Raw genomic sequence first — 144,179 nt, forward strand, 5'->3', positions numbered from 1 at the left:
AGATATGACATCTGACATTCAAATGTATGCTATTATGTTATGACATCAGTCTTTACTGAGTTGCCATTGATTTGCCAAACAGTACACAACTGTATGAGGCATTGTCTACAAATATAAGACAAACATGTGGTCAGTCTGCAACACTCTGGACAGTTGAAAGGTATGAGCTCATTATATCACATACAGTTCAACTCACACATCTGTGCCAGTTGTTTACTATGCACATAACCTATATAAATCTCTTACATTCGTAAGACAAGCATATGTATCATGGTAGCATTCACATGTGACATATGAATATTTACAACTTCCAGGTACCTGGCCTAGCAGTGTCACAGTCAGTATTGGACAACAGACACTCCAGTAGTGGTCATACATGAGCTGACCTTTGCTGGGGTGGCTCAGGGCCCAGAGCTGTGATCTATGTCACTGCAGACAGGATCAGCAGGAATGGCCATAGGTGTCAGACACTGACATGTGAGTCCAACAAGTCTTGTTGCAGCTTAGTGTTTAACTTCCTATTTCACATTATTGCACCCCCCTTCTGTATTCCATTACATGCTTAATTGATTGGCATACCTGTTATAATGCTGAGGGGTTGTCTCAGAATAATGCAAATGTTTAGGTTTGTGTAGTTTCAGTCTGTCTTTGTGTGGACAGGTTTAGACCTGTTTTGCATAGGTAGTAGCTTGCCTTTTGTAAGTAAGGCTCATGAGCAGGTGATGGTCTGTGCACCAAATGGTGTCTCTCACTTGCTACTTGCATCCAGAGCAGCTGTGTTGTCTTTTCATTAGCCAATGCCATAGCAGCACAGTGCTATAATTAGGTCCTTCATGTGGGGCTTGCCTCTTTTCCTTGCCTGTGAGGAGAACATTATGGAGGTGTGGGGGCTACAGCTTCATAGAAGGTAGGTGGAAATACCTCTCAGAACAAAAAATGTGGAGATAGCCCAACAAAATGGGGACAAAGGCCCAGCATTGGGTGCAGATTGTAATAAGTATTGCTGTTATACAAATGGAGGATTGCTAGATTAACAGGGTTTGTCTGGACATGCAATTATCTGTGTGACTTTATGTCTGACAGTGATATGTCTCTGACATACCTCTCAACTGTCCAGATGTCCAAGGAATGCCCAGAGGTTTGCCTCTTATGTTTGGTCTGTTGCTCAGACAATTTCTGTTTTTGAGAAATCAGTAGAATAATGTGAGGATTGCAGTCAGTAAATGTTGACATCCATTTGTGTTTCAGACATCATATCCTTCAGGGATGTTATGTTACAACAAGCCCTGTAACATCAGCAACTGTTTCAGTTTGTAACACCATTATGTGAGATATGTCCCTCTTTTTGGCACCCTGTCCCTGAAGTATGTCAGGCTCTGTCCAGATGTCTTGCAGTAAGAGGTTCAGAGGTATGTTATCAAGATTTAGTGACTTCACCCTTGATATCATCACCGTGATTTAGCAGACTTCCGGAAGTGGTATGCAGCAGTGGCCATAAATATGGTCCCACACCCTGAACATTCTGTGGAAATCTGTACAGTTGAGAGTTATGTATGTCTGGCCATTGTTAACAGACTATCAAGATTGTGTAGCAGTGTTGTGTGTAAATGTTTGCTGGGCTGAGTAGGGAGAGTGGCAGATGTGGGCATCATAGATTCTTTTCTATCTGACTGTGCATGCTGCTATGGTTGCTGGTGGTCTGTCAGGTGTATATATGTGTAGGGGCAAACTGAGAAATGTCTTATAACACCTCAGGATTCCCAGTAGACTGTGACTTGGGGCAGTATATGTCGGTGTAGTGTGTGACTGGAAATCAGGATATGTTTGTTCAGACAGTTGTTATACTGTAGATTTCAGTTGGGGTACTGGTATGTTGCTGTGTCTGTGGTGCAAATGGTTGTGGGTGGACAATTTCTCACCGATGTCTGCTTTTCCCTACAGTTACATTCCTGTAGTGCATGACATATTTGCAAATACATGGGTAATTCCCAAGAGCTGAACTGTGGTAGTGTTGTGTTGGTCTGACTGTAGCTCAGAAGGTGCTGGGTGAAGTGTTTGGAAGCTCTCAGTTTTTTTTCTCTTTTGTTACATAACTGCAGCCATACCTCTCCTCTGTCCAGATGTCTATACACTGTCCAGATGTGTGGATCATATGTTTGGTCTGTTCCCCATAAGAGTTATGGGTTTCTGACAAATCACTGGGATGATTTGAGCATTGACATCAGTAAATGATGACAATCATTTGTGTTTCAGACCTGGAATCTATCAGAAAATATATGTTAAAACAAACTATGCTACCTTAACACACCTCCAAATGTATAACAGCCATATTTCAAATATGTCACTATTGTTTGCCCTTTATCCCCTCACTTGGTCAGGCTTTTTGCAGATGTCTTGCAGTAACAGGTTGAGTATATATATATATATATATATATATATATATATATATATATATATATATATACATATATATATATATATATATATATATACACACATACACACACACACACATATATATATATATATATATATATATATATATATATATATATATATATATATATATATACATAGGTATAGGTATGCATGCATTTGATCGTCCGGTGGATGGTTGATCGGGTTATTGCCGAAAGCAGTGCAGCAAAACCTCAAAAAAGTGATTTCACTTGCTGCGAATTGCAGAATATCACCCCCTTTTTGACCCATGGTAGCACTTGTTTAGGTGGTGGAGCAGACGGAAATGTCAAATTCGGTGATTTTTATGACATTCTGACCGTTAAACATTACAAAATTTGCTAATAAAACTCGCTGAACTCCATGATCGAGAAATTAGTGCTGAATGAATGTATTCCATATACATATGTGTCTGTATATATATATATATATATATATATATATATATATATATATATATATATATATATATATATATATATATATTACATTTGTTAACTGGGAAAGTCCAACTTGGAGCAAGTGAATTTTCAATAGAGGCCTGGGGGAGAAATGCTCCAGATGCATGTCTTTGTAATGTGGGAGGAAACCCACATGAATACAGGGAGGATATGCAGACTCTATACAGAAGGCACCCCAGCCAAGAATCAAACTTGAGAACCTTTTGCTGTGAGGTGACAACATTACTGCTGCACCACTATGCCACCATTTGTCTATACATATATGTGTATATAAGAGTACTATGGATATGTATTTTTCCCTTGTGTTAAATGACTGTTGTGCATGATATGTTTGCAAAAGTATTGCAAATTTCTAAAGCTTCAATGGTGTAAATGTGCAATTCATGTAACTGTAGTGCACAAGATCCTGGGTTCAAGGCTTGGTAGTGATGACTTTTTTCATTAATGTTAAATGACCGTAATGCATGATATGTTTGAAAAAGCATTACAAACTCTTGAAGCTAAGATCGTGTAGTGGATCATTGGTGAGTTTGTAGTGCATTGTATCCTGTGTTCAGAACTTGGTGGGGCTGATTATTTTGTTGCTGGGCTGAACAAGGGTTGATGGAGACAGAGTGATTAAAATACTTTTAAGCAGTTATAAATGGGTTTGCATGGTTTTCCACTAAGCTAAGCAATGGTAACAGATGGTTAAGTCCTCTTAGTTTCGCTTAGCACCATTTACTCCCACGTATACCTGCTTTAATTATAATTAAATAAAAGAAAAAAAGGGTGATAGGAAAGTGGTGAAATGGGGGCAAGCAGGAGGCAAAACATTAGGAAAACCTGATAGGGATGTGCAGGACGGGTGTCGGAAAGGACCATAGCTTTACATTTCTACTGCAACAAAAGCTGTGACTGATGTGGAAAATTTGAGATTTTCAGCCTCACACCTCACAGGGAGGGGTGTTGGCAATATACATTTGTAGAGTAATTTCTGTGTTGTTTGATTTATGTCACTGGATATGGGGGCGAAATGTAAAGCTATGTACGGGACAATGCTTTTTTTGTGGGACAGATGCCCTTTTTGCTTTATTAAGGTGAGAGTGGAATGTTGGGGAAGGGCTACAGGTATTTTTGTGGAGGTAGGTTGGGTAGGATAGGTTGCATTCACAGACAGACAAGATACACAATACAGCAGATGGGGCTGTATATGACACATGAAGTAGGTAAATGCCTTGGAAAGGGAGGGTGTTTGGGAATCAGAGGCCCATGAGCCCCCAAATGGATACAGTGGGACTGAGGTCCCACCCATGGGCAGTCACCACTGCACCTTCAAGGCCCTAAAGGTGGCTGTGCTGGGGACTGGACAACAGGGGCTGCCTGCTCCTCCAAGTGCACTCGGCGGCCCTCCATCTGGCACAGCTGTCCATCCAACTCAGAGCGGATGATGCTGTGCACCATACCACAGAACCTGTGGCAGGTGAGAGGCTCCTCTCCACACCTGTGCCCAGGGGGGGTATGGGCACACTCCCCTGAGGTGGTTCCACCCAAAGGTGGGGAAGGACCAGCAGATGAGTAAGTTCCAGGTTGGGTCCCAGACATGCTGGGGCACCGTGCCATGGCCAGATGAGGCAGGACAGATGGAACCACAGGGCTCTGCCTTCCCAAATGTGCTATGGTGTTGAGGTTATCCAAGACATATTGGTTAGTCATGAACAAAACATTTCAAAATTAGTTATAGCAGCATGCATGGGTCTTCCAATTAACCCAAACTAACAGATATGAAACAGTTGCATAGCAAACAGAACACTTGCATAAATGGAACAATAGTAAGCATTTTAACAGCATGCAAGTTACATTGATAGCAACAGGCCACCAATAATAATATGCAACCAATTAAATATATGAACAATAATAGAACACATGTCCCAATAATAAGTTTTGAGAACAACATACCCATAGTATATAAATAATAATTATTGATGCAGATGAGGGGGTGGGTGGAGAGAAAAAAATCAATTAACAACTGTATAGGCTTCTATTTTTCACAAGAGTACTGCTCAATACTCTACAGGTCTGCCCTCAATTTACATCTACATATGGCACAAAGCATACAGGGAGAACAATGGCTATATTACTGGAGGGGGCTTGTACATGTCAGGGTTACATAACTGACAGAGAAGGGGTACTCTGCACTGATGTTGTATGAGTCTGTTATTGGCATACCTCCCTGGATTTCTATCTGTGTCCAAGGTTATTGGCAGCAATGACCACTAGCTATGACAGTGTGACACTTGGAAATGTATTGGGGAGAGTGCATGGTGTATGTACCAATCCTGCTGTCATTTGCAGGCATATACAGTTGCACACAGTGTATTAGTATACCATTCATACAGCTACTACACACATTTCTTTACCTGTAAGACCTGTGGAGAAAATATCTGTTAACACTTTCTAACTGTTTCTACAAATATTCTGGATTTTTTAGTGTATATATGCACACATTTCCGAACCGCTCCCTAGATTTGAACCATGTCTGGGTGTGCTAAAATGAACAACAGGGCTATTTATCATCACACTGAGCTACTGGTAAACTGATGTGTCTTGTTTGACTGATTTCTGCCTAATACTCTCTGGGTTAGACAGTCTGGCCTTGTAATCCTGACATTCATGTATGGCAGACAGTTATTGTACTGTGTATTACTCCTTTGAAATAATACAATCTGGAAATCAAAGATTAACACAATAATGCAATGCTGCAGGGGACACACTATAATACTGTAGACATTGCTATTCAGGGTTCAGAACTTAGTGCATACAATATTTCATATTTCCTTTATATCTTGTATTACAGCTAACATTCTACTGTTTTGCATACTAGCTGGTTCTCAGAACAGCCTCAGTTACTTCATGCTGTCAACATCATATTTGCTGTGAAGAACCTGTACACATTCTATTTCAACCACAACATACCAGAGTAAACACAACAGTTTGTGGTATACATCTTTATTACAGTGAAATTACACTTTTATTAATGGATATCCTGTGGATCACTATTAATGTGACAAACATCATTTATTCTTTAGACACAGTACACACTATATCTACTGGCAGTAAACAATGTACTCCTTCGACTTTATGCCACTATATACTGCAAGATAGATCTGTACTCACTAGCCTGTCAATGCATCTGTGTCAGTCTGTCTGCATGAGCCTCAATGGTACTAGCCCACTCCACTGCAACTGTAGGGGTGAGAAACAAACATTATGCATACTTGTCTATCACATACTCAGGCTAGAATCTGGTACACCTATAACTGTGATACTTACAAACTGCTGGAGCATGGTTGTCCTGAGAATCTTGGATCCATTGGGCCAAGAGCACTACCATCCTCTGCTTTAGGTTGGCATAGTGATGCTGTACCTGCTCGTCAGTTCAGGGGATACCAGTGGAACTAGTGAGGTCATGTGCCAGATGGTCCCAGGCCTCCACTTTATATTGTGAGCTCTGGTACTGGCCCTGCAGCAGTCTGTAATCATGATTTGATACGAGATGCCCAAGTCATGACCCTGGACTCCAAAATGCCCCAGTGCTGCACCTGAAAGTGCGAGCCCTGACAGTTCCTGCACAGATCAAATTACAACAGGTTCTGGCTGTATTCCCGACTGCATGGCTTAAAAAAAGCCATATTCCAACCCTTTGCTGTCATTGGACCATTTTGAAAATGCTAAGCTCAGCTAAGTGATGTGCACGTCTGCTAAGATGAGTTGAACAGTGCTTAAAGGGGTAAATGCTGAGCACTGCTTAACAGTGCACAAATGCATTTAGCTGAGCTAACGGCTGTTTAGAATTTACATCTAAGCAATGCTTAAACTGGTTAAGTATAGCTGTGCACTGCTTAGCATTGCTCAGTTTTCATTTAAAAAAAATATCAGGATTGTAGATTAATTCATCATTACTGACAGATTATTAAGTGTATATGATTTACTTTGCATGACATCCCCCTATGCGCTTTCATTACATTACCTTGGGGTGTGACTATACTGTATGAGACACTTGGGTATACATAGATGATTTTACATGTTATATGCACTCAAACTTACATTTTGGGCCAGCTACACTACCCTGGGTGACAAATATCACTTACTACATAATTTAACATAAAAAATAATTTTAACAATGCTTTCTCATGTAAAATAAAGTGCCTGTCTTGGTACTCTAACTGTGAGTGATTGCATGCAAAGCCGGGACTCTAACCACTACACTATTTTGTCATTGAGATTTTAGCTATACATTTTTATTTAGCTGCTATAAGATGTTTAAGCAATACTTAGCAGAGGGCCCTGACGTGCAAATCCACTCAGCTACACTTACACATACCTTAGAATGGAAAAAAAAGACATTTATAAAATCACTTTATTTACATGTGTCAATGCTCCTTGTCAGTCACAGTAAGGGCAATTGTAAGGAGACAAACAAGGACAGATTTTAAATATTGCTCTTTCAACCTTAGAAAGTTGATAGAATAATAGGTTTTGCATTAGCATGACTTTTCAAAGGATGTGGTGTCTTAAACTCAAATGTCTGTCATTATTTAATGACTCCAGTCCTCTGCTATCTGCCAGGTAGGGACAGATATTTGGGGGAACACACCAAAATATGAGGCAGCATACCTCTCAACTGTGCAGATATTTTTTTTTTCTCAAGTATCTTTTTATTGAATACTTTTCATTCATAAATGCAAATAGAAAGGATAAACAGAACACAACATAGGAAACTGTTGATGTTACAAATTGCTTAACATGAACAAGTTATTAAATTAGGTATTCACACACTATACTACCTAAATTCAAAATAGCTAAGATTACAATATTGGATTACCATGAAGTTATGCTTATGTTATGAGTTAGTCGGGATACTATTAAAATACAATTCACCTGTACATTATGGCAACAAATGAGAGTATAACTTGAAGCATAAACACCAACCTAAATGAAACACAAAAAATCTACAATACTATACCATATATACATATATACAAAAAATGTCACTTTAGTTAATGGTGTTACTACTCTTAACTAAAAGGTATGTTTACTATCTTTATGTATTTACATTTGTTTTGCCATTTATGATACCATATCAATTAAAGCTTTGCAGTAGTTCTGATAATATGTTTGGTTCTTTTGACTTTTTGTATAAAGCTTCTTAGCCAATATATGCTGTTTTACCATGTTCTTATATTTTGACCAATATAGTGTGGATCTGTCCATCCAGTTTTTAGCTATGTAAATTTTTAATAAGGTGCATAATGTTATTGTAATGTGTCTGGGGAGACTATCATTTCTTTTGAAAATATGTAGTATTGCTGTCTCCCATGACAAAGTAGATTTTGAGTAGCCTGTTTTTTCTAAGAGGAATCTCAGTGAGCACCACAGTTTCTAAACTGTTTTACAACTCCAGAAGATGTGGAGGATATCATCTTCTTTATTAGGACAAAAGGAACAATAAGGTGACTTAGATGGATTAAATTTGTTAAGGTATACAGGTGTATGGTATGCATTGTTAAAGATCATAGTCTGGGTGTATATTAGCTTCTTAAATGGTGTCAATTTCATAGTATTTCCAATGGCTAATTCCTTCTGATTGTCTGTCATGTTACCACCTCTTCCTTCCCAGTACTTTGAGAACAGAATTGTATTTTGATATTTAGTTTTTGCTATTAATTTATACTTATTTGAGAGCATTTTCTTTTTGTATAAAAGCAACTTTTGAATTGTTGTGCTAATTTGATATCTTCCTCAATTACATTGATATCCTTGGTTATATTGTTAACTAAGTATAGGATTTGTTTAATCATCACATTATATTTATTGCTTGCAATAAGTAAGTTCTTGATATTTTCCATTGAAAGGTTTTGTAATTGGTAGAAGTCCCATACTGTATAATTTTTCTTAATGGATATTTATCTAGGTTTAACATAGAGTTTGATAGTAACTGTACTGTACAGATTTTTGCAGAATGTCCAGAGTTTTGCTTCATATTTTTGGTTCATTTCTCATGTGATTGTGGATTTCTAGCAAATCACTGGCAAATCACTCAGGGTTTAAGTCAGAAAATAATGACAGACATTTGAGTTTCAGACTTCATACCCTTCAGAAAATCCATGCTAATGCAAAACCTGTTATTATATCAACTTTCCAAGTTTGTAAGAGCAATATTTAAAAAGTGCCCCTTTTTTTGGGCCTTTGTCCCCCTATATTTATGGGTTTGTCCAGATTTCCTGCTCTAAGAGATCAAGAGGTATGTGAGGCAGACATCTGGACATTCTGCAAAAACCTGTACAGTTGAGAAGCATGGCCGTACAGCACTTTCACAATGCAGGGGTGTGTAACAGTACCTGTCACACTCCCCCTGCATTGCTTCCTATCTACATGGCTACTTTCAGTGTCAGTGGACACTGAAAGCACTTGGAAAATGCCATATGACACTTTGACAATACAAGGGGTGTGTGACAGTACCTGTCACACAACCCCTGCATTGCTTCCTATCTACATAACTGCTTTCAGTGTCCACGGATAATGAAAGCACTTGGAAAGTGCTGTACAGCACTTTGAAAACGCAGGGGATATGTGACAGTACCTGTCACACAGCCCCTGCATTTATTTCATGATCTCCTATCTATTTCAGTGTCCATGGACACAGTTTTGCTATTATATTTGCTTTCAGTGTCTGCGGACACTGAAATGCATTTAAAAAGTGCTGTACAGCACTTTGAAAGTGCAGGGGGCATGTTAGCTGTGTGGACATTACTTAAACATGCCCCCCTGCACTCGGTAGTGTTCGCATCTGCTTAACCTTAGCAGTAGTGCACCTTCATGAATATGCAAGGCACATTGCTATTAAGTCTATGCTGAAATGGACACAGTTCACTCCATGCAGGAATAGCATTATTCCTGCACGGAGTTTATTGAATTCTGGGGATTGACATTTGTACATAAGTGTATTATTAGTCAAACCTTCCTGCAATTTCATGTCTGGATGATTTCACTCTTGTATTGTCTCAAACTTGCACTATATGCATTAGGAAGACAAACATGAAAGTTATACATAGGACAGTGCACTGCAGAATAACATAATTGATTATGTGAGAATAGGTTAACCAAACTTTTAACACAGTTGCAAGTGTAAACACTGTAGAGCAGACATACATTACATGTCTGACTTAAGTGAGTCAACATCATTCTGAAATTTAAATCACCTGTTGACAAAAGAGAAACACATACAAGTGTTGTGCAACATAAAACAATTATTTTCTTTTTCTTTTTTCTTTTACATTTTGAGTGCAATGCTGCTAAGCTGAATTGCACTGCAGATGGCAAAGGGTTAGTGCACATGTAATGATATCTTGAAGTGGTGAACACAGAATGGGAATTAACAGTACATACCTCTAAACTGTCCCTAATTTTCAAGAACGTCCCTGATTTTGACTCAAATTTTTGCTCTGTCCCTCCGAATCCCTCCTAAAACTACTGACTTTGGGCAGAAAGGTGGTGAATTACACTTAATGAATAATGACAATAATTAAGAGTTATACACTTCTTTTACTTCAGAAAAGGTGTACCAATTCACGTGCTCTGATTCCCTCAATGTTTCAGCTTAATAGCACTAATATTTTAAAAGTGTCCCTGATTGTCCCTGATTTTTTCTTGACTTTTCCCTGATTTTGTTCAAATTTGTCCCTGACTGGTTGAGAGGTCTGTAGCAGTACCTTTTGTTGCCCTGCACTTTCACACAAGAATCTGTAAAAGGCTGGCACAATACGTCGCAGACACAGTACTATAGCAGCAGGATAACGATGATCTGTTTATTAAAGCTGTAGCCAACATTTACATACACAGGAGTCAGACAACATATTCTGAAAGATTTTTTCATCCATCTGTATTCGGACATTTACAGCATGCCAAGAAAGCATTTACACCTCATAGAAAGTCATAAATAGGCATACCAAGTAGGAAGTTATAATTCTGATAGTTAATATTTGCCAGCAGATTTCAGCAATCATGAATATATGTATTCGTCTTCATTGCTCTGTTGACTACTGTAATCTGTACATCCAATTCTTCAGCTTGTTGAAAAGTACTTTAAAATGGCTAAACATTAACAGAGTAAAGATGATGAAGGCAATAAAATCAAAAGATATTGGTATAAGCTGTGTACTTTTGTTTAGCCTTAGTTGCATTTGTTGCTCAGTTCCAGACATTGTGCAAATGCAGAGGTGGAAAATTCATGATAAAGAAGGGAGAAGATATACTGACAGGGTGATATGGAGGCAGGGACAATGTAGATCATGACAAAGGATAATGGTAGCTCATAACAGTATGTAGCCAACAGGTGCACATAAAATAGTGTACCAAAAATAGTAACATTTAGGTAATGCCTAGATTAGAACCCTTGAAGTTATTCAAAAAAATGTTTCCATAAATCTGAGCATTAGCTCATCCTGCCTCTAAGGAATTTCGAAATTATAGCATTAAAATAACACAAATGAAGCACAGTGACAAGCAGAAGGGGGTGAAAAGGGAGAGCTAGGAACAGATGTAAACAGGAATATTAACAGTATTATTTTGTGGGACATGTAGGAGTATTCTTACTTATTAAATCATCATTAATCTGTCATGCTCTGTACAATAGGTTCATAGGTTCATAAGTAGGTACTAGGCTATTGGCCCTAGGGCCTATACAAGTCTAGCCATAACGGTTCCTTGGCTATTGCTTCCCACAAATATTTACTTTCCTGGATCCCTGTCTAGCAGGGCTACTGATGTGATCCCCGGAGTGAATTTCCTATCTCCCATCCAATCGTCATGGTTCCTCTTGAAGAGGTCCATTGAGGTGCTCTGCCTGACATGTATGGGCAGCCTATTCCAGAGCATGGGGAGTCTCTGGGTCAGAAACCTATCCCTCCAGCTGTTCTATTCATCGTGTTGACAAGGTTAAGATCCCTGGAGCATGTGGCTCGGAGGGTTTGGGATTTCTTTAAGTGTAGCATGTCCAACAACTCTGGGTTTGACATGGTCTTGTATGCTAGCAGAGATTGCCTCTGAGTAGGCGATATGTGACAGAGTATAGCTGGAGTTTCTTTAGATGGTCAGCATAAGGCATCTGAAGTGGCCTGTGATTCTTTTGTGAGGTATTTCTGCGGACTTTCTAGTTGTTGCAGATGTCTTGTGAGGTACATACCAAACAGACCATTGTATTCTATAATGGGTCTAATGAGGGATGAGTACAGAGGGACAATGACCTCCTTTTTTCTGGATGAAAAGCCCTTAGTGATGAGGAGTGCCACGTAGAAGGATTTTCTAACTGTTGTGGCTATGTGATTATCAAAGGTGAGACCACTGTCCACCTTTATCCCTAGGTCTCTTATCACACTTTATGTATTTAGTGTACTGCCACCTATGTGGCAGTTCACATGTACCTGTTTTCTCTGAAAGGGGGCAACTATACATTTTTTAACATTTAGCTTGAGCCCATTGCTCTGGCACCAGGCATCTGTTTCAGTAAAGCCCTTTTGTAGTATATCCACATCATTTGAGGATTCAATAATGGCTTCCAGCTTGCAGTCATCTGCAAACTTTGTAAGTCAGAGTCCCTTAGTGTTGGCTTGTACTTCAGAGAAGTAGATGCCAAACAAGAGTGGTCCCAGGACAGAACCCTGTGGTACACCAGTTGTCACTTGTCTGGAGCTGGATTTAGACTCAGCTACTTTTACAGTGTGTGTTCTGTCAGTAAGCCAGTTTGCAACCCATCGAGTGACATAGGGATTAATGCCCAACTTAGTAAGTTTATCTATGATTCCAGGATGGGGGAGAGTGTCAAAAGCCTTGGTGAGGTCCAAGTAGGCTGTGTGAACCACTTTACTCTCATCCACAGCTCTGGAAACCGATTCAAATAAGTCGATCAGGTCCAGGAGGCAAGATCGGCCCTTTACGAACCCAAACTGGGTGGGGTCCAGTGTTTGAAGGTTGCCAGTGTCTTTGTTTATAAGTTCCATGGTAATACATTCCATGGCTGTGCAGATCAGGCTCATCAGACTGATGGGATGGTAGTTCCCAGGATCCAAAGTGGATCCCCCCTTGTGGAGTGGGATGACTGTAGCTGTGTGCCCCTCTGTGGGCACGAACCCTGAGGTGAGGCTATGATTAAACATGACACATAGCTGAGATGCCAGTTCATTTTGTAGTTCATGCAGTACACAGCCTGGGATGTTGTCTGGCCCCATGGATGCTGTATTCTTGGCTTTGGAGAATGCAGTTTTTACCTGAGTGGCCGTGATTACCAGAATTTGGCATTCTTTCGGTATTGAGATAGGCCCTTTAGGGGGTGAGAGGGGGGTGAAGTTGGCACTGAATCAATCTGCCAGGATATTGGCAATATCCTTGGGATCAGTAAATCTAGTGCAGACCTCCCAACCGTCCTGAATTACTCGGTTTTTACCGAGTTTTGGGGTCAAAATGAAGGGGTGCCACGATTCCCGAGTGGCACCTCTTCATTTCCGATTTTTCTGCTTTTTTTTTTTATGTTTTTGAATTTTCGCGCTGTCGGAGCTGACGTCATCACGTGCGCGATGATGTCAGCTCCGTCAACGCTACCAGCCAGTCGGAATTGAGCTCAAGGAGCTCGCGTCATTATTTCCGGCTGGCTATGAGCAGGCGGGAAATGAAAATTAAACAGTAGCAGCACTAATGCTGCCGAGAATGGGCTTACGTTTTATTAGTGTTTGTTTCAAAGTACTGCAATGTGCGAATGCGCTGGCGACTGGAGTTTTCCAACATAAATGGACTTTGGGGCTTGGGCTGCAGGCTGAGAGAAAGAACCGTCCGGATGAAGCAAGCAACTTGCAAGGCATTATCCTAGGTAAGTAAACGTTGTGTGTGTGATTGCAGACGTCGCTAGTAAGGAAACGTTGTGTGTGTGTGTGTGTGATTGCAGATGTCGCTAACCATTACAAATGTTAGTTTACAGTGAAAATAGTGGGGAGACTAAGAGTGTTATTTTTCAGTAAGAAATTCAGCTGGTATCTGGGTTCAGGTCATGGTCACTTTTACTTTAAACCAGGCAAGTATTAATAGAACAAATAGGCTGTGCCAGGGCATAACTTCATTTCTTAGATGCCCAAAATGCATCCGTTTCTTTTTCTAATAGAGTTGGATAACATCCGGTAATGAAATACACACGTATGGCCCCATCTCTCCATTTTTATTTTTTTGCTTAAAAGACTGAGTATGATACAGAGGAATTTTATATACTTTTCCTTTAATAAAACATTTAAATAGACATATTCTTATTGATTTCCTCACTGAAACAAGAGTGGCAGTGGACACATTATCCTCATTTGGCATTCAGTTCTGAAAGTGGGTTGTGTATTTCTATTTGAAATGGCACATCATCAGCTGCACCAGTGTTAACGAGTGTAGTTTCTCGGAGTTGATTGCTAATTTGCAAAAGAGGTAAACTGTGCTGAGTATAGTTATGAAAGTATTTGCAGGCTAAGATGCTGCAAAGTGCTTGCTGACTGTGGTACTAAGTTTGTAAAAAAAACTCAGGGTGGTAGTGAAAAGATGGAGGAGCCTTATATCTCCCATAAGATATATTATGAAATATTAAGTGTTCCTTCTTAAACCTACACAGTAAAATGCAACCTGATCTCAGTGATGTCAAAAGTTTGTCCCTGGGGAGTAAGTTGCAATTAGATTCCTTACACTCATGAAATACATTTTTATTTTATCACAAGGAATCAAGAGTAATTTTTTTGAGAAATGAAAAAAATGTATCGCAGTAAGCTAAGTTGTTAAAGGAGAAATTTCCATGGGCTGAACATATTTTAGTAAACCTGAAGTCTGAAGTACTCTACTTGCTTGCTGGGTTAGCATACAGTTACCTTCATATCTCTCAAGTGTACCTCATTACAAGGAACACACCTCATTTGGGGTCTTAAAGTTCATGTTCCTCAAAGTTCCTTGAAGTTCCACATTGAAAGACTCTGTCACACATTCAGTGTTAAGAATTTTTTTAAGTGAAATTCATGGTAAATATAAATGAATCGTATTAATTCATTAAAAGATCTTTATGTAAAACCAGCATATTTTAACCATCCTATGGCCTTCCTAGTTGACATTTGTTAGTAAGCCACATTTTGCCCATTTGTTCCCCATTATTTATGAGGGCTAGTGTTCCTCATTTTGGAGATAGGAGGTTGAGAGCTATGGTGAATGCGCATGGTTACAGTAGGATGAGACAAACGGATTCTCCTTTGTAAACAGAATATTTAATGGAAAAGTCTATAGAAATGTATTCACTGTCAGATTTATTATTTAGAAGTCATGGCTACCCATGTATTATCATATGAGAGGACAAACATGCAGACCACGCCGCCTCATGCAACTGCTGTATTTGTAAAAGATATCATTCTTTTCTAATCTATTTTTTGCAATATGTACTATGCATCTTTTTTTGTCTTTTTACCACTTGAAAACTTGTAAGGTCAACTAGGCATGACACGTGTTACTGCATGAGATTTGTGTTGACAGTATTCCCACAGAGCATAATCAGATGACAAGTGTGAAGTTTACTGTGCTTAGTATTTTAAATTGCTGTTGAATATCCGTAGACCATTTTTTTCTGCTGCTTTTTATGGTAGCGTGGCTAATGCAGTCCATTCATAAATGCTTTATTGATATAAATCCCCTCGTTCCACAGTAGATATGATGACAGATGTGCTTTACATGTCCGTTTTGTTACTAAAACTTTCATGGTGAAACTGATTTTTTTGCCTTTTCGTAAGACATATACAGTCACAGTTATTGCATTATACTAATATTCTGAAGGACTGGTTCCACTCATCTGATGTTCTGTTGCTACTCTTTTAAATTTATGGTAAAACTGCTTAAACTGTGCAAGTTCCTGGGCTGGATAGCTTTCAGTTAAACTGTGCATTGTGTGCTTCTGCTTGACTTCTGCCATTTCTGCTTAACTGTGCAAGTTTCTGAGCTGGAAAGCTTTATGCTGCAGTGCTGAGCGAGCCGTTTAAGTGTGTGTCATTTTATTTCTTTATTGTAAATGCTGGGAAGGGGTGTGAGCTGAAAAGTCATTGCATTTTCATTGTAAAGGTTCAGTTTAAATGTGCATTTGCATGCCTCTGCTGTTTCTGCTTAAGTTCTCTAGCTGGAAAGCTTTATGCTGCTGAGTTGGCCATTTAAGTGTGTGTGCTTTCAGTTTAACTGTGCACCACTGCAAGTTCCCAAGTTGGAAAGCTTTAGTGTGTGTGTGTGTGTGTGTGTATGTAAGCATAACTAGTAATTAGTTGTCAGGCTCAAACCCTGTACCTTAGGTACAGATAGCAAGAGCTGAATTCCCTACCCTGACCAGCTCTTTGGGCTGCTCCTGTTAAAATATGTGGTTTTCTAGGAAATTAGTGAGAATAAGAACTGAATTCACTAATGACAGGAAACTTAAATGGCTATCTTTCAGGAAACACATGCTAACACAACATTTTATTCTAGCAAGAAGCAACTTTTCTAAGATTGTACAAACAATGTTTAAAATGTGTCCACTCCCTGGTTTTGGGCCTTTGTCCCCCCAATGCTGTTTCCAGATGCTGCACTCTTGAGAATGTCCTCCTTTGGCAGAGATACCTAGTAACTATTAACCTGATGGAAATTTCTGAATTGAGCATTTTTGTCATTATTGGTTCATGCATTTTGTTTCATTGCTTGCTGGAAAATGTTCATAATAAATTTAAAACTAACAAGTGTGCTGCATTATATAAGGAATATATACAGTCGGGAAGGAAGGTGGCCAGATGCATTTTCGATGTCAATGCTGTTTCAATGGCAGAGAAGCTGTAATTTTAAGTCTGTTTTCACTGTGAGACTGTGTTGCTTTGTTTAGCAGATGTCTCATTATTTGTGCTATAAAATACAAATAATCATTGTAGAAGTAAGCAGTATGCATATTAGTGTTTATGGTAAATGGGGCAAAATAGCAAAGTAATGGGACATTGGAATGGCTTCAGGGGGGACACTGTCTGGGGCCATATTTCGATTGTGTGTTTTTTCAGTTTGTTTGAAAGTTGGTATCCCACAATTCCATCGGAGTGGGCGGGGTTACATAATTATATATGCAAATTTTATGTTAATCAGCGTACAGATTTGTACCTATTTTCACAGGCCTCTGTCCAGATTTTTGATGATTCTAGGTTGAGAGGTATGATCTAGTGCCATTCTGCTGTAGCTCAGAGCAGATCTGCATATTGCCATTTAGATTCTTGACATAGCTATAGAATGCCTTGTGGTTGTCTTTGGAATCTTTGGCAATTTTGTTTTTCATATCTAGCTTTGGAAGATTTTATGAGGGTTCTCAACTTTCTAGTGAGGCTGGTGAGGGAGTTTTTTGAATCCTGGGTTCTTTCTCTTTTCTGCAACAGTTTCCTCCTACTGTTGTACAGCTTGTTTATGGCAGGGGACCACCAGATTGGCTTCCTTTTTTTTTAGAGGACAGCGTCTTGGTGCTATTTGGGATGGCTCGGTCCATGCACAAGTGAATGTGCTCATACAGCGCCTTAGTGTAGGATTCAGCAGTTGAAATTCCAGTTCCCATCTGCATGGGTTTCATACACTTTGTTACTTCTGACTTGAGAAGCATGAAGTTGGCTTTGGAAAAGTTTTTTATGGAGGTTTCCTTAAAGGGGTGGGATGTGAATATCAAGGGTGATTAGCTTATGATCTGATCTGACCAACAAGGGGGTGACCACTGGTGTGGAGCATTGATCTTCCATGTTGGTAATGACCAGATCTAGAATATTGGTACCTCTGGTGAGACTATGAAATAGTTGCTCTAGGGTGCTGGAATTTATGAATTCCAAGAACTATTGAGCAAAGGTGTTGGCACAGGAGTAGTTTTCCCAGTTAATGGCAGGGTAGTTGAAACCACCCAGTATTGGGGTGTTTGGTTGCATCTTAATATTTTCCAGTATGTTTAGAAAGGTGTAGTGAGAATCTTGGGGCATGGTAGGGGATCTGTAGCAAGCTACAATTTGTATTGCAGTCTTACCTAGTGTTATTTGAACTTGGAGAATTTCAGATGCATTGTGTTGGGCAACCAGCCTGGATGTGTGAATATCCTTGGTGAATATGGACACTCCTCCACCTGTAGTGTTTTGGTCCTGGTTTGGTGGCCGAAAAGTGTGGTATGAGTTGTAGCCTGGTATTGCAGGGGTGCTCTCTGGAGCTTTGAACCAGGTCTCCGTTACTGCACAGATATTGATGTTCTCCATTTTTAGGAGAGCATGGAGAAAGTGCATCTTGAGGTTTAGACTTCTAGAATTGAGTAGCATTACCTTCAGATTTTGCTTGCTTGTACCCATTACAATGATAGTTTTGTCCTTTGAACCTTGCGTAAAAAAGGCACTATAGGGGTGGCAAAATCCTTAGCCAGTAACCTGAATCCCAGGGGCGACAGGTGAAAACCATCTCTTGCAAAGCATCATGGTTAAAATGCTTGTATAAGTACAAATAAGGAATAGGAGAGTGCAATAAACATGCATACCTAATCAGTTTTAGATTTGCCTAATAAGTCTCCCTCCTGGGGCTGCAAGGTTCTAGAAAATTATGTCCTGCTGCACTATTCTAATGTTATGTCAAGGAAATGTGTTATATGCAGAGAAATACACAGGTTTGCAGTTAAAGATACGATAAGAATATGAAATTTCAGGAAGTAATAACATGACATGAAGCTGTAATCGAACCCATGGCACTGTGCAAAACATCAGGCTGGGTAATTATCTCAGCAGATCACATAGGAACTCTTACTTTATTACCTCCATCAGCCTAAGAACTGTTACATTAACTTTCCCACAGTACTGTCTTTAGTTTGCCTTTACTCTGCATTCACATTGTACAGCAGATTTAAGCACATTTCACTTTTGCATGAAAGTAACCAGGCCACAGCAGATTTAACTGAAATCTTCAGCTTTTTTCAATAAAAAGTTAAACATTGTTCACTGTCACTCAGCATTGCTGTACTATGCCAAAATCTGCACAAATGTTGAGGACATAAAGTGAAGGCATTTGCTTGGGCCATTTCTGGCCATATGTGTTGTGTGAGAATCTATTTTTGATCAGATTAAATGTATGAAAAATGGGTGGATAGGACAGTGGTGAAGATGGGGCTGGCAAGTGGAGGAAAGAACACAGGGGAAAGAATACAGTAATTTGTAGGAGGGTCATGGGAAAGCACTATAGCTATCCACTTCTTCACAATATAAATATACACTTGTACACAAAATTTCATTACTTTGCAGCATCACCACACCAGTGATGAGTTATAAGAAATAAATAATGTTATATGGCCAATTAGGCCAAATTAATTGTGTCAAGATGACACATAGGCAAAATGGAGAGCTATGTATAGAGAGTCGTTTTTTTGTGGTACAAGTGTCCATTTTTTGGGGGGAGAGAGGAATGTTAGGAAAGGTGCTTGGGAATTACAAAGTCAAGAAGGTAGGGTAGAATAGGAACCATGTGCAGACGTACAAGACATACAAGACAGACACAGATGTTAATGGAGACAAAGGGTTTTGGGACACCGTTTTTGGGGTTAGGTAGGGGACATCAGAAGTGCACACACATCCAGCTTGAGAACAGCGAGAATTTAGCCCTCATCCTCATAACTGTCATCACTGTCTCCTACAGTAGCTCCCTGGATCAGTGCCAAATGTAGCATTGTCTGTGCAGTGTAACTCAGGGATGTTTCAACCCTGCCAATATGTGCACCTAAGATTCTCCCCATTATATGCTCCACCAGCCCTGTCAGCTCCTGCCAGGTGACAAAATCATCACCTTCACTACTGCTGCTCTTAGAGGGTACCACTGCAACAGCAACTGGGTCAAAGCTGCTGACACAGTTGGAGCAGGGGCTGTGGAGGCAGCACTGACATGCTGTGACCCAAAGTGCTGGATGTCTGTGCTGCCATCTGTATAGGTCTGGCAGGCCAAGCTGGAGTGGTCAGTGTATCGCTCTGTGCTGTTGATCATTAAGTTTTCAACAGTAAGTTATGCAAACAACAGATTGTTAATAAATCATACCCCCCCCAAAAAAAAAGAAAGAGAGTTAAAGGGGGTGTGGGGAGACAAACAAAAGAGATAATTAGATGCATGACATGTCACTGGTTTGGAAATACATAAACGATTATGATAACTTATTATTGTACACCTTTGTCACATCCATATTTGATGGTAAGGTAGTTATGTGTCATAAAATAAATATCACTGCTATGATACAGGAAACAGCAGACTCTATTTCCCTATGATGGATAGGAAATGTGCACATGAATGTAATAATTGTGGTTACAATAATTTAATTCTTCCTGACATATTGCTGGTAACAGTTTATAAATACGTATCCAGTAATACCAAATAATTGCTGCTTCTGGTTCCTGAACCCACACAGAGATAAGCGGAGTGCTCTCATTGCCTAATGCAAGCAGCAAGAGTTATTGTGGAAGGCATGAATGCTTGAAATGAAGATTGAGGTTTGCCTGCTCAAGATGTTAGTGCTTGAGGAAATTAAAATAAAGTTCTGGCTTGAATTTACACCCAAGTCATACTTACCCTGAACCTTCCTGAGGTTAATTAATCTCTCCTGGTGTGCCTCACTATTTGCAACTATCTCCTCTGTAGCTGTACAGTATAAAAGGAAAAGAAATATAAACAAAAGCATAACGAGTACCAAAGTTGGCTGTCTAGATCATTAATTCCATATCACAGACAGGTTTTGGGTCAGTATACTTACACAACTGGGAGGGGTGTTCTCATTCCTAAATTCAGTCTCCCATTGGTTTAGGCAGTCCTGCTTCTGCTTCTTAAGGTCACTATAGTGGTGGCAACATTGTTTCCAAGTGTATAGAATGCCTATTGCATTGCAGACAGCATTGGATAACTTATTCTAAGCCTTAGCCTTATACTGAGACCCCAGTATAATCCCCTAGCAGCAGCCTATAGCTGTAGTGCCTCCCAAGGAGTGCCACAAATATCCTGGACTTATCAACACCCCACCTTTGTACTCTAAATTTAACACATTGTCTCCTTTGCCAGCCATGTCTGCAAAGTTAAGCTAACAAAATATGTCTAAATTGGCATCCAGTGAAATTCTTGCATGTTACTGGAATTGCACAGACTCACAGCCTTGCCAACTGCATTTGCACAATTGAAAGCAGATGGATTCCTTGGCAAACACATTGGCATTACTTACATCACATAGCAGGAGAGGTATGCAAGATGGCATTCAGCTTTGGCATGTGTGATGCTCAATCTAGTGACACAGGTTCCAGTGTTGCACAATGAAATACTTAATGGCGAGGCTTTTACTGCTTGCAGTTTGGAAGGACAAAGATGATGAACTGTGACATAATGTGATGTTGGGGCTTACACAATGTTTAAATAGTTTTGTACCTACTGGGATTTTGGGTTAAAGCATGCAACATTTGAAGCTGGCTTTATTAACTGACATTGCCACAAGAGAACTGCTTAGCTTGCATGGAAATTAGACAAATAGTAATTTCAGAATGAATGGAGATATATTTCAGAGAGGCCTGTATGTGTGTGGTTTTAAATATTTCTGGGAAATTATATCTATGTAAAAGTCAGTATTTCTTTTTGTCAATATATTTCAGATGAATGCAGTTGAATGTGCTGATTAATAAAGGTTGGTTTATGTTATATACATCCTTCACAAGACATAACTGTCCAAAACACACAGTTGGGATATGTGATGAGTCAGGATCATTATGACAAATGCACTGTGCCCATTATACAGATGCAAGCAAATTTTATATTAAATAATATCATTGTCATGTCTACAAAATTGGAGGGATGCAGAATGACGCAAAGCATGTTTGCTCTACATAAAGCAAACTGACTTTAATTTTTCACCCTTTTCCTTAAGTAGTGAACCATATTTGTGCACTGCTAACTGGAGAACAAATGCAAATTAAAATGACCAAAAAAGAAAAGTACATGTTGTGAGTAATTGCAATGTGATCTCTAAACAGGATTTGAACAATGCTTTCTGATCCTTATTTTTCTCAGCTCACTTCAGTTACCTTTTGTACCACAGAATTTGACATCTGTAGGGTGCATTCTCTGAAATGAGTACTATCCACGACGCAGAGGGCTGCACCATGACACTAGACATATTTGCTCTACATAAGGCAGTCTAAACTACATTTTTCACTTTTTCCTTAGGTAGCGAACTATGTTTGTTTGCTGCTGAGCAGACAGCAAATGGAAAAGATTTCAGAAAATAAATATATGACAGAGAAAAAGGCAGAAGCAAATAAAATGCAATGGTGTATGCAACAATGACCAGAGAAAGAAATGCATTCAAGTGAAATATTCATCCTTCTCATATCTCCTTGCAACAGTAGGTTGTACTTTGTGAAATGCATTATCAGACATAGTTAATGACAAATAATGTGAAATTGAGCAGTTGCTTTTCAAACAACAGCACAACAGTATCACAAAATTTAATGAAATATGTCTTCAGATAACCCTCTGTAAAGTTATCATTTAAGGAGATTCAAACTGTGCATCAGATGTCCTCTTATTTATCAGTGCACTTATACCTTGTGCCACAGAGAAAGCTATTTATCAGATGCATTTTCTTCCCTGAGTACTAGCCAGAGTGCTGATGGATGAGCAATGCTCCCGAGCTGGTTTGTGCTACATAAGGCAGCTTAACACTAACATTTTCACTTTTTCCTTAAGTTGTGAAAATGAATTTTGTACTGCCAAGCTGCATATAAATGCAGAGGTACTCCAACATCTTTTTGAGAATAACTTGAGGAAACATTAAATGAATCAGACTTCATAAGTACCAATGACAACAGCTACTACTAATTTACAGTGATACATTCAACTATCTCCAATCCCGTTGTTACATCAGTGCTATCATACATGTGTTACTATACTAGGACTTTAGCCTATTAGATGGGAATTGAGAACGGCACAGAGAATAGAAATAAAATACTTTGTTTGCACAGTGCACCCAGTTAATATATAGATAATTTCTAATGACTTATCTGTCAGTTTTATTGAATACTGACCTTGAGTTTTACAACTCAATACATTCATACAACAAAATGAGTGTCAAGATTTAATATGAACTGCCTCAGTAAAATGGAATGAGAACAGGTTTTGATCCCATAATCTTCTGTACCATTTCCCTAAGCTCAATACCTTCACACATTATGTCACAGACACAGGAGTCTGACTACTTTAATTCTTCAGCAATGCCAGTCTTCATTGTGCAGATGGCAGTCCAAATAATACTGATCAGTCTTCTTCTTGGGCAGTGAAATGCAGTTCAGTGCTACTGACTGCTGCCAGTCAATAGAGTGTAATGTCAAATGTCAAGCAAATGAGACAAGGAAAAAAGAAGGCAGATCAAATACTTTCAATGTACATTGTGCATGTTTAAGTACCTTTGTTATCTGGCAACAGGGACCTGAAGAGACACAGTCCGGGGTGCAGAGGCTCAGTCTGACACTAAGGTTGTGGCTCCCAATTCTCCTGCCCATATTTCAGGCAGAGCCAGTATGCCTACACAAATTCATGACACTGAGATATCTGATACAGGACAGGTTGAGGGTGACACAGTTAATCAGGCTATTGTGGTTACTCTGGTTGCTGAGTCACTTGCTTCTCCAGGTAGCCATCACAACGGCATGGTAACACCGATGAGGGTAGGTAGGGGTGCTCAGAAGAGGCCTGCTGTCCATTCTCCTCCTGATGCTGGCTTGTCATTAGGTGCTACCAAATGTATGTCTAGGGCCATAGTGGCAGCACAGGCATGTTCCACCAGGGCCTCATAAGAGATGGTGTGACTACCAAACATTATGAATTATGACATGAGTGATTTCTTGAGCCATGTGGGCAACTTTTTAGACAGGATGAATGACACACTGGACTGGGCAGTGTCTGTACTGGAACATCTGTTTGGGGTGGGTTGGCATCCACATGGCCAGAATGCCACTACATCTTCTGGTGTTAGCAGATGTGGCCTTGCAAGATCTAACTCCCATAGTGACACTGCATCCACTGATCCATTAGTGATTGCAGTGTGTACACCCAGATATGGTAGGCCACAGAGTTGTGGTCTTGGATTTAGTTGTGAGGAGAGCTCATCCAGCAGACATTGCTCACATTAGGGTAGTACTAGGGCTTCTAGCCATGGCCATAGAAATAGCAGTGTACCTCCTGGCAGAGATGGTGCTTGTGGTCAGGGGTGATGACATTGAACTGAATACTCTACCATGCACAGCTCACATCTGTCCAAGATGCCAAAGTGGAGTGTGAGCACATTGCTTGATTGTGCTCATGCAAACACACACACAGAAAAACATTTTTTTTTTTACTTACTCATACAACTTCACACATATGCAAACTTTCTGAACAGTACTGTTTAGTGCCATACATCTGCTGTTACTGGCCCTGCACACTGTATGCTGTGGAAGATACATGTTTCTTACTTGCACATACTCCCTTCTTTGGTGTCAGCCTTGCACTCCCCCAACTCTATGCAAATGATGATGACTATGCCCTGCCCTCTGCACTTGTATTTGTGACTTAGGGTTGCATATATGTCTGATGCACAAAGTGGATAGTTAATGTTTGCTTATTCAAAAGCTTGCATTTATCAATATGCATTGCAGAAGAAAAGTTGATTTATTTTTCTTACTCATTTGTGAATGATTGCTTCTATAATTATTGTAACTCACTGTATTTCAGTTAACATTGTCATAACAGTACTGAAAGCATTAGGTACTGGAGTCTTGCTTCTTGTTATAGACATGCAAATGAGGGTATAATTTATCTGATCCATGTTTCTAGATGATGGTCAATTGAAATGCCTGATGCACAGCATTGTTTGTAATACATAAGTGAATATAGCAAAGGTCTGACAGAGGAGATATTATTGACATAACTGAAGACCTCAGACAAATGCTTTGTTCACAGGCATATGCATATTTCCATATGAGAATAATCAGTTCTATAAATATATATTTTTTCTTTACAGGTTCCACACTTACCTTGTCTAGTTCAGGTACCAACTATATCCTTGGGGTTGCCTTTGTCAGATTATATCAGAACACAGCCATTATATAGTTAAATAAAGATTATGCTGTTTGAAAGATATCAACTTTCCTATTTGTATTTGGGTGGGATCTTAGGCTTTGACCTAGGTAGTGAGTGTGTGTGCTGTCCTTTACCTCTTAGCCAGAGCCAGGGCATACTGTGTGTGATGATGTGAGGTATTGCTGTGTGATGATGTGAGGTATTGCTATCTATGTCAGAGAGAAGATGGCAGTGCATGTGTAACATATGCCAGCATAGTTAGCTGGAGTTTTGTAAATAATTTTGTGTCATTTGACTATCACACTGACTTGTACAGATGTTTGCGTTAAAAATGCATCAACAGTATTATTATAACTGATGAAATGTTTATGTTTAAACAAAGAATTCAGGAAAGAGAGTAGAGGTTTTTGAAATTGTTTTATAATTTCAAATACTGCAACAGATCTTAGCAAAGCTCTGAATGTGTATTATACCAGAGTCAGGTGATCAAATGTGATGCCATTCTATAACCAGCACTGAGAGGAAGGAACTCTTATAGCAGCTAGTTTTGTTTTCTTTGGAACCTAATATAAAGATCTATGACAGTTATCATACTCAGTTCAGTCAGTCAGTTGTTGTTCAGTTTAGACTGTTAGAAGCTCATCACCTTGCCTTGTGGAAGTAAGCATCTCAGCATCTAATCTTGCCTTGCTTTATTAATTAAGTTAGCTAGGGAATAGTTATTTTTAGACAGTCATGAAATACAGTGAGATTAGTTGAGTATTGTTTTTCTGCATCTGTTTTAATCCATTCAACTGTGTTATTATTTTCTCTTGTGATTGAAACTATGGTGTATACTTAGATATTTAGTATTCTCATGTTTTCTATTTTATTATTTATTATTAAATATTTTTATATCTTTCATTATGGCTGGTGTTTTAGAGAACACTTTTAACATCTTGAGAGTATTTGTGCTTATTTTAGTGACGCCATGGCAACTCTGAAAAGCCTTGCTGCTTTGGTTACACTGTACTATTTATATTAGTATTGATTTTACTCAGTATAATTGGCTACCCTTGTAAGATCCTTAGAGTAGTTGACTGGTGGCAGCATGTTTACCTTATAGTCTGGGTAGAAAGAGACACATCTAGTAAAGCTGTGCAAGCCTTTCCCAGGAGTATGTGCGTGTGTGTGTGTGTGTGTGTGTGTGTGTGTGTGTGTGTGTGTGTGTGTGTGTGTGTGTGTGTGTGTGTGTGTGTGTGTGTGTGTGTGTGTGTGTATGTGTGTATGTGTGTGTGTGTGTGTGTGTGTGTGTGTGTGTGTGTGTGTGTGTGTGTGTGTGTGTGTGTGTGTGTGTGTGTAAAAATCAAATACCCAGATGTGGGTGTGTCAGCTACTTTGAACTGGGACACAGTGCTCCAAAGTGAGTCTTGTCAGGGATCTGGAAAAACAGAGAGTCCAGTCCCAGGTCTGGAGTGGGTTCCCTGTGTGCTCTCAGGGGAAATTGTACTTGATGCAGAGAACTACATTTGAAATACTGTGTAAATCCATTCCTCTTCTTAGTGATTGCTTCTCATTGGAGTCAGTGGTGAGGACTGATGCTCCTTAATTACTGACCTGAGGTAAAGAGAGTCTGTCACACTGTGCATGCCTCCATTTGCCAGCACCTTCTGCAACTGGTAGTTTCCCCTCAGACTACTCCTCTGTACCTGCTGCCACTGCTGGCAGTGCCTGTGCTCCTTGAAACAGGAGTCCAGCCCCTTGCTGTTCTTGTTGAAGCTGTTTCCTGAGCACTATATTGTGCAACAGGTTGTACTGCAGTGCACATTCTGATGTTTCTAGAAAATGGTACCTTGATTTCAGCAATACAGACACATGTTCTACATATTCCTAGTTTGTTGGGCCTTGTATCCTTGCTCAGTGGGGTTGTGTGGGTTTCTCATGGGTGTCACGAGCCAGGGCAACAGTGCATAACCTCCACCCCCCCCATTAGATGCCCTTGATCAATGTCACCCCTTAGCAAATCTAGTGCACAGCTCACAAGTGTGCCATATGTGTACACTGTGAAAACTGCCTGGGTCATCTGCACAGACATTGTAGATGATCCTTTGGGCATTGTAGATAACCTGACAATTTATAGAGTGGTAATTTTTTCTGTTAATGTACCCTCTTCCCTGTTCCCTAGGTGGAGCTTTTATTTCTATGTATGTAAAATCTATGGCCCCCAACACCTCAAGAAAGTGTGCTACTGCATAGAAGTCCTGCATGGTTTTTGTTCTCTCTTGTGGGATTCGTGTGAAACAGATATGCTCCCTTGCATGCAATAACATTGCATTTAAAAAAAAAAAACTGATGTGATACTCTGGAGTCTGTTGCCTGTGACACCTCAATACCTTTCCTATTGGACTCTGAAAAGTACTAGTATACATAATGTTAAACTTACCTTTGTTTCCACTGGGATGTGTTTTCCATGATTTCCCTGGGGCCTCAGGTGAGGTTGGCAAAGGTTACATTTTTCTTCTGTTTCCTTGTCCACCCTGTAACTTGCTCAACAGTTTCTATGTCATGCAGTCCATGATAAGTAAATGGGGTATAAACACCCTTCTTCTTCTTCTTCTTACCTGAGGTCTGGCAGCAACAGCAGCAAACACCCTGAGTTAAAGCCTGTTGCATATACAGCATAACAATAGCAGCTGCAACAGCTAACATTTTATTCTAAGTTCAATTGTGCCTGTATTCCACAGAGTTTTGATGTACAAGGCAAAAGCCTAAACTGAGTGTAAATGATTGCTTTATAACATCCTGAATAGTGCCACCATGTTGGATTAGTTAATTAACATGTACTTCAGCTTAATTAACATGTACTTCAGCTCTTTATACTTTCATTAGCATGTTCTGTCCTTTATTTGTGCTTGGTGGCTCTGTGCTTAATGAACACCAAACAGCATGCCATTGTGTAGCTATTAATGAATCTAGCCCATTATCTCCTGGTTCATTAACCCTAAACTAAAACTATATCCCACTACTGAAATGGTAATATATTTAAATTCTGAGACTCATAAGTGTGAGTCTCAGAACAGAGAGATGTATAAAAATGGGGACTTAAATACTGTGTCTCAACATAGTTGTAAAAAAAAAAAAAAAACATTAAAGGAAAATACTGTCAACATTCAATATTCTTCTGTATTTTGTCTGTTTAATTTTCATAATTCTGACGCTTACAATTGCAAGTCTGGGAACTGCAATGGAGAGATATTGAACTCAACCATCATATCTCTATCTATATCTATATATATCTATAAATATGGATACACACTATATGTCTACATCTATAAATATGGATACACACACATACACACACATATCTATTTACATGTATACACGTATACGTTGCTTTTTCAAAAGAGCAACATAGTAAACCATAATTTGTCAAACATAGCTGCTCAAAATGTACCCCATCAAAAAAAAAAACAGAAAGCTGCTCTTAATTATATATATCGACTCTGAGTTTGCATTACTGTGTAGAAAGGTTAAATTTGCTTATCCCCTCTGTACAGCAGTCCTGAACACAGGCAAAGCTGGCATGTTCAAGCAGTTATGTTGGCGGCCATTTGACAACTTGTACCACCTATATATATTATATATATATATATATATATATATATATATATATATATATATATATATATATATATATATATATAGATATTATATTCTGTCCTGGAGACTTGCATTCTGTGAATCATGTTTTAATTCTGATACCCTATATGACGTAAATCATATATTCATGTCCAACAGGCTATATTACAAAATCAGACATTTCTGTCCTGGAGTCCAAGATATTGTGAATCATCTGTTTCTGCTCTGTAGCCAGCCCTATGCAGTGCATATTCATGAGGTGGGAGAGTAAATCATTTCTGACTGCTTATGACAAGCATATCAAAATGGGGTAGAGTGGATGAGAATGAACTGTTCTAGAAACTGGATATACTCATATTTTTGGCAATTCATACATGACAGAAATAATTATGAAGTAATGCAATTAGACAACAACAAAGGTAAGGGAAAGTGTAAAATGGGAGATGAGATATTAAAGATAGCAACATAAAGTGAAATGTTTCTCACTACAGTTACAAAAGTAATCTGAAGGTGTGCAAAACAAGTGAAGAGGACTTTGAGGGAAAGTGAAGCTTCTGTGTTTAGGGAGGGAATAAAAATGCGAAGTTTCCTTCCTCAGATTAGACAACAGTGATGCTGTACATAGATGGTTGTCTATCACAAGGTTGAAGCCCACAGTTCTGAAGTGCATAACCATAGTAACATAGTATAGAAGACCAAAAAGCTGAAGACAACAATATCTAAAAGTTTTGAATACTAAATATCCCTACCAGTGTAAATCCAGGAACAGGTGCTAACATGGATCCTGCAGGGGAGCCAAGTCCAGAATTTTGACATTGTTGTCTTTAGAACTTTGGTCTTCAATATTATGTTTCATTAACTATGCATTTCAGTATTGTGGGTCATAAGCTGTTGACAGGCAACCTTACATAGATAGACCATTATACATGATTATAGGAACTTGCTCTGCAAAGATACTAATCAAGTGGAGCTGGAAAATAGGAACAACATAGGTGTTGCAATAAGAACAGGAAAAGAGACTAAATTGACATTAATATTAGTGTTATAAAGACAAACAGAAGATTCCAGGCAAAAACAATTATGCTTCTTACCATTTAAAAACAATTATTTCTCAAGGAAGTCAGCAACAGCATTATTCAGAAAAATCATCATGATACAAAAATTAACACAGAAGGCTAATGGCTGAGAGTATTTTCTCAAAAAAATGTCTGCAGATGTTTGTAATAGACTTCTAAGTTTAAAAAGCTGACATGAAACTGAAGAAAACAAGGGATAAAATTAAATTAGTTCACATGGGATGGAACAAGAAGGACACTAATTAATCAGAAACTTCAACATCTCCATTAAGCAGAATGACTGGCAGAATATAACGATCAAGTAATTCTTTCCTGCTTCTACATGCTGATTCTAGGAAGAGTCTTTATTTCAAATCAACTCGAAGGAGGATATAAGAGACATAAGTGAAGCCCTGTGGGAGGGGAGTGAAAATGAGAAAAGATAGAGATCATTAGAGTGTACAAGTGCTGCTTGGTTTCTAGTTCTGCAAACATCTTTTCACAGAAAAGTATGGCATTTATTTACTTCTTCTGATATTTAAGTATTCTGACTTTTTATTTACCTATTTACCAATGAATGTATCACACTCCTATTTTCTGTAACACGCAGAATAGTTGTTATAAAACATGTACTTATTTTATTTTATATTTTCATGAAGTAATACAAATGATTTGCAATAATATTTTATACTTATGTTTGCAAATATTTTAGAGCAGATGAATTGGAAAACTAAGGGGCTAAAATTATTTATTGGCAATTCAGTTTGATGAAAAATTGCATAAATATATTTGAACATGACAAACTTTTGTGCAATACAAAAGCAGTAAATTAAAAAAATGCTTGCTTGAAGAATGTTCTGAATAGCAGAGCTAACTTTTTATAGAATACCTGCTACTCTAAGCAAAAATCCTTAGAGTTTGCAATGGCTACAAATGTTACCCTGTGCTGGTAGTAAAGGAAAACATTTTTATCAGAATCTCATTTTTACCATCAACTTAATGTCCCATTTGGTTGAAGTAGTCCACTACAGAATTAAGGCAATACGATGTTTGGATAGTTGATTTTAAAGAATGTTTGCCTGTCTACAGAGTCTTTATATATTTCTACCTATCTATTTATCTATCTATATGTACGTGCATGTATATATATATATATATATATATATATATATATATATATATATATATTTTTTTTTTTTTAAAGAATGTCTTTTTTCATTTGTTTGTTACTGAGTATTCTCCCAGAGACAGTAGGATGTTCATCATGTACATCTTTCATGCTGGCAGTTGGGGTACTTGTTATAAGTATTACTTAAGAATCCAAGGAACAGAATCAAGCTGACCAGGTGAAAGCTAGTTCAAAATTCAAAAGCAACAAATAAAATAAAGAACAAGCTAACACAGCACTATATAAAAAGTTTGGCTAATTTCACAAAAATAAAAAGCAATAAAAATATATAACAGATGAACGCTTTCACACCAAAGGTGCTTCATCAGATCTAAAAACAAACTAACAGTGCTAAAATACAGTTAAGAAAGTTTAAGTCACATGATGTCAGTAATAGTTTTAAAGGTATATACTCCTTTAGCCCTTTCCCTTTATCGGACTGTAAAATTAACATCCATTTAACTTCCACACATTCTGTTTTTATCTTAATAGCACCTCCTTTAGCTCCTACATTCAGTAGTTCTAAAACTAAAAATTTAAAGTGTCCAATACCAGTGTTACAAATATGCATATACAAAGCATTCTTACTATCATATCTGCTTATTTCATACAAATGTTCCCTTATGCAGTTCTTCCGAAATTCAATTTATCTTCCAAACATAGTAGCATCCCCATTAATCACAAACAGCCAGGTAGACAATGTTGCTACTAATACTAGTACAATCGGCATAAAAATTAAATCTAAAGGTGCGTCCAGTAACAGGATGTACAACGGTATTTCAGTTTTGACATATTTACACATTATACAATCTGCATGGATGTGTCCCTTTCCTAACAGAAATACAGGGTCTACTGCTAACCAGAGGTTTATAGTAAAGCTGAGTCTCAAGAGTTTAAGGACATTTTCAGAGGTTTGGAGAATAATTTTAGATTCATAGATTAGTACTACACCAACTGCCCTTGCGGGCCATTGTAAGCCTAGCCAATTATCCCTTGTGAGACTCAAACCCTGCACCTTGTGTTTGTAAGGCAAACACCTTAACCATTAGGCCACCCTTGTTTAAATACAAATGGTTAAATGGTTGCAGTAGCAGAGACTGCATTTAGCGGCATGCTTACACCACAAAGTGTCCCAAGGGGCCTGAGGGTGTTAAGGACCCCTACATATGGCAACACATATCCCTCACTGCTGAGAGAATGGCAGACATTAAATCTTGAGCTCAGCTTTAACTATGTTAAGCTTTTGCTGAGATTTTTTCAATCAGTTGAGACTTCCGTTCTTGGTGATATTAGTACAGGAAGTGATTAATGAATTAATGGCATTTATATCTCAGCATCTTGCAGGCATAAGGTTGATTACCTCTCTGTTGATGTTGGTTCATATGAGAAATGTCTGCACGAGGTCAAAAGGAAAGAAGTGGCAATGGATATGGCAGATTTTTGGGATGGCAGTGTTTTTTCATGGCCGAAAACAGATAAATGTTCCACACCAGCATTACATCTGTTAGGAGGTGTTATGAATGGTAAGGACTCTAATTCTGTTTACCTGACTAACAGAGATGTTGAAGTGCTATGTGCTGGTGATATAGGGCCTGATAGTGACCTCTTTAATGGGAATAAAACTGTTCCTGCCTCCAAGTCTGAGAATTTGACTGGTACTACATTGTATTTTGATAATAATCCACCTAATCAGATAATTTCTATTGAAGCAAGTGAGACTGTAAAGAATTGCATAAGGGAACATTTATATGAAATAAGCATATATGCTAGTAAGAATGCTTTTATAAGCATATTTGTAACACTGGTATTGAACACTCCTTTACATTTTTAGTTTTGGAACTATTGAATTTAGGAGCTAGAGGAGCTGATATTAAAACAAAAACAGAATGCTTGGAAGTTAAATACATGTTCATTTTACAGTCTGATAAAGGGAAAGGACTAAATGAATATATACCTTTAAAACCATTGCTGAGATTATGTGACTTAACTAGGTAATTTTGAACTTTGTTAACTGTATTTAAGCACTGTTTGCTAGTTTGTTTTTAACATCTGGTGAAGCACCTTTGGTGTGAAAGTACTCATCTGTCATATATTTTTGTTGCTTTTATTTTTATGAAATTAAACAAGCATTTTATATAGTGCTGTGTTAGATGGTTCTTTATTTTAGTCATTACTTAAGAATGCTGACTAAGCCATGGTGGTGCAGCGGTAGCATTGTCACCTCACAGCAAGAGGTTCTCCCGTTCGATTCTCAGCTGGAGCGCCTTCTGTGTGGAGTCTGCATGTCCTCCCCATGGTCGAGTAGCATTCAAAAGACATGCGTGGATGGGCATGCCTTCATTGAAGTTTGGGTGTCGAGCTGGCACCTTGGCACCGTAAAAATCGACTGCCAATCATTAGCGGACCGGAGTTCAGCTGTGGCGACCCCTAACCAGGAAAAGCCGAAAGAAAAACAACTTAAGAATGCTGACTCTTTGTTTTCTTTTTCACTAAAGATTGAGTTCATCATCTTCACCAAGGTATGCTTTATATTATTTGTAACATTTAATTGCATTTCATTCAATGATGTCTGGGAAACAAATATCATTCTAGTTGTTTTTTTCCCTTTATTAGATCAAGGACTGGCTGCAGTTGCCATAATGATTTTTTCAAGTACACTGCAGTGGCTCCATGAGATTTATTTTGTTATAAAATCATGGTATGAATGATGTTCATTTTAGCAGGTACAATGGCAAGAACAGGGAGATGATATTTAAAGAATTTCAGGAAACCCAGTCACATAAGGTGCCATGTAAACAATTCATGCTACAAGCTGTCACTGTCTAAGTTAATACTTTAGACTATAACATCAATTATTTAGCATCATATGGTTGCAGAGTAGTTCAATTATAATTCAAAAAGTTCTGACATATTTAAATTTTCCCTTCACATATGTCAGAATTTGATTATTAATCAAAATGTTTATTTTTCTATTTTTGCAAAAGCTTGCCTGCCAGGCATTGCTGTCATTGTTAGAAGATGTAAGTCACATGCTCACATCAATGGTTTTAGAAGTATATACTCATGTTGTCCTTTCCCTTTATCAGAGTGTAAAATAAACATGTATTTAACTTGTGTATTCTGCAACAATATCCACCGACTTTGCTGATTCATGCAACAGTACTCATATAGCCTATTGCTCAGCTATTACACCTTCTAAACATATGAAAAGTTTAAGTACCTAGTCTCTGATTAATTCCTATATCTGCTTTGCACTCACTGCATGAAGTGTCCTATATAAATTTTGCTAGCTGAAAACTACTCATATGGAATGTTCTCATGTATATATTATGTATTGCTTGTATAATATCTTTGATTACTTATGTAGTTTTTTTCACCAATAGTATAAGCTGCCAATAATGTGTACTAAATGTCTTTATTAATATAAATTATGTATTGTATGTGAAATTTCTTATATGTGGAGCTTTTCTCCCTGTGACTCCACTGAAAATGGGTATTTCTGGCCCAGCTGGACCATCCCAGTAAACAAATGCAAAAAAAAAATAAAATAATTGTTGCCATAGAGGTTCACTTGAAGGTTTTACAATAGAAACTAGATTACTAAACTTAGCAATGTCTATCTGACCCCATCCCAATAAGACACGACTTGTGTAATAGCCTACGGATTCGAATAATACACAATCCAGTAGATAGCCTAATATGTAAATGATAGAACTTCAGCTAAAATGATGCAGCGTCTGACATTGTCCTCCATATCCTATGTGCCCATCAGATTGGACAAAGCAACAAATGAGTTTAAATAATGAAGGATTCTAAATGTTAAGCTCTAACACCACTTCCTTATTTGTCCTTACTGAGTTTCCAACAGACTTATTATAGTTAATTCCCTTTAAGCCCAAAGAACTAAACCTAAAAATTGTAATAATACTGACGTATAATAAGCTATGATATAGAGATGCCTAATCAATATGTTCATGATATAGGGACTTTAAGAAAATTAAACACTGACAGAAGAAAAGCAGATACTTAGTGGCATAACATTTATTCAAAATAATATAAACTTCTGGAGACCAAGCCGTTTTGGAACTATTAGTTCCAAAAGGCAGAAACATGCATGTCCATAACTAGTGGGGTTCAACTTTATTGGCCTGAAATTGTTCATAAATAGACTTAAAAGAAAAAAAATCATGGACATTCAGCATTGCCATTTAGCTGACCTGAGGTCCTTAAAGGGTAATTTGCATATATCCTATGTCACCTCTAATACAAGAGGTTTAAGGAATCACACAGTGGAAAGTTTAGCCTTGCTAGATTTTTCTTTTTTTTTTAACCGATTGTTATTTTCTGTGTGACCTTTTTACTCATTGTTTTAGTTTGTTGGGATATTTTGCAGATACCCTAATGTTTATGGATATCATCTAAGTACAACAACCCTATGTTTCCAAATGTTAACCAAAAATTCCACTTATGTTCCAAAGACATGCATCTGGAGCATTTCTCCCCGGGCCTCCACTGAAAACAGGCTCTGTGGAACCTAGTCAGACATTCCCGGTCAACAAATGTTAAATAAACAAATAAATAAATAAATAAAAAATGTTGTGCTAATGAAGTTATAAAAAGCCAGAAACATGCATGTCCACAGCTAGTGGGATTTGACTTTATTGGCCTGAAATTGTCCATAAATAGACTTAAAAGAAAAAAGTCATGGACATTCAGAATTGCCATTTAGCTGAAACACCTGATGTCCTTAAAGAATAATTTCAGTATATCCCATGTCTCTTCTAATACAAGAGGTTTAAGAAATCACATAGTGGGAAGTCTAGCCTTGTTAGATTATTCTTTTTTTTTTTTTGCCAGACTCATAAGTTAAATGGTAAACTTAGATGGGCTTTAATAGAATTTTTGACATGCTAAAAGAAGAAGCAGGCCTCTTGAAAGTTATGGAAATTGGTTAGGAACATATCAGTGACTGGATGACATGCAGTTGCTGAATATGATTATTCTAACTTGACAGTGAAACATCATTTGTGTTTTGCGGAAGTAAGAAAATAACATATGCAAAGGAAACTGAAGCATAAATTATCATTCCCTGCCACTTTGAATCCATTTTGGATTAGCAGGATGTTAACTTCAGACAAGCCTGATTAACCAATTAGAAAAACAAAATAACTGCCATAGTGATTAGCTCAGTCACAGGTGAAAATAAGAATAAAAGAGACAGACTAAAAAAATTGATGTTATTGTTGAAAAAGAAAAGAATTGGAAGAGTGTCCTGATTTAAGTGATAAGAAAAGTATGTTTATGTCACAGTTCTTGGATCAGGAAGGCTATAACCTGGCTGTAAGGACTGGGAAATATTAAGGGTATGTTGATTAAAGCTGAAGCTACTGAGATGTTCACTCAGTGTACTGATGTAAAAGGTAAAAGCAAAAGCAATGTTCATACTTTATGGGAAAGCATTGAAATGTATAAGGGATATTATTTAGTTGTGCAGATGTGTTGTTATAACTTTATATTTTTAGAAGATTTGAACATGTTCATGTTAATTATGTGTTAGATGACTATAATTTGTTATATACTAGTAGTTTATGCAAGTGCTTGTTTGTATTAGCTGTTGAGATGATAGTATTTAAGACTGTTTATATGCTGCATCATGTAGTAAAGGGTCAACATATGAAAATATACATTTTTTTTAGTTTTCATCTAGAAAACGATGAAGTACTAACCTCTGAGTGAGTAGCATTTTAAGCAGAGTAACAAACATTGATGGGAGGGTTTCTCCCAGTCAATTTTTTCTTATTCCTTTTGAGTTAGACACATGTAGCAAATAGTCAACTTCCATTTTATAGGTTTTGAATATAATAATATATTCATGTTGTTCAAATATCAGAAAATATGGCAAAAGTATTCAGTTGTCAGTGTTCATGCTTTAGGTGCATAGGATCATAGGTTTATACTAAGCTCATGTCTGGAGAGCTATCAAGAAGCTTAGTCATACCCCAAGTAATGAAAGGGGTAAATTAGGTCCCTCTGGATAACAGCTCATTAGCATTAATGCCAGGAATAAATTTGCAGTTACCCATTCAGTTCAGTCATCAAGGTTTTTTAAAGATTTTCAAGAAGCTACTCTATTAAATAAGTGGACAGAATATATAGCAAAGGTAGGGAACAAATTAGATAAAACATCTATCATGTCACTAAGTATTGCTGATTATACAGTGGAGGTTCATGTCCTTGAAATGGGTATTAGTTGAGCCATTTGACCTATGAAGGCAAAGTAAGTTAAACATTATGGGGTCTTTTAGGATGAAAACTAGGCAAGATATCATTATAGGACCCTGTAAGAGACTGAGTAAAGGGGCACTGATTGAGACCTTTAGGACCTTTCAGGTTGTACAAGGGGTCAAGTGAGGTGCATTACAAATAGGACATTTTATGTGATAATGGGTCTGATTGGGGGGGTATAAGGGAGAAAAGATATTCTTGGACATAGAAGAGATTTGATGTCAAATAAGCTGTGCAATGCAGAAAGACATTCTGACCAGTCAACACAAGGTGGTCAAAAATGAGATCATGGTCATTATCAGTGTAACTAGTCAGGTATTTAATAATGGGGTAGTTTTAGAGGTATTTGGCAGCTACACATGTCCAGGATATCTATTCAGAGGAAAAAAAATGGATTTATAGTAATCCTGAAAGATTGTGTGTTTTTTCTTTGGTGGGGAGATTTGTATCAAGGGTGAAGGTAAACATCTAGGTGATAAAAATTTACTAGGGAAGTAGAGACAAGCGTGGTGGAATAGGTGGTGGAACAGTTTATAAGGACAAGCTCAAGGATGATGACATCCTTGGAAGGACTGGTGACAATTAGCACTAAGAATCTGGCATTTACTAAAGTCAAGGAAACTGTGGTTGCATATCTGATGTTAAGGCATTTTTCTAGTTGATAGATGGGTAACTAAAGTCCTGTGAAAATGGTATTAAGCTTGACGGATAGTATATTGAACTGATTTAGATAATCAGTATACTCTATCTGAGGATACAAGGGGACCTATAGGAAGCAATAATGTGGTATGAAGTTTGGCTGATATACACTAAGACCTCAAATATCCACACATTGATATTATGTTGTACCTGTCATGACAGAAAGAGGTATCAAATAAATATGGATATGCCCGTGCAGCTTCCAGTGGCCCTAAGAGAGTGGTAAATACCCTGGTAAAAACAGAGTATTATTAGGAGTCAGCAAGATGGCATCTGTTTAGTCTGCTTGTTGATCAGTTCTACACACCTTTTGGGGACACTCTAAAATTTCTGTAAAAGGTAAACTTTTTTGATAAAGTACATGCTAAGGAGGAAATACAAAATTTTCTCCTCCTACACCAAGCCAACAGATATTGCCAATATACTGGCCAACAGATTCAGTGCCAGCTTCACCCCTCTCCCCCCCCCAAGGGACCAGTAACAATACAGGTAAATTGCCAGGTACCCAGTATTACTGCTGCACAGGTTAAAACAACACTGTCCAAGGCCAAGAATATAGCTTCTATGGGACCTGACAATATCCCTGGCTGTGTTATACATGAACTACAGAGTGAACCGGCACATCACCTGTGTGCCCTGTTCAATCACAGCCTCATCTCAGGCGTTGTCCCTACCAAATGGCTTACTGTTACAGTCATCCCTCTCCACAAAGGAAGAGCAACTACAGACCCTGGGAAATATCGCCCCATTAGCCTGATGAGTCTGACATGCAGAGCTATGGAACGCATCATCATGGACCTAATAAACAAGGATATAGGGAATTTCCAAACTCTGAATCCCACACAGTTTGGTTTTGTGAAGGGAAGATCATGCCTGCTTCACTTGGTCAACTTCTTTGAGTCAGTCACCATAGCTGTGGATGAAGGCAAGGTGGTTCATACAGCCTACCTTGATCTGGCCAAGGCTTTTGATAACATTCCTCAATCAGGAATCATAGAAAAACTCTCTAAGCTAGGCATCAACCCCTATATCACTAGGTGGGTTGCAAACTCGCTCCGAGGTAGAACCCACAGTGTGAAAGTAGTTGACTCCAAGCCAGACTGCTAACCAGTCATGAGTGGAGTCCCACAGGGTTTGGTCCTGGGTCCTCTTCTGTTTAGTATCTACATCTCTGAAGTCCAGGCCAACACGAAGGGACTCTGGCTGACAAATTTCACAGAAGATTTCAAGTTGAGAGTTATTATTAACTCCCTGAGTGATGTTGGCATCCTACAGAAAGGCCTCACTGAGACCAATGACTGGTGTCAGAACCATAATCCTAAGCTCAATGCCAAAAAATGTGTCATCATCCCCTTTTGAAAAAACCCAATTCCCATGAATTACCACATCGATGGTAGTCCACTGAACACAGAAGGCATTATAAGAGGTCTGGGAGCACAGGTTGAGAGCAACCTCTCTTTTGACCACCACATTGCCACTGTGGTCAGAAAGTCCTTCTATGTGGCACATCTCATTACTAAGGGTTTTGCATCAAGGAAGAAAGTGGACATTGTCTCCCTCTCCTCTTCCCTCATTAGGCCAGTCATTGAGTACAATGCCCCATTTGGCATGTACCTCACTAAACACCTGCAAAAACTGGAGAGGCTGCAAAAGTACCTCACAAAGAGGATCATAGGCCTTAAGCATTTGTCCTATATGGACAGACTAAAAAAACTCCAACTATTCTCTGTCTCATATAGTTTACTTAGAGGTGATCTCTGCTTGACTTACAAAGCCATGTCTGACCCAGTTCTGTTAGAAATGCTACATATAAAGAAATCCAGTCCCTCCATACCACATGCTCCAGAGACCTCAACCTCTTTACCACAATCAACAGAACATGCTGGCGGGACAGGTTCATAACCCAGACATTGCCCATGTTGTGGAATAGACTTCCCATAGATGTCAAGCAGAGCACCTCACTGGCCCTCTTCAAGAGAAATCTTGATGAGTGGATGGGAAATAGGAAATTCACCCCAGGGAATGCTCCAGTGACTTTACTCAAAAGAAGCACTGGGAAATAAGGTCAGGTGGCACAATGCCAGGGTAATTCTATGGGCTAGGCTTGTAAAGGCCTCAGGGCCATTAGCCTAGTACACACCTATGAACCTAAATGTTTGTCCAACAAAAGGTGAGTTGTGAAACAGAAGGAGATTCTCCTACTTGTTTTTCTGGTAATAAAGACTACAGAGAGACTGTACATGTGAAATCTTTCCCACTGTTTCAACAGAAAATGTTGGAGAGAAGGAAGAGAACAAAAGAGTTGACTAGAAGAATCAAGAGCATGTTGGAAATAAAGCAGAGACAGGATTTGTGAGATGGAGATGCGCAGTAATAAAACCAGTAACTTAATGTGGGATTACAATGCAATAATTATATTTGTGAAATATGACAGAACAAGGAAAAAACTGGAAATATTGGACTTTTTCAAAATTTGTTGGACTAGTGGGGGACTCTAAAGTATATGCCCTCTTCATGTTATTAATGTTTGGAAAAATTCATTGAGAGGGGAAGAGTGGAGAGAAAGTTGATTGCAACTGAAGAAAACATTTTTCCTTATTAGTACTATTATTGTGGTGTATGTTTTTTTTGCATGCTATAAAGTTTTCTCAGTTATTTTTAAGTGTAATGGGGATTGTAAGTAGGTGCTGCTGTTCTTTTTTTTTGTCTTTTTCCCTTCTCTCTTTCTTCTTGTTCAGTTTTAAGAAATGTATGCTCTACAATGTAAAAAAAAAAAAACAAAAAAGAAAAAGGAAAAGAAAAAAAAAAGCCTGGTTAAAAGAACACGACCAAAGAAAATGAATGTGCTTTTTTCTCATTCTTGCATGGGGGAACTACTGGATTACAGACCTTAGATTGATTTAGTAACAAGTTTACGATAAGCAAGTAAATGAAAAAAAGAGCACTGAATATTATGAGGCTTTTTTCTAGCAAATGGATGTATGCTTAGTAGCAATTCTGATTCTGGACCTCATATCTCCATGGAAACAATCTGATAAAGAGAACTTGACTGTTTGGTTCTCATGTCTCCATGGAGACAATTTAATAATGAGAAATTGGCTGTTTGGTTGTAACATCTCCATGCTGACAATCTGATAAAGAGCAATTAGTTACAGTCTGGTGGAAAGTAATTGGCTGGGGAAAAAAAAGAAAAGCGAAACTGGTTAGGAGATGATGTTCTCTGAAAACATTCAGGGGTTTTCCCAGCTGGAAGAGCTATAAAGATTAGACAAAACCAGTTAGCACTTAGTAGAAGCACAGGCTGCACCATGCATCTTAGCATGGATAACCTTTCTTTTAGTTAACTCAAGGCTGTAAGTGTGGCTGTCAGTTTGGAATATTTGTTCCTATTAGGAGGGTAAAACTTCAATATTTGAAGATATACATATAGAAGTTTTGTCTGTTAGTATTAAATTAATAGGTTTTAGGGGGGTATTGGGGGATTGCATATTTTTTTTTGTTTGAGGGTTCTCAATAAAATGAAATGTTTTGTAAGCTATATACACATTCAACTTGCCAAACAGTGTATGCATGTAACACAAAAGCTGGAATTAAATATTTAACAAAAAAGGTGTTGTTCATAAAAGGTGAGAATAAAAGCTTTTTAATACAATGATGCTTTCTGTAATGTCTTTAAATGTCAATAGCCTCACAGATAAATACAAAAAATAAATAATAGTGAACTATATTAAAAATGTAGAGTGCAAATAGTTATGTTGCAGGGGGCACACTTGGATAGAACTGAACATGTGAATTTGATAAAGAAAGGTTTTCAGGGTGGTTATTCAGTGGAATATCTGGGACAAAGGAAAAGAGGAGTACTTGTATTAATAGCAAGAGGAGCTCCAATAGTGATAGAAGAGGATAAAAAAGATAATAATGTCAGATTTGTAGTGCTAAGGGGCTACTGGCAAAGGAAGATGATTATACTGGCATGTATTTATGTTCAACCTAAAACTGATATAATGGGTCTATATTATAACATCAAAGTTGCAAAACTTCGAATGTTATAATATCGAACCCACTACAGTGAAGGCTGAAAATAGTGAAGCCACAGAACATTGAATTCTTACCTAGGGCAAGATTTTGGTGGGCCATTCTGTGGCTTTACTATTTCCTCCACTGTGGTGCGATAGTTACGGACCTTAGGGTGAGGGTGTGGGTTAAGGTAAGTGGACAGGTAGGAATGTATGTATGGTTTAGTGTAGGGCTAGAAGTAGGGTTTTGTTAAGTGTATGTGTGTGTATTAATTTGTTTGTTTGTGTATAGCTCCTTAGGGTAAGTGTGCGATAGTTACGGACCTTAGGGCTAGGGTGCAGGTTAAGGTTAGTGGATAGATAGGAATGTATGTACGGTTTAGTGTAGGGTTAGAAGTAGGGTTTTGTTAAGTCTGTGTGTGTGGATTATTTATTTTAGTGTGCTTGTGTTGTGTGTATGTTTCTCGGAACAGCAAATTTTTTCCCTGGGAAAAGATTCGCTATTCTGAGTGTTCAATGTTATCACATTTTGAAATTCAAAGTTCGAGCTTATGGTGTTCGATATTTTGGAATTTCGATTATTGAAGAAGTGCTTTTATGACTTGAATAACTTGGGCTAGCTATACCTGAAGTACTTTTACTGACAATTTTCCAGTTGTACAATTGTGAACAATTGATTTAGTTTTTCTGGTATATCTTTAAAATCTGGCAAGTGTTTATTTACTGCATTGCTCTCTTGCCTAGGTTTCTTAGCTATAAATCTTAGTTCATTCTGAAGTATGCTACTTTACCCCCCCCACCAAACCTTTCTGAATGCATTATTATAAAATAACTGCCTGTTGTTGCCTTCATGCTTACCCTAGAATCTCTGCTTTTCTCTTTTCCTAGTTGAACTCTACAGTTCCCTACAAAACGGTGTCTACAGGACTGCAATCAGTTTCTCTCAGCATTTCAACAGAGTAGGTTGCACACACAAAAAGCATTTGTTAAGCTTTCACTTACAGTGCTGTGTAATTAAGCAGGTCACCATATTGGTCAGCCATAGGGCTCTTTTTTCCTACTTGAGTGGTTGCCTCCTTCCCCTGTAACTTAAGTAAATTAACTCTTACATTAAGAGCTGTAATACTTACCTTATAGCTTTAGGACACCTTAGGAAACCTTGTAAACTGCAATAGCCCCGCTATGTTTGCCCTCACTATGCTCAGGCTCTCTTCGCTCCCCTCTCTGCTCCCAATTCCCTCCTGCCCCCAGTGCCTTTAAATTTATAGCACTATAGCCACTGCCCTAATTTCTATATCCTATCTGCTTTCATCTAGGATAATTCCACCCACCCCCATTCCACTACCTACATTTTAATAGCACCTATTAGCTTTCCTCTGGCATTCTGCTATCCCCATTCCAGTACCTTTACCTCACCACTCTATCTTCTGGTGTTGCATCACCAGGTAAAACAGTTCCTTAACTCACTAGCTGAATCACAGATAATGATATGCTCCTCTTTACTACCCCTCTTGTTCACACCATACCTCCTTACCTTGTATGAAAACCAGTTTCTCACGGGATTTCAGGTCCCAAAAGGCCATACTATCACCCCAGCTGTAAAACCTTCCACCTTCAACTATACTTACAGTACCAGATCCTATCCAACATCTTGTTCAGTCTATCAACATCTCAGCCCCAGGCACATTAGCTCTAGATCCAAACACTACCACAAACTAATAAACAAATTCCTGAAGTTCATCACCAAGTATAGACTCAACCTAATACTTGGTGGTGATATTCACCCCACCCTGGCCCACTCACTTCAGATACACATACCCCCTCTACTTGCAATCTAAGCTACAAACCTACAATTAATAGGCCAACTAACTCTCTCCTAGTTTGTCATCTCAATATTAGAAGCATTAATAACAAGGTACATGAATTGCATGCACTTCTGGATGTCCACTCCCCTGAGATTCTCTGTTTATCTGAAACCTGGTTAAAACCTAACACTAAAGACAATGAAGTGTTACCATCTGGGTACAGCATACACAGGCTGGATCATGCTTTGAGGAAGGGGGGTGGGGTAGCTGTACTTTATAAATCTGAGTTGAATGTCACCATAGATGTAATATAACCACCTCAGATTAATAACTCAGAGATTCCTGCCACCAAATTGCAACTTAATAAAAATAAATGCATTAATATCATCTGTATGTACATTCCCCCAGGTAACAATATATCTACATTTGAAGATATCCTGCACTGGCTATCATGTCACTACCCTCAAGAAACCCTATTACTTGGAGACTTTAACATAGACTGGGGCACCTGTTCCTCAGAATCCCCAACCACCCATATTAACCTGCATGCATTTACACAAATTATATCCACCCCTACCAGGATAGGTAAACCCAACCAAAAAGAAAGTATACTTGACTGGGTACTCATAAATAGTCACCCCCAACTGTGCACCTCTGGTACCCTCCTTGATGGCCTAAGCGATCACCTTCTCACATATGTAATTAAGCACAAAACCATTAATTCCCAACAATCCTTACTCAGAAAGGTTAGAAACAATAAAAACTTTGACCCTGCCAAATTCCAACAAGAACTAAACTCATGTAATTGGTCTATTCTAAAACACCTCCCCTTAGAGGAAGCAGTAGCATACTTTAACAACAAATTCCTTGAGATCCTTGATTTGCATGCACCTGTTCGCTCAAAGAGAACCAAAGCAAAAACTGTGCCATGGCTTTCTAAAGAGTCTAAACTCAAAATTACCCTTAGAAACAAAGCATGGGCTTTATGGCATTCTTCTAAAGACCCTCAAGATCACATTAAATACAGGCAATCCAGGAACGATACCAACAAATCAATTTTACAAGACAAAAAACAATACTACTGTAATTTACAGACAGTAAATCAAAATAACCCTCAGAAGTTTTGGGCAGGTTTAAATAATCTAGTACATCCTGAACAAACTTCAAACTCAATCCCTGCTGCTACTATTGATAAAACCCCTGAAGATGTTTCTGATAGTTTTAACCGATTCTTTACTGAGACAATTCAAGCCCTAGCTAGCCAACTACCTCCTAGCTCCCCTGGTCCTGAAAGTAGCACCCCTAGAAACCTACTCGCGTTCAGCTTCCAACCAGTCACCACTTCACTTATCCGTACCTTGATCAAAAAATTAAAACCCACTACACTTTCTGCTGATCAATTCCCAGCCAAGTACCTACAAAATCAGCTGATGCTATTGCTTACCCCATCTCAATACTAATCAATCGAACCATAGTAGAAGCTAAAATTCCCACCATCTGGAAAATATCCTATGTAATCCCACTTCACAAAGGTGGCAGCTCTACTGAATTCTCCAGTTATAGGCCAATAGCTATACTCCCTCCACTTGCAAAGATTATGGAAAAATGTATTCATAGACAACTCATGCACCACCTAATCCAGAATCACCTTATGGCAGACACTCAGCATGGCTTCCGTCCTCATCACAGCACTACTTCAGCTCTCCTAGCCTTTACCAACACCATAAAGCATAATCACAACAATAATTATATATCCTCAGCCCTCTTCTTGGATCTTTCCAAGGCATTCGATATGGTTAATCACCAACTTTTAATCCACACCCTGCAAACATTCTGTCTAGATACGGGTGCCCTTCAATGGTTTCAATCCTACCTGAATGGTTGACAGCAGGCTGTCCTCTGGCAGAACAAACTCTCTACCCTTCTACCTAACACCCCTGGAGTACCACAAGGCTCTATATTAGGGCTCTTGCTGTTCTCTGTCTTCATTAACGACCTTTATACTGTCATCCCAAAAGTCAGCTGTATCCAATATGCTGATGACTCTACTCTGATTTGCTCAGCCACATCTCCAGTAGAGTTATGGTCAGCTACCCAGACCACCTTTAATACAATAGAAAACTGGCTTTCTGAACATCATCTGAGCCTAAATCCCCAAAAAACTAAAATGCTGTTATTTTCACCAACAGTAAGGTCTACCGCTTTCACCTTTACCATGAAATCAAATGATGGCACAATAATCTCCCCTGACCCCTCTACAAAACTATTAGGTGTCATCATAGACAATAATCTAAAATTTGAACTACATGTTAACCAAACTATCAAAACCATCAATAAAAAACTAGGGTCACTTTACAGAATAAAAGCCGTCCTAACCCCTCCAGCTAAAATTGCCATAGCTCACTCTCACCTTCTTTCATCTCTTCTGTATTCATCCCCTCTACTCTCGAATTTAAACAAGACTGTCCTTAACAAACTCTCAATTTGCTACAACCACATTGCCAGGTTTGCCACTTAGCTGCCTTTTAGGACACATCATTGCATCAATATAAATCAGCTTGGGTGGCTTGACCTACCCAGCCTAATCCAGTATAACCAACTGATTATGGCCTATAAAATCCTCTATAATCCGGACAATACTCCTGCACTTAAAATATTATCACCCCCTATAACAATCCTAGACCACTTCAATCCTCTAACAAACTACTAATTCAGACTAGCAAAAATGAATAACACAGCCGGTGATTCTCTCTTTGCAACCTCTGTAAGTAGATCCTGGAACTCTCTTCCAGCTGATATTACCTTACTTTCCATCTTAGGTCAATTTAAAACTAGACTCAAACAACATTTGTCACTTAACTGGCTATGTCAATGTATCAAGACTGGCTAACTCTCTCTAGAATGTGTAAAAATATGTTAACCAGTTTACTGTGTAATTTAATTTAATCCTGACTTGCGCTCGGGATTAACTGTAACCTGTGGAACTTTTTTAACTTGCTTACTTATGTAATCTCTGTAAATAGTCTGTTTGTAATATGTAATGCTGGTATTATGTGATGCTATATCTGCTTACCCTTGGAGCTTTTCTCTCCGGGCCTCTGTTGAAAATGGACATGCATCCAGTCGGACTATTCCGGTCAACAAATGTAAAATAAAAATAAAAAAATAAATAAATGATGTGATATAGACCCATTATAATGGAGCTAAGAAAATTCTGGGAGAAACAATCAGTTTTCAGCAAGGAATATTACTTATAGGTGGGGATTGGAATTTGATTTGCAGCAGTGAAGATGTGTCTGAGGGCCAGAAGAGAAAGTATAACAAAGGATGGTAGATTTTTGAAGAAATTTATGAAAATATTTGGCATTGAAGACATGAATTCAGTAACAGGAGTTCAGAATGAATTTACATATTATTCCCCCAAGATAAAAAAAAAACGGGCTAGGCTAGACAGAATTCACATTTCACAGGAACATGTGCATTTAATTGAAGGTCTTGATATGCAGCCAACAACTATTTCAGATCATGCGCCAATAATAACTAAAATAAAATTACAGGGTAATGAAATAAAAATGAGACACTGGCGCTTTCCCACCTAGCTGTTGAAAAGAGTGGCATTTAAGGAATGGGTAGTGGAGGTTATTCAGGAGCTATTCAAGAGGATAGAAATTACTTACAAAAATATAGAGTGGGATAACATTAAAGTGGAGTTTAAAAATAGGATGGAAATAAATAACTGAGTTCCCAACTACCTGTCTGCTTTTAATGTCATTCCAGCGATTGTATTGTTACAGTTATTGATAGTATGTGTAGCTATAATGTAACACATGCCATGGAAAGGACAGTGGGTTGAAGTTTTCTATGACCAACAAGAGGACATTCATAAAATATTACTGCTTGCATTAAAAGTCCCACTTTTAGCATTTTAATGTGGATTGTTCTCCCACTCCCAACACAGCAGTGTTCCCCTATAACTGCTTTAACAGTAAGTCAGCAGTGGTATATAAGCAGACCAGGCAATCTCAGGGCTGTAACACAGAACTCAATCACACATTGCATGCCACACATAATGCAGGAATAACAATGTACATATTTATGCTATTGATTGTGTGATGAATGATTCCACTGTGCCTGACAGCCTGTGTGGCTCAGAGTGGACTAGAGAAGTTAGCATAGGTTATGGTATTGATGCCTCTAATCTGGAAGTAGGCACATCTTTTGCATGTGAGGTATTATTGTGTTGGTATTTTCACAGACAGTCTGTGTGTGGTGTAACATTATGAACCTCAGTCACATATTAAGTACAGCAGATTGGTGGGGAATGCTCTGGACATTTTGAGTGGCGTGCAGTACTGCAGAAAGAGGGATAGATGTCAATGTCTGTAACATCCCTCTCATCCTCTTAATGCAAGAAATTTGTTCAAAGCCACACAAAATGGAGGGACAAAGACCCAGAAATAAGAGCATATGTTAAATACTGTTCTCATAAATGTAAACAGTTGCTAAAATAACAGGGTTTGCTTCAGCAGACAATTTTCTGAAGGATTTGAAGTCAGACATTCAAATGCATGTCACTGTTTAATGACTTCAATCCTATGTTCATCCAGGTGATTTGCCAGAAAACCACAAATTTTATGAGGAATGGACCAAAACTATGAGCCAAAACTCTGGACATTCTGTGAAACTCTGGACAGTTGAGAGGTATAATTTGGACCACACAAACTACCGGACTGTAGTACAGGGTGGTGTGCCCTGGAATCACTTTATAAGTACTGACAGTCACACTGGGCATGCCCAGACACTTTTTTAAAATGAGCACAATTCTGTTTCCCTGTCATCAGACTGACCTGTTGTTTATAGATATGTCTATACATACAGACACATACATATACATATCCGTCTGTCACTAGCTCTCTCTCACATATAGCTATCACTGTTTATATAAATATATATATATATATATATATATATATATATATATATATATATATATATATATATATATATATATATATATATATATATATATATATATATATATATATATATATCACATTGATACATAGACTCTCCCCATAAATCTACTTAACACATGCACATATCATGCACACACACGCACAGCTAAATTTATGTATACATACTTGCTAATTATATGAACATGTGTGTGTTGATGTCTGTATTGTCCTACATACCCTAATAATGGCGAGTAAATCTGCACTATCACACATCCATACTGTTGCTCAAAGGATTCAGGCTAAGGGCACAACAGTACATAATCCAATTGCTTACAGACCCCTGTGCCTGCTGAATATCATCACGTAGAGAGACGCAGTTGAGCAGGTGGTGTACTGTATAGTGTTCTCAATGCATGGATGGACAGGGCACATTGTCCCTGCCCACAGATTTACCTATCTAACTGCAAGCAGTCACATATGGCCATGCTGGTAAATGTACATAGCTTGGATAATAACAGTTATCCCACTGCTAGGATACTAGTTGCAGATAACAGTATGAAGCAATATCACCCTGCAGACCACAGATGCTGTTCAACACAAGCCTAGTTTGTGTAATGCACAAGTACTGTGCCTGCAATCACATATACAACAGACTCAACATGTGGCACTTGCAATACGTACTGTGATCTATAGGGAATAAAACTAGATAGGTAGGGTTTCTAATCTAACTCCAAGCTACTTGGTGTATGTGTGTGTGTGTGTGTGTGTGTGTGTGTGTGTGTGTGTGTGTGTGTGTGTGTGTGTGTGTGTGTGTGTGTGTGTGTGTGTGTGCATGTGTGTGTGTGTGTGTGTGTGTGTGTGTGTGTGTGTGTGTGTGTGTGTGTGTGTGTGTGTGTGTATGTATACCCCTGCAAAACAACTACCATGCCCTCATGGGTTATCCACCTGCAATGGTGATGCACTTTTTGGCCCTGGCCCTGTAACTTGCTGGTGGCTTCCACACTTCCCTCTTCTACAAGGCCTGATGATGTCATCCACCTTAAGACTACCAGCTGACAATGAAATGTCAAGACTTAAGCTGTGGTACGTGCGATAAATGCTGTGATCTATAATGTGTAATACTAGATATGTAGGTGTTCTAATCTCACTTCAGGCTACTTCATGTGAGTGTGTGTCCTGATGGCATCAATATGATCATCTTGGTAACACAGAACTACGTAGGGTTTTTGCAGTATTTTATTTGTAGTGTGCGATGAGGCTCCACAAAGGACTGACCACACGGTCAACCACAAGGCGCGCTGATATCATCAGGCATAATATGTTCTGAACTGATAGTATTAGCAGACATAAGGTGTGTTGTGTGCATCGTGTACTGTGATCTGTAGTGTGTACCATTAAATAGGTAAGTGTTCTCATCTACATGTAGCTAACTTGCACTACACATGTACCTTGGCTTCTCCTGTACACAGTGATTGGAAGTGATGATAGCCTTAATGTAGCCATGGTTGTGTGTGGGCCTGTTAGAGCATTTTATATCATGTTATGGAACCATAGGATGTTTGAACTTCACTGACATAATAGCCATACAGCTCTCACAATCATAGACATCTTTACACCTGTAGTTACAGGATCAGCACATATTGTTCCGGTCCAAGAGGGACACAGGCAGATGCCCTGTGTTGAGAAAATGGTCACCCAGCCAATCATACAGATGGTATGTGGTGTGGTGCACTGAGGTGCTCTGTGTGCCATTGGGTAGGATTATGTTTCATGGGTGTGTTTAAGTCTTCTAGAGAAATCTCTCCCACAAGCATGTAGTACCAACAACACATATGAGGATAATGTCCTTACAGTGGGTTATCGATCTGCTATGCCTTCTACAGATAGGCAGCATATGTAATAAAGCAGGGTCACACATTGCCTTGTACGCAAGGCACAGATCACCTGTGCATAGTCTATATGCCACAGGTGACAGTAACACTCATTGCAGACTATCCCCATTGAATACATACTGGAGATGTGACGTGACCTTGTGAGGGATCATACTGTTGTATGCAACTGTCAGTACTGCTTGGAAAAGTACATCACCAAATGGCCATTGCACTCAGATATTGGCATGCTAAAGGAAGAGTACTTGGACATTATAAGCATGTCACATATAGGTGACTGTGGCTTCAGCTATTCCATATGATTCCTGCCATACCACTATAGAAACATGGTGATCTCAGGCACATTAGGTGTAAACCAGTGTGACTAGGTCTGTGTGCCTAGTTTATTCACCATTGAGTATGTACATCACATGTGACGAGATCAGCAGCCTGATCAGTCCCACCCCCCCCTCCCACCCCTGCCGTTTAAATCCTGGCCTTTTTTTTTTTTTTTTTTTTTTTTTTTTTTTATATACCATCTATATAATCAAAAAAAAACTACAGACTTCATGTAAACATGAGAAGTTCTGAGAAGAAGTTTTATGATTAGAGTTTGCCCATTTTTGGCCCATATGCAATAATCCAAGCCAGCTTATCGCTAAACACAAGAGCTACTTGTTGTTGAATCAAAAAACAAAAAGCTTAACACAAAGAAGCTCCGTTTAGTGCAGAGTTACTTGTTGTTTAATGTGGAACTGTTTTTTTTTTTTTTTTTTTTTTTTTTCTCTTTTTTTTTTTTTTTTTTGTCCCTACATGGGGGGCTGGAAATCTGGCAACCCTGCATGTGACTGATGTGCTACTTAACAGGTACATATGTCTAACTGATAGACCTGATACTACATAAATATATATATATATATATATATATATATATATATATATATATATATATATATATATCTGCATGAAGTTTATGGCCATTACTGTGTCAATAGGCAATAACTTCTTGCAGGATAGTAACATACCACAGAGACTCTATGAGTGATCACAATTTGCAGACATCAGCCAGCATTGTTAGCCACAGTCAGTCAGTGGTCAATTGTATTGTAGTTGAGTGGATTCCAAACAGTAAAGGACCTAGGACTGTGCCCAGTTGGGCTGACTGATTAGTTATTGGAGGCAAATGTCCCTATGTTGCACATGTGTGCCAGCAATGGGCTACTTAGTGACCCTCACAATGATAGTATTGTGGATGCCTAAGTGGGTGCTTTTTAATTGTTGCCTGAGTGAGGGATATAGTCAGATGGGTTGGCTGCATCTAGGGTGTTTTATCCCCTGATGTACCCTCACCCAGGTCCATTGTGACTGCCTCAAATATGTCCACCATGTGTAACAGTCCTGCTCCCCTGTCACACATCCAAACTGTGTACAGTCAACTGTATGCAGAATACATATATGTGTGCTGATCAGCTCCTTGATGATTGCCCCTACAACCATATGGATATGGATACTTAGACAAAGAGGTGAAGAGTTATGTTGGTCAGTGGATGCACCATCTCTGCACAAGGGTATAACAGTTGCCTTTGTCCACTCAGCTGATGTGCAGCTGGTAGTGTCAGCATGATTGCAAGGGTATCCCAATGTTATTAGTAATCATTGTCAGATCACATGTGGGATGCAGCCTGGAATGTTATCATGTGCAATAGATGCTGTGTATCTTCCAATGAGAGGCCAGTTATGAACTGTTCTGTTAATATGGAAGTTATGGAACAGGTTGTAGGAATGTCATGTGTCACATGTGGTGAGGACAAGGGAGTGTAGTTGACACAGACAGTGTGGGTGTGCAGGTTAGGTATGAGTCCAGAACCCATCATATGTGGCATCATGATGTATGAGGTCACCGACAACCTGGGCCTGTCCTTTGAGGTCACACATGCAACTACACTGTGCATTGTGGTTCTGCTTTGTGTGGGTGGCCACTTTTCTCACTTACCATGTCTACTCAAAATCACAACACTATGTGCATCTTTTGTTGGGGGTGGTACTGTCATCCCAACTGTCTCACAGCATTGTCCACCTGTTATTGTACAGCCTGCTAATGGCAGTGGTCCACCAGTCATGTTTGCTGAACCATGATGAGCCTATGTCCCTCCTGTCACATACAACCAAATTCATGCAGTTATAATGCTGCTGACATAATGCATGGGTGTAGAAAACTGCATACTTGCTTGTCCCATCTGAAGGGGGAGGTGCAGTCACACTATGTCAACCATCCCACATGAGGTAGTGAATGGCTTTCTTGACATATATGTTGATACTGTCTGCAAGGGGGGGGGGTTGTGCCAGTAGTTCTGAGACTGATCTGTGGCCAGATCCCACCAAGGAGGACCTCACATGGGGGGTGGCTGTACTGGCCATCCATATTGGTAAACATATGATGCAATATGTTGGTTCCCTGTGTGGGGATGTCATGGCACTGCTGCAAGGTATTGTAGGTAAGGAGTTGGACCATCCTTTGGGCCCCAGCATGACTAAGCAGCACAGTCTGCTATATTACACTTTCTTAATGTGTATGTCTGTGCTCTGTACAGACACCTTGCATGACTCTCTTCTTGTGACATGCTGGAAGTAACTGCAATACTTACTTGCACAGAGGACAACTAGCATGTAGTGCCAAGCAGTGTCTCCAGATCTCTGAATCACATCACCTGAAATGTCATAATAGGAGTTAGCTTGGATACAAGCACTTACACTGTTGTACACCTGCTGATACTGGACCACACACTGTTACTTTTGATCAAGGGCAGATCATGCCTACTGACTGTACCACACAAGCCCATTGACCGTTACACTATGCAGTGGATGTCAAATATATGTTTTACTCCACCAACCATGGCCTGAGAAGTCGTATAACAATATTAGGCCAACAGACATTGCTGGAACTGTGTACATCATCTACAGAGTGTTATGTCAGCTGGTGGATAAGTAAGTGTCTGACAGTAATACTCTTGGAAGACAGCACTGGGAGACCTATGCTGCAATGGCGCCAGTCACCAGTGGAGTTCACCATCCTCCATTTTTGGCATACCTCATCTACCTATTCCCTCTCTGCAGTCACAGCCACTGTCAGTGACCTCTGACTGAGTGTATTAGCAGGTGATTGTATATTTGGAGCTGTCACAGAATCCCACACAAAACCAACAGTTATCCAGGATGGCCTACGACACAGTCATTTGTTCTCTGAGCCACTGACAAAGACTAACTGCCAATGACTGCACAGTACTATCCTGTGGGAAATCATCCACCCTTGCAAAATATTGTAGTGTCCGCACACCACACACAGTTGAACCATTACACATGGAGTTATGGACACACATAATGTAGCCTTTGACTTTTACTGGTTGGTAAGGTGGGGGGATGCATTCAGTGTTGTACAACCTATATTGACTGGTTTGGGATGTAAAGCCCAGACTGTCACTGCTATACTGAATGTGACAGTCAACACTGCTATCATTATGTGCAATGGCAGCCTTGCTATGTCACTACACAGGTATATCATACAACTGTAGAAGCCACACAGGTTCCATGGTAAACCAGTACACAGTGCAAGTAACATGCTCTATGGAGTCTGGGTCATGACCGTACCTGTGTAGTCTGTCTCCTAAATGCTTTGGAAGGGATATGGATAGCTACATACAGGAAGGTGTCGGATCCCACTGTGTACCTCCTGCATATCCATGACAGGACTAACACATGTCTCACCTGTTCTACACATAGTACATGCTGGACAGAGGTATGTAACACAGACAGTTCACCGTACATGAAACAGACCTCCATGCATGTGAAGTATACATCTGCTGTGACACACATCATTTGCAGGTTACAAAATGGGATAAAGAACACTATGATCATTACTGCTTTCGGGAAACTGCCTATACTGGACACAGGATATTTATAGATGGGTCATCTCCATCACCACAGCTTGTAGATGTGTGAGTTTCCAAAACCTTGGTGACACTTATTAAGGGTAGCAGACCTGTTCACCGATTTTGGATGCATGAGTATGCTGAATGCCGACATTGTCCTTGTTAGCCTGTTATACACATATGAAGCTATGGAGCCATGCACTCATAGTGCTGTACCTTGCTGAAGACATACATCTGCTGTGCTGACATGCCATGCTATGCTGCTTTATTGCCACTGCATATCCATAGGTTATCCCAAAAGACTCCTGAAACAGAAACAGAAACAGGTCGGTGACACACCTGTCATTGTGTAATTATACAGCCATCACTACATCATGCAACATAAGGTACACAAAAGTATGCAGCATACTTATGACAAATGCCAGCATACAGTATCTATCATTAACTGCTACAAGTGCCATGGTAAAACAACACTGCATCACACAAGTACATGTTAAGTAATATAGTCAACCTGTGCATCAGATACATAGCTTCATTTCCCTGCATGGATGGCAAGGATGACAGGGATGTGACACATGTATCATCACTTGCACAGGGTCTTGTGTATGGGTGCTGGAGGCCTATATTGACCCAAATGGTTGACAGCATGTGTGTGAGTCAGGAAGGGAAGCAGGTAAGATGGAACATGGAAAGATGCCATGTGTGTCTGTAGGTAACCTGCATTTGACAGTGGTATGTGAGTGTGTGCATGTACACAGTTAAGCTCAGTGCTAGCCCTACATGTGTGTATGTTGGACAGCTTTGGACCATACATGGTAGAGATGACAGTTCACCATCTCTGACCCTGAATATGGGAACTGGCTCTGCAGAAGTTGCACTGGGACCTCCATGCCCAAGGTCAGAAGTGGTGCTAGTACCTGATGGTGACTGCTGTCTGCTGGGACCATGCCCCTCACAGGAATGCCCAGGACCATGAGTCCATGTCCTGCCATCTCATGGTGTGGACAGCACACTCCCCTCTGTAGCACTGGATGTACTGCCACTACAAAAGCATGATTGTGCTTGGCCACATGGACTCTCAGCAGATGGGGTTGCTGACCTACATCCATGAGTCTGACACTCAACTCCAACCACACGTTCCAGCACAGACAATCTACTGTCCAAGATAGACACTGTCTCAGCCCACCTTCTGTCCACTGCATCAGTCAACCAATCCAGGGTGTCCCCAATGTAGTAGAGCCAGTCACAGATGTCAGACTGTGCTGCATCCATAACCCTAAGCATGTCTGGAGTTCTGTTCAGAACATGCCTGTGTCTCCATGATGGCCTGAGAAATGCAGCGAGTGACCCATGATGTGACACCTGCAACAGGTGATGGATGGACAGCAGGCCTCCTACAAGTATCCCTGTCAATCCGCCTGTGTGGGACCTTGCCAGTTCTCTGGCTATGGCCAAAGTCTACACTCACTGGAGCCATAGTTGCCACACTTTCCTGTTCGATGTCCTCACCCTCTGACTGTCCAATATCTGTGGTCTCCAGGGATAGGGTATGTGTAGGCATACTGACTGTGTGTGGTGACAATGGAAGCAGAAGAGGGATGTCTACCTTTGGGTCAGATTTAATCCCCAACACCCCCACCGGTGCCTCACTGTGGCCACCATCATCCTCAGAGTTCAAAGAGACATTGACATCATGTTGTGTAGGAGACAGAGTTCAACCCCCTGGTCACCTGTGATAAGAAAGAAAAAAGCGGTACATGAATACCTGTACTACTGTGTATGAAAAATCTGCCAACATTCATAATAACAAAGACCCACAACTGAATTAGCGGTCAAATATTTCCTCTCTGCTTTCATCCAGAATAGACTTCCTCAGAGCAAAATACACATTCAGCTCAAGACTTTTATAACAAGCACTTCAAGTAAATTAAGTAAAACATGACCAGTACAATTTACCTTTTAATTAAGCAATATGACACTATACTTGATAAAACAATACATAAAACTTAGTACACATATTTTAACAAATATATTGAAATGCATGTTTCACTGCCTAATTTAATGTCATTTCAACCTTTTTATTTATAAAAGGCATGTTAGAGTAAATGCCTTATTTAAATTAGGATGCTTATATTTTCTTAACTTTCACTGCCAAAGGGTTTCTATTTGTTTAGCCACACTCCTGTGATTACCCTCTGTAAGATTCTTATGTGCCTGTTCCAGAAATGAAAATAAAAACATTCTACCCTGTGTATACTGAACATTATGTTTAACTAGGGCATTACTCTGACCCTTTAAAAGAATATAAAAGTGTCTTAACAAAACAGTGTCATGCTTACCAGCAGCAGGACCACAGCCTTGGCCAGTACCTGATTGTCTGAGCAAAAACAAAACGCCAGCACCAATAATGAGCTAAGAAAACTGAAAGGGCTTTATTAAGCTGAACACTAGACCGGTTTCAGCACATGGCTTTCATCAGTAGAATGACACAAAGTAGAGTAAAGCCCCACAATAAATACCTCAACCAATGAGGTAATGTGACATAATTTCCTATCTTGGAATAAAATACCATCAGTACATATATAAGTATATAAATGTATAAACACAAAAAGCATGTATATTAATAACCAAAAATCCAGAACATTAAAGTAATACATATATGAATACAAAACGCATGTGTATGGATAACAATGACTCTGGCATGTAAACATAATGTAATGAAGAAAATGTTACAATTTGTCATTAAGTCTAGGGGAAAACAAACCCCCAAGTTTAACTATCCATTTTCTTTCCTTGTTATTAAGAATTCCATGCCATCCAGTTTATGAAAGTTCTTTAGTTTCTGACATTACAGCATTTTGTAGAAAAATTAATCTTCACTTGTTTTTCAGACAACAGGATCAACAAGATCCTTCTCAAAGATCTTCTGAGTTTACATTTCATCAATCTACTTTCAACCCTCCAATGGACAAAAATGTGGCTATTTTTCAGCAGGCGGTTATCAAAGGTTTACATTTTCATTTGGATTCAGAAAATACCATTAAACACAATTTATCTAGAGCTGAACAACTAGCCTTAACACACCTCAGGAATAACACCAATATAGTCATTCTTTCTGCTGATAAGGGGGGTGTGGTTGTCGTCATGGATGCCGATTATTATTGGGATGAGGGAAATATACAGTTGTCTAACCCCCATCATTACATGAGGATGACCACTGATTCCACTCCTAACTTTAAAAAAGAAATAGATGATTTCTTACAGGAGGCAGTGGAGGCAGGCATCATTTCTGATAAAATTAAGTCACACTTAACAGTTATGGATCCTGCTAAACAGTAGTTATATTTATTACCAAAAATTCATAAATCTTTTCATCAACCGCCGGGTAGACCCATTGTCTCAGGGATTGGATCATTTACTGAACCCCTGTCTGTTTTCCTTATGGATAAACTTAAACCTCTCTTGCCACTGATCAGAGCTAGACTCCAGGATACAACAGAATTTTTGCAAATTGTTTCAGACTCACAATTAGAGCCAAATTGGTTAATGTGTACTCTTGACGTTAAATCTCTTTACACCAGTATCCCACACTGGGCGGGATTAGCTGCATTGGACTTTTGACTGAATAAAGCTGGTATTTATCCCCCTACATTATTGATCTGTATGGCTGAACACATTCTCACTAAGAATGTTTTTTTATTTTAAACAGGATTGCTATTGGCAGATACAGGGTACAGCTATGGGTGCTTCATTTGCACCTATTTATGCTGACCTCTACATTGGGTATGTGGAGGAACATATCATCTATGATGAGCTTCACAATATATATATATACCAGAAATTGACATCTGGAGAAGGTACTTGGATGATTGTTGGCTTGTTTGGAAAGGAGGAAGTGATTATCTACAGGAGTTTGTTGAACATCTTAATGGAAATATATGGGGCGTGGAATTTACAGTAGATTGCCATCATAATGAAATACATTTTCTTGACGTTTTTTTGCAATGTCAATCAGATAATACTCTCAAAACTTCTGTATACCGCAAATTTCCGGAGTACAACACCTTGCTACATGCCAACAGTTTATATCCTAAGCATACTATAAACAATATTCCTAAATCCCAGTTCTTACGGGTTAAAAGGATATGTTCAACTGAATAGAATTTGAGACAACATCATGAGGAACTTGCCAATAGGTTTCTTACTAGGGGCTATTCCAGACATGTGGTTTGTTCAGCTATGCAATGGAGCAAAAATCAGGCCAGGGATACATTATTGGAATATCGTAAATACCATAGGCAGACCAATCAGAAGATCTTGAGATTTGTTACTACATACGGCAGAAATACCATGCATCTTAAAGATATTGTGAATAAACATTGGAATATACTCAAATCTCATACTTTATTACAGGACCACTTGGGGATAGGTGCTCTTTTTCATACAGAAAGGGTAAGACACTGGGATCTCATTTCTCTCACTATAAGAGAATAACATCAAGGGATGATACCCCTCATCAGAGGACTTTAACGGGTGAAAAACTAGTTGGATCATACCCTTGTGGACACTGCAGTTTTTGCAATTATGTATTCAAAACTAAAACATTCACTAGTAGGAATACTGGACAGCTATACAATATCCGTTGTTTTGGCAATTGCAGTACAGATTGGATTGTCAATCTTGCAACATGTACCTGTCAAGCTTTTTATATTGGTCAGACATCTAGACAGTTCAGAATTAGAATATCTGAACACTTGAGTGACATTAGAAATGCTAGGGTTACTAATGCCCTATACAGACATACATTGAATCATCCCAATGCCACATTTTCATTTTCCATTATAGATAACATTACAGGTAATTGGGTTTTTTAAACTGGATGGCATGGAAAATTGATAGTTAAACTTGGGGGTTTGTTTTCCCCTGGACTTAATGACAAATTGTAACATTTTCTTCATTACATTATGTTTACATGCCAGAGTCATTGTTATCCATACACATGCTTTTTGTATTCATATATGTATTACTTTAATGTTCTGGATTTTTGGTTATTAATATACATGCTTTTTGTGTTTATACATTTATATACTTATATATGTATCGATGATATTTTATTCAAAAATAGGAAATTATGTCACATTACCTCATTGGTTGAGGTATTTATTGTGGGGCTTTACTCTACTTTGTGTCATTCTACTGATGAAAGCCATGTGCTGAAACCAGTCTAGTGTTCAGCTTAATAAAGCTCTTTCAGTTTTCTTAGCTCATTATTGGTGCTGGCGTTTTGTTTTTGCTCAGACTAGCTTGGTTGCCTTGCATCAGCCGTACTTGCTAGCTCTCCTTCTGCTCACCCAGTACCTGATGGACCTGTGAAAAGCTGAGGGTGAGTTAATGTCAGTGCCAACACATGTTGCAGCACAACAAAGTAATACATCCATATATCTCACATTTACAGTACCTATTCTGTTACTTGTATTGGTCACATTCCGAGTATGAGAGTACAACTGAGGTAAACCCCCCCCCTCCAAAGAACTAAGACCTGACACCCATGTAAAATTATGTACAGTTTGACACACTGACTGCTACAGTATTACAATGCTGATCACAGTAAGCCTAACCTGCATGCTCCTCTGCTGTGGACCCAGACAAAAATAATTAATTACATCTGGGTTCTATTTTTCGATGTCTAGCAACTGGTGGGTAGGTATGTATGAGCGCTACTCAGATCTGTGGCGCTCTGATCTGTGCCATTCAAACAGCAATTAAAAAAATAAAACAGAAAACTTACAAAAATATTTCAAATAAATTATAATTAATGACATCTGGTTTATATTTTTAGATGTCTGGCAGGTGTCAGCTGTCTATATGTGAACACAGCTTGGAATTGCTGTGCTCTGTGCCATGCAAACATGCAAAACATGACAAAAAAAAGAATTAAAATAAAATATTACACATTTGACCCAATTTGCATCATTTCAACAGTATCAGGGAACATCTACAACCACAGGTAGCCTGCACACTTCTCCCTACGCTGATTCAATAACCTTGTTCTTATGCTGTCTCTCAGCAGCTCGCCATCATTAATATATATGGTGCACTGCTGGGGGGGGGGCATGGCCGTGTACATAGATTCATTCCATGCAGGCTCTACACTGTGCCTACATGGAATTTATTAAACCCTGTGAATAGTCTTCCTTCCTTTATTTATTTATTTAATTAATTTATTTATTTATTTATTTATTTTATTTTATTTTATTTATTGGCATTTGTTGACCAGAAAAGTCCACTGGGCAAGCAAACCCATTGGAGAAACGCTCCAGATTTATACAAACAACAAAGCAAATACAGTAGAGAAGAAGTACAAATCTGGGAGAAAGGCCCCAGAGTTAAGACAAACCACTATTACAGAATCACATAATTGCAAAGCATATGTTATACAAGTTACTGTACATGCACAATATTGCAGGTAAGCTGTATTGCAGAGAAAGCAAATAGTGATGTGCAATAATCACTTTTTAGTCAAAAGAGTCGATTGAAAACATAGGAGATATTAGAAAGGAAAAATATAGTTGAATAAATTATGGGATTAAGTGGTCTTACATTGTATATCATACGTATAGCTGGGATTATGTAAAAAGTAGGTTTTTAGTGCAACTTTAAAGGACTTCAGGGAGTCTAGTCGGGTAATGGAAGAGGGGAGGGTATTCCAGAGTTTGGCTATGTTATAGGAATGCAGGCACTGTCCTGCTCTCTTATTGGGTTTAGCTATACTTAGAAGGGTTTTCTCTGAAAAGTGGAGGGTTCGAGTGGGGGTGTATGTGTGCAGGATGGATTGGAGAGCTGGCCATTTATCGGGTTGAAAAAGTAACTTATGGGCAATAGTTAGTTGAATAAACTGGAGATAGTGGTGGAATTCTAGCCAGGGTAGGTTTGAGAGAGTGCTGCAGTGGTGTGAGTGGTTAGGCAAGTTAGATGCAAATTTTGCTATCTTATAGTACCAGTGTTGTAGCTTATTACTGAGTGATGTATGGAGATTGGTAAATATGGGGCTCCCGTATGTAAGGGATGGAATAAGCAGGGTGCTTGCTAATTTGATCCTAGTTTGTTTAGCAAGGTAAAGTTTGTGTCAGTATAGTTTGCCAAGTCTGGAGTGGGTTTTCTTTACTGTATTGAGTATGTGTTGTTCAAAAGAGAGTTTATTGTTGATAGTAATTTCTAAAGGTTTTGCAGATTATGCCTGTTCTATTTCAGTTTTGTTATGAGAGAAAATTTTGAATTCTGTAGTTGGAGGTTTTGATGAGAATAATAGCAGTTTAGGTTTTTTGGGGGGGTTAAGCATTAAACATGCATTGTTTTCAAGGACATACTCCCAAAGTTGTGTTCAGGCCACTATTAATTACCTAATTTGTGTAGCAAGCTGAACAAACATGCTTTGTGTGCTGAATTCTCTTCAAGTTACCTGTTCTTTCATCTGGATATTTCTATATACAAGGCCATCCTTTATTATCTTCAGTTAGGGGATCTGAATAAGACTGTACTAGATTAAGAAATGTTAACTAATGTTTAATGGTCTATACTGTAAGGTCAAATGTTACTTTATGAAATATTTATAACTGATTTTGTTTCTCAATGTTTTTTGTTTACCATATGAGTTTTATTATTATTATTGTCATTTGGTAGCTTCACCCTTGTTTTTATGACTTTTGAAATTTGTTAAAAAAAGAAATAATTCTATCATTGTTCTTAAACGCAGCATAGATGTTATAATGAATGAGGTAAAGCTGATGTTCTGCTATTTTGTGGTTTAAGCTTCTAGCATTGAACAGAATGAATCTGTGTGGGTGCACTCATGAGCTGACCATTGCCAAAATAATGCCATATGGAGGAAGAAAGGTTCGAGCCAATATGTGAAAGTCATGAGTCAAGAATTTAGTGCTATTCTTTGCAAAATAGGATAATCTAATTACTTTCTAGTCCCAGACACACTCTCTCTCTCTCTCACACACACACACACACACACACACACACACACACACACACACACACACACACACACACACACACACACACACACACACACAGAAGATCCCCATAGAATAACACCAGCTAACAATACAGCATGCTATATCATTTTATCATTGATTTAAGCATCATTTCTTATACAGGAAAAATACTCAGTACTCAAGATGTTTGAGTAAACACTTGTATTCAAAGATATTTAAGAAAGATGTAACTTTTTTAGAGTGCAAACTATCAACAGTTGTGAAACAGTGGAGTGTGTTTGTGTGTGTGTGTGTGTGTGTGTGTGTGTGTGTGTGTGTGTGTGTGTGTGTGTGTGTATATATATATATATATATATATATATATATATATATATATTATATATATATGGGTTATATATATACTGGTTCTGTTCATTTGTCTAAATGTTTATTTGAGATGTTTTCATTTTGATTTCATTCATTTGCATTTTAGTTCCACCCCTTCACCACCATATATATATATATCAGGGTCGCACAACATTGGGGTAGGGGGGGGGGCTGGGCAAATTAAAAATTGACTGGAAAAAGAAATCAACGAAAAATTCACAAAAAACCAATGGTCAAGTCATAGGAACCCATATATATATATATATATATATATATATATATATATATATATATATATATATATACATATATATATAAAGGTGTGGGAGGAGTGTCCCCTACATGGAAGGTGCAGAGGGGAAGCTTCTCTCACAAAAAAATGATATTTGATATATGCCACTGTACTTAATGGCATAGATATATTTCAGTTAGTTGTGATTGCCAAAGTTATTTCTGAGCAAGTGCACTTTAATATCATATAGTGAAATGAGGAATGGTCTCCACTTAACAGTTTTAGGCTTACATATTTATATTTTTTTTGCTTTCTTCATTTCATGAATGTTGTTTTTAGTTTTTCTTCCTTAATCAAAATCATATTTTGCTGGTTATATGCCTTTCACTTACTAAAGTGTTTGTATTCACATATTCTGATAAATTACTTAAGGACTGTTGCCATTATATTATTCAAGCTGTTCTACCATGAACATTTTCAATGAGTGGTAATGGTATTGATTTTTCTCCTTTACCAAACAAATTTGTAACATTATTAATAAGAAGAAAACTGTCTATTATTTGGGCACAGAAAACATGTGTAAATAACAGGTAAAATGTTTATCTTAATAGTTGCCTTCAGTTTCTTGATGAACTATTTTATATTCTTATTGTGATAAGGGATTCTAGCCTTACAAGGCAGTCTAAGTAGTTTCTTCCTTCTGATGTAAAGTGTATTTATATCTACTGACCACCAGGGAGATTTGTTATTATTATTATTGGCAAACTTCTTTATCTTGCTGATACAGTGACCAGATCACCCAGAAACACCACAGAACAGCACGGGAATGAGAGTCTTGATATTGAAGTCATAGAAGTGAGAAAGTTTTCTTCCTCATGTCTGGATGAGCTAAAAAATCACACAGTCACAGATCTAGTTTTACAAAGTCTCAACCACTTTATCAGTCAAGGATGGTTTACCTCAAGAAGTGCAACCTTATTTTCCTTACAGAGATGAGATTTTGTCTGACAAAGTTATCATTATGAAAGGTCCAAAAGTAATTGTTCCAAAGTCCTTGCAACCAGAGTACATTACTATCTTGCATCATGGTCACCCAGGAACCAAATCTACCAAAAGAAGGGTGAGAGAGCTAATATTTTGGCCTTCTATGTCACAAGACATTGAGAGAGCACTTTCATCTTGTTCAGTGTGTAATAGTATTAAGCCACATCAACAGAAGGAACCACTTCAGCTTAGCCAGATTCCAGAACTACATTGGTCGACAGTAGCCACTGTTATCTGCGAGTGGAATGGTCAACATTATTTGGTGTTAGTAGACTCTTACTCCAATTGGATTGAGATTTACCTACTTTGTAAACTAACAGCCAGTACATTCATTACTAAGATGAAGTGTCACTTTGCTGTACATGGTAGTCACCACAAAGTTATTTCTGACAATGGCATGCAGTTTACAATTCAGAAGTTCAAAAGATTTGCTGAAGAATGGGACTTTACTCATGTCACAAGTAGTCCAGAGTACCAGCAGCCAAATGATTTGGCAGAACGTGCAGTTCACAGTGCAAAACAATTACTAGAGAAGTCAAAGTGAGACAATAGTGATGTTTTCCTGACTCTCTTGCGTCTCAGAAATGTTCCTTGTGGTAAACATCTTGGTTCACCTACTCACAGATTTCTGTCAAGACAAACCAGAACCACATTACCAGTCAGTAATTGTTGGTTCCATGTGTCAAGAACAACAGATTGGTGAAAGCCAATCTGTTGAAGAAGCACTTAACCCAGAAGTTATTTTTGAAGAAAATTAATGAACATCTCTTAATAGTAAGGGTATTACATAATCTGTCAGTCCTTGTTTTGTACCATTATAAACTTTTCATATTAGGCTTTCTATCCGGTGCTAGCTCACCAGCAGTGTGCTCTGTGTACAGACCTTCAAATATAACTGGATGAGACACTTCAAAAGATTAGGCAGAGATCATCTCTGTGTAACCTATGATATTAGTATAAGGCTATGTTATTAATGGCATAATAAACCAAACTATATACATACATAGTAGGTGGTAATATTAATGCAATTCTATGATCAGGAAGGGAGACCAAAACATTGTTTATAGTTCCCAGATGAAAGATTTTATATAGAGTAAATCTGGTTGCACAATAGTGGGGAAAGAAGAAAATGCAAATGAAAGATCTTCCCTATGTAACACCAGGATCTGGAAATAAATGCACAATATGTGCACAATAAAGCATACTAGTTGACAATGTTATAATATTCTCTTAGATTAACATATTCCATTATAAATGGCAGCTTACCAACATTTGATTTCAAGTACTTGATCAAAAAGTATGTACCTGTACTGTAGTTCATATATTACTGCACTGCATGAAAAAGTGACTCTACTGTTTTGCTATAAAAAGGTCACAGTTTTATTGGAAAAGTGTCTTACTAATACTTACAATATGTATTTGTTAAAAGTAATTGAGCAAGATTGTGGTTGAAATGGCACTGTTATGCAAAATTGGGGATCATGTTGAAATCCTGTGGACTGGAATTATAGCCCTCAAAATACTCAGGCTGCATCTGCAAACAGAAGAATGCCTTCTAAATTAATTTACACTGTCTTGGAGTTTCCCCCTTCTGAGAGGTACATTGGCATCAGAGATAGCTTATGCAAGTAGTAGGGGGTGTGGACACAGCTCCCCCCTCCAATGTGAGGGAATGTAGAAGGAAGGAACCCCCCCCCCATGAAAAAAAATATTTATTTATTTGTTTTGAATTTTTTAACCAGGCTAGAGCACTGATCCCATTGAACCCATTTCATTCTCAACCTGGGATAAACTAAACAGCAAATGACAAATGCAATTTATACATATATTATATATGTACCTAAATACTTTAAGTATACTCTTCTTCTTTTTCTTTCTGCTGCTCCCGTTAGGGGTTGCCACAGCAGATCAACTGTTTCCATTTCTTCCTGTCCTCTACATCTTGGTCTGTCACACCAACCACCTGCATGTCCTCTCTCATCACATCCATAAACCTTATCTTAGGCCTTCCTCTTTTCCTGTTACCTGGCAGCTATAGTAATCAAATTTTGACATTTATTTCTTATACAGTCACTGTAGTTTTTCCAGGGTTCACAGTTACAGTTCACTCACTTCTGGTAGAATGCCTGCAAAATCTTATATCAAAGGAAGTGGGAACTGTTGCCCAATAGTGAACGAAATACAGAGTATAAAGTAACAAATTGCTAGTAACCTCAATGCTGATTAGCAATATAAACATTAGCATGGGTGACAGTATTAAGAGTGCCACCTTTCGTCTTAACAAAATACAGTACAAATCAGTCATCAGTCAGGCAGAATCAATAAACCCTAAACAGTCTGCTAAGACCATGGTAGTGAGCTGGCTTGTATGCAGTAAGTGGCTCTATATGGTGTGTAGAGAGGCACAACCATAGTAAACACCATGGCATGCTAATTACAGCATAAGCAGCTGAATTCTATACTATTCAACCAATCCAAGATGGAGGAGCTATTCAACAAGCTATAAAGGAACCATGTAGACTCAGTGCTGTTTTTTTTCATGTGAATTCCAAAACCTATTGGAATACAGTCATGGAAAGGAGTCTACACAGAAACAATGTTAGTGGTTGCTGTTGCTTTAATTCATGTGTATGTGCAACAGGCTGAAGTTTATGCTGCTGCTGCTAATAGACCACAGCCAAGAAGGAGAAGAGTTTTCAGACCTAGTTTAACTTATCACAGTCTGCATGAGGTGGAAATTGTAGAGAGCTACAAGGTGGATGGAGACACACTGCATGAACTCTTCAATCTATGTCATCCTCAACTCAGACCCAGGGTAAACTGAGGGGAACTAATAGCAGTGGGGACAAAGGTATATGTAGCACTTAAAATTTTAGTTATAGAACCTTTCAGAGACCAACAGGGGACACACTGGAGGTGTCACAGGCATCTGCATCCAGGATCCTACATCAATTCCTGAATGCTCTTCTCCACCATGCCAGTGACCACATATATTTTCTCCCATACTCCTGAAAACAGGGCCACAAATATACAGGAGATCTACCCTGTAGCACATTACCCTGAAGTACTGGGTGCTTATACTGTACACATATATAAATCAAGGCACCACATGGGGAGAAGGGAAGGGTCTACAGAAATAGAAAGGGCTTCCACTCTATTAACTGCCAAGTCATGTATAGTGCTAAGGGAATCATCCTGAATGTGTGTGCTGGCAACCCAGACAGTTAACACAACTCATATATCTGGCTAACCTCCCAAATGTATCAGATGTTCTCTAGAAGTGATAACCCACAGGGTTATTTACTGGGGGATGCAGTTTATGCACTGAAACTGTGGCTAATAATGCCCATCAGAAATGCACACACACCTGCTGAAGAATGCCACAATTAGGCACATGCTCAAACCAGAAATATTATAGATCATGTGTTTGGGCTGCTGAAGTCATGGTTTCTGTGCCCATATACATCTAGGAGAGCCCTGCAGTACAATCCACACACATGTACTGAAATCTCCACTGTCTGTGCCATGCTGCACAGCATTATTCCGAGAAAACAGCTTCAGCAGGATCAACAAGGGGAAGGGGCACACATCCCACCACCAATGGTAAGATCACCACAGCCACATGCAGTGTTGTGGGTGTAGGCAAATGTAGGTATGCTCAATATGGCCTTGCATTAACTAAGAGGCAATGCATAACACACTCACTCACCACCTAAGGGGCTAAAACCTTCATCCTATGCACATACATATAGTAAGATTTATACCAGGCAATGCTAACCACCTTTACCTACCCATATAATGGCTGGGTACTAGCATCATACAGACTCAGACCTGAACTAAAACTGTAGCAACTGCTAGATTTACAAGGTAAGTGTTGAACCTGAAGTATTAAAATTAACATGTGTAATAATACAAATGAATGGCATATCCTTTCATGGTGTTACATGATAATGTAAGTAAATAAAAGGTGGGTGATTTGAACAGCAATGATTTCAACATATGACAGCAGAGACTTATGTGAATACATGTGTCCTTTGTGACACAAGGCAAATACTACCATCCCAGCTAGCTGGAATTCTGTAAATATTTATATGTCATTTGAGAATATTAATGTGATTCATATAGAAATGTAACAAAAGGAGACCCTGCCAGCCCAGTTATCTGGAATTTTGTAAATAGTTATATGTCATTTGTGAATACCAGCATGATGCAAATGCTTGTGTTATCAAATGTAGTAGAACTATATGTTATGTGTATATTAAACTACTGGTACAAAAGTGTGTGTTGAACAGCGGTTGTATAGTACTGAGCTTCAAGAATGTGTCCACAGTGTACCCTACTGGAAAAGAACAGAAATGTATATAAACTATACCTGTCCAAATGTATGTCTTAATAGTAGAAACTGGAACATACAGAGTTAACTTGCAAAACTTTAAGAAAATACGTTGAAATTAAATTGTTTTATGATTGTGTTATAAAAGTTAGTTTCAATGCAGCAAGGAGACAGGATGTTTAGAACTAGGGTGCATTGTCTTGTAAGTGTTTTATTGTTTTACGAGTTCTAGCAACTGCAAACATCTAAAGGCTATTTATTTTTCACAAGGAGATGTCAAATGCTACAATGGGGGGGGTTAGCTTGTGAACTTACATCAGGTGACAAAAAGTGATGTCATCCAAGCTAACTCAGCAATAATATTTGATATTAATTTAAGAACTTTCTCAGAGAGAGAGAGTGTGCATTTTGTATTTTGTCTTGGACCTAGCAAGAACATCTACTCATCATCATCATCTGCACTTGCCTTACTGTAAGAAATATTTGGGGTATAGTATCTCTTTTAGATATAGATAAGAATATGGTAAATATTAGTTTAGAGGTTTTCTGTATTTATTTGAGATTGTCCTGCAATGTTTCTTAAAATATTTCCTGTGATTTTGAACTCTGAAGTTACTGTGTTGATGTACTGAGTATTGTCTTGTTCTTTTACTTATTATTAAATATATTTAAACCTATCTTTGTGGCTGATATTTGTGAAACATATTTAAGCTCCTAGAGTACTTGCATATGTATTTGGTGACACTGTACTGGCCACTCCTAAATAACCTTGCAAGTCTTGGTCAGACTACCATTTGGATTAATAGTAACATTACACAGTAGGCTTGGACACCTTTTGTTAAGGGCCGTAAAGGTAGCTGATAAGAATGGTTGGTGGCAGTGGGAACTACCTTATAGTCTGGGCAGAAGGGGGCATAGCTAGTAAACCTGTGCCAGCCTCTCCCTGGAGTGCAGGTGTGTTTCTATATGAATCAAACCTCAAAGAGTGTGTGTACGTTTGTATGTGTGTTTGTGTGTGCGTGTGTGCGTGTGTGCGTGTGTGCGTGTGTGTGTGTGTGTGTGTGTGTGTGTGTGTGTGTGTGTGTGTGTGTGTGTGTGTGTGTGTGTGTGTGTGTGTGTGAGTGTGTGTGAACTACTTAGGCAGGGACACAAATCACTGGCTGGACAGAGAGGGTGCTGGAGGTTTTGGTTTCACCATTCAGCTGAGATCTCAACCCTACAGCTGTGCCAGTGTGGAGTCTTATTGGGGATCTGGAGAAAGAGAGGGAAACCAGACCCAGACTGACTGTGGTCCCTGTGTGTTCTTAAGGGGTGTGTATGTTCCCTAGCAGCTGCCAGTGTTGAGGACTGAGGCTCCTTGATTAGTGGGCCAGTGCAGGAGTGTTACATCCTCTAGCAAGTAATATGCCTCAGGCATCAAAGCTTCACACATTCATACCTCTCAAAGTACTGATGGTCACCAAATTTCCCCAGTTTGGCCTTGCACTTTTGTACTGGAAAATTATTAAAGAGAGACATTAGAAATCAATGAAACATTTCAGTTTCAGACTTCATAACCCTCTGAAGATGATGCAAAAACTGTTTTGATTCTATCAACTGTCTTAACTTTGTAAGGCCAAAATATGTAAAAAGTACAATTAGCAAAACATCACACACACAGATATATTAAGCACTAAGTTAGCTACACACCCAGAGCATCAGACACAGAACTTATGTATCACTGAATCCAAAATATAGAAAACAAGGATATGGCACAGTTATCATCACTTGTACAGGGTGTTGGGGGGCAGGAAGACTAGGCTGACAAAAAAGGTAAGCAAGTGAGTGTGAGTAAGAAAGCGAAACAGACAGACATTTGGATAAAGTAGCAAATGATAACTGAGACAGAATGAACTTTTAAGCTTCACAGAGCTGAACCATATAACTGTTTTGTATGTGTCTGTATGGGCCCTCCAGGTGAAATTGGTGTGTGAGTGTCTGCAAGAACACAGCCAAGCTCTGTGCTAACTATGTCTTGGTATGTTGGACAGGTGTGAGCTGTGCATGGTAGAGTTGGCAGTTCATCTTTGTCATATTCAACCACAAGAACTGGTTCTGCCAGGAGTTGCACGGGCACATCCATGCCCATGATCAGATGCACTGCTGCTATTTGAACATGACTGATGTTTGTGGGACAAGTTCTCCTTACATGGATGCCCAAGACCATGATCCCATGGCCTGCCATGTCTGGGTGTGGACACCTCAACCACTGATGGAGCAGTAGAAGTAGTGCCACTATGGGAGCATGATCAGGCATGGGCATGTTGGCTAACATCAGATGATGTGGCTGACCTATTCCAACATGGATGTCACCCATTCCCAGCAGATGTTCCATCACAGCCAACGCACATTCCAACATGTCATTCATCTGATCCATTGAGCTGGCAACATGGTGGAAGCGATCATGCCTGTCAGCCTGTGCCACATCTATAACCTTAAGAATTTCTCTGGAGCACCTATTGGAACATGCTTGGAACATGCCTGCACCTACATGATGGGCCTAAACATACTTCGGGTGGCAGAGGAAGACACACATGGATCAGGTGGCGAATGGACAGCAGGCCTTCTCTGGGCACCCCTAAAAACCTTCCTGCATGGCACCTCTCTCACACTTTGGCTATGGCCAGAGTCAACAGGCATGGATGCTACAGTAAGCACACTACCCTGATTGAGTGTCTCATCCACCACCTCTCCAATATCTGAGGGCTCAGTGGAATGGGTGGCTTAACCTACTGGCTGTGTCCAATAGAATTACAAAGGATGGTTGAGTGTCATTTTCAACCTCTGCACTCCCTCACTGTGACTCTGTTTGCCCTCTATCATCATCAGAGTCTGCTGATACTCTGACATCAGGTGGTAAGAGTCCTACACTTCCACTGTCAGGATTAAGTCTGATAATAATCAACAAACACAGGAAAGAAATTAATACCTACAGTACTATAGTCCAATATGTGTATGCTAACAAACTAACAGTTTTGCCACTATTACATACAGTACAGCAATACACACAGCAGTCCTGACATCCACATCACCCATATGGATAATATAAGTAATTCTTTGAACTGCTCATCAGTATTGACATAAAAATGTTTGGCTTACCATGTGCAGATGATTCTAGGGTCACTATGGAGGATGGCCCTGGAAGACGTTAAGCAAAAAGTAAGGACAACATCATCACAATTAACAGTAACACAGGGGGTTAAAACTTTTTGCTCTTTATATGTCCATTAAATACTTTTAACAAGAAATTGGATGACACGTCTACCCCAAGTCCATGTGTAAATAACCAGAATGTGTTGTTAAATGTATCATTCTACAACTATCTCCCCACCAAAAAAAAAAATTACGTTAAACAGAACTTAAGTATTGCTGTCAATATTTTACTATACAAGAATTATTTAACAATTGAGATACATAAGCCTGCCTGGAAACTCCATACTCGTCCTCCCTGTAACAGCAACACCAACATCAATGACATGTTGTTGTGAACTTTCCACTGAGTTCTCTGGATCCCTAACATTGGACAGGAGCACTTCATTTGGTGTCAGTGATGACTCTGTAGCAGCACCCTGTGCTAGCCATCCATTCATGGGCCACTGCAGCTACTCTCCTCTGGGCTGATGAAATCATGTCAGTGGCCCTATGACATACCTGATTATATGGGGTCTATATTACATAGTCAAAGTATGACAACTTTGAATGTGATATGGTCAAAACCATAAGTTTGAAGTTGTCATACTTTGATTGGGAAAAATAAATTAAAACCAAAAAGAACATACCTAAGGGGTGTAAGCAGGGGTCAAGCTTCCCAGTACCCCCTTCTTTAAATATACGAACTCTGAGGTCACGCTACAGTGCAGTAAATGAAATTTCCTCTTTACTGCACTGTAGCACGACCTCGGAGTTGGTATATTTAAAGAGATGGGCATGTGGGGGGTGCAGGGGGCTTGCCCCCTGCATGTAACCTTTTATTTTATTTTCCCTTTTTTTATGTTTTTAGACATAGTCAAAGTTCTGTAACTTCGGACATATGTGTTCGTATATATGTTAGTCAAAGTTACAGAAATTCAACTATGTAATATAGACCCGATTATATTTCCTGCTCTGGCCACCTACTATGTTTACATCAGCCAATATATGCTACTAACTTTGCATTCTGCCAGGCATATCCCCACATCCCCCTCAAGCAGAAAGGCACTATGTTGCCTAAATGATTCCTCAGTAACTTCATTCTCAGTGTCACTGAAGGGGGGTTTGTGGGGATTGGGACACCTGGATGCCATAGACCTAGGTGACATAAAACACAAAAGATAGATAATATACAGACGTATCACATAAATGAAAGTCCAGTTTAGATATAACACACGAAAAGTAGTTTTTCAATATTATCCACTGGAGAATCAAACAAAAAAAAAACAGTCAAGATATTCAAATATAAAAAAGATTTATGTGATTCTAACATATTACAATCACACACAAAACAAGGTTGGATCCAAACAAGGAGAGTAGCAATAGCAAAGCAAACCTCTGTAGAAACAATTTTGTTTGTGCCAACACAGAAATTGAGCTTGGCTTGCTCACCCCCCGAAAAACAAGCAAATGGCACAATTTGCTAGCAAACCATCACTGAACTCCTAAAAGTGCTTTCAAATAAACTGTCCCAAAAACGTGTACATATTTAACACCGAACATTCAATTTTATGCAATTGTCAGACACCTCCACCTTTGGCCAGCACTCCCATAGAGGTGTCTATGGTTCATCCTAGAAGGCTAACACCCCTGTGTCATTGGAAATATTGGACATTTACATTTCACTGAAATAACAACAGAAGAATGTAAAGAGAAAAACAGTTGTAACATTAGCAGTTGTGATGACAGTTAATAAGGCTGTGCATCTCAGAAAGTAAAATGCCCTGACAAACATGTCTATGCCATCAGTAAACTTCTAAGAAGTGCATACAGATAAAAGTAGCATTTGCCAATGCATATATCTATGTGTATATATATATATATATATATATATATATATATATATATATATATATATATATATATATATAAGATTTTACTTAGTGATGCGGGCATATCCAGTATATAACTGAAAGATACATTCATACCTTATCAAGATCAGTAGTCTTCTGTGCAGATAAATCTCAATGTAATATATTCTTCTGTGTTATCCAAATAAACAAGTCTCCTCACCTTTAGGTTCCCTAGCTACATGGTTCCCTTTTATAGTCTAGATTTAGGGCTGTTTGCATGGTGAAGACGCAAGTGAGTTGTAAATTGATTAGAATTGCTGAATCCCAAATATTTAGCTCCATGTATCAGATAAGAATAGTGCAGGCACTCTCTCAGTGTTTGTTGCTAATGGATTGCAACTGTGAATGATTACTGGCAGGGAGAAAAAAACATAACAGAAATCCAGACTCCCTTACCAACTGTGGGTGTGTCAGTGAGGTTAGACTTACAAAGTTTAGAAGTAATTGTATCAGGTTTCTAAATGTAAGTAAGCAGCACACATTTCAGTTTCTGTTCAGTAACATCCAACCCCCCTTCATTTCTTGACAACTGTATGTTATTGTTATTTAATATCCTCACACATTTTAATGACAATGATACAGACTGCATTGCAGACTACATGCCTCAGATTACTGGTTAGGTAAGAGAAGAATGCGCAACAAGCATAGAGAGATAAGAAAGAACTGCATTTCTGCAAGCAATAGTCATAAATGGCTGTGTGATCAATCAGTGCACTACATCTAAAATTAATACATGTACAAACAACTCAGAAGTGTACAACTGTCAAATGCTTTGTTAGCACTGTGGATGATGTTGCAATTGCTTGTATGCACAATGATTTTCATTCTCTGCTGCAAAACTGTTTACTTGGCAAAGAGAGATATGGCACCCTTACTGTCTTTTGAAGGTTCATTGGATTGAGAGTTCAAATCCAGACGTACATAAAAATACATCATGTGTACCATAAATGTTGTAGTGTTGTTTATTCAACAGATTTCTTCCTTTCTGCTAATTTTCCTTTTTTGTATGTCAGTATTTACACAGTATGAGGCTTAGTGCAAACACAGGAAACAGATAAACACAATACATGTTATGTTTAGCTTTGCTTATCTTGTTTGCATGATGATTAACAGTGCACAAACCTGGACAGGTGTCTCACACAGGAAGCAGACAGAACACCTGCAGAGAAGGCATAGACATTGTAAATGTCAAAAAGGATACATTGTTGCAGTTTTCGATTTTGATTGCACAACTCTGCTAAGTGATATTGTGCAGTTGTTAGCAAGCTTCTGCAGTCATCGAACACCTGCAGAGAGGAAGCAGACAGTCAACAATTTCAAAATAGATACATTATATCAACTGTGTGTTCAGCACTGAGCAAACACAGTAAGTGGCATTGCTGGTTAACACACATATGTTAATAATGAATAGGGAAATATCCAAGAGTTATTTAACTATTCCTGTGACAGCAGGTGTAATTGTAGGGTTGCAATTCCGATGGTCCTGGGTTCTAATACAGGAAGTGCAAAAAATGTTTACATTGTGACAGTTCAGTTTATAGTAATGAACAGGAAAATAACCAAATGTTATTTCAATATTCCTGTTGCAACAGGTGTAAGTATAGAGCTGCCATAAACATGGACCTGTGTTCTAATACAGGAAATTAAGATATTTCTACAGTCGTTCCATTTTACATTATATAAAATACTACTTATAACAATTTCTGTGTAATTATAAATAGTGGAACTGCTAAGAATTATATGCATGAGGGATAAGAAACCCTTACTGTGTTTTGAAGGTTCAGATGTATGACTGAGGATATACTGTCAACTATGTTTCTGAAAATCTAATTTTGTTGTCTGGACTTGGATGGCCTTCACACTTAAATAAGGCACATGCACAAATGAATGTATATACAAGGACCTTGTCAAGTCACACATATACATGGTTAACACCTCAATCTGTCATCTGTATTTATAAATAATTCATGACTATGTCTGAGAAGCACTTCTTTGGTTGCAAAGATGGAAAATCACCCTGGAGAAGAAAATGTTTTGTCCATTATGCATAGGTTTGAATCCCACTGTGACATCTCTCTTCTGGGCCAGTAATCAAGGAGCCTCAATAATCACCACTGACACAGGTGGAGAACGTTTACTTAGAACACAAATGGATAAACACGCATAGTATTTTCAGAAGCAGCTGTCTGCACCAAGCACAATTTCCCTTAAGAGCACAGAGGGAGCACACACAGTCCTGGTGCGAGACTTCATCTCCTGGGCCGACCTAAGACTCCACCTTTCTCTCTGCAGAAATCAGTGCTCTGTGTCCCTGTTTGAAGTAGCTGGCACACATTCTATGAGATTTGATTTTCACACACACACACACACACACACACACACACACACACACACACACACACACACACACACACACACACACACCTGGAAAAAGCTGGCACAGATTTACTAGCTATGGCACCTCCACCCAGACTGTTAGGTAGATTCACTGTCACCAGCCAGCTACTTTAAGGCTCTTACCACTGTACCCAGTTACTCTTAGTAAAATTAATACTTATACAAATGGTAATGTTTGGCCAAGTGGCAAGATTTTCCTGAGCATGAATCCCACAGTGCCACCAAATAATTGTTATTACTCTCAAAGTTAAACTATTTTCTAAAATATGAGCCACAATGAAAGGTTTAGATTATTTAAGAATTAATAAGAAAATAAAAAACATGAAAACACTGAATATATATTTATAGTAAGCACCAGAGTTTCAATTCACATGAAATATAAAAAATAAAAAATAACACATATGGGAAGACTCAGACAGACGCAGAAAAACAATATTTAATTAATCTCACTATATTTTCTAACTAACTGAAGAATTACTGTTCCTTCCTTACTTGCTAGAAGGAGGCAAGATGAGTGTCTTTGTTGTCAGTTCCAATAACAGAGTGCTGAGTGCTACTATCAGATCTCTCACTAATATCTAAAATAATTTCAGTGCTGGCTATAGAATGACATCATATCTGGTCACTTGATTCTGTGGTTCCCTCACTACCACCTGACTAGAAGCTGAACCAAGATCTAGCACACGTATCACAATATACACCTATGGCTATACTAAGGCATCTGGAGACTGTAAAACAATTCCAAACTTTTCATCCCTCCTGTAGAAACTAACCAGCCATTTTCTGTCACCCCAGGGTAGAAATTAGTGCACCACTAAGGACAATGGGAGCCCAGGCCTTTCCCAGACTTTGTGTTTCTGGCTACATTCAGGCCTGTGAGATAAGATCTTTATGGCCTAAACCAAGTCATTTCATTTCTGTCTGTTTTTCTTTAGGTAAGTTAAGCTGGGCTTAAACCTCTCCCTTCCAGCATCCTCTGTAAACATATATACATTTCCTCAATTACAATGGTATATTCTGATATAAATCTGTATTTTCTTTCTGCCCAGCAGGACCCACTGTTGATACATTTTTAACACAAGCATCTGTACAAATCAGTTTGATATACAAATGACAAAAAAGCCTTTACAAAACTCCAGCTAGCTGTGCTGGCATATATTACATATGCACTGCCCTACTCTCCCTGGCATAGCTAGCACTACCTCACATCATCACACCCACGCTGTAAAATTCAATTTTAGCAATGTTTAAAGTCAAACAAATGTGTCGGGTCATGAAATCTATGCCCACAGTGCATGTCTGCAAAGGTAAATCACCTAACAGTTATGGAAGTGCACAGCCCTCAAACTAATTTAAAGTGTCAGATTAACCTTCTGGTTTCCAAACTGTTTCCCTCTCTGTTTGTCTTTGTTGCTCTCCACTTAATATCATGCAAACATGGTTGGAATCATTGCCCACATTTGTGCACTATCAGTAAAAACAATAACAGGAATTGGCATAAAATCATTATTTGCCATTGTACTGCTCTGGGATTAGGCATGTCTGATATTAGAGGTGCCCAATTTAGGGCATAGAGGTGGGGTGTTGAGAAGTTCAGAATATTTACTGGATACCTGGTAAAGCTCCAAAGCAAAACACTTTTCCAGGTGGGCTATTCTGGCTCCCAGTACAAGTCTGAGGCTTGTAATAATCTGTCCTAGGCTGTATCCAGTGTGATGGGCATCCTATGCACTGAATAACAGTGTAGACACCATTTCAATGAGCTAAAAAGGCACAAGAGGGGGGTTCATATTACATTATTGAAAGATAAAGTAATCGAATGGCTGAAACATTGAAATGACCGCATTTCGAAACTTTTATTGTGGGGGGGGCTGTTCCCCCCGCAACCCCCGCTAAATATATATTCCAACTCTGAAATCGCACTACAGTGAGGAAAGAGCAAATATCCCAATCTTCACTGTACTGCAATCCCACAATGCAAACTTTGAAATGTGTCCGTTTCGATGTTTTGGCCATTCGATTAAGTTATCTTTCAATAATCAGGTCCAAGCAACAGTAGAATCAGCACCAGGATTTAATAAAACCTTTAAGCGCTTTTCGTTTGCTATGTATGCAAACTTCATCTGAAGTAAAAGCAACTAAACAAAGTCATCCTTTTAAATTACTTAATCAAAAAAACGCGGGGCAATTTTACCAATTGTAACCACTTAACAAGCTACCCTTAAAGTAAAATGCAAACAAGTGTAAAATAAGTTGTATACCGACCTTTTCCAATAATAAACATTAACAAATAAACATTCAAAAATGATGAATAAAAGATGATGAATACATTACATTTATAAAACCCAAGTTATACAAGTATAATGTCCAATACCTAGATTTTTTGATTAAGTGATTTAAAAGGATGACTTTTTTTTAGCTGCTTTTACTTCTGATGAAGTTTGCATACCTAGCAAATGAAAAGTGCTTAAAGTTTTTATTAAATCCTGGTGCTGATTCTACTGTTGCTTGGACCTGTTTTTTGGTTTTACTAGTTATTTGTGCCATGGAGTTTTCATCTTTCAATAATATAACAGGAACCCCAAGAGGGGTGCACTCAACCAGTGGTTGAATGATTTCCAAACTGGCAACATGCTAATAAAGAGTATTTATAATACAAAGAAAGCTAAATATAGGTAAGGCTGGTATGCATAATGCTCTTCTGTTCTTTTCTTTTCACAGCTAATTCTGAAATAGATGTGAATAGGCAGGTCCATGCTGACCATCTAGAGAAACTAAGGGAAGCACAGGATATGTATGCAGCAGAAGACAAGCATTATTGCAGCTTTAAAATTAAAAAAAAAAAATATTTTCTATACAGTAGTAGCAAGGTAAGCATGCATATCCTAACTGCAAAAGCAAGTATGCATGTATCAGTCTGTAGCACAAAACAACTTTAGGAGTGAATTGTAAGACTGTGGTCCGAGGTTGTGGGTTCAAATACCAACAGTAACAAGTATAAAATACTGCAATTCTTTAATAATGCTACAGAAATTAAATTCTACACAAGTGGCATAAATGCCCTGCTTTTGCCTTTAATCTGTATAATTGGACCAAGCATTTAGCAATATCTATACATTGCAAGGATTACATTCAGAAATCTGTAATTACAGTAGTTGTTAGGAAGTATACATACATGGGCGGCTGTGGTGGTGCAGTGGTTAGCATTGCCCCCTCTTAGCAAGAGGTTCTCTAGTTCGATCCTCAGTTGGGGTGCTTTCTGTGTGGAGTCTGCATATCCTCCCTGTGGTCACGTGGGTTTCCTCCCACATCCCAAAGAAATGCTGTAGGTGGATTGGGCACTCTAAATTGGTCCTAGGTGTGAGTGTGTGCATGTGTGTACCTTCTGTGGAAGGTTGGGTGCTGGGCTGGCAACTCTACACCATAAAACTCCATTGCCAATCATGAGCAGACTGACCCCTAACCAGGAAAAGCTGAAGGAAAAAGTTAGGAAGTATACTTACATGTAAAACTTCAGATAAAATAATTGTATTATTGTCATAATGCATTGTATGTCACATATGATGGTACTAATTTTATCTCTTTGTTTTCTCTCACCTCAGCCCTTATCTTTTTTTTATTTTCTATTTCATCATCAAAATGTCTTTGTGTCATCCATCTATAACAAATCACTAATGTTTCACAGTACAGGGAGGTAGGCCAACCCCAATGGTTCAGCCTGCCCCTGCTCCGCTGTCTCCAGTACTGATGGCCAGCACATCTGGGACCAAGAATGATCCGAGCATTCCACAGATAACACTCCTTTATTGATTAATACCACTATTAAGTGCTTTCATCTCAACCACTGGAGACTTCATTGGAATACAAAACCAGACTGTCCAAAATTAATTTAAATAACCCCATTCATACATAATTAAAAGCATCTGTACCAACCAACAAACAAGTTGCCACAGGAAATGCTGGCTATATAAATAGGCAGATTAAATTGATATTAAATAATACATTAATGAGTGGCATCATATTTAAAAGAAGGTAATTGTGTTACCAGCAGGGTGGTGTATCTGGCTGCATGTACAACATGTTTTAATTTCTATGTTGGTAAAACCAAATGACCACTTAAATGTAGGATATATGAACACTTAAATGATATAAAAAACAAAAAACAAAATAATGCTTTGTACAAGCATTCTCAAAGTTCTGTATGTTTCACAAAATTTGTATTTGGCATATTGGAAAGCATCAAGCTTGAGCCAAGAGGAGGAGATTACAGAAATATTTTAAGAAAGAAGGACACAGAATGGCATTTTAGATTGGCAGCAATGTTTCCCCAGGGACTAAATGATGCTATATCCATCACACCCATACTATATTAAAGGGCAAATGCTATATAACTGTGATACATTTTTAAAGTGTCATTCATGATATATTTTTAAAGAATTCGAAATAACAACAGAAATCTGCATATAGTTTCATGTTTATGTATTCCTTAGTGTAAAAAATCTTTTTATATATTTTTTATATGTTTTATGTTATAAATTTCATAATATGATGCATACAAGTGATTCCCCTTTATATGCGTTGAACATTAATTAGTATTACTATGACAAAACATCATTTCCTGTGGCAAATTGTTTGTTGGTTGGTTCAGATGCATTTAATTATGTATGAAGGGGGTTATTTAAATTAATTTTTGCAGTTTGGTTTTGTATTCTGATGAAGTCTCCAGTGGTTGAGACAAAAGCACTTAATATTGGTATTAATCAATAAAGCAGTGTTATCTGTGGAATGCTTGGATCATTCTGTTACTTATAATTTGTGTTTTGGTGCTTTTGATTTTTGATGGTTACATCTGGGACCCAAACTAGCAGTACTGCATCTGCAGACCCTGCACTACCTGTTCCCTCAGGTAGCACTACCCTGGAAGCTGGTGCTGTGATACCCTCCGGGAGTACTGGCAGAGGTGGGGATTTCATTACTCACTAGGAGATGCCAGGGTTGAAGTGTAGGGTCATGCATAGCATCACTGGTGTACACCTACACTGAATGGAGAGGCTGCTCTCCCTCATGCTCTGTAGGAGGAGGAGACATTAAACACTCCAGCAGCCAGTGGAGTAAGGGGACGGTGATGACAGTCCTGCAGTTGAGGACTAGATTCTCACTGTCCCCATGTTTGACAGGCATGGGCTTGTGTTGTCCCCTCCATCACCCCAATCATGGTGTCCTCAAACTTTTGTGTCACTCACTGTTCCTGTGTTTTGTCTTGTTTGTCCTAATTGCATTTGCTTCCTCACCTACCCAACTTAACCTGACCCAGAAATACAAATGGCCCTTACCCAGCATTCCTCTCTTACTGAAGTAAAAAAAACAGGCACCTATGCTACCAAAAATTATTGTCCCATACCTAGCTGTCCATTCTGCAGAGGTGCCTTCTTGACACACTTGATTTGGTCCAATTGGCTATACAACATGATTGCATTGCTGTCACCCCTCTTTGTGGGGGTGACAGTCCAAATTCAGCTAATATTCTGTAAATATTTTCATGTTACACTGTTGAAGAAATAGATAACTATGCTTCTTTCCTACCTCTTTCCTGCACATTCCTGTATGGGTTTCCTTTGGTTTTCTTCCTGCTTGCCCCATTTCACCAATTTCCTATCTATCCCATTCTGATCAAAAAATAGAATCACAGACAACACACATAAGTGACAAAAAAAAAAACAATGGAGGCCTTCACTTTTTGGCCTCTATGTTTGAGCAGAGTTTGGCATCATGCGCCAATGACAAACAACAGTGAACAGTTCTTCTGTGGTGTAGTTAGCTCCATGCAATGATGCTTAAACATGCTGTGCTATGTCAACACACAGTGACACATGGTGACTGTAGTATAAAGAAGAGTTTCATTGCATTATCGCTACTTATTTAAAATACTGCAAACACCTGGTTTCAACCTATATCATATGGGCTCATAAAAAATGTGAAAGTGCATTTACACCTGCTGCCACAGAGTCAGTTAAGCAGCAGGTGGGCTTCATACCCTCAGTGCTGAGAACTCTCAGAATTTTAGCTCTGAGGCTCACATCTGTGCACTGCTTAACTACACGCAAACAGGGAAAAAGGTAGAGATGTGTATCTCGCATGTGCAAACACTTTGTCAACCATCGCACAAACCCAATGCTCTGCATTCTGCTATGTAAAGCTGGCAGTAATATGTATTACTTTTGTTTACTGTCCATTTAGTTTTCATGCCATAAAACTACATGTGGAGACACAAACAAAATAAGAGCACTAGCTAAGAAAATGACACATATTTACAATGCAGCCATTTGTTACCTCCCCAATGCACTGCAACCTTGGTCTCTCAGTACTTGTTCACAAATATATCAACTACAGTACATAAATAAATAACAAATGTCTTATATACCATGCACATCTTTATAATGACAATACACATTGAGATTTTCCAATACTTGTAGTAATGTGGATACCTGCTTGCATATAGTTTGTAAAGCTGTCTGTTACAGTATACCTGCACATTGGAAACATACCCACCAAATGCTACACATTACACACTCATCAGTCTGGTAACATGCAGAACTTTAATATCTTGATGGTTGGACATGGTTAGCTTTCCATTTCATGCAGGCATTCCAACATCTTCAGTTCAAGATCCATTGCTGATATCATCCACTATAACATGTCCTGAAGCCTTGTAAAAGTCAAACTTGTGCATGGCACTTGTGTAAAATACTGACTTCTCTAGTTGCTGTAGTTAGATAGGTATGGGTTCTGTTTTCACTGCAGTCAACTGTTTGTGTGTGTGTGTGTGTGTGTGTGTGTGTGTGTGTGTGTGTGTGTGTGTGTGTGTGTGTGTGTGTGTGTGTGTGTGTGTGTGTGTGCGTGTGTGTGTGTCTTTCTAGTCAGAAGAGCATAATTGTGTATCCTGCAGTAACCACTCCAATCCCATGAAGTACCAATATTTTTACAATTGGACATGCCTACACAGCCATTTCATGCAAGCCTCCCACCACCATCACATCCATTGCTGATGCCATTCACTATAAGTTATCCTGCAGCCTTGTAAAAGCCAGACTTGTGCCATGTCACTTGTGAAAAATATTGAGATCTTTAGTCTGTGTACTTAGGTAGAGGTACTAATATCACTGCAGTCATCTGGGAAGTGTGGGTTTATGTGTGTGTGTGTGTGTGTGTGTGTGTGTGTGTGTGTGTGTGTGTGTGTGTGTGTGTGTGTGTGTGTGTGTGTGTGTGTGTGTGTGTGTGTGCGCGTCCATCTAGTCAGAAGACCATAAGTGTGTATCCTGCAATTGCCACTCCAATCCCATGGATTGCTAGTATTTTGACAGTTGCACATGCCTGCACATCCATTTCATGCAGATCTCTCAACATCGTCTCTACAGCATCCACTGCTGATGTCATCCACTATAATTTGCCCTGCGGCCTTGTAAAAGTCAGACGTGTGCCGTGGTGCTTCCATTAACTATACAGTTCTCTAGTTGGTGTACTTAGATAGGTATGGGTTCTGTTCCCACTGTAGTCAACTGGTGTGTGTGTGTGTGTGTGTGTGTGTGTGTGTGTGTGTGTGTGTGTGTGTGTGTGTGTGTGTGTGTGTGTGTGTGTGTGTGTTTGTGCACTTGATTAACATTAGACAGAGCATTTTACACCAGCATGTGGGACACTGCTATTACCATCTTCTCATCACAAGACACTGCTGATGTCATCACCTATAAAGTGTTGTCTGACACCCTCCAAGTTAGACTTGTGCTATGGTGCGTGCATTAAATGCAGAATGCTCTTGTTGGTGTGCTTACATAGGTAGGTGTTCTGTTCTCATTGCAGTACATTGGGGTGTGTGTGTATATGATTGTGCACTTCCTTGACATTACAGAGAACATTTTACACCAGCATGTGGGACACTGCTATTACGATCTTCCTCTCACCAGACTCTGCTGATTTGTAAATGTGCAGTATTTCCATCAGAGCAAGGTCAGAGTCCAAACTGTAGGCCAGGCACAAGTCACCTCATCCTATACATTGCAGTGACAGGCTTTCACTCTATCCACAAATGTCATGGCATAGATTGTAGGCTCTATATTTTCTTGTTGCCAAACCTGTGTGGTCTCTCCAGCTGCTGCAGGTGTCTTGTGAGGTACATGCAAAAGGGAGCATTGTACTCCATTAGTGTTCTGATGATGGTCGAGTACAGTGCTGTTATAACATCCTTAGATCTGAATACAGTGGCCTGACTTATGTGGTATATGACTTAGTCTTTCCATACCACTGTGGAATCTTGGTGGTTGAAGTTCAGATAGCTATCTACCTGTGCTCTCAGGTCTTGCACCATTTGGGTTTGAGCATGAGGAGATGTTGTCAATATTGTAATGAGTGGGGAATTCCACTTTGAAGAAGAAAAAAATAATGACACATTTTTGCATTTATTTGTAGGCCGTGTGGTGCTTGCACCAAACATTTGTCTGTGTTAGCCCCTCCTGTAATATGTTGACATCAGTGGTGGACTCAATGACTGAAATCAATATGCAATAATCAGCAAACTTGGTAAGCCAAAGACCATACACTTTAGCCTGGACTGATGAGAAATAGATTCCAAAGAAATAAGGGCCTAGCACAAATCCTTGTGGTACACCAATGGTGACAGCTCTACCTGTAGAGGTTGATTCACCAGTTTTCACAGTAAGTGTTCTGTTGGTGAGCTAATTGGCTAACCATCCAGTGACATAATGGTTAATCCCCACCTGGGAGAGTTTCAAAATGATTTGTGAGTGGCAGATTGTGTGAAAACCCTAGGCCAGATCAAGAGAGGCAGTATGGACTGTCTTAACTTCATCCAGGCCTACCACACAGAATCAATAGGCTGTGGCAACATCACAAATTGTATATAGCTTGACTCAGAACATACACCTACTTGACACAGTTGGATCCACAGTTCAACACACCCACCAGGTGGAATATGTTCCCATAGAAAGGTGTACATCAATGTGCATCCATCTGAGTTGGGAGGGGGAGAGTACCTGATGCATGCATGTATAGACACATCCTGGCTCTCCTCATCTGTGAGGTAGACCATAATGTAAACATGGACTTTTTCTAAATGGACACTGGTAATATCCTGGATGTGTGCAAAAGATATGTGTGAGTTGTTAATCCTACATCCATGTCAGTTACATCTGTTAGATGTTCTCAAGATGGTCATAGAGGGCATGCATGATGACAAAACTATCATCCTGTGGAACCTGACCAGGCATTTGACACAAATCCACACTGATGTATTAACTCAACACTGTCACAAGTGGTCATAAACATCTATATCACCAAGTGGGTAGACCACAAGATCACATACCTTGCATCTAAATATTTAGAAATGTGTGAAGAGACCTATATCTCAAGTCGAGCTTATCAGATCAGTACACCAGAGCTGTGTGCTGGGCCTTTTTCTGCCCATTATTTAAGTCACAGATATCAAGAATGACATACACATCCTGTGTCCAAACAGCTGCCTGGAAGACTGCAGGTTGTGGGCAATTGTTGACATCAACTGTGATATTAATATAATACAGACAGTATCAACACACACCAAAAATTGCTGCCACAGCTATGACAACACATGAGATGAAATAAAAACATGGGGGAATGTGTTAAGTTAGAAAAACAAATGCACAACCCAATAATAATGTAGATATCACACCCATATGAGCAGACCAAGTATTATGTGACCTGTGTCTTGGTGTAGATGGTATGTGGAATATCCACCAGCATGTGGGCACAGTAACACAGCTCCTGAGTATGTGTAGGACATCCACATTAAAGGCCATAATACCCCCATAATTCACAGACTTCATCACACCAGTAACTGAGAACAATGCACCCTTCTTCGTGTACCTCACTACACATCTTCCAGTGACGTATTTATTTATTATTTATTTATTGACATTTGTTTACCGGGAAAGTCCACTAGGTTGAAAACCCATTTTCAGTGGAGGCCCAGGGAGTAAAGCTCCACAAAGTATTACACAAATGCAAGTTTAAACATGGGTGTAATGAGATTACAATGCATAAAAGCAGAGATATACAATTTTGTACAGTACAGTACAAAGATTACATTATTAAACCTTTGGGATCACAAATACAGGCATGTCAAGATATAGAAAATCACTAGTTATACTAGAAATTTAAAAAGAAAAAAATTAACTGCGTACAAGACAGTATTTATAGATCCTGCTATCAGACATTTTGCATATGATAAATAAAGAGACAGCTCTATGGTGGTTTGACAGTGTTGCAGGGACATTAGGGGTTATTTAGGTAATATGATTTCAGTGTTTATTTAAAAGGTTTTTATACAGTCAATTTGGGTTATGTGGGGGTAGGCAATTCCAAAGTTTTACAATGCTATGGGAGTACAGGCATTGTCCTGCTCTTTTGTTGGGTTTGGTTATGGTTAACAGCTGTTTGCATGAGGACCTTAGTGTCCTTGTAGAAATATATGTTTGTAGGATGGAACTAAGTGCTGGGCAGGTGTTGGGTTTATAAATTAGTTTGTGGGTTAATGTTAGTTGGGTATAGTACAGATGGTAGGAGAACTCAAGCCAATTTAGTTCTGAAATAGCTTGGCACTGATGTGAGCAGTTAGGCTTTCCCGAGGCGATTTTAGCTATTTTATAATAGCAGGATTGTAGCTTATTACTAAGGGTTAAGTGAAGGTTGGTAAAGATGGCACTGCCATATTGAAGGGAAGGGATGAGTAGGATGGTAGCAAGTTTAGTTTTGGTGTGATTGTCTAGGTATAGTTTGTGATGGTAAAGTTTGCCTAATTTATAGTGTGTTTTCTTTATTGTGTTGAGAATATGCGGTTCAAAGGAGAGTTTGTCATCTATAGTCATGCCTAACAATTTAGCTGTTTTCACTATTTTGATTTCGCTGCTATCTTTAGAAAAGATGTTGAAATTTATATCTGGTGGTTTTGTAGAGAATAGTAAAAGTTTAGTTTTTGGGGGGTTTAACAGCAGTGGTGCATTGTATAGCCATGATTCAATTGATGTGAAAGCATTTTTGTAGCAGTAAGAAGGTCTGAGAAGTTATTGGAGGTAGATATTATTGTTGAATCATCAGCATATTGGATGAGATTACCTAATGGGAAGGCTTTGTGAAGATCATTGATGAAGTTATTAAAGAGTAGTGGCCCTAGAATTGATTCTTGTGGGACTCCTATATTGTTTTTTTGATAGTCAGATTGTATATTATTCCATCTTACTGATTGTTCTCTGTTGTTTAGATAAGAGTTAAACTATCTGAGAGATTTAGAGGAGCATCCTAGTTTAGATAGTTGGTGTAGTAGTTTACTGTGTGATACGGTAGATAGATCCAGTAAGATTACTGAAGTGGGGTGACCAGCATCTAAGGCTTTGTTGACAGTATCAGTGAATGAGAGCAGGGCTGTGATAGTGTTATGGCCTGTACAGAACCCATGTTGGGTGGGAGCAAGAAGAGCATTCTCAGAGAGGTGTTTAAGTAATTGTGTATGAACACATTTTTCTAAGATTTTCTAAGATTTCTTGAGAGAGTTCTTGAGAATTTCCCCCTCCAGAAACTGGATCCTACCCAATTCGGTTTTGTTAAGGGCAGATCTTGCCTCTTGAACCTGGTCGACTTCTTTGAAACAGTTACCAAAGCCATAGATGAAGGGAAGGTAGTCCACACAGCCTACCTGGACCTCGCAAAAGCCTTCGACACAATACCCCACTCGGGCATCATAAATAAGCTCACCAGCTTAAATATTAACCCCTATGTCACAAGATGGGTTGCAAACTGGCTCAGGGATAGAACCCACATAGTCAAAATAGCAGGTGCCATGTCAGACTCTAAACCAGTTACAAGTGGCATCCCACAAGGCTCAGTCCTGGGACTTCTTTTGTTCGGTATATATTTCTCTGAGGTACAGGCTAACACGGGTGGATTATGGCTGACCAAGTTCGCAGATGACTGCAAATTGGGTGCCATAATTGACTCTTCGGCTGACACAAGCATCCTCCAAAAGGGTCTCACAGAGACGGATAACTGGTGCCAGAGCCATGGCCTAAAGCTAAATGCCAAGAAGTGCATAGTCATCCCCTTTGGGAAAAACAAAGTGCCCACAAATTATCACATAGGTGGTAATCCATTAAGTGCGGAAGAAGTAATTAGGGACTTGGGGACCCAAGTAGAATTGTGTATGAACACATTTTTCTAAGATTTTAGATAATGGAGAAAGAATAGAGATATGGTGATAGTTAGAGAGTTCTTGAGAATTTCCCCTTTGTGTAATGGTGTAATAATAGATTTTTTCCCATAGTTGGGGACATAGCATTCTGAGACAGAGCGATTTATAAAAATTCTAATCGGATATGCTATTGCATTCACTGCTAGTTGTAGATATTCTGGAGGCAGGTTATCTGTGGAAAGAGAGCAGAGTTTGAGTTTGTTCATACATTTGAGAATAAGAGAGGTGGGTACAGGCTGAATAGTGAATGAAGGAGCTAAGGGAGATTTTGTAGTTATCTGAGTAAGTGGGTTCATTGTTGTGTAAGGAATTGAAGGCATAATGAGAGTTTGAGTTTATATTTGTAGATGAGCCTGATTAACTTTTGAATGGTGGTAATGAAATGGGTTTTGAAGTCACGGGAAATTTGTTGTGGAGTCTTATTGGGTGCAGGGGGTGGGTTTTGTAAGGTGCCAGGATTAAGAAGTGAAGAGACAGACTTGGAGAACTTTTTTGGTTTGTTGTTTAAGGAGGATAGCTGAGAGGAAAAACAATTTTTTTATCTTGTATGACTAGCTTTTTGGCTTTGTTACGCAATTGTTTGTAGTTACATTCAACTGAAGTATACCAGCTTTGACACAATGAGCTCTCACACATCTTATTGGCCATACCTAGGTATTCTTTTTGTTGCCTAAAGATTATTGTCTGAAGGTGTGGAACCCCCATCAAGGTGTTATACCAGATGCATGTGTGATACCTGTTTTGGTGATGCAAACAGTACATACATAGCTGTTTAATAACATTGAACGCATCAGCTACATTTGTGACAGTGTGGATTATGCCATATATATGCTGTGCACACCAGTCCACTAGCCCAGGTTGATCATGTCACATGCAGGAATAACAATGTCTCTAATAACACCTCCAGCACACGTTACAGTGTCAGGACACTGTGTATGATTACCCTTATATATTGCTGATGTCATAATAGTTGTACAAGTGTATTCATGCTGAACCATTCATGATCACCCAGAATCACATATATTATGTCAGAGACTTGAGATTACTGGTGGTGTTATTCTGATATTTTCCATGATTGTGCATGCTTCTGTTTACTGTTGTTCATGAGCTTGTAACTGTGTCCCACTTGGTGGAGACCTCTGCTGACATTACAATCATGTTCAGGCAAATCAAATTGCACAGCTTCAAAATATGCACCCAACCCTGATTTTATTTTCCATGATAGATGTCCTCTTTATTGTTCATGTCAGGATGCTTATATCACAAAGACATCTCCTCCATTGTTATGTCACTTTACCTGACAGTCACATGATACACATTTACACTGTGCAGTCCATACTTGACCATGCTGACGTGATTTAGTGTTCCTACTGCAACTGTCTTCCATTTACATGCCCTCATCTGCTGTACATTATGATGTTCCATCTGTCCTCTTTCCCTGTGTTCATTCCTACAATGTACCTGTGTGTACCTATTCCATTACTCTATTTTTGTTTTACTTGGATCGCTTGTCTATGTACTTAATAAAGGATTTTCGACTGAAAACAGACTGCCTGCCTTGCTTGGATTACTTTCGAATACTTAGTAATGCTGTAGAATTATATATATTTTCTATTATTACTTTTTGACGTTCACTACTTCTACTACTATTGTCAGATCTGATTACTATACAGTGATTAACTACAAATATATGGACTGAAAATCTTCCACACAGTGAAGTTTCTTACACTGTTTTGTTTTTAGACCCACTACACTTTAGTGGGTTGTTTATTACTTGTTTTTTATGTGTACCTATTCAATACAGATACTTCCCCTGACTGTTTATTTTACATGGCAGTCTATATACCATTAACATTCATTTACACAACTTTTGTTTAGAATGCTGAAATGGTATTCCACAATACTCTGCATCGTATATACTGTCCTGCAATGTGTTTGGACCATAAACATTGCTATATTATTAACCCTGGTAATCACTGTGGCATTCCATGCAATCCTGTAGACCTAGTTTGTCCATAGGCAAACAGGTCTATATGTCTGCTGCTATCCATGTTGCTTTACACTGTTTCCTGGCTGGCAGCACTGTTGTTTACATTTAAATGAGGTGAGTGGCATAAATATGTAATTAGCTTTGCTGCTCATTGCGAAAACATGTAAACTCTGTGTAGGCTTCACATGAAGCCTACACAGACTTTATTGAATCCATCTGAGTAAGTATTATGAAAGTCCAAATGACTTAGTGCAGCGCAGAGTAGCATAACTGCTTCTGTCAATACATGTTCTATATTTGTTACTGATTTTTACCCATGATTAATAATAAAAAAAATGGAGGCAATCTGTATAGCAGAGGCTACTTCGGCTCAACAAGGAAATGTGCACTGGTTGTCCTATTCTATGTTTAAATTAAGAGAAAAATCTAAATCAGGGAAGATTGCTAGCAGTAAGTTCATTTATAGTAGAGAGACTATGCTGGAAATTTGATCCTCAGGCATGCTGTGTAACAGGTTTGATGAGCTGTTGTCTGTGGGGCTTGTGAGGCCTATAGCACTTCTTGAGTTACAAGAGCTGGTAATCTTACTCAAACATGGAACAAAATGCCTGATGTGTACAAAATCAACATTACTGGAATGTGGTAAGAGAAAGAAATGCAAGAAGTGTGAGAGAACATGCAAAAGAGGATCAAGGGCTGGAATTATTGCAAGGATAAAAGCAAATCCCTACAGGCCTGCACTCCCATCCATTCTGTTGGCAAATGTTCGATCACTGGAAAGCAACATGGACTACATGAGGTTGGAATTATCTACTCAGAACATGGTGAGGAAATGCTGTGTGTTTATTTTTACTGAAACTTGGCTAAACTCTAACATTATGACAATGCAGTCCATGTGGAGGGGTTATCACTTTTTAGAGCAGACAGAATTAATTCTCTCAGAGGTAAGTCCAGAGGGGGAGGGCTCTGCATATACATCAATAACAACTGGTGTACCAGTTGTGAGACAGTATCCTTGCACTGCTCAAATAATCTAGAGTTTTATTTCACTGAAATGCAGACCCTTTTATTTACCCAGAGAATTTAACAGCATCTGCATCACAGCTGTCTACAGTCCTCCCAGTGCTAATCCAAATGAGGCAATGACCACATTATACCAGGATATAAATGAACTGCAAAACAGGAATCCAGACTGTGTTTATATAGCGGCAGGTGACTTTAATCAGGCCAACTTGAAAACAGTTCTGCCTCACTATTTCCAATATGTGGACTTTGCAACAAGGGGTAAGAACACACTGGACAAGGTATACAGCAATGTTAAGCTGGCATTTAAGGCAGTGCCTTACTCATACCAGGGAAACTCTGACTACCTCTCCATATTGTTTCTACCAGCATATAAACCACTGCTAACTAGAGGGAGACCAACAGTTAAACAAGTAAGAGTATGGCCATTGTGCAGTTGCAGCACTACAGGATTGTTTTGAGAGCACAAACTGCAGCATATTCAAGGAGGCTGCTACTGAGAACCAGTGTATCAACCTAGAAGAGTACACCAAGGCAGTGATGGGCTACATCTCAAAATGTGTGGATGATGTGACAGTCACCAAAACCATCATCACACAAGCCAACTAGAAACCCTGGTTGACGAGAGAGGTGTACGAACTACTGAAAGCAAGGAATTCAGCCTTCAGGTCTGGAGACAGTGAAGCCCTCAGAACAGTCAGAGCAAATCTGAACAGAGGAGTAAGGGAAGCAAAATGCACCTATGGCAGTAAGATCCAGAGATACTTCTCTGACCAAAAATACCCCAGGTGTCTATGGCAGGGTATCTAGTCCATAACTGACAACAGACCCCTATCTTCACCATGTGAGGACAACACGGAATTCCTAAATAAGCTGAATGTCTACTTCAGCAGATTTTAGGAAGGGAACAGAACAACAGCAAAGAAAGTGCCCATCAGCCATAATGACAAGATACTCACCCTCAACCCAGCTGATGTCCAGAGGGCACTGCACAGAGTTAGCCCTAGAAAAGCAGCTGGGCCTGATAACATTCTAGGATGTGTGCTCAGGGATTGTGTAATGCAACTAACAAATGCCCTCATGTATATCTTCAGTAACTCTCTGAGACAGCAAATAGTTCCAAAATGCTTCAAGGATACAACAATCATTCCATTACCAAAGAAGTCTCCACCATCTTGCCTAAATAACTATGCCCTATAGCCCTCACCTCCACAGTGATGAAGTGTTTTGAAAGGCTGTTCAAGGACACCATAACATCTAGGCTGCCTGCTGATCTTGATCCTCTGCAGTTTGCTTTTTGAGAAAACCGCTCTACTGCAGATGACATGTCTCTAGCACTCCATCTATTGCTGGAACACCTTGAGAATAAAAACACCTATGCAAGGGTACTATTCATCGACTTCAGCTCTGCTTTTAAAATAGTCATCCCTCTTCATCTGGTAATGAAGCTACTCCAACTAGGCATCAACATTCCACTTTGTAACTGGATTCTTGACTTTCTCATAGATAGACCTCAGATAGACCTCAGAATGTCTGCATAGGAAATAACTCCTCAGATAGCATCACTCTTTACACTGGAGTTCCACATGGATGTGTACTAAGTCCCTTGCTGTTCACCCTGTTAACACATGATTGTACAGCCAGGTACAATACAAATCACATCATTAAGTTTGCTGATGACACAACAGTGGTGGGCCTCATCAGTAATGATGATGAAACAGCATATAGCGATGAGATGGAAAAACTGATTATCTGGTGTGGAAATAACAACTTAGCACTAAATGTGAACAACTAAAAAGAGATAATTGTGGATTATAGGAAGAATTGCAAGTAACAGTCTCCCCTCACCATCGATCATAAAACAGTGGAAAGAGTGAGAAGCACAAAGTTTCTGGGACTGCACATTGATGAGGACTTGTCTTGGAACACAAATACAAATGCCATAATCAAGAAAGCACACCAGAGATTGCCCTTTTTAAGAAGGCTGAGGAGATTGAATCTCCCATTGACAGTTCTCACTACCTTCTATAGAGGTATGGTAGAAAGCATCCAGATGAACAACTTTGCAGTATGGTATGGAAGCTGCTCTACCTCTGAGCGCAAATCCCTCCAGAGAGTGGTGAAGACAGCAGAGAGGATCATTAAGACCACCTTACCACCTATCCATGACTTGCACATATCCAGATGTCTCAGCAGGGCCAGAGGAATAATTAAAGACTGCACTCACCCTGCTTACAAACTGTTCCTGCATCTATCATTCTGAAAGTGCTTCTGAAGCATACATTGCAGAACTTCAAGATTCAGGAACAGCTTCTTCCCTAATGTCATCAGGCTGCTGAACTCTTGTAACCACTACACTCCATGATGTTCAACTGGGTCAGTAGAAACTGTCTCAAATTGTACATTAACCTGGCTACCAGTCTCATCTAATACTTACTGTACCCCAGGCACTACGGACAATGATGTTTTTCTAAGTTTGGAACTGGCTGACCTCATTCTACACAACAATTTTTTATATTTTTCAGAAGAATATATTAAACAAGTAACAGGGGTTGCCATGGGGGCTAACTGTGCCCCCACATATGCAGATATTGTCCTTTTTGTATGGGAGAAAAAATATGTTATCAACAGTGAATTTAACAAATATTGGAACTTACACACTAGATTTCTGGATGATATCTGCATCTTTTGGACTGGCACCCAAGGGCAATTACAGGATTTCATTATTTATTTGAATCAAAGCACTAGTTTTTTGGCATTAACCTATCAGGTTACAACACAGAAAGTTAATTATTTAGATGTGTCTTTAATTGTTGATGAAACAGGTTTTAAATCTACTATTTATAGGAAGCCTACTTTTTCTAACACCTATATTCAGTATATTAGTTCCCATCCCCTATATCAAAAGAAAGGGATAGTCAAGGGGCAATTCGTTCGGGCTTGCCAAATGACATCTGATGAGCACAATTACATCTTAGAGTGCCAAAATGTAACCAAAATGTTCATGAAAAGGGGATACCCAGAGGATTTCATTATTAATATACAGAATGAGGTGGGGGAAGGAAGGAATAACAAATATAAACCCATTTTAGGTACTGATAACATATACCCTCCAATGGGTTCTAACAATGTTCAAAAAACAACAGTAGGGTTACAAAGAGCCTTTATTACTGATTACAGTGTTAATGCTGGTATTATTAGAAACATAGTGGAAAAAGAATGGGAGAAATTCAGTGATTTTTCTGACCTCCCCAATCTAAAAGGGAAGTCAGTGAAAACTGTTTTTCGGAAGGGTAGTAACATCAAAAATATACTTGAATATGGGGGGGCCAGTTAATGCGTTCTCCAATCAACGCAAGGGTACATTTAAGTGCGGGGCCTGTTCCCAATGCAACAGTATTTTTCAAACAGAGAAAATATTAATTCTAGCTAGGAATAGATGGATTACAGCATCCTCTTACTCCAATTGTAATACACAAGGGCTAGTATACATTGATATGTGCCAGATGTGTGAAGGGTTCTATGTCGGAAAAACTGAGAAAAGATTAAGACGTAGAATATATGAGCATAACTACGAAATTCAAAAACAAAACTCTAAGAATGCTCTTTATAAACATACTTTAGTATGTAACTGAGCAAAGTTTTTGTTCCTCATTTCGGAGACCCTCCCCAGGGAAGCCAGGGGTGGCCCTTGGGAAACTAAATTGGAGTATCGAGAGACCTATTGGAAAATAATATTGGAAGCTAATAGAATACCAGGACTGAATGACAACATATCTATTGCCCCTCTACTTAGGTTAAGAGCAGCTAAATTGTGAAGCTCACTTATTATATATGTATATAGTTTTTTTAGGCCATCCTTTTTGCCAGTGTTTATCCTAAGCAGGCATAATGTACATACTAGATGTTTTTTATATGAGTATGTCTACATCATACACTTTTTATACATCAATATATTTTTATAGTACATATTGTAATATTTGTATATGTGTGTACATACTTTTATGCTATATGAACTTAATTAATCTAAAATGTTTTACAACAAATTTGCCAGCATGGGGTTTATTATTTGTTGTTTTTATACATAAAACAATTTTACAATATATTCTTTATATACATTTTTTACTTTCTCCATTTTTGTACTATTTTATGCTGATATTACAGTTTGAACTACCTTGTTTGTATTATAGCACATGTATAAGGTAGACACTGTTACTTTAACAGATGATTGTCAATCAATAAGTCTATTTTGTAATTTATGTGAGTAGTATTTAAATGGCTTTCAGGGGTCACATTTGTATTATCTGAAAAAGTCAGAGAGTATTCTCTGACAAAAATGTTTTTATTGAGATATAGTTGGCATTAATAATACTAGAATAAACCTTGTGTGGTTGTGGTTATCTGCCTCTGACTGAATCCGTTTGGTGACTGGTCACACAGTAATAGATGGTACTGCAATACAGACACTCATTACACATACAGATAATTACATATCTAAATAATTCTTAGTAATAAGCAAAGAAACATTTGCTTACTATGTGCAGAAGTCTCCAAACTTTGCAGGGATTGAGGTCCTGGATGAAATGAAGCAAGGCAAGTGGGGCAATTAAACATTACAATGGGAATAACACAGGGGGACAGTGAATAAACAATCACACCTCTATATCCTGTAAGAAATAACCATAACTGGAACTTGGCTGAGACATCCACCCACACCCATGTCTACTGAACAACTCTCTTGTATAACTGTATACCTTATCAGTAGGTACAGGTAGAAGAAATGTATCACAAGAAGTAGTAGTCAAATTATACATTCTATTCTACAAGCAAATATAATGTTGCCATATGTAAGCTTACCCGAAAATTGCTCCTAGGACACACTTGTCCTCCCAGCCACATCAGTACTGCTATCAAGCACTCAGTCTGCAGTTTCCACTAAGCTGTCTGTATCTCTGACAGTGGGCAGGACCTCTTCATTTGGTGTCACTGATGGCTCGGTAGCAGGATCAACCCCTGTAGCCAATTGTTCTTGGGAAACTGCAGCCACCCTTCTCTAGGCTGATGAAATCATATCAATGGCCCAATACCACACCTGATCATAATTGCAGCTGTGACCATCAGCTGTGTTTACATCACTGACTAACTGGTTCCAAATCTCTTTTTGGCAGCCATATCTCCATGGCCTCTCTCAAGCAGAAAAGCTCCATGCTGCCTCAGGGTCTGTTTTATGATGTCATTTTCAGCATCACTGAAAGGGGGGGGGGTTCATGGAGTTGTATCCTTGGGTAAAACAGATAAATATCACACAAGTAATGTATATGTTACAAGAAAGTAGTCTGTGTACCCTTTGTCTACATTAAGAACTTGAAACACATTTTCATTTAATACAACAGAACATTAGGTGGTTGTTCCACCTCTTTCTCCGACACAAACAAAATTCAAGGAATACCACATAAGTAACATATATATGTTTTCAACAGAAATATCAGGATGTCTACACATTTCAACACAAAAGCACTTGAAACACATTTCTATTTTCTGACAACAGAATGGTAGGTACCCTCCAACACACACAAACACACACACACTCACCCACACACACACACACACACACACACACACACACACACACACACACACACACGCACACACACACACACACACACACACACACACACACATGGTTTGTACAAGCCAAGGAATACCACATAATTAACAGGATGTCTACACTTTTTCAACTTAAAAGTCAATTTATGAATGCTATTCACTTTTCACTGTGCCCACCACTCCTGTGGAGGTTGCCCTGGGCCATCTCAGAAGCATTACACCAGTGTCATGGCATGTACATTACATTTCTCCTCAATACCATAGGACACTGAAAAAGCAAATTGTAAGAAAATAGTTGTGCTGAAAGTATAGCCTGTTTATCTGACAAATGTAAATTCCTGGCAAAATTGCCTGTGCCAACAGTGAATTATAAGAAGGGCATACAGACAAAAGTTCCATTTTCTCCTTGATATATAAATACATTTGTAACATTTTACATAATCTAAGATGTTCTTGAATAATACAAGCATACCTTAAGAAAATTAAACCTTCTCTGCAGAAAAATCATCTTCAAAGGAATACCAATCTTCTGTTTTGCTAAATACACGTGTTCTCACCTTCAAGTTCTCTAGTTACACTGTTATCATTTTATAGTGTAGATTTAGCTCCCTGAGCACTGTGAAAATGCAAATGAGATGTGAACTCATTAGAATTAATGAATAATAAATTTTGACTTTTTGTAGCAGATGTAAATATAGTGGAGGCGCTGTTCCATTTTAGGTGCTAATGGCTGATGATTAGTGTGAGAGAAGGAAAAACAAAAGAGAAGAAAGAGCTGCACATTTGGGAATATATTCATAAATGGTTGCGCGATCACTCATTGCAACAAATATGTTAGCCACACATGTGCAACCAGCTGAATATGAGCAAATGCATGACTTGTTCATAATGGAGATGAAATGTGAATTCCTTGTATGCACATGATTTGATTGGTGTTGCAAAGCTGTGCCTGTGGCAAAGAAAGATAACTCACTCCATCTGTGTTTTATAGTTTCATTAGTTTGATGGTTCAAATCTAGAGCTATGTAATTGATTAAATTTTGTTTAGATTTTATTTTTGTTGTTAACATTTGCACATTGAGTGGCTTTAGCATAAACAAGGGTAAATGCATAAAAATTTTAAAATTTACTGGCAGTTGCCTTAAGAAGCACAAATAAGCTTAGTGGCATTGCATGACAGTCAGCAATTTGGATGGTAATGACAGCAAAAATTACACATTTGACCCAACTATGTGTGTTGCACAAGGTGTAAATATGTTGAGGTACACAATAGATAAGCTAAGTAAAGCATGATTTGAGTTCAACAGTAGCTGCTTTTGCTGAGGAAGGATCATAATGAGTATTAAAAAAGGGAGTATATATTCACTATTGCCTGTTACATCTGTATGTTGCTCACCTGTGCACAAATATGGTTCAATACCTAAGGAAATGAAACATTTTTATTTGGCTCACTTTCCTTCATGCAAAAAGGCTAAGTGGCGATGTGCAGCGAACAGCACTCTGGACAATAATTAGTGTAAAAGGTATACCTCTAGCCAAGATTTCCCTGTGCTACCAGGTGTAAATTCATGGCCAGAACACAGATAAGCCTGGGTTTTAATCTATCACACTCCACTTTTTTATTAAGGGTTTCCCACTGTAATTGTTTACCAGAATTAAAATGTAAAGATAATTGTACATACCAGTACCTATGTATAGCAGGTACATTGTGTATACACATGTTATCATATCTATTACTGTATACATGTAACTGGTATAGCATGACAATGATAATTATGTAATAATAAATGTATTTTCAGACCTGGGATGGACTTCATAGTTAAATGACAATCATCTACACACCTCCCATAACACAAACAGAATGTACTGTGTGGTCTGAACCAGAACACAAAAATCTACTCTGAAAGTAATACAAGTATATCCATTTCCAGTATACTATCACACATTATTCCTGTACCAGACATGAGAATTAATAAGCCAGGCCCTTGTCATGTCACACATATGCATGGTTAATTGAAGTATACCACCAGTTACTCTTTAAGATGTATATTAGTAATGACCATGATTGGCAAACACTTCTTCTATGGCAATGAGGAATAACACCCGTGTGGAAATATTTGTATTCCAAATTTTACATTGCACAAATTACTTTTATCAGTGTGTAAGGATCCGCAAAATATGTGTCAAGTCAAAAAATTGATCAGCTCAAATTCAGGTTTCAAAATCCAAGTAATTTAACATATCAGTGTTGACCAAACTGTTGTCAGGTATAACAGCAGACATGCCATAAGTTAATGCCAGCTGTCACATTGTCCTTCCTATTTCATAAAATCCCTTCTCTTTGCTTGCCAGTGTTTTTTGTAACATCACACAAAGGTGGTTGGTATGGTTGTTTGATTTGCACACTGGCCATAAAGTACAATATCATGAACTGGTAGGAAAATATTTTTACTGTTGTTGGAGGACATATGCAGACATAGCAGGAGATGGGAAGGATCGTGCCAAATTTGGGGCACAAGGTTTGAGTGTGGACAGGTCCAAAATATTTGTTGCACTCCAAGTGCTACAGCTGTAGGCTGCTGCAGGGGACTATACTGGGTCTCATTATAAGGCTGAGGCTTGGAACAGTCTAGCCAAGGTGGTCTCCAGTGCAAGTGACATATCCTGTACTGGGGAGCAATGCAGGCACCATTATAATCATCTGAAATGGCACAAGCAGGCATATCTCAGCCAGGGGCTGGGTGGGTTTAGAACTGCTAACTTCCCACAGTTGTGTAAGTATGCAGACAAAGCAACTTACTTTTCTGCCAACAAACAAAATGCTTTTCAGCACAAGGAGGGAGGCCACCCACTGTGGGTCACCCTGCCAACCCTCCACTGGCTGCTGCACCAACACCCAGCACCTCTGAGATGCAACTTGGTAGTACTGCCTCTGCAGCCCCTGCACTACCTAGCCCATCCACATCAGATAGCATTGTCCTGGCTGCTGGTGCATTGTTGCCCTCCAGGAATATTGGTGGTGGCAAAAATTATATCATCCACCAGAAGCTGCCAGGGTGGTTTTTGAGGTAGTAGTGACTGGCATTGGTGCCTGCTTCAGTCATCTGGAGACGTTGTTCCTTAGAATGCAAATAAACACTCCAAGTAATCTCACAATGACAGAGGAAGGGGACAGTGATGACAGTTCTGAAGGTGTGGACTAGATTCTTACTGTTCCCATGCTTGACAGGTATGTGCCTCCAATATCCACTCCCTATCCACAATCATAGTGTCCCCCAACCTTTTGTGTCCATCACCATCCCTGTGTCTGTACCTGCTTCCTCACCTACCATACCTACCTGGTCCTGACATCCCTATGTTCTTTCCCTAACATTCTTATCTTTTGGAAATGCAAAAAATAAATAAATAAATAAAAGTTTCCCTTGCCTATACAACATAATTCCATTGTTGTCACCCATCTATGTTATGGTGACAGTCCACATTCATCCAGTTTTCTATACAAGTTCACATTAAAGTAGTGGATAACTATGGTTATTTCCTAGTTCCTAGTTCCCTCCTGTAAATTCCTTTATTGCTTCCCCTTTAGTCTTCCTCCTGCTTGCCCCCCCCCCCCATTTCAACACTTTTCTATTTACTGTATTCTCACGCTTTTAATCTGTTCAAAAAATAGAATCAGACACCACACATGGCTAGAAATGTCCTTCAAGAAAGCCTTCATTTTTTGTCCTTTGCATTTGCATCAAGTCTGGTATTGCACATCAATGCCAAGTGGCAGTGAATGGTTCTTCGTGTCCTATGGCAAAACCTGGTGAGTTTCTGCCATTGATTGCAATGACCTGTTTATTTCTGTGCAATTCTGCTTAAACACACTTCACTAAAGGAACAAAGTATTAAGGTAGAGTAATGGCAGAACTCTGAAGCATTTACTCTGAAAGTTATTTAGTTTGCTGAATGTAACAAAATGCAGCTTTCTCTGTAAAGTATTGGCAGATGTGCTTCACCATTTCACCTGTTTGCATGGAGTGAGGTGAACCAGTTGCCATAATACAATTGTTTTCATTGAAGCAGAGAACAGCAATTACTTGTTGCTTAACTACGCTCAAATGGGGAAGGTAACAGAAACAGATATTTATGTAATAAAACTTATGACACAACATTTTCAATATAAACTATAGTATGAACAGCATAGTGTCTGTCAGGTATTCCTCCCGTAACTTTCCATCCTAACTAAACAAGTTCAAATTGAATTCATGAAATGGAAATCATGCATGCACTAACACTTCATCTGCTCAAATGAGTTTCTCTTGGATGTGCTATGTAGTTAGGTAGAAGTTCAAATGGCACAGCAGTCAACGTGTGTGTGTGTGTGTGTGTGTGTGTGTGTGTGTGTGTGTGTGTGTGTGTGTGTGCCTGTGTGCTGGTTTGTCTGTGTGTGTGGGTAGTCAGAAGAGTGACAGTTTATGTCCTAATGCCCTCACTCAAGTATCATTCATTGCAAATTTTTACAGTGGTACATGACAAAACAAGACACGCAAAAACACAAACAGAAACACACTCGTCCAGAGGTTCCTGGACTTTGTTAATACAAATGCTCTGGAACAGAGAGTCTGCACCTCCACTAATGGCTCTAATGTTCTGGACATAGTACTCACCAACATGAGGGATCACTGTACTTCCCCATGTGTGATGCCCTCCCTTGTTAGGTCAGACCACAACTCAATCTTGTTTGACATAACTACTGGAACGGATACCCTCAAAGTAAAAAAAAAATATTAAAAAAACTTTACCAAAGCTAACTACAAAACTACTAAGCAATGGTATAAAAAGCTTTATGCCACCCACAATCATAGCCATCACTGATTACAATGTAGAAGTGTACTAAATGCCCTGTAAAAATGCTTCAGTGACTGTATAAGACTGGATCAAAACCAGATCTTCTTGTAAAAGAAGCCAATGTGGTGGACTTAAAGTATAAACAGATTATATAACAAGAGGAAGAAACTGTTCTCCAAAAGCAAGAAGGATATCACTCTGCAGAGGAGGAGCTCCCCCCTAAGCCTAAACAAGAAAATCTGAAATCTTGTAAAGTCTCCTAAAGCAAATTAAGAAACTAAAATCAAATCCCAAGCCAAGGATAATCATAAGGCATTCTTTAACTACATCCAAAGTCTAAAAGGGAATGGCCAGCTATGTGCCCAACTGGCTGCAAATGAGATCACTCATACCACACCAGAAGATATCATCAACCAGCTAGCTGACAGATTCAGTGCAAACTTTACTCCCCTTTCCCCACCTGCCATATCTCAAAGCATACTTGACACCAGCCCTCTGCCTAGTATCTCTAAAGAACAGGTCATCTTTGCATTCAGCAAGGCCAAAAACATGGCCTCAATGGGACCAGATAATATCCGGGTTGTTTACTAAACAATCTAAAACAAGACTTAGCTGACCCACTTGGCATTCTCTTTAATAGCTTGAGAACTGGCTATGTTTCTGCAGAATGGATAACAGCTACAGTAACCCCAATGCACAAGGGGGCATCAACTAACCCTGGGAACTACAGACCCATAAGTCTAACCAGCCTCATGTGCAAGGCCATGAAAAGAATTATCATGGACCTTATCAACAAGGACATAGGTGACCTCCAAACACTGGACACAACCCAATTTGGCTTCATTAAGGGTAGATCATGCTTATTAAACCTGGTGAACTTCTCTGATAATGTTACCAAAGCTATAGATGTAGGTAAGACAATGCACACAGCCTATCTTGACCTTGCCAAGCCTTTCAACACAATTCCCCACTCTAGCATCATTGAGAAACTCTCCCAGATAAAGTCCAAATGAAAAGAGGAAAAGTCAGCAAGCAAAGAAGAGTAGTAGTGCTGACATTTAATTCATCCTGAAGTCTTGGTGAGTACCTTCACAAAGTGCACCCTGTTTTTCACAAAATCTCACCAAGGTGACACTGATATATAGACTGTATTTGTATAGCATATATCATGGAAAGAAGTAACTCAAAAACCAAAAAAGATAGCGGGGTGCACAAGACCCAGGATAAAAAAGTGCCCAATCCTAGTAGGCGCACTGGTGCCAGGACTGGAAAAAAATGACAGTGTAGAATCCTCAAAACATGGAAGCATTCCTACATTGGGGCCAGGCCAGGCCCAGGGGGGATGATTCCCCCCCTGTTGTAGAAGGAAGTAGCAGTCCATAAAGATGATAGAGTGGACTACTGAGGATAAGAAAGAAATTATGTATTGCTACTATTATGCAAAAAGCACAGAATTTCCAGACACAAGGTATACAAAAAGATTAAGAGATAAGTTAGAGGAAAGAAAATTTGGGGTGATTAATACAACAGATTTTTGATAAACAGTATCTAGATCATGAAATTTTGATCTGCTTGGAAAAAGAAGCATCTGGAGAAGTACAAAAACGTAAACAACAAAACCTAGATATGTTTGAAAAGAATAAAAAAGAAATATGGCATGGGAAAGAAAGAGATTTGATATGGTACAATATTTATGCAGAGGCGGAAGCCAAATTAAACAACATAAAGGAGGAAACCGCAAAGATATTCAAAGAGAAATACAGGCAAAGGCATCCAGCTATGGAAAATTTCACATTAAAATATCACAAAGAGGGAATGCAGAAAAGAAGATTAGTAAAGCAGAAGTTAAAAAAAAATAGTAGTTGAAGTTATGGAATGCCTGCAAAGTGAAGGATTTGATGTAGAAGATCTGACACAGGTTACATCACAGCATGATGGAACAAGTCCCCAAAGTAAGGAGAAATAGGAAGATCAGGAGACATCGGAAGAAGAAATATGGACATGGGAAAGAAAAAGAGATTTAATATGGTTTAATATCAATGCAAAGCAGAAAGCAAAACTAATCAATACAAAAAGAGCAGCACCAAAGATATTTGAAGAGAAGTACAGGGAAATGAATCCAGACAAGAAAAACTTTACAATTCAAAAAATAAGAAGACAAAGGGGAAAAAAAAGAAAAGGAGATCAGTTATGGAGAAGTTAAAAAATTAGAAACTGAGGTCATGAAGTACCTCCAAAATGAAGGATTCAGTGTAGAAATTCTAATTCAGAAAGTACCACAACAGGACGGACCAATGGGACTCCAAATTAAGGGGAAACCAGTGGAATGGGAAGCAATTGGTCAGGTGCCATATGAAGATATTTTGGAGCCTTCCGCAGAAAACCAGTATAAACATCCACTTGAAGAGGTGACTTGTTACTGGTCTATAGGGCAGTTTCCAATTATGCCCTAATGGAAATGCTGCACATCCACAAGTCAAATGCCACAAGAATCACTCACTCTACGGATCTCAACCTAGCTTATGACATTATCAGAACATATTGGAAAGACAGATATGTCTCCCACAGAGTGCTGCTTCTCTGGAATAGACTTTCTATTTATGTAAAACAGAGCTCCTCACTGACCCTATTCAAACACAACCTAGATAACTGGAGGGGAGACTGCAAATTTGCCCCTGGGGTTGCACCCATGCCTCTCATAGACAGGGGTAGCCGGTGTTGATCACAGACATACTCTGTTCATAAATTTGTTCTATGAGCTACCAAAAAAAGAACAAACGGGGATACTTGGGATTAATATGGCTAAGCTTGTAAAGGTTAAGGTTCCTAGGGCCACAAGCAACTAGGTAGGTAGGGGTTCTAATCTCCTAGTAATCAATGTGTGTGTGTGTGTGTGTGTGTGTGTGTGTGTGTGTGTGTGTGTGTGTGTGTGTGTGTGTGTGTGTGTGTGTGTGTGTGCATGTGTGCGCGTGTGTGTGTGTGTGTGTGTGTGTGTGTGTGTGTGTGCGTGTGTGTGTGTGTGTGTGTGTGTTCCATCAGCTATCAGTTAGGAGGTAATTTTAGAGGAGTATGTAAGACACTCCTACCAACATCTTTTCACCATACACTGATGCTATCATCCATTATAAAGTGTACTCTGACACTGGGTAATTTGGACTTGTGCCATAGCACTGGTGTTAAGTATTTTGTTCTCTAGCTTGTGGAACTAGATAGTTTGGTAGGGGTTCTAATCTCCCAGCAGTCAACGTGTGTGTGTGTGTGTGTGTGTGTGGGTGGGTGTGGGTAGGTGTGGGTGGGTGTGGGTGAGTGAGTGTGTGTGTGTGTGTGTGTGTGTGTGTGTGTGTGTGTGTGTGTGTGTGTGTGTGTGTGTGTCTTCAGTCAAGAGACAATCTTAGAGCAGCATGTGAGTGCACAGCTATGTAAGATGCACCTACCAACATCTTCTCACCATACACTGGATGGTGTCGTTCTCTATATAGTACATTCTGACAGGGTGAACATCAGACTTGTGTCATGGAGCTAGCAGTAACTATTGTGTTTTCTAACTTGTGTAACTAGATTGGTAGGGTTTCTAATCTCACAGTAGTCAACTTGTTTGTGTGTGTGTGTGTGTGTGTGTGTGTGTGTGTGTGTGTGTGTGCGTGTGTGTGTGTGTGTGTGTGTGTGTGTGTGTGTGTGTGTGTGTGTGTGTGTATGTTTAGTCAGGAGACAATTTTAGAGCATATATGAGTACACAGCTATGTCAGTCACTGCTACCACATCTTCTTGACGTACAATGATGATGTCATCACCTATAAAGTGCACTCTGACAGTATTGCACTCAGATGTTTGTGTTGGCATGAGCGTTAACTAAGGGGACCTCTAGGTTGTGCATCTAGATGGACAGGGGTTCTAATATTATAGAAGACAATTTGTGTGTGCATTCATTCAAACATTTAGTGTGGAGACAATTTTACACAGATATGTAATTGCACATCAGTGTGAGCCACACCTCCCACCATCTTCTCAACATACAGTGATGTTGTCATCCTCTATAAAGCACACTGAGAGACTGTTAAAGTCAGACATCTGTGGTGGTGTTAGTCTTACATTGTATGGATTACAGCTTGTATGCCAACACAGGTTTAATGTTCAAAACTGGCCTCAGTCAACGTGTGTGTGTGTGTGTGTGTGTGTGTGTGTGTGTGTGTGTGTGTGTGTGTGTGTGGTTGGTGGTGAATCTCTTTTCATTTGAATCCCACTAAATCCAACATCCAATTTTCCCTCTGTCCACATAAAATCCTTCTTGCAGAACAATGGAAGATGTCATCATCTCAAAAATATGTACATATATCATGAATGACAACCCTTCCATGACCCTCTGCAAGCATTCTGGAGACCACTGGATATGTGATTGATAATTCTGTCATGGGATAGTACACATATCACATATGGACAGAGGCAGTATGTAATACAAACACGCAAATATACATATATGCATTTACCAATACTACTTCCATCATATAGATATAGCAAATTTGCTTTAAATGGTATGATACTGGCTATGATTTTATATGGTGTTGGCCATTAGCCTAGTAATGTCCTGTGATGCTATGAGTATTCCATACGTCAGTGTTGCTGTCATCCTCATGCACTGTGTTGAGGTGTGGCTGTACTGTAGCCTTACAATAGTGTATTCCAATCTGTAAGTTGAGGTAATGTACTGAGGGCCACTGCTGCCATTTGATTGCATGTTCCTTCCATAACAGCTGCAGTAATATACCTCCTGAGGACTGTTGGCATGGGATGATGTTATGTATGTTGTTGCCTTAGTAAGGCATGTGTTTTGTAGTGAGGTATATCAACATTCTAAATCTACACAGTTCTCATTCACCAATCACAATGTCAATTGCAGTATGGCACAGGTGTGCATATGCATCATGAAATGCTATGGGACATACAGCAATATTACATCATACTGATTACATGGGCACATACGCCATGTTTCATCCACATGTTGTAATACTGTTATATACACAAGCATATAACAAGTTCAGATTCACTTACAACCTTGGGGAATTCATTGTGTGCACAACTGTGATGCCTTTCACAAGGATTCAGGTTTTCTCTAGCAGCATTGTGTGACCTTCAGCTTTTGTGTCATTGACTGTTCTGCATGAACCACATCAACCTAATTTGTAATGTGTTGATATATGGTATCAGGACCCTCACACACACCTTTCCAATGATATATTCATAGGCATATGATGTGCAATTGATGTAATGATGTGAGAAAGGTAGTGCCGGACAACTCTAACAGTTGCATTGACTAGCATGTGATGACGCTGTATCTGGAGATGTTGTCACAAATCATATTTTAACTAAGTATGAAATCTTAAGTGGAATACACAGCTATGCACAAAGATGGATGATGATGGCAACACACATACTCAACCGGAGGGAATAGACAACCTGCTACCTGACAGATTTGCATCAAACTTCACCCCCCATCCCTACTGGTGGTCACACCAAGGTACACAAGCAAACATTACTCAGCTTATTTTCTCAAGACAGAAGCTCATCTGTGCACTACCTAAGGCTAGAAATATGGCATCAGTGGGCCCTGACAACATCCCAGATTGCCTTTTCAGTAACTTAATACCTAACCTATAACAGACACAGTTGGATCCCTAATTAACTACACCCTACAGATAAGCTATATTCTGGCAGAATGGTGGACAGTTATACATCTGAACAAGGGGGGGAACATCACCCAACACAAAGAATTATAGACACTTAAGCCTGACTAGCCTCATCTGTAAGGCAATGCAAAAAACCATCACAGACCTCATCAACAAGAACATAGGCAATCTTCCAACTGAGCACCTAACCAGTTTTGATTCATTAAGACTAAATCATGTCTGTTAAATCTGGTTGACTTCTCTGAGAAGATCACCAAGGCCATGGATGATGGAAAGACTGTGCATTCTGCCTAACTTAACCTGGCCAAGGCACTTGACACAAATTCACACTCAGGTAATTACAGAGAAACATTTTCTCAACTGGGCATAGACTACTACGTCACCAAGTGGGAAGCAAAATGGCTAACCAACAGGGCACATGCTGTCAAAGTGTTTGAATTCATCTCTAGCAAGAGGCCAGTGACCAGGGCAGTACCACAGGATTCTGTACTAGGCGCTTTCCTGTTCAGTAATTAATTCCTAGAAGTCAAGGTAAATTTAAACAGCCTTTGTCTGACCAACTTTGCGTATGACTGCAAATTGTGGACAATCCTTGAATCCACTAACACTATTGATTTACTGCAGGAAGTCTTAACATGCACAATTGATTGGTGCCAGAGTCATGGTGACAAAGTAAATGGCCAATAAAGCAAAATTATTCCTTTTTGGAAAGAAAATCCCTAAGCTGATTACAATATAGACAGCACATCCCTATGAGTAGACCCAGTGTTATGTGCCCTGGGTTCTCAGTTTGATAGTAATTGGTAGTTCAACCAATATGTGTCCACAGTGGTGACAAATCATTTCTATGTGGCATAACTCATAAGTATGGGCATGGCATCCAGATCAAAGGACATTATAATTCCATTGTACTCAACTCTCATTACACTACTAATTGAGTACAATGCACCCTTTTGCACGTATCTCACCATACATCTGCACCAGTTGGAGCAACCACAGAATTTTTACACAAGGAAAATACAGGGTGTAAAAAACAAATCCTACACAGAAATATTGAAAGCCCTCTCACTGTATTCTGTCCCCTACAGACTACTAAGAGCTGATCTGTCTGGCCTACAGATAGTCTCCAATCCAGCCCTGATGGAAATGTTACACATTGGTAAAGCAAACTGCATGAGGGTCTCTCGTTCCAAGGATGCTAACCTAGCCCCTGACATAATAAATCACATTGGAGAAATAAATATGTCTCTCAAACTGTACCCCTTCTCTGGAGCAAGCTTGTAATGCATGTAAAGCAAAGACCTTTGCTGGCCCTCTTCAACTGCAATCTAGGTCAATGGATGCTTAATCATAATTGTACTCCTGGTGTTACTTCCATGTCCCTCATGGATAGAGGCAGCTGGTATTAGATAACATAACATAGATCATATCTGTGTGGCTGTCATTCACCTAGCTATTGGAAATTGTAAAACTTATGTTAAATATGGGTAAGGTTTTATGTATCTTGGAGCATTAGCCTAGTACTGAAGAACCTTTGAACCTATGACGTCCAGTTGTATCCTAGGTACAGCTATAGTCTGACTGTGCAGTGTTACAGACTTCCCAGTGCATAACATCAGTATTACCACTTGAAGGTGAACACATATGCATGCATGTCAGGATTTCATGGCAGTATAACATTTTCACTGGCAATATAAGGGGGACATTGATCGTGTGACACATGTCTAGAGGTTTGACATGCTTACCAAGTGTAGTCCATGTATTGTTTGGTATGTAGACAATATCACAGTGACAGCTTCCTTGCTCAGTGATGCCAGACTTTGCACTGCTGTAGTTTATGTGCACATGAGCATAGTTGATGCATTGTCATCAGTCTGACATACTGCTTTACCATTCATGATAACAGACCACTCTTTAAATCATACATCAATTGCAGATGCTTCAGACAATATCCATTACTATTATATGTGGCAGATGCATGCAGCACACAGCTGTGTATAGGGAATCCATTCATAACAGTTGTTTTGTAAGTGTTGTTATTCATATGGCAGATATCGTTGTAAGCCAGGGATGCTTTAGTCAAGTGCATCAGATTTGGAGCAGTGAGCTCCCAGACAACTTGCTTGTCATACAGAACTATTCTTTGGGATGTGTACCCATTAGGATCTGACAGTGCAAACTTGTCTCCAATGTGTTCTACAAGATCTGTGTGTGATATGTCTTTCTGTGATGCACCCAGTAAATGCACATCTCATTGACAACACAGATTGCATGGGTTTGATTCTTGCAGGTGTGACTAGTGAGTTATGTGTCATGCCAGCTTCTCAACTGGCCAGTATTACCCATAAGTTCAACTCCAGGTTTAGCACTGTCCATCTTAACCCCTCCAAAATAGGTCATTTTTGGGAAAGGGGGGTGAATTCCCCTAATAGGATTCTGGCAATCTTTACAGCTGTACATGTCTGTTCCTGCAGAACATGTATAAAGTTAAACTCACATATTCTGTCAATGTCACTGATTAATAGTGTTATTATTTTAAAATTATCCCTGATTGTGCCTGCTTCTGTCTACAGTTGTCAGTGAGTCTGTTGGTATGTGTCGATGATTGGTTAAAAGGTATGCTATCATTTCAGTTATATTAAAGCAAATTATTTTGCAGATCTTCACAACATGAACATACCCCTTATTGTGTATACCGCCCTTGCTAAATGTCCTCTCCAGTGAGCATGTCAGTGATGTTTATATCAGAACCATTCATGTCCGTTAACATGTAACCTTGTGTGACCATCACATATATACTCTCCTGTGTGATGATATATCTTATCTTGGTTGTGTTGCCATATTTATCATGCCATCTTCCTTTGTCTTCATTCCTATCATTCATGCCTGCGCCCATTTTTATCAGCACACTTTCCCTGCCTAGTGTCCTGTTTCATTGGATTTGCCCTTGCCGTTGACCACACCATCTATTATTTCATTCTGCAAATAATTGTTGTAGTGTACATTGCACTGAGTACACTTTTCTTTAAGTTTTAATACTGCTGTTATTGCAGTATTTTCACCCAGGTAGTCATTGTGGCTGTCCAAGCAATCTCACAGAGCAAGTGTGCACATTGCTCTGCACGGTTTCCTGGCCACCAACATTACTGCTGGCCATGAAACATCACTAGTATTCATGTAAGTATGAGCAGCAACATTAATATGTGATTCACACTGTGGCTTATTGCTCTAACCTGTAAGCTCTGTGTAGGCTTCACACAAAGCCTGCACAGAATCACCGGCAGTGTTTTTATTCTTTCAGAAACTATATGAATACATCAGAAATAATTTCATAGAAAAGCATGCTGATCACAGAAAGTGAGACCAAAGAAGTTATTTGAAATCAGTCCTTTTTTGGGGTGGTGGTGGGGAGTGCCAAGTGTCCTGTTATGTCCATGCAATGGAATTTACTCCCTGAATATTCAAAATGACACTAATCAGCTTTAAGGTCACTATATTTTGAAGCAAACACAATTTAAAGTGCGCATTTTTTGCACTTTGTTACTATATATCTGTCTGTGAACTGTTTTTTACTTAAAATGACATTCAGAAATAATTAAAATATAAACATCAATTCCCCTAGGCTGCAGTCTGTTAGCTGTAATTGTTCACCTGCTAAGGGCCAGATATTGTCTCTTAGACTAATATTTTATGGTCCCTAAATGTAGTCTTCTAGTTCAGCAATTAAAACATATCTGTGGGTCTTCTTTTATTTAATGCTGATACATATATATATATATATATATATATATATATATATATATATATATATGTGTGTGTGTGTGTGTGTGTGTATTTATATACACCTATAAAACAGAAAAACACTTAATAATACATATTTCCTCTACTTCTTAGCCAGCAAAGTTCTATTCAGCATATAGAAATAATATGCATCCACTGTTCTAAGAGAGTGAACACAAAATCTTTTCTGTAAGGTTACTTTCTATAACTACCCATCCTTCATGTGTAAATCTAAGACAACTACCTGAGGATTTATAATGTCAGCTGTTTGATTAGGGTGCAGTAGTGTGATCCTAGCCTTACATGGTACTTCCCATGAGAAGAATTATAATAGTCTGGAAAAATGTTAGTGTTCTTTCAAAGAAAAATGTACAAAAATGAACTAGCTGTTTAAATGTATATGTGATTAAAAGTAAAATAAGCTGCATTGTACCTGCTCTTTTAAGCAAAAGTACATAATGTCTGATAATGTAAGTGGTAGATAAATCTTGCACGTGTCATTGTGAAAGTATACTGTAAATTGGAGATAGAAGTAAGATTGTTGGTAGAAGATTTTTTTTGCTAGGTCACATGATGATTCCTTATTTGGACAGTAGGTTTATTTATTTATTTTTTATTTACTTATTTATTATTAGCATTTGTTTATTGGGATGATCTGGCTGTGTATACAAAGTAACTCTTTTTCAGTAGCTGCAAAGATAGTGCAAAACTTGTCCATATGGATGCAAGGCCCAGCAGGCAATACGTAAAATATCTTAATTTTTAAAGCACAGATACAGAACATTCATTGCTGACATTACTAAATGCACATTGGTCAAGAAATATAGATATTAACTACATAGTGAGATATGAAATCAAGTTCGGAAGAGTTAAACTAAACATGGTAAGTAGCTGTTAGTATGAACATCAAGGAAGCTGTTAACAAAGAAAAGAGTTCCAGGAGGTAAACAGAGAGGAAAAAGAGTCAGGCTGTAATAATTTAGAACTTCAGATGTGTGACTGGGGGGCTTAACCTTGTGTGGAGGTTGTTGAGATTCTCCTCACTCCCGATCTATGTAAGCGTAGAAACAGGGAAAACATCTACTAAAATACAAATCAAAAGAAAATCCTGTCTGGGACTTATAAATAGAATATTATATGTGTTCATTTAAAAAGCAGCAGGAGCACATAAGCTCCATGATTTACTGTTTTACTTGCAAAAATTCCAAAATTCCAATTCTGCATTGTAAAGCCAGAGAGAGTAAAACTACATTATACCCTTAGCCATAAGCCAATAGCTATTAGTTTAAACATTAACTAGATTTTAACTTTTTTCTGTCTTGATTAAATGTTTTATCTTCAAATTGATATGCAAGCTTTTTTACTATTTGCTTATTTATTTGGAAAGCAAATGTAATACTTTATTTATTTCAAGTAAGTGTTTATATTAAACTGTTTGCATATTTACTTGTAAAGCAAAAGTATAAATTTGTTTATTTCAAGTAAAGAATTTTATTATTTAACTTTGAATTCTTATGCCTGATATTGTACTTGCAAGGTTAAGGGATTATACATTCTACTTGTGCACCAAACTGTGTGGTATCTGACCTTGGAAAAGTGATTGTTTGCACCTATTTACTACCTCTGGACTATTTAAAGGCTATATCAAATTAAGAGTAAATGATATATTTTTTTGTTATCATTTCCTATCCATAAGACTTGCAAATCATCAGCCATTCCTTCCTTAGGATCCATGTTACATGCACCATTGGTGGTTATGCAGTCAGTCTACTAGCTCTAGTCTTTGATGTCTGACCTGAGTACTTATAACATCACGGGGGCATTTTATGTCCTCTCCTGCATCTGGGTGCTCCCACACACAGGCTTACAATGTCTACTGTCACCAGCTTGAAATTTCATGCACATGTCCTGGGACTCTGGGGACACTTGTGTTGTGCAAAGCTCTACCCTAATGCTATAATTTGGCAGAATGGGATAATCATTTCCCTTCCACAAGATAGACAAGCTGGTATAATCTGCTCACTCGCATCCATTTCTTGTTGGCTTTTCCAGCTGCTAATCTTTTCTTGGGTCATGTAGTTCATTGTCAGGATTTCATCTCTGTATGACACTTAGCTGGGGTTGTCTTGTTAGTTTTACATAAATGGTAGCAGTTTACTGCAAAATTGGGAAGGAGGGACTTGAGACTGGAATGGTGTGTGTGTGTGTGTGTGTGTGTGTGTGTGTGTGTGTGTGTGTGTGTGTGTGTGTGTGTGTGTGTGTGTGTGTGTGTGTGTGTGTGTGTGTGTGTGTGTGTGCGTGTGTGCGTGTGTGTAGGCATGCAAAATAATTCTGGTCAATTTTCAGCTACTGTTGATTTGGTCTGAGGTGGGTAAAATCCTGGAAAAATCAGTAAATGATAACTAATCTGTAGCTGTGCATTGTGGAGATGACCATGACGGAGGTGTTTACTTTACCCCAAGCAGCAGTGCATATTTACCATATTGACTTAAGTCAAATTACACCTCATATGATAACCGGTACCAGCTGTGGGAATCAGACCCCGTACTGCGGGTTTTGTTGCATTCAGATATTGACAGCAGTGGAAAGGAGTTGTAGTGCATAGCAACTGTTTGTCACATATTAGTTGTGGAGGGCAGGTGGGATTGCAAACTTATTCATATATTAGTTAAAGTGCTACTGAGATATTTGTAACCTGCAAAAACAGTTTTGGTTACCATAAAGTTAACATACCCTTGTAGACGGAAAGTAAATATCAATAGACATGTCGTGCACAGCAGCTATTTTTAGTCAGTGTAGTCAGACAGAATTGTGCTCTTTTGAGTATAGAAATATGCCAGTGTCAGACCTGACTATTTAGTGCAAAATCAATGTAATTTCTCATGCCAATGTGTCCAAGGAAGATATAAAAGCAGCCCTTTGTGCAGCTTAAATGTAGTCCACTGAAACTGTTGACATCCCAGCAGCACCTGTATGTGCAGACCATAAAACAAAGCAATTCTCTCGATACAAACTTGATCTTAAATTGCAAATGCAACTGAAAAGACCAAAGGCAGAGTTAGTGGTAAAACTTCTTGAAGCATATGAGAGAAAGAAGAAATTCAAGATGCAAAAGGAATAAGGAAAAGCTGCTAAAAGGGAAAAGGCGTAACAAGAAAGAGAAAAAAAAAACATTACCAATATGAGAGTGAGGCTTTGCCCCTTCATGAATGGCATGTGAATATGCCAAATCCTAGGTGCCGTAGTCAGTACCATATTGTTTTTTTATTTCTGTATCAAGAAGGGATGACTTTTATGGTTTTATTTGAGCATTTGAAAGGGTGTATAGCACTGGGGTCTGGTGACTTCAAACCAAAGGAGAATGCAGGAAGCAATTGAATGGGTGGGGTAATTTGGAATGGGGAGGGGCTACGTTACAGTATGGTCAATGGTGACCATGGATGCCATGTTTCATACATATGTTGTCATAACATTATTGCAAATGCAAAATAGTCTTATATACATGCCAGAGCCTGCTTGTGAAAAAGTTCCTTTCAGGCATAATGAGGTGGTTGAGTAGGTTCCACTATAATACCACAAAATCCAACACATTTAATCACAAAAATGTTGGCCCTGACTCACAAAAATACTTATTTGAGTACAGGTATAATATTAAAAACATATACTGTACTATCAGGTAAGCTGTGTTTGGAACAATGGCAACAAATGAAATTAAGGAAATGAGGCAATCACACTGTAACTCCAAAATGTATTATTCTTTATTCAAGGTAACTTCAACACTAAGGAACAGCAATCATGAGAATAATTGGGCAAACCGAGATAACCATTTCCCTCTCTTGACATAGACAAATCAATATAAGCTGCCCAGTCTCATTCTTTTTGTCCATCTTATCCAACTCACAAGCTCTGCAGACTGCACCACAAATCAAGCTCTGACCATTGCTGTATGTGAGAGACAGTGAGATCTCAGAGTCAACAGATTTGCTATTAATTAAATAACCACAGTTTGAGTCAGATCACTTTATTACAGCCTGTAAGTGTAGGTTAGTTTGAAGACAAAATTGTGAAATATGCTGCAGTATTCTGTGGCTGCACCCAAAGACAAGCTATCATACACGCAAAGAAACACAGTTTCATAGTGGATTTGGACTTATTTCTAAAATGTTTTAATTCTCTTCAATGGTGATTAACATTTTTTGCCTTAGTAATTGACATTCATGAGGTTACTATAATTAGTGGCACAGCCAAAGTCTCTTTAAAGAGAGAAAATTGTCAACTAAGAATTTTAACATCTGGAACTGATAGTCACTTTCTGCAAAGTCTTCATGAGGATACATTACTCCAAGTTCAGTTCCAAGCTTTTCCTTCAAGAGGAATGGGACGCCCCATGGTTACTGTGAATGGGTTCTCAAGGAACTATTTTTTTTTTTTTTTTGCATTTTGAAAAGTTTCCAAGTAGTAACAGTTGAGCTGCCGGAATATGGCCAGTTTCTTAAAACTGTGATGCTGACTGGAGTTTTATCACATCACAGACTTCCTTTGCAGCAACAGACAATGTCTTATAGGTTCATAGGTGTATACTAGGCTAACGACCACTAGGGTCATTATAAGTCGAACTACACAACCCAAATGTGACCCATAAATTTGATTTATATAGGTGGTGGTTTACTGACTGCCTCTGTCCATCAGAGACATAGGTGCCAGACCAGGGGTGAACTTCTGATTGCCCATTCCTTGGTCCAAGTTGTCCTTAAATAAGGATAGGGAGGGACTCTGCTTCAAATGGATGGGGAACCTGTTCCAGAGAATGTGAATTCTCTGAGAAGCATATCTGTCTCTCCAACATGTCCTATTTATGTCACAAGTAAAATTTAGTCTTTTAATCTAGTTTTGATGCTGTTTGTTTTGCGGATGTGCAAAAGGTTAATCAAAACAGGGCCCAGGGATGCCTTGCATGCCAGGCAAAGATCATCTCTCAGAGGTCTTTATGATACCTTGTAAAGAGACAATGTTTTGAGGTAATCAGTATAGGACATTGTATTTACTCCCTATATTTTTTATGTAAGGCACCTTTGCAGACATTCTAGTTGCTGCAGGTTCTGGTCAGGTACATATTGAAGGAGGCATTATATTCTGTGATGGGTCTGATGAGGGTGGTGTACAGTGCTATGATGACCTCTCTGTACCTAGATGTCATGGTCTTGCTTATAATTTGTGCATCATAGAAGGATTTTAACTACTGTGGACACGTTAGTCAAATGATAGGTTACTATCTATATGAGTTCCCAGATCTCTGACTAGTGAATCAATTTTAGGGGTGTTTTATTGATGATGTAGTTACTGGGATGGTAGACTTCCCAAAAGGTACTACAATGGATTTATTGGTATTGAGTTTTAAGCCATAGCTTTGGCACCAAGCATTTGTCTGTATTAGACCTTCCTGAAGGGTGTTCTCATCTTGGGAAGATACAATGACTGCTCTCTGTTTGCAACCATCTGTGAACTTGGTTAGCCAAAGGCCTTATGATATTGGCTTTGACAGTCGAAGTAAATGCCAAAGAAGAATAGGCCCAGTGCAGAGCACTGGATGACTCCAGTGGTGACCAGCCTCTTTGTGGAAGTGGCCTCACTGATTCTAACCACCTGAATCCAATCAGTGAGCCAGTCAACTGTCCAGCCTTTTGCAAAGGGGTTTATACCTAGTTCTGTAAGTTTGTTGACAATGCCCTAGTGGGGTACTGTATCAAATGCTTTAGCCAGATGTAGGTAGGCAGTATGCACCGTTTCCCTCATCCATTGCCTTAGTGACCTTTTCAAAAAAGTCCACCAGATTTAGTAAGCCACAATGGGATGAATCCAGTCTCTGGAGGTGTCCTATGTTCTTGTTGACAATTTCCATGTTAATTCTTTCCATGGAGGACTAATGGTCTGAAGTTTCCATGATCTGTTGAAAGCTCCTCCCTTATGAAGGGGGATGAACATTGCAGTCCTCCATTCATAGGGCACAAAGCCTGTATTAAGACTTTAGTTAAATAATGATTCCAGGGGTCCTGATAAGTCATATTTTAGACTATTCAGTAGGCATCCTGGGATGTTATCAAGGCCCACTGAAGCTGCGTTCTTGGCTTTAGTGAGTGCAGCCATTAGATGTTCCCTTGTTATAGTTGGAGGGGTTATGTTTGAGGGTATTTTTGAGGGGACGGTTGGTGACAAGGGGGGTTCTGAGAACAATTCAGCATTGACTGCTGTGTGCTCTGGGTTTGGAGGGGCATTGAATTTTGACAAATCATCACTTAATAAAAGATAATTTGCTTTGGAATAGTTCTTAACTGTACTAGTTTTAATGGGATTACAGAGTTGATTTTGATTTTGAAGGAGACAGCTTTATGGCCGGACCTTACTAGGGAGGATGAAGCACTGGGTGGGGGAGCAGCATTCTCCTATATTTGTAAGCACTAAGTCCAGAATTTTGGAGCCTCTATTGGATGTATTCACTGCTTGGTCAAGGGTGTTTATATTACAAAGTGCAGGAATCTCTGTGCCTGTAGATTTGAGGTCATGTAGGATTCCCAGTTTATAGAAGGGTAATTAAAGTCTCTCATGAGTAGGGTGTTAGACTGGATGGTAAGTGTCCCCCATAGGTCCAAGTATACACTGTGAGCTTCTTGAGACATGGGAGGATTTTGTTTATGCGATCTGCACGTGTCATCCCGTCTGCCCATTTTAGAGGTATGCTTGTTATTGATGGATATTGAGACACCTCCTCCTTTAGCCCTTGTCTGTGCAGCTGCAGGTCTTAAAGTGTGGAAGGCACTGATGCCTTGCATTGCCAGGGTACTCTCATCCACTTTAATCCATGTCTCAGTAACTGCACAGATGTTTGTGTTCCTGAGTGTAAGGAGGTCTTGGAGTGAGTGTATTTTTTTTAAACTCCTGGCATTGAGCATTAACACTTTGAGGTTCAGTTGAGTTGATTTTGCTATGTCAGTAGGTTTGTCAATTTGGCATTGCCTAAAAAAGGCACATTGAGGTTGAATAAAATTTAGCCACTATTCAAAATCCTAGAGGAAAAGATGCAGACTATCCTTAATAAAGCAACGTGGTATGTTAATCATGTCGTCCCAAGCTGACAAATATTGGATCCCCTTAGAATGACACCAGAAAGACAGCCAGTTCTTGAAATCAGTCATTTATTACTCATACTGTGGCATCATCCTCGATGATGGTGATATGCTGCCCAATGCCTGGCACATACTAGCCTGAGGCACATAGTCTGAAAGCTCCATAATGTCTCTCATCATATAGTCCAGGGAGGCACATCTCAGGTAATGTATAGCAACATGGACTATGATGGAATCACACTGGTACTGTGGTGTAATGACTTGAGTGTGTGTGAGATTTGGCAGATTCTGGCTCCAGATTAGCAACTAACACTTATCTTCTCCTTGTTCAGCCTGGTTAGAGGGGCATCAGTATATCTTACAATTAAGTCCACAATAAAAAGAGTCCTGGGAATTGCGTTTTCTTGCCTTGGGGGCTTAGTGTTTGAGGCTCCACTGAGAGTGACAGTATGCTATTAGGTGTTGTTTTTTTCTAAGTACCTTTGGGCTTGCTGAAGCATAGCTTTGACAATGGGTGGTATAGACAATTGTTGTTTAGGAAGACTGCTTTTAAGTGCTTCAGCATTTGTTAATCTATGTGTGTGTTGCATGTTATATGAGGTGAGTGTTGTGTGCATGGTTTTGATGACCTGATGTGCACTTGTATGCAAGAGTTTACCCTCTAGTGTCATTGTGTAAGTACTCCTCTCACATAGTGTATCTGCTTCTTTAAGGATTAAGGGGATTATCAGCAAATGAAACAATTGTTACTTTGTCTTGAGATGCCAATATCTAGCAAGTTGGCAACAGAGAAATTAGGAAATTGCATGTCCATATACTCCAGTCCTTTGATTTGTGAACTATAAGGGGGTGGGATGGTATAATGCGGTTCGAAAGCTATTATTGCTGCCTTTGGTGCAGACTAATAAGGGGGACTGATTGGAGCAGATTATATTAAACAGTACTAAATTCTGCTAACTTTAATGTTTACACAATACTGAGTTCTACTAAATCTGTAGGTATTGCTACTTGACTCCTAACAAGTTATCCAAAGCTCGCTAGCACACAAGGTATTTGAGCTATATTGCCACTTTGCAGGGTGCAGTTTTATGGGTCATTCTACTAGGAAACCTTGCTTTCTAGAAATTTGTTACTGTAAAGGGCATTTCTAACCTGTGCACATGCACAAAATTTATAGCAGCACATAAAAAAAAACAGAAAACTAATTAATAGGTTCATAGGTTCATAGGTTCATACTAGGCTATCTGCCCAAGGGCATTTATAAGCCTAGCCCATAGTTGAATAAAAACTATGCCTATCATTTTTCTGTGCCTCTGTCAAGCAGTGACACTGAAGTAATCATCTCCCATCCATTGGTCAAGATTCCTCTTGAACAAGGCCAGTGCTCTGCCTCACATGTAGGGATTTTGTTCCACAGCATAGGGAGTCTCTGGGTGATGAATCTGTCCCTCCAGCTTGTGGTTCTGAGGGATCTAGATTTTTGAGGTGAAGCATATTCATCAAATCTGGGTTTGACATGGCCTTATATGTCAGGCACAGGTCACCTCTGAGCAAGCGGTATGAGACTGAATAAAGCTGGAGTTCTTTCAGTCGGGCAGCATAAGACATATTTTTGAGACCCTTTATCCTTTTGGTGAGGAACTTTTGGGGCCTTTCAAGCTGCATCAGGTGTCTGGTCAGATACATTCCATTGTACTCAATCATAGGTCTGACCTCCCTTGATCTAGATGTGAATCCCTTCATGATCAGGTGGGCGATATAGAAGGTTTTCCTAACTACTTTAGCAACATGAGTGTCAAGCGAAAGACTACTGTCAACTTGGGTCCCCAGATCCCTGATGACTTTTCTGTGCTCAGTGGATTGTCACCTATATGGTAGCTAGGGGTAACCTTGTTTTATGACTATGCATTTTTGGTTTAACTTCAGGCCATGGCTCTGGCACCAGTTATCTGTTTCTGTGAGGCCCTTCTGGAGGATATCTGTGTCAGATGTGTTTTAGTTTGCAGTCATCTGCAAACTTTGTCAGTCATAACCCTCCTGTGTTTGCTTGTACTTCAGAAAAGTAGATGCCGAACAAGAGTGGACCCAGGACTGAGCCCTGTGGGACACCACTTGTGACAGGCTTTGAGTCTGACATGGCTCCAGCAACTCTGACCCTGTGGGTTCTGAGCCAGTTTGCAACCCATCTTGTGATGTATGGGTTTACATTCAAGCTGATGAGTTTTTCGATGATACCTGAGTAGGGTATTGTGTCGCAGGCCTTTGCCAGGTCGAGGTAGGCTGTATGGACTGCCTTTCCCTCATCAATGGCCTTGGTGACTGTCTCGAAAAAGTCAACCAAGTTTAAGAGGCAGGATCTGCCTTTGACAAAGCCAAACTGGGTTCGATCCAAAGTCTGCAAGTTCCCTATGTCTTTATTTATGAGTTCCATTATGATCCTCTCCATGGCTTTGCAGATAAGGCTTGTCAAGCTAATGGGGCGGTAATTTCCAAGCCCTCTGACCAATAAACTGACTACACTATGAGTCCTTTGGTGTATTTCCCAAATCACGTAGTCCAGGCAAACACCTCCTGCCACAACATGAATAAACCAAGTCCTGCCCATGTAAAAACACAGAAGAACAGACCAACAAGTGCAATGCTACCACAAGCCACTTAAACAATTAGTTAGAAATCCCTTGCTGGAGGCAATTTTAAGACAGTCTTACAGCACTAACAGTGAAAGAAAGAGCATTTTTTTTAAAACAAAACATCAGTGAAATGCACACATAAAAGCAGGAAACAGTATTTATCACTCAAAATAACTTGTGTGATTTAGCAATCAAAAGTACTTAATTTTGCCTGGATGGCACTTAATACAAGTAAATTACTTCTGGAATGCAGGCTAGGACTCCAAGCTTTGCTGAGCTCTTGTTAAATGATAAGAAGATAATACATAGTAAAAGAGGTTTACTCAAGAGCAAATCTGGTTTGCTGGATGGGCAGTCAGTATCATTGATCTCTGGAAACAGATTATCATAAGAGGTGAAGGCCAGAGACACAGCCTTATAAAACAATGACAGTAACAAGGGATGCTTGGGTAAAACAACCAGGCTAGCTGCGCAGGCATCCAAGTAAGTAAAGGCACTACTGCAACTCTTTCAGAAACTTTAGCGTAATGTGTTAGTGGGGAGGGACACACACAGAATGCAACTTTAAGTAGGTAAAAGATAAGCAGAATATAAAAGTACTAAAGCACAAGCTGGAGCAGAGAAATTCTCCAACTATAGACTGTCTGCTACAGTTAAAGGTACCAGAGTATGCAGAAATTGACCAGTAGTAGTGCTTATGGAAAACTGCGATAATAAATGATTTAGGTTCAAAATCTGGCAGTGGTACAAAGTTCTGCCACACCTGTGAATTAAACTACAAGAGCATGGCCCCAGGATGTAAAATACAAACAGATAGCTTTTCCAGGTAATTATAGTTGTGGAAATAGAAGTGTACAATAATGCAGAAACATAATCTTCCTACAAACGCTAATTAAATGCAAGCCCAATGTTTCCCACAAATGCTAATTAAATACAAGCTTAAGGTCCCAGAACAAACTAAAAACATGCAGACAGATGGAACAGAGAAGAAATACAAAGTAGTATTACCATACAGGTCATTATAAGCACAACTCAAATATTTAAGCAAAACTGAAAGTTAAAATAAAGGCAAAGGTGATGCCAAAATTGATAGACATGGATCAATGTGGTTTTGTGGAGGGGATGCTAACTTTTGACAGTATTAAAAGAGCAATGATGATCTAAAGGGAAGCTGAATGTAAGAAAATGCCACTGTTGTTAATGAGTGTTGATGCAAAGGAAGCATTTGACAGAGTAAGCTGGGACTTTATGAGCAGGGCGGTGGAAGTATTTGCATTCCCTGATAAAATTATATGGTTGATTAGGAAGATGTATGAGGGATCGGAGTCAAAAATTAAAGTGAGTAGTTTCCTCTCTGATAATTTTTGTTTGAGCAGAGGAACCAGGCAAGGGTGTCCTCTTTCCCCTTTGTTATTTGCACTATATTTAGAACCACTGACAAAGAAAATAAGAGACTCGGAAATTCAAGGATATAATTGGCATGGTACTCAAGTAAAGCTGGTTCAGTTTGTAGATGATATTATTTTATACCTAATAAAACAAGAAAAGGATATTTCAGTGTTGTGGAACATTTTGAGGAAGTTTCAAATCTTTTCAGGATAGAAACTTAATGAAGTTAAAACAAAGGCAATAACTTTAAATTATTTATCCACACATTAATTGGTTCAGAAATATGCATTTGTATGGTGACATGATAAAAATAAAATACTTAGGAGTATGGATTAAAAAGGATTCTGGTGTGGCAGCTAAGTTTATGTAGGAAGAGTTTAAGCAAAAGATAATACAAAAACTGAAAAATTGGAAACTATGTTATATGGACATGGATAGCAAGGTCCAAGCAGTTAAAATGGTTTTAGCCCCTTTAGTTTTATACACAGGTCGGTCAGGCATATTTTCATCAAGAAGTTGTGGATAGCAATTAATAAAGAACTGAAGGATTTTATCTGGGAGGGGAAGATGACAAGAGTCAAGTGGGATAAGCTGATTCTTCCAAATGAACAAGATTGTTGGGAATTACCTGATTTGAAGGGGTATTTCAGAGCTACACAGGTAAGGCTCCTATACATAGCACAAGCAGAAACCTATAATTCAAAGTGGAAAGGGATGATGATGAAACAGGGGGAAGCTCAAGAAACAAGGAAAGGCTTGTATTTTGGATGCAGATCCTTAAGGGGAATAACAATAACCATGCAGATGAGTCTAATTATGGTGGCTGCCAAAAAAGCAGTTACTAGAAAATGGAAATCAAAGTCTAAACCAGCTTCATTAGAAGTTGTGAATATACTAATAGAGCTTAAACAACTCAAACTGGGATCTTTAGGAAATGGTAGGAACAAATTACATAGGAAAAATGGGAAGTGTGCAGAGGAATGAAGGATTTGAATAAGCTACGCAATATCTGACTGACTATGACTAGGAAAAATTATAAGTGAAGTATAATGTCTGCAACTGAAAATATGTCACTATGGTTTGTTTTTATTTATATAAATATATGGTTGTCTCTGTTATACGTGATCATTTAATAAAGATGTTTCTTGTTTAAAAAAAAAGAAGTTAGCAGAAACAGATGACCTCTTTAGTCTTGAAGAGGTTTGTGACTGTCCTGAATGTGCAGTCCTTAAATATTTGACAGAACAAAGAATCTTTATTTATTTATGGGAAAACAAAATATGTAAATACAAGGAAAAAAATGGAAATGCAAATCTAGAAACAGCCCTCAAATCCATATGATGCGTATTTGTGATTCATGTCATGCAGCTGGAAAGCTGGCTGTACTGTAATATTTTGCCTAGAAGAATTTTATCTATTATCTATAGCTATATCTGGATCTACATAGCTATATCTATATTTGTATCTATATATAATTCTACCATGTTTTATCGAAGTTTCAAAACTTTGAATCCCATATGGCCAAGACTATATGATCAAAGTTTTGAAACTTCGAACACTTTGAATTGAGATTGCCATACAGAGTGAAACGGGAGATTTACCATTTTCCTCGCTGTAGTGGGATCTCGCAGTTGGTATATTTAAGTAGCAGGGGGTGTGGGGGGTTCAGAGGGGCTTGTCCCCCTGCAAAAATGTAATGGTTAAGCTTTTTGTTTAGGTTTAGTGTTTTTGTTGTAGTTTCAAAGTTTCAAAACTTTGATCATATAGTCTCTGCCATATGGATTTTGATGTTTTAAAATTTTGATAAAACACTATATATCCCTATATCTATAGCTATATCTTTATCTATATCTATATCTATATCTATATCTATATCTATATCTATATCTACAATGGATATAAAAAGTTTACACACCCCTGTTAAAATGCTAGGTTTTTGTGATATAAAAAAAAAATGAGACCACAATAAATCATTTCAAAATGTTTCCCACTTTTAATGTGACCAATAACCAGTACAATTCAATTGAAAAACAAATGAATCTGTTAGGGGAAAAATATAGAAAATAAAAAATGTACACTAAGCTGGTTGCATGTGTGTACACCCTTAAACTAATACTTTGTTGAAGCATCTTTTGATTTAATTACAGCATTCAGTCTTCTTGGGTACACACCTGCCATCAATTAAGGAGACTCTAATTAACCCCAAATAAAGTTCAGCTGTCCTAGTAAGATTTTCCTGACATTTATTCAGTTGCCTGCTACACCAAAAGCCATGGTTTGCAGAAAGCTTACAATGCATCAGAGGGATCTCATTGTTGAAATGTATCAGTCAGGAGAAGGGTACAAAAAAACATTGTTGAAAGTTATCAGTCAGGAGAAGGCTATAAAAAAAATTCCACAGCATTTGTTATACCATGGAACACAGTGCAGACAGTCATCAAAAAGTGGATAAAATATGGAACAACAGTGGTGATGTTGCAAAGAACTGGCCGCCCCTCAAATTGTGATGAAAAGACAAGATGAAAACTGGTCAAGGAGGAGGCTAAGAGACCTACAGCAGCACTGAAGGAGCTGCAGGAATTTCTGGCAAGTACTGGTTGTGTACTACATGTGACAACAATCTCCCATATTCTCCATATGAATGGGCTATGGGGTAGGGTTGCAAGACGGACGCCTTTTCTTACACAGAAAAACATCCTGGCCAGGCTAAAATTTGCAAAATAATCTCCCAAAAGCATGTGGGAAAATGTTTTATGGTCAGATGAGACCAAGGCTGAACTTTCTGACCATAATTCCAAAATGTAAGTTTGGCACAAAAAAACACTTTGCATCACCAAAAGAACACAATCCCCACAGTGAAGCTTGGTGGTGGCAGTATCATGTTTTGCGGTTGCTTTTCTGGATCCCCAGTTAAACCTGGAATATTCAGGAACTATTCTAAGGCCAATCTCCTGCTATTAAGTGAGAACCTGGCATAATTTGAAGCCCCCATAAACCCTGAGAGCACTTCTACCTATGCAGAACTCTTCACAGAAACTCTGTACAAGCATGTTAATAGCTGCATAGAAGCAGCTGTACCCAGCAGGAAGAAGTACAGAGCTAACTCAAAAAACAATCCACCCTGGTGGAATCACAAAATCAATAGGCTGTATAACAGGAGGAAGAAAATCATGGCAAATATTAGGAGGTGTGGCACCCACCAAGATAAAAGCACTCTCATCAAACTAAAACAACTCAGAGGACAAATAAAGTCCACTAAACCAAAATTTAAGGTAAGTTTGGCCTCCCAGGCCAAGGACAACCACACAGCATTCTTTAGCTATGTCTGCAACCTCAAAAGCAATACACAATTGTGTGAAGAGCTCATTGTAAATGGAGTCACCTATACTGAGCCAGAAGATATAGCAAACCTCTTGGCTGATAAATTCACCTCCAGCTTTACCCCTCTCTCCCCCTCAACCTTCCCTCAGGAAATATTATCAAATGTAACTACCCCTACTATCACTAGGGAACAGGTCCTTAATGCTCTCTCTAAGACCAAGAACACTGCATCAATGCGCTCAGACAATATGCCAGGATGCTTTCTAAATAGCATGAAACATGACCTGTAAGGGCCTCTGGAATCACTATTTAACTGTAGCCTCCAAACAGGCTTTGTACCTCCTGAATGGAGAAAGGCAAACATCATCCCTCTGCACAAAGGTGGGTCATCTACAGACCCTGGAAACTGCATACCCATAAGTCTCACTAGCCTTATATGTAAAGCCATGGAAAGAATCATCATGGAGATGATCAATAGAGATATAGTAAACCTCCAAACATTGGACCAAACCCAGTTTGGTTTTGTAAATGGCAAATCATGCCTACTCAACCTGGTGGACTTTTTGAGAAGGTCACCAAAGCAATGGATGAGGGCAAAATCATTCACACTACCTACCTTGACCTGGCCAAGGCATTTGACACAATATCCCACTTGGGCATTGTTGACAAACTCAGGAGGTTAGGCACAAACCTGTATGTCACCCGGTGGATAGCCAACTGGCTCACAGACAGGGCCCATGAAGTTAGAAATGAGGAGTCCACCTCTACAAAGAGGCCTGTCACAAGTGCAGTCCCTCAGGGATCAGTCTTTGGACTGCTCCTTTTTGACATTTACTTTTCAGAAGTCAAGGCCAATGTCATTGGTCTCTGATTGATTAAATTTGCAGATGATTGCAAATTTGGACCTGTCATTGAATCTCACACTGTCACAAATGTTCTCCAGGAGGAGCTGACACAGACAAACAACTGGTGTCAGAGTTATGGACTAATACTAAATGTCAAGAAATGCATAATTGCATCCTTTGGGAAGTCATCCATTCCTGGTAAATATCATATTGATAACACACACCCCTAAGTTAACCCAGTAGTCAGGGACTTAGGGGCACGCATAGATAATAATCTAGCCTTTGATCATTATGTGTCTACAGTGGTGAGGCAATCATTCTATGTTGCACAACTTATAAACAAAGGTATGGCATCTAAGTCCAAGGAAGTCATTGTTTCACTGTATTCAGCATTCATCAGACCTATCATTGAGTACAATGCCCCTTTTGGTATGCGCCTAACTAGGCACATCCAACAACTGGAATGTCCACAGACATTCCTCACTAAAAGAATACAGGGTATAAGTAAAATGTCCTATGCAGACCGCCTCAAGGTCCTATCCCTGTATTCTGTCTCCTACAGGCTTTTGAGGGAGATCTATGCCTGGCATACAGGGCATTATCAGACCCCATTCTGCTGGACCTCCTGCATCTCCACAGAATAAACACCACCAAAATTACCCATACTAAATACTTAAACCTTGCCTGTGATATAAATAGGACCTGCTGGAAAGATAGGTATGTATCCCAGAGACTACCCCGTCTATGGAACAGGCTCCCCATCCATGTGAAGCAGAGTTCTTCCCTAACCCAATTCAAGTGAAACTTGGAGAGTTGGATGGGAAACCAGTAATTCATTCCTGGTTTGGTACCTAAGACTCTAATGGACTCAGGTAACCTTGAAATGGTTCATCTCCCAGGCCCATTCTTACACTTATCAAGGGTATCAGAACTTGTCAGAGATTTGGGATGACTGGCTAGGCTTAAAAAAGTCCTTGTGGTCATTAGCCTAGTAAACACCTATGAACCTATGAACCCATGAACCTATGTATATTTAGGGCAATGGTATTCCTGTCTGTGTTCAAATACTGATAGGCAGGAAAAGAAGAGGTTATTAATACACATATATAAGATTGCAGTTTTTATTTTTTTAATTAGTTCAACCAATTAACTATAAATGCTTTATTATCAAACACCACTCAGAAAACGTTATAAAGTTGCACACAATAGTCAACCAAGGCTAAAGGAACAAACCCTACAACAGAATTAAATTTAAAAGCAAGGTAAAGCCTCAGTCTTCTGAGCTACAAATTACTCAGGAAGGCTGAATTCAAGAAGTTTACAAAAGTATAAGAAACATATATTAGTGCAAAAAGGTTTATTGTCATGCACTTGGCACTCAGGCAGTCGAGTCCATCTGGGCAAGTCCCACAGTGTGAATGCAGTAATGTCAAAAACTGACAATACTGACTGTCCAACCTTGCCCCCTTCTGGACCCATGGCAATGCTTATTCCTGGGTCCAGAGTGCTAGGGAGTTTCAAGGTTCAGTGTCTGTGTTGGGTGTACCAGAATTCAGCATTCTGACTTTTGTGGAATGGTTTAGAGCATAGGAGGACTTGACCACCTGAGAGTCGACTATATGATAGTAAACCATGCAAAAATATGATAAAGATATATATGCAGTAACAGAAACCTGGTTCAAGGATCCCAAAAGCATCCTAGTACTACCAGGTTATACTTCATACCATGCTTTTCGGCCACAAAACTCAGACCAAACCACAAAAGGAGGGGGAGTATCCATATTTATCAAAGATATCCACAACTCCAGGTTAGTGGCACTGCACGAAGCATCGGAGACCATCCATGTGCAACTAACAGTGGGCAAAACTGCCTTTCAGTTTGTAGCCTGCTACAGACCACCCTCCCAAACACAGGAACCCCACTCAGCTTTCCTGAAAACACTGGAAAATATGAAGGTCTCTCCAAACAACATTAAATTGGGTGACTTCAACTACCCAAACATTGATTGGGAAAACTACTCAAGCCCAAACACCCTCGCCCAACAGTTCCTAGAATTTATAAACTCAAATGTTATTGAACAACTGGTCACCACTCCCACAAGAGGGGAAAACATATTGGACCTGGTCATCACCAACATGGGGTCTCTATGTTCTACACCAGAGGTATACCCCTCATTGGTAAGATCAGACCATAAATTAATCTCACTGGACATCCATATTCCGTCCCTACCCCCAGCCAAGGAAACCACGGTGAAGAACTTCTCAAAAGCAAACTTCACACTTCTCAAAACTGAGGTGGAATCCTTCAAAGGCCCCAAGCCAGTGGAAACTACGGCCCAAAACGCAGAATCCTTTACAAAATTATTCTATGGACACCTACAGGAATACATGGAGCATGCTATCCCAAATAAAACCAAGACTCACTCCTCCAAAGGCAGGAGACCTGTCTGGTGGACCCAGGCCATAAATAAGCTATATAACAGAAGGAGGAAGCTACTACATGATAGAGCAAAATCCAAAAAAGGGAAGGCATCTCTGATCAGTACTAGCAAGAAACTACGATCCCTCATAAAATCATCTAAAGCCAGCTTCTAAAGAAAAATTGCACAAGACACTAAAGATAATCACAAAGCCTTCTCTAGTTATGTCAGGAACCTGGGAGGCAACTCCCAGATATGCTCTGAGTTAGTGCAAAATGACAAAAAATACACTGAACCCACAGACATTGCCAACATCCTGTCAGACAGGTTCAGTGCAAACTTCTCCCCCTCTTCCCCTCCAAAAGAGTAAATGTCTATCCCAACAGAATGTAGCCTCCCTGTGATCACAGATGCACAGGTGAGAGCTGCTCTCTCCAAAGCAAAAAAACACAGCATCAATGGGACCAGACGGTGTCACGGGCTGCGTCTTACATGAGCTCTAAGAAGAACTAAACCCTCACATAAAGACACTGTTCAATCTCAGCCTTACTACAAGATATGTACCCAAGGAATGGCATACAGCAACAGTGGTCCTGCTCCACAAAGGTGGTGCCACAACGGACCCCAGAAACTATCGCCCTATAAGCCTGACTAGCCTCATCTGCAAGGCTATGGAGTGTATCATCATGGAAATCATAAACAAAGACATTGGGAACCTCCAGACACTAGATCCTACCCAATTCAGCTTTGTTAAGGGCAGATCTTGCCTCTTGAACCTAGTCGACTTCTTTGAAACTGTTACCAAAGCCATAGATGAAGGGAAGGTAGTCCACACAGCCTACCTGGACCTCGCAAAAGCCTTTGACACAATACCCCACTCAGGCATCATAAATAAGCTCACCAGCTTAAATATCAACCCTTATGTCACAAGGTGGGTTGTGAACTGGCTCAGGGATAGAACACACATGGTCAGAATTGCAGGTGCCATGTCAGACAGTAAACCAGTTAAAAGTGGCCTCCCACAAGGCTCAGTCCTGGGACCTCTCTTGTTCGGTATATATTTCTCCGAGGTACAGGCTAACATGGGTGGACTATATCTGACAAAGTTCGCAGATGACTGCAAACTGGGTGCCATAATTGACTCTCCGGCTGACACGAGCATCATCCAAAAGGGTCTCACAGAGACAGATAACTGGTGCCAGAGCTATGGCCTAAAGCTAAATGCCAAAAAGTGCATTGTCATCCCCTTTGGGAAAAACAAAGTGCCCACAAATTACCACATAGGTGGTAATCCATTAAGTGCAGAAGAAGTAATTAGGGACTTGGGGACCCAAGTAGATAGTAATCTCTCCTTTGACAATCACGTTGCCAAAGTAGTTAGAAAGACCTTCTATATAGCCCACCTTATCATGAAAGGGTTCACATCTAGATCAAGAGAGGTCATTGTGCCCCTCTACTCATCACTTATCAGGCCCATAATTGAATACAATGCCCCATTTGGGATGTACCTTACCTGACACCTGCAGCAACTGGAAAGACCCCAAAAGTACCTCAGCAGAAGGATCAAGGGACTCAGATAGATGCCCTATGCAGTTCGGCTAAAGAAACTCCAGCTCTACTCAGTTGCGTACCGCCTACTCAGAGGCGATCTGTGTCTGATGTATAAAGCCATGTCCAACCCAGAATTAATGGACATGCTCCACCTCAAGAAATCCAAATCCCTTAGAGCCACACGCTTCAGGGACTTGAACCTCAGCACAGAAATAAATAGGACATGCTGGAGGGACAGATTCATATCCCAGAGGCTCCCCTCACTCTGGAACAAAATCCCAATCCATGTTAGGCAGAGCCCCTCACTGACCCTATTCAAGAGAAATCTTGATGAGTGGATGGGAGATCATAAGTTTACCCCTGGGATCTCTTCTGTGTCCTTGCTAGACAGAGGTACAGTAAACTAACCTTAATAGGGCTACCTTCTGTGACCTACTATACAGAGGCACAGTCAACTAATCTAAAAGGGAGGCGAAAGCCAAACATACTCTGGCTAGGCTTATAAGTGCCCTAGGGCAGATAGCCTAGTATCAACCTATGAACCTGTGTGTGTGTGTGTGTGTGTGTGTGTGTGTGTGTGTGTGTGTGTGTGTGTGTGTGTGTGTGTGTGTGTGTGTGTAGATGGGAATTAAAGTAGAAATGGGAGAAAGTAGAAGGAGGTTTAGAAGGAAAAGAATAGAACAAACGTGTGATATAATGAGGAAAAGAAAGAGGTGAAGACGAGAGTTATGAACTAAAGACGGGATGAGGTTCTTAGAGCAGTAATTATCACAATAAACATACGGGTAGGTATAAGGTTCATGTACAGCAAAAAGGCCAGTTATTTATTAGGTGTTTTTTTTTTGGTAAGAAATGTTTTAGCAGTTGTAGGGCATACCTAGTTTTTAATTTGTTTTAAACATGATATACTTTATATGGTTGTCATAGGATAGTTTGTGATCTATGATAATACCAAGAACTTTGGCATGATTAGTCATTTAATTATTGAATTACATTTTGAGGTGACTGAAAGTTGTCCTGAGCCAAACAGAAATGTTTTATTGGCATTTAATAAAAGATGTGAGTCTTTCAGCCACTCTTCAAAGTTAAGGAAATTATTTTGAGTTGCTAGTGGTAGTTTGGCAAAAGAATTAAATGAGAATAATCAGTATATTAAATTACTGATGCATTAGGAATAGAGGTGCACATATTATTAGGAAAGACAGAGAATATGGTAGGTCTAGGTATAGATCTCTGTGAAACACTTGCGTCAGCTGAAAGGAAGTTGGAGGTAGTTTATGACCATCTGATAGCCTGACAGCAGTTGAAAAGGTGCCTGTAAATCATGTTAAAGTTGTCCATTTTTGCCATCTGCTGGGGGAGTATGTGACAGATAGCATCAAAGGACATGGAGAGGTGTAGGAACATAGCTCTAGTAAAAAGGCTACAATTGTTACTTTGTTTTATTTTATGTTTAGCAATGCTAGCAAATTTGTTCCAGTATTATATCCAGGATGGAATGCATGTTGGGTGGGTGATGTCAAGTGTTTTATAGTGAGATGATGTATTAGGTGCCTTTGCAGGCATTTCTCAAGTATATTGGAGAGTGGCGATAGGGTAGTTATAGGTTTATAGTAAGAAATGTTGTTTAGAGGTCTACCCTTGTGAACTTATATTTTATATGACATGTACAGTTTAGTAAGAATCTGTTTACTAAGGTTGTTATGGGATAGACTATGACTTCAGATGCTAACTGAAGATAATCAAGTGGCAGGAGGTTTGATGCAAGAGAAGTAGGCTTTAGTTTTTTTTTTTTGTAGTAACATTTCTATTGAGTTCACATTAGCATGCTGCTGTTTAAAGAAGCCAGATGGAAGATTATTTATGAATGTGAAGATATCTGTATTATGATGAGGTGACAAAAAATCTGCATCATTAATACCATGTTTGTTAAAGGAGGAGGCAATGTTTTAATCTTGTTCAGGAGGAAACGTGCTGTGAGTCGTTCTTCTTTATGCATTGAGAAGTTTGTTTAAACATGACCAATATTGTTTGGGATTGTTGTAAGCATTGTTTAGAATTTGGTGGAAGTAGAAATATCGGTTTGATTTGATCAAGGTTTTGATTTCATTTCTAAAGTAGTTATATATCTGTCTAGCTTGCATAGTTTAAGGGACTTTCAGGTGTTTCCATGTCTTAACTCTGTTTGTTACTAGTGATTTAATATCAGTTGACAATCAAAGGGTAATAGTGTTTCTTACTTTCTTTGTAACAATGGAAACTATTGAATTCTGTACAGTTAGGAATGACGTGTCATTAAAGTAGATGTTAGTATGATCTAAAGGGGGATTTTTTTAGAGGATGCCAGTTACATTGTTAAATATGCTCATGAAGATATCTGTATTGAAATTTCTCCTATTTCTAACCCAAATATAGGCAGCATTTTGTGTGAGTCTCAAATGAGAAAAGTTGGGTTGTGATTACTGATAATGTCAGGTATAGCACCTGATGAAAGGATATTGATGGCATTGTTCATTAATATCCAATCTATGGTGTGTTCTCATCAAGAGGTTATATCTTTTTTGTGGTATCTGTTATTATTTGTGGGAAAATCAAATAGGTTTATATTTGGGGAGTCTTATTTATTTATTTTTTTTGGTCAGCCAATGTTTACATCATCAAGTATGATAGTGTGGTGCTTAGCATTGCTAAGATCTAGGGTGATATATCTTCTAAGGTGGAAATATTAGTCAAGTTTTATTGCAGAAGCATGCAATGGTAGGTGCTATGTTGATTTGTGATTAGGAGTTTATGGTTAAGTTGACAAAAGGAAATTCAGTTGAGTTAAAGGAGGGAATCGATTGTATTGAGAAGAGTATATATATTCTCTTGCCTTTTCTTGTTAGTCTATTGAGTCTGATAATGTTATAACCAGGAAGTAATATTTCTTTATCTATAATGTGTGGTTTCAGCCATGCTTTAGTTATAGCTATAGTATCAGGTTTGTTATAGTCTACCCAAATGTGAAGTTCAGTTATTTTGTTACAAATACATCTGATATTCATATGGCAGGTTTTCATTTTGGGGTGAAATGAGTGGTTATTAGAGAAAAGTGACTTATAGACAGTGGGTACAGCGTTAGTCTCTGTCTTGCCTCTCCATAACAGGTGGCTAACAAAATGTGAACATAAAATGGTTTCAGGAATATTTAATAAAGAATTGTGATTCTTCTTTAGATATTTATGCTGGAAGAAATATTGTTGCGATAGTGCTATGTGTACACTAGCATGTGTTAGAGGGGAAAGAAAACGTTTAGTATAGGTATTGGGAAATGTTTTGAGAGGCACTGTGAACGACAGACTGTATGAAAAAGTGATAAATCGATTTGAGAGAATCAACAATGTGTATAGGACAGAGGCTTTATTAAGAATTATTGACTGAGAAAGGTAGGACATTGGAATGGTAGATATAGTTATCAGTACTATATCCCTGTCTCTAACATCCCATTTATCTGGTGGGTTATAGATAGGATGCAAAATTATATTCTTATCTAGACAGGAAACAAAAGGGGGTCATCCATGCCATTCATAAAACACATTAAGGGCACTAAGTGATAAATCAGGTGGATATTAATGAAATATATTTAGATTTCTGTTCAAGTTTATATGAAGAGTTGATGCTGTTGGGGACTGTAGTGTCAGTTAAGACAGCTCCAGTTATTACAGATAGCCAATTTTCTGGTACTGACCCATATATAAAGTGAAATACTGGATGCCCAAGTTACTGAATCAGAAGTTGAGAAGGCCATTAAGTGTTCCACAAGAGGTTCCCCATGTCATTTCTTGATGGCTGGTCTGACTGCTGAGTTACTTGAAGCAGTGGAATGCCAGTTGAATCCCTCCCCCCAATTTGCCTTTATTATATAGCACCTTTCAGGCAAGCAAGGAATTAATCCTACCTCAGTTTTGTCTATTATAGTGGCATTGCTTAAACCTAGAAAGGATTTTCTATTGACAGTAAATTGTAGGTCTATCTCCCTTATAAGCTGTGATGTTAAAATGTAAATGGATTCTTCGTTGAGACATTTTTCAGTGTAAGCTGGTTCCACATCAGACAAGTCCAGCTCAGACCACCTGAGGACCTTGAGAATATCTGTCTGTCTATCTGTCTGTCCATCCATCTATCTATCCAAGGATTACAAAGAGTTTTAAAGCCTACAGTGGGACTTTTATAGACTTTGAAAATGCCTTTGAGTCTATAAAATGGGATTTTCTTTGGGAAGTGATGGCTTATATGAGATTTCCTGAAGTTTTTCCAGCCTAAGATGAAGCATTTCACTCTTCTCCTATTGCATTGCTTAGTGCCTAATGTATGTTGTTCTGTTCCTTTCAGATTAGCCTAGTGAACCCGTCAGGGTTGTCCTCTATTTCCAGCCATCTTTTTACTATTCACTGAGCCTTGAAACAGGATTTTTAATTTAGGGAATCAAATTTCTGGTTGAAATCTGTATAACATTACTAATAGAGAATCATTGTTTGCTAATCAGTACCTTGTTTTGACACAAGATCCCCTCAAGGAGGGTTTCCTTGTTATATGAATTTGGGGCTGTCTTATGTCTGAAGATGAACAGGTCCAAAAATGAGATACTAATAGCAAACCAGACAGTAGAACCCATATCAGGGATCAAGCCGAACCCTGGCTGTTCAATGATGGTCTATAAAAATCTTACAAATGGTATGAGAAAGAGATTTTCTTTGTGTTCATGCCTGGCAAAGGTTGGGATTGTCACTATTGAGCTGTATTAACATGGTGAAGTTGATGATTGCTGCTAAACTATTTTATACATTTAGGCATGTGGTGGTCCCTCTCAGGAGCAGTTTATTAGTAAAGCATGTGGTAGTTCTTCCCAGGAATAGTGTGTTGATAAAGTCAGTTAAATTATTATTATACTATATACGGAAAATAGACAGGAATAGGATATTTGCAGATATGACAACTTTGATCAATTTGTATTTATGAATTCTAGCCTGGAGTCTTAATAGACATCCTTTCCAGTTCAGTTTGCTATTTTCATATGGTAGATCCTTTCCTCCTATATGGATGCATTTAGAGAGCAAAATCTTAAATGCAGAATCTCTGAGGGTGGTCAGCTGTTACCTAAAACATTTATTGTTGACTAGCCTTAAGGGGGTGCACCTGGTACAAAGGCAGCTCAATGTGTTATACCATACAGATGAGATATGGGCATATGTACCTCAATATGGGGTTCCCTTATTTATGAGTTGGTTAACCAGTAAAGTTTAATGAGTGGAGGTAGTAGGGTATACTTTTAATTTAATCATTTTTTTCAGATGGGTGGCGGAGGGTGTCAGCATTTAATTTTCTTTAGGAAAAGTGACTGGCTTCCCATGGAAGGCATTGGTGAATTTACAGCTAGGAAATATCATTATCAGATCTGTTTTGAAAAGGAAGATGTTAGTCTTTTTTCCCTATAGAAAATCAGTCACCAGGGTGAAACAGTTACAAGTGAAGTCATGCTTGCTACAGAATGCAATTGTGCATTTCTTGGTGCGTAGTTTTTGTCTATGATTTTGACATTAGCTATTTGCCTGACAAAGGCTCTAGTAGGGGATTTTGGTATCTTCTAGGGAGTTAATGATGACAATTGCTTTATCGTTTAAGAAGTAACTGTCAAAGAGGGGTGGCCCAATAACTGAATCCTGGGGTATACCTCTAATGACAAGTCATTTGGATGAGGTAGAGATGTCCACCCTAACTTTCTGGGCTCTGTTTGTGAGCTTGTTTACTATCCAGTGAGTTACAAAGGGATTTACATTTAGCTGTGAGAGTTTATCTACAGTACCTGAATGTGGAATTGTGTTGAATATCTTTGCAAGGTCTAGATATTCAGTGTATAGTGATTCCTCTCATCCGTTGCTTTAGTAACCATCTCAAAGAGATGGCTCGGCTCAAAATTTTGTAGGTTACCATTATCATTATTTAGTTCCACAATGATCCTTTCCATAGCCTTATAGAAGATTCTGGTAAGGCTTATGGGTCGGCAATTATCCAGGTCTTGAAGCCCTGTTTTGTACAAGAGGATAACTGTTGCTGTCCAACATTCATCCAGCACAAGGCCTGTTTGGAGGCTGATGTTGAATAACCTCTGCAGATGTCTGATAAGTCATGTTGCAGGCTGACGAGTAGACAGTCCGGTATGTTATCCAAACCCACAGTAGTAGTGCTCTTGGCCTTTGGATCACACATTCAGGAAATGTTCTCCGGAGATCTGAGGGGATGTAGATGCAAGAATGTGATCTGGGAATGTAAGAGCAGAGAGGGAGATGAAGTTTCAACTAAATGTTTCCACTAGTACATTGTCTATGCCTTCTGTGTTTGAGTATGTGATATACTTTACTATTAGCTCTGCACAGGGCTGGACATTGTTTCTGGCATTTTTAACATAATTATAGAAGGTTTTGTGGTTATCCTTTGCCTGGGTAATTCTTAACTTCATATCTAGCAATAGTTGATTTGATTGGAGTCTGGAGTTGACTGTAAGTTTAGCAAGAGTGTTACTGGCATCTTGAGAGTCAATTTATAATGCTGTACAAAGATTTTTTTTTCTATAGGACCTGTTTACATTAAGGTCCCACCACAGGTGTTTATACTTCTGAGGGGGACAGATGCAGCTATGCAGCTATTTCCATGTGTATAGAATTTGGTGTTAAAATATTCCATGTAAGCAGTGGAGATGTCATGATGGAAGGGGCTTTTGGATTTAGCCAGGTCATCACTTGTTTTTAATAGATTAGCCATGGCATAATCTCTGAATAGTGAGGTGTTAGAAGATGCTTCTGGCTTCAGCCTTAATGTGACTGATTTATTGTCTGATTTGACCAGGGAAGAAGTTACAATTGGTGGGGAGCAAAGCTGCTTCATATTGGTAAAGACCGAGTCCAGAATAATATTAGCCCTCTTGCAATCTCTGCTTGGCTGCCTTGGGGCTGCTGGTGATCAGCAGTTTGATGTTTGGGTCATCATTCTTTTATCGGGCCTCTGAGCACAACAGCTTTGAGAATGTATGTTGAAGGTGATCTTTAGGAGGTATCTAAAGATATGTTTCTTTCTCAAGACCTTTTGAAGCACTTTATGATTTTCTAATTTTACTGAAAATGATCTCCGAAAAAAGTTCTTATTGGCTGTTGTTTGTGCTTGGATTATATTGCTTTAGCAAAGACATTTGCTTTATGATATGTCTCCTGTTTTAATTTGTAAGGTGCCTAGGTTTATAAGCACAGAAATAAAACTAACTGACAGACTGAACAATGATGTATTACCTCAGAACTGTTGCATGCCACATTCTGTTACTCGACACCCTATTGTGGTCTCACTATTATGCAAGTGAGAGTGCAACCTTTATGCTTGTTCACACATCACAACCCTTTTGTGATCTCTTTGTCATGTGACATTGTAGATTTTGAGCTTGTTTAGACAACAAAATATTTCTGTGTTTTTCATGCCATGCGAATGACACTATACTCACGTTTCTTGTTCACACCTGATACTATGCTGTCTCTCTCATCCTTTCGTGATCTCTGTATCCAGTTACCAACGTTGCACTTTTCATGCTTGTTCACATCATGTGATATGCTAAGTCACCAACCACCTTCTTGTGTTGTCTGTATTCTGCGACTGACTTTGCACTCTTTGTGCTTGTTCGCACTTGTTGATATGTTACCCATCCTTGGTGCCAGCTTTGAGTTACTCTGCTCAATGAACCCACATGCTGTCCTGTGTTATGAAGTTGCCCTCGTCTATCATATTCTCTGATGTCTTTTGTATTACTCTGCTTTGGTACATGTAATCATGTGAGGAGGGACTGCACTTATAACTTCCCTTACATTAGGCTTTCTCTGTATCCTGCAATGTAATTCATTCTTATGTTAGAGGCTGCATGGTTATATGCAATGTTTCATGCATTTATTCACATCCACAATCCTGCATACCCTTTAGGCTGCCACTGTTAGCCAGGATTTCAAACCAAAGAACTACTATTCAGATTTAATGTGTAGGTGTGATGGATTTAAAAAAAAATAAAATGAGTCTTAGCACCAGAACAAAGTCTGACTTTCAAAGCTGGTTTCCCAGCATTTATTAAACGCTCAGTTCGCCATCACATAGAATGCAATCTGTAATATAAATGATGTTGTGTGCATATCCTCATTACATAGGTAATGTGTGACAGCTCATAAAGTGCTAGCAGTTTACTTGGCCACTGATGGACCGTTCAAAGGCAATTCCTTCGAGCTCTGGAGATCAAACATGCTGACAAACAAGACTGATGTGATCTCTCTTAAGGTTTGTGCTGTTTGAGTTGTCTTTTAATTTAGAATAGTGTGTGGTAAGTTCAGAAATCTTTGTGACCATGCAAAAAATATGGGTCTATATTATATGAATGAAAGTTCATATAAGCGAATGCTCAATGAGCGAAAATCCCGGACATCGAAAACAATATTGTGGGGGGGGGGGCTGCACCCCCCCCCACTTAATACATATTCCAAGTCCAAGATCGCACTACAGTGAGGAAAGGGCAAAAACTCCAATCTTCACTGTACTGCGATCTCACAACACACACCTCCATGTCTGGGAGTTTCGCTCATTAGAGCGTTAGCTTATACAAATTTTTGTTCATATAATATAGACCCAAAAATATATGGTACTTGCATTTTTCTTTATTTCTTCTAGGTGTGACCAATTTAACCAATTGGACTTTGGCTATCACACTGTCCATACTCATGAGCTCCACATGGATGTCTCTGACTCAAACAGGGCATGGACATTGATGCATCAAAATGAAGTTCAGTGGTAATTAATTGCTCTGAAAAATCAATTTCAAGAAAGACATAAGCATCGCTTATATTTTTGTGTGCTTAACTAATACAGCAAGACATCTACCATTTTGCAATAAGTAACTGTGGCGTAATGATAAAGCATCAAAAAATGCAGCCTTCCTGTAGGTGGCCAAATGTAAGTTTAAACTTTACTTTTGTATGATTTATTTCTTATTACAAAAGAAGACATGACAGTTTTAACTTTTAACTTATGTAAGGTCATTAAAACCACAGTATCACTGCACAATTACATAGATTTTCATGCTTAGCTTCGATTTTTATGGCATTATTAAACATAGGCAATATAAAATGCAGCAATTATAGTTAGTTGTTTTCATGGGAAGATAGTCTGAAAGCTAGAAAGATAAAAAGGCAATTAACCTCAGTGAAGGTTACTGTTACTTATATATGGATCATTTTAACTGCATAATATTCAAGAAAATAAAATAAATAGAAGAGTTATTTAGTTGTCAGCAGAGCTCTATAAAATTATAGCCCATTCCTTTGACATAAAATTATATTTTATACATGTCATCACAGATAAAGAGCTGAAAGTGGTTAGTTATGAAAAGCTTCATATATAATGGCAATAAGCACTTAGTTCCTGAATTTGCCCAGTGGTTACTCATCAAGTCTCTCGACATGTGATGTGGCAGCTTTTTTGTATACATAAGCATGTTCTCTTAACATTGCTGGTGATTATACTTTTTATTTCTCTCCTGCTTATAAGAAGTCTGACCAAAAGGTTACCACATAGTTTAAGATAAAAACACACTACTAATGTGTAATGCTACTAAGCCATCTCCATCTGTTAGGTATTATTACAATTACAAATTCAAGCACTTCTCTGACAGTGCCAGACACCTGGCCATGAAATGTCAGGTGATAATCAGGGACCTAAACAGGTTTTTTACTGACACCATCAGGGCTGATCTGGCTGCACTCAACTTTCTTTCCACTTTACTTACTTACTTTATTCCTCTGCTTTGCATTCGCTGTTTGGTGGTGGCTGTAAAACTAAACAGAACACTGTTTCTTTTTCTTTTTCTTTTCTTTCTTTTTTTTCTTATTGAGTAAATATATTAGCAAACCAAACCTATTCTCTTTTTCGATGACGGTGTGTTACTTGATCTTGGGACTATTTTATTTACCTTCCTTGACTATTTTTGCTTATTTAAACTGACTGCAATATCAAACTGCAAAGCTTATTATATGGATATCAGTGTTGTGTACAGCTCATTTGTTTTACTTTATTTATTATACTCCATTGTACTTGAATGTGTTAACTGTACAAGTATAAACATTCCAAGCATTTCAACTATTTAAAATGTTTCAGTTTAATATTCATTTTGTCTGCCACGATATCTTCTGACTAAATGTTTAGACCATATGTGTTTGATGTGCAACCCTGGCAGATGTGTTATTGTTTGAATGATTTTCGGAAGCCATAGTTGTAGATCACTCCAGTTCAATACTTTGCCCTAAGCCACTTGTATCATATGTAAAATGCTCTACTTCACCTAGGTTTGTTTCATCTTCAGTATCAGTGTAGAATTCCTCTAATCTTATGCCCTGAAGTTACTTGCAGAAGAGTATGGGCCGGATTCACGAAGGCTTGCATGGAGTCTAAGAGTAGAGTAAGACTCCAGACAGCCAATATGTCTGCCGAGCGATCCAGGAACAGCCGTCAGGGGCGTGCATGAGAGGTCCAAAAATGACTCTTGCATGGACAGTGTTAGGATATGCAAATTACCTCATTTGCTGCTGAAAGCTATGCAAATGAGGTAAATTTGTAATCCAGGAAACACTAACCTGTCCGAGTAAGAGTAGTGTTATTTGCAGAAATGTACTCCGTTGGTAACTGAGCACCGTTCTGCAAATAGCAAAACAGAGCTATGACAGCTCCAAATAAAGGATGCATCTAGTTGAGGAAGCATGCCAATGGCCAAATATAAGGCCATTGGCATTATTATGTGTTGCAAAATAATAAAAAACACATTTGTTTCCCCCGATCTCCAATGTTTAAGCATAGCGCAGCGCCGCGCAAACGTGCGGCACTCTAAAAACCAGAAAAGAAAAAAAAACTTCTAAAAATAGGCATTTTATTAAATATATTCATCTGCCATGCAGGTGACTGGCAGGCTGAAGACAACATGGCTACTGAGTAGTGGTTGCTAAGGGGGGAAGCTCAGTCTGAGAGATGTAACCAAGCATTAGTAGGCAATCCTATGCAAATGAGTATAAGGATAGTGAATCCCAATTTTCCCTGCCATGTGAACCATGTTCCTAGAGTGTAAGAGTAGGATTAGTGGAGTAACAGAGTGGAAGATAGGTGACTTCATGAGGGGGGTATGTATCAAAGAATGTAAGCTTATTGGAGCAGAGTTGCATGTGTTTGCTGTGAGTTACTTAGGGCTGGAAGAGGCGTGTCTACATTTGTCTGAACTGAAACCCAGAAACTGAAGGTGTACTCTGTGGCTATCACAAAAGTTTCTTACAAAGATGCCTACACTGTGTGCATGCGTGTGCGCCTGTAAACCCGTCTAAGCCTGTGTGCGCATGTGTGCACCTGTGTAAGCCTGTGTAAGGCTGTCTAAGCCAGTGTGCATGCATGTGCACCCGTCTAAGCCTGTGTAAGCCTGTGTAAGCCTGTGTAAGGCTGTGTGTGTTTGCGATTGTTTGCGCGTCACTGCACCCTGTGGAAACAGAAAGGGAAAAGGAAGGAAAAGAAGTAGTAGGAAGTTAACCAATGAGAACTAGCAGAGATGCCAGGTGAAATCAATCAGAATCAGGCAATTACACAGGCAGTACACTAGCCCAGCCCAGCCCAGCACTTAAAACTCTGCAAACAACATTCCCCCATGTTTTTCTCAGAAACACTGCAACACTGCAGTCTACAAAGAGAAGTGAAAACTTAAAAAGCTTAACTGAGACAAAAAAAATGTTAGGGGCTGCCATTGCTATCATACGACAACATGTGCAAGATGCTGAGGGTGGTGCCATTGCAAATGCTGCTGAACAACCCACAGTGAGGAGACGGAGAAGAGTGTACAGACCCAGGGTAACTTACCAGGGGCTACGTGAGCTGGAGATAGTGGAGCGCTATAGAGTGGACAGAGACCTCCTGCAGCAAATTGTTGAGCTGTGCAGGCCACACCTCACACACAGAACCAACAGAGGGGAACCCATTCCAGTGGAAAGCAAGGTATGATTTGGCCTAAGACTACTAGCAACAGGTACTTACAGAGACCAACTGGTGATATGATGGGGATTTCACAGGCATCAGCATCTAGGGTACTGCACCAGTTCCTGAATGCCATGTCAGCACATGTCGGTGATCATGTATATTTCCCCAATTCCCGTGAAATATTGGCCAACAATATGCGCCTCTTCCAGCAAATAGCAAAATATCCTGAGGTAGTGGGTGCAATTGACTGCATGCATATACACATCAAAGCGCCAGCCGGTGAGCGGAGTAGGGTCTACATCAACCGCAAGGGCTTCCACTCCATCATCTGCCAGGTCATTTGCGATGCCCAGGGCATAATACTGAATGTGTGTGCTGGCTGCCCTAGAAGCTACCATGATTCCCATATTTGGCATCTGATGCAGCTGTACCAGACATTTGCCAATGGGGACATCTCTGACGGTTACCTATTGGGGGATGCTGGATACGCACTGGAGCCGTCCCTGATGACACCCATCAGAAATGCACACACACCTGAACAAGAACTCCATAATGAGGCACACGGACAAACATGAAATGTAATTGAGCATGTGTTTGGGATGCTCAAGTCACGGTTCTGGTGCCTGGGCACATCTGGTGGAGCCTTGCAGTACTCACCAACTACATGTACCCAAATTGTCATGGTATGTGCCATGCTACACAATATCATCCTGCAAAAACAGCTGCAGCAGGAACAGCATGAGGCAGGGCCACACAGCCCCCCACCATTGCCAAGGCCTGCACAGGCACAGCGTGACTCAGAGAAGGAACAACCTGAGCCTGCCCCAGTAGGCAAAAGGAGGCGTGCCCAGTATGCCTTGGCCTTGGCAAAGAGGCAACGCATAGCACATACACTGGCTCAGTAGGAACCCTGGAAATTATACTTCTCTCTGACTCACACTAAAATAAAAGGGATGCCTAATTTGATACTACCAGTTTCCAAACATGTATAGGGAGTGTAGTATGTGCATCCGACATAGGCAGCCCTGCAGCACCATCTGAGGCATGAATGCCATGTTTTAAGCAATATAAAGCAGTGCTAAGTAGCATTTACCAATATTTAGTGTATGTAAACAAAATTGCCCGTGTTAACTAGTGAAATGTTGGGCAACGTTGAGCAATGTTGGGCAAGATCGGGCAAAGTCGTGCAAAGTTGAGCAAAGCCAGGTAAACATGCTCATATTTGCTTTACTGTTCCTTAAGCAGTCTGGTCTGCCCAGCATGAAAATAAAAAGCAGTGACAAGGCTCGAACTCAGGATACTGTGCACTATAGTCACAGTATTGAACCACTAAGCCATGATAGCATTTCAGTGGCACTGACACAGCAGGACAATTGTACACTAATGCAAACACAAAGAAATGCTGTATCATGCCCCTAAAGAGGCATATGGGTAACCTCCCCCACAGGCCTATGCAGACAGAGAACATCAGGTCAGGCGGTGTGATGTGAATTGTGTAGGCTATGAAGTCGCAATCTAATATATGTGACATTGGATGCTAGGATCTGTAGCACAGTAGTATGTCTCAAGCCAGTATGATAGGCAACAATACAGACTGAAATGGTGTACCATACATAGCAGTGCAGGCATAGCAAATGTGTATGTGTCAGGTGAAACCTTCATCCTATGTACACCCACAGTAACAATCAGGTGTG

Source organism: Protopterus annectens, chromosome 3.part1 (genome assembly GCF_019279795.1).
Source record: "Protopterus annectens isolate FY-2018-M chromosome 3.part1, PAN1.0, whole genome shotgun sequence".
Taxonomy (NCBI): domain Eukaryota; kingdom Metazoa; phylum Chordata; order Ceratodontiformes; family Protopteridae; genus Protopterus; species Protopterus annectens.